The sequence below is a fragment of the Salmo salar genome, chromosome 11, assembly GCF_965601325.2.
Source record: "Salmo salar chromosome 11, fSalSal1, whole genome shotgun sequence".
Classification (NCBI taxonomy): domain Eukaryota; kingdom Metazoa; phylum Chordata; class Actinopteri; order Salmoniformes; family Salmonidae; genus Salmo; species Salmo salar.
This window is the reverse complement of record NC_138301.1, coordinates 42,394,383-42,538,561: the sequence shown is the minus strand read 5'-3', so window position 1 is coordinate 42,538,561 and position 144,179 is coordinate 42,394,383. Positions and strand designations below refer to the sequence as shown.

Sequence of the window (144,179 nt, the reverse complement as noted above, 5' to 3'; positions counted from 1 at the left end):
ACACACTGGCCTTTTTAAAAACAAATTAATAAAACATTAAAAGCTGACATATCTTGAGGCAATAAATATTCAACCCGTTTATGGCAAGCATAAATAAGTTCAGGAGTAAAAATTGGCTTAACGAGTCATTAAAGTTGCATGGACTCTGTGTGCAATAATAGTGTTTAACATTATTTTTGAATGACTGCCTCATCTCTGTACCTCACACAGACAATTATTTTATAACTTTTTTATTTCAACTTTATTTAACCAGGTAGGCCAGTTGAGAACAAGTTCTCATTTACAACTGCAAGCTGGCCAAGATAAATCAAAGCAGTGTGACACAAACAACACAGAGTTACACATGGAATAAACAAGCATACAGTCAATAACACAACAGAAAAGTCTATATACAGTGTGTGCAAATGAGGTAGGATAAGGGAAGTAAGGCAATAAATAGGCCATGGTGGCGAAATAATTACAATTTAGCAATTAAACACTGGAGTGATAGATGTGCAGAAGATGAATGTGCAAGTAGAGATACTGGGGTGCAAAGGAGCAAAAATAATTAACAGTATGGGGATAAGGTAGTTGGATGGGCTATTTACAGATGGGCTATGTTCAGGTGCAGTGATCTGTGAGCTGCTCTGACAGCTGGTGCTTAAAGTTAGAGAGGGAGATATGAGTCTCCAGCTTCAGAGATTTTTGCAATTCGTTCCAGTCATTGGCAGCAGAGAACTGGAAGGAAAAGCGGCCAAAGGAGGAATTGGCTTTGGGGGTGACCAGTGAAATATACCTGCTGGAGCGCGTGCTATGGGTGGGGGCTGCTATGGTGACCAGTGAGCTGAGATAAGGCGGGGCTTAACCTAGCAAAGACTTATAGATGACCTGGAGCCAGTGGGTTTGGCGACGAATATGAAGCGAGGGTCAGCTAACGAGAGCATACAGGTTGCAGTGGCGGGTAGTATATGGGGCTTTGGTGACAAAACGGATGGCGCTGTGATAGACTGCATCCAATTTGCTGAGTAGAGTGTCGGAGGCTATTTTGTAAATGACATCGCCAAATTCAAGGATCGGTAGGATAGTCAGTTTTACGAGGGTATGTTTGGACGCATGAGTGAATGATGCTTTGTGGCGAAATAGGAAGCCGATTCTAGATTTAATTTTGGATTGGAGATGCTTAATGTGAGTCTGGAAGGAGAGTTTACAGTCTAACCAGACACCTAGGCATTTGTAGTTGTCCACATATTCTAAGTCAGAACCGTCCAGAGTAGTGATGCTAGTCGGGCGGGAGGGTGCGGGCAGAAATCGGTTGAAGAGCGTACACTTAGTTTTACTAGCATTTAAAAGCAGTTGGAGGCCACGGAAGGAGTGTTGTATGGCATTGAAGCTCGTCTGGAGGTTAGCAAGGTCCCTCAGTCGAACAGTGAATTTCAAACACAGATTCAACCACAAAGAACAAGGAGGTTTTACAATGCCTCGCAAAGAAAGACCCCTATTGTTAGATGGGTAAAATAAACAAAGCAGACATTGAATATCCCTTTGAGCATGGTGAAGTTATTAATTAGACTTTGGATGGTGTATCAATAGACCCAGTCACTACAATGATACAGACGTCCTTCCTTACTTAGTTGCCGGAGAGGAAGGAAACCATTCAGGGATTTCACCATGAGGCCAAGGGTGACTTTAAAATAGTTACAGAGTTTAATGGCTGTGATATGAGAAAAATTAGGATGGATGAACAACATTGTAGTTATTCCATAATAATAACCTAAATGACAGAGTGAAAAGAAGGAAGCCTGTATAGAATAAAAAATATCCCAAAACATGCATCCTGTTTGCAATAAGTCACTAAAGTAAAACTGCAAAATGTGGCAAAGAAAATAACTTGATGTCCTGAATACAAAGCGTTATGTTTGGGGACAAACCCAATACAACACATCACTAAGTACCACTCTCCATATTTGCAAGCATAGTGGTGGCTGCATCAGGTTATGGGTATGCTTGTAATCATTAAAGATTGGGTAGTTTTCAGGATAAAAAGAAACGTATGCTGAAGCTAAGCACAGGCAAAATCCTAGAGGGATACCTGGCTCAGTCTGCTTTCCACCAGACACTGGAAGATGAATTCATCTTTCAGCAGGGCAAAACCCTAAAACACTGGAGTTGCTTACCAAGAAGACAGTGAATGTTCCTGAGTGGCCGAGTTACAGTTTTGACTTAAATCTACTTGAAAATCTATGGTAAGACCTGAAAATGGTTGTCTAACAATGATCAAAAACTATTTGACTGAGCTTGAAGAACTTTGAAAATAATATTTCTGTATTTCATTTTCAAGAAATGTGAAAACATTTCTAAAAACATGTTTTCACTTTGTCATTATGGGGTATGTACCACAACAAAATCTGGAATAAGTCAAGGGGTATGAATACTTTCTGAAAGCACTGTATGTTTAGTCTGCATGTCCCTCATTATCCTTTGAGCTGAGGCTTTTGTATTAAACCCTGTCTACACAACACACACACACACACACACACACACACACACACACACACACACACACACACACACACACACACACACACACACACACACACACACACACACACACACACACACACACACACACTAGCGTTCAACCTGTCACATTGTTGTTCAGATGCACATTTTCTCCTTGGCAGCCGGTGACTATTCCGTGCGATGTTGTGGCCTAGCTCTTACTAGCGTCGCCTTGTCCCTCGACGACAGAGCTGAGCCAAACAGCCAGGCTAAGTGAGAGAAAGAGACATCCCTCATTGTGAAGTCGAGTCACACACAAACAAGGAAATAGGCTGGTTGTGTTCCAACCTGGAAATAATGGAAAACTGCTCTTTCAATTTAGCCATCCCAAATTTATTTTTTTATTTTTTTCGCCCAGGGCAAAGCAAGGTAGATGGCTTGGAAGTAGTCTGACAAAATACCCCTGAAAAATGGAACCAGCTATAAATAAACAAGCTGCAATATCCCGTGTTATGAATATATAATTTCCATCTTTAATAACTGGCTAGGTCCAGGGGATTATCTACAAATGGCTTGGCCAGCTCTGGTATTTGTGCATAAAATTCCTGTTGAATTATTAAAGCACCTGTAGACTGGCATCTGCTGCAATGACAGGTGATGTGTTGTGGTAGACTGATTTTGTGGGCTGTAGACTACCGTTTGGTTTTGTAGATTCACTACTCTGCTATTTCTACTTATAGGTTCAATGTTGTGGACTTTAATTTAGATACACTATTGTAGACTGCTATTTAGACTGCTATTTCCTCTGTTCACTACTGTTGACTGACTCTCTGTTTTGTAGGTTCACCAGACTACTACTTCCTGTCTAGGTTCACTGCCATTACCTCTGATAGGTTCAGTATTGTAAACTGTTTCCTGACAGTTTCCCCTTGTAGGTTTGATAACTGTCCTGATGACCAGACAGTTTCCCCTTGTAGGTTTGATAACTGTCCTGATGACCAGACAGTTTCCCCTTGTAGGTTTGATAACTGTCCTGATAACTGCTCTACATATGATGGGCTTGATTTCATGTAGACTTACAGAACTTTTTCTATGAGCAGAAGACATTGAACATTTGTATTTTTGTTGAAAAGATGTTAAAATGTCATTTATTTCAATGTCTTGGCCTCACTGGGATATAAATAACTTTGGTGAAACCAATACATTTACTTGAGAGGGGTTGAATGGAGCTGAAGGGTGGGACTAATAACAAGATAAACAATGTAAAACATACAGGGTCTGTAAAATGTATATAGGTTCAGAACTTTTGTGAAATAGCACAGTTACAAATAGAAATCAAACTGGATGGACAACAGAAATAGAGGAAGGACTAAAAACAAACAAAAACTAACTATTGTAAAATAGACTGTGTCTGTAAAATGTGTATAAGATGAATAAATTGAAGGTAAAAGCCGAAGTGTTTATTAGTTTACTCCAATTGGGGGAAGGGTGGTAGGGTTTGCGGGGAATAATAATAAAGCTATATTCTTTTAAAAAGTATGTATGTCTATATAGGTATGTGTATGTATATATGTGTATATGTATGCATGCGTGTATGGATATATTTACCCAAAAAATATATGGGGGATTGGAAATGATGCAGACAATTACGTTGATGGAAGCAATATTCTTTCCGCAATATTAAGCTGATCCACCCCTAAAAATGTAAATTAAAAATAAAATTAAAAACATAAAAAAATATTTTAAACATAAAAAAAAAATAACATTTACTTTCATGGCTCAAGGCACATTTTCATAACTAAATGGACACAAATCACTGTGTGGAGGAGGTAGGTACTATATTGTTCTGAGTCAGCCAATAATCATCCAGGTCTGACCTCAAACTGAAAGTATGTGACCTGTGCATGGTGCCCACCCTTCTCAGAATAGACTGCTGGGTACAGGATGTGGCATTCTAGCTGTATGACTGTGAACGGGTGACTGCAAGGCACAGTGGCCCGTTGTGCCCACACCTACATCTTCCTCATGGAAACTACCGCTGTGCTTCGATCATTATCGCTCAAACTTCCCCGCTAGCTGTTTGTCTTTTGGTCTGGGTTCTCGGTGTTCTGTTCAACTACCTTGCTTTCCTTCCCTTGGAATCTCCTGTCATCGCTAAATGGTTGAGCCGTATACACTTGTCTGCTTGTTCAAATCACGACTCACTCCTCCACTTTCTATCTCCAGACAGGCAGACAAACCAGTGTGACGTCTTGTTTCCTCAGTAGCTAGGTATCTCCTACAGGGGGCCAGGAGCTAGGTATCTCCTACAGAGGGCCAGTAGGTAGGTATCTCCTACAGAGGGCCAGTAGGTAGGTATCTCCTACAGGGGGCCAGTAGCTAGGTATCTCCTACAGAGTGCCAGTAGCTAGGTATCTCCTACAGGGGGCCAGGAGCTAGGTATCTCCTACAGAGTGCCAGTAGCTAGGTATCTCCTACAGGGGGCCAGGAGCTAGGTATCTCCTATAGAGTGCCAGTAGCTAGGTATCTCCTACAGAGGGCCAGTAGCTAGGTATCTCCTACAGGGGGCCAGTAGGTAGGTATCTCCTACAGAGGGCCAGTAGGTAGGTATCTCCTACAGGGGGCCAGTAGCTAGGTATCTCCTACAGGGGGCCAGTAGCTAGGTATCTCCTACAGAGTGCCAGTAGCTAGGTATCTCCTACAGAGTGCCAGTAGCTAGGTATCTCCTACAGGGGGCCAGTAGGTAGGTATCTCCTACAGGGGTCAGTAGCTAGGTATCTCCTACAGAGTGCCAGTAGCTAGGTATCTCCTACAGAGTGCCAGTAGCTAGGTATCTCCTACAGGGGGCCAGTAGCTAGGTATCTCCTACAGAGTGCCAGTAGCTAGGTATCTCCTACAGGGGAGCAGTAGCTAGGTATCTCCTACAGAGTGCCAGTAGCTAGGTATCTCCTACAGAGTGCCAGTAGCTAGGTATCTCCTACAGGGGGCCAGTAGCTAGGTATCTCCTACAAAGTGCCAGTAGCTAGGTATCTCCTACAGAGTGCCAGTAGCTAGGTATCTTCTACAGAGTGCCAGTAGCTAGGCATCTCCTACAGAGTGCCAGTAGCTAGGTATCTCCTACAGGGGGCCAGTAGGTAGGTATCTCCTACAGGGGGCCAGTAGCTAGGTATCTCCTACAGGGGGCCAGTAGCTAGGTATCTCCTACAGGGGGCCAGTAGCTAGTTATCTCCTACAATGGGCCAGTAGGTAGGTATCTCCTACAGGGGGTCAGTAGCTAGGTATCTCCTACAGGGGGCCAGTAGCTAGGTATCTCCTACAGAGTGCCAGTAGATAGATATCTCCTACAGGGGACCAGTAGCTCGGTATCTCCTACAGGGGGCCAGTAGATAGATATCTCCTACAGGGGACCAGTAGCTCGGTATCTCCTACAGAGTGCCAGTAACTAGGTATCTCCTACAGAGGGCCAGTAGCTAGGTATCTCCTACAGGGGGCCAGTAGCTAGGTATCTCCTACAGGGGGCCAGTAGCTAGGTATCTCCTACAGGGGGTCAGTAGCTAGGTATCTCCTACAGGGGCCAGTAGCTAGGTATCTCCTACAGAGTGCCAGTAGCTAGGTATCTCCTACAGGGGGCCAGTAGCTAGGTATCTCCTACAAAGTGCCAGTAGCTAGGTATCTCCTACAGAGTGCCAGTAGCTAGGTATCTTCTACAGAGTGCCAGTAGCTAGGCATCTCCTACAGAGTGCCAGTAGCTAGGTATCTCCTACAGGGGGCCAGTAGCTAGGTATCTCCTACAGGGGGCCAGTAGCTAGGTATCTCCTACAGGGGGCCAGTAGCTAGGTATCTCCTACAGGGGGCCAGTAGCTAGGTATCTCCTACAGGGGTCAGTAGCTAGGTATCTCCTACAGGGGGCCAGTAGCTAGGTATCTCCTACAGAGTGCCAGTAGCTAGGTATCTCCTACAGGGGGCCAGTAACTAGGTATCTCCTACAGGGGGCCAGTAGATAGATATCTCCTACAGGGGACCAGTAGCTCGGTATCTCCTACAGGGGGCCAGTAGATAGATATCTCCTACAGGGGACCAGTAGCTCGGTATCTCCTACAGAGGGCCAGTAACTAGGTATCTCCTACAGAGGGCCAGTAGCTAGGTATCTCCTACAGGGGGCCAGTAGCTAGGTATCTCCTACAGGGGCCAGTAGCTAGGTATCTCCTACAGGGGGTCAGTAGCTAGGTATCTCCTACAGGGGGCCAGTAGCTAGGTATCTCCTACAGAGTGCCAGTAGCTAGGTATCTCCTACAGGGGGCCAGTAGCTAGGTATCTCCTACAGGGGGTCAGTAGCTAGGTATCTCCTACAGAGTGCCAGTAGCTAGGTATCTCCTACAGAGTGCCAGTAGCTAGGTATCTCCTACAGGGGGTCAGTAGCTAGGTATCTCCTACAGGGGGCCAGTAGCTAGGTATCTCCTACAGGGGGCCAGAAGCTAGGTATCTCCTACAGGGGGTCAGTAGCTAGGTATCTCCTACAGTGGGCCAGCTTGGGCACAGTGTTAAATCATTCCATGGCTCTATTCTAAAATGAGACATAATAACCTAGTAACCATATATGGTCATATGAGAAAATAAATGTAATGTTATGTACAGTATGATTACAATTCCATTGTGGGACTATAATGTTGGGATTCTGACTGATGTTATAGAGAAATAATCAAAGATGTCTGGTTTATGTTGACAAAGTATTAGTTTTGATAAACTAGTAGGCCTATGCAAACCATTATAGACAGTATAATCCCACGGCAGCCATTGCAATATGTTTTGTATACGAGAGACTGTGCCCATACTAATAATTGAAGTCATTCTGTGTTTGTGTGGCGCTCAGTCTGTTTTCAGCTCATACGGTTAGCAGTCAGTTTCAGTTTAGCGCTTACACCGTGTGCTTTTCCCCCTAGCACACTACAGATTTACATTTCATTGAGAGTAACCTTTCAGAGCCCACTGAAGTATAAAGGAATGTAATGAAACAGAGCTACATTTATAGCCACAACATTCATATTCATTAGCAGCTAGCATTAACTCATCACACCTGTGACAGACCAGTAAAGCATGTTTTATGACTGCAGTTTACAGTGGACTAACAACGCTAGCTAGGCTAGCTATAAAAAGCCCCTGATATGAGCCAGCCAGATGAGCGCAAGCCGTGAAGGGCTAACTGTGCAACATATTGATTCACCCCAGTGTCCTATTGATTTGTGATGTTTTCGTTCCATGAAGGGCTGCTAATCGCTCTTCTTTCTGAGGGGACTAGCCTATCTCTTACCTCTTGGCTCCTGCTATCGATAGCCTACTATAGAGCCGGCTAGCATTAAAGCCTAATCACTGCTAATAGCATTGAATTTATACTTCCTGTGTTTGTCTTTGGCATCATTGGTGGCTGGTAAAATTTCTACACCATTATAGAGATGATAGAAACACTCATCGAAAACTGTCTCCCTTGGTCTGTAACAACTGTGTGGTAACCTTGGACACAGATACAGTGAGGGAAAAAAGTATTTGATCCCCTGCTGATTTTGTACGTTTGCCCACTTACAAAGAAATGATCAGTCTATAATTTTAATGGTAGGTTTATTTGAACAGTGAGAGACAGAATAACAACAAAAAAATCCAGAAAACGCATGTCAAAAATGTTATAAAATGATTTGCATTTTAATGAAGGAAATAAGTATTTGACCCCTCTGCAAAACATGACTTAGTTGGTGGCAAAACCCTTGTTGGTCATCACAGAAGTCAGACGTTTCTTGTAGTTGGCCACCAGGTTTGTACACATCTCAGGAGGGATTTTGACCCACTCCTCTTTGTCGATCTTCTCCAAGTCATTAAGGTTTCGAGGCTGACGTTTGGCAACTCGAACCTTCAGCTCCCTCCACAGATTCTCTATGGGATTAAGGTCTGGAGACTGGCTAGGCCACTCCAGGACCTTAATGTGCTTCTTCTTGAGCCACTCCTTTGTTGCCTTGGCCATGTGTTTTGGGTCATTGTCATGCTGGAGAACCCATCCACGACCCATTTTCAATGCCCTGGCTGAGGGAAGGAGGTTCTCACCCAAGATTTGATGGTACATGGCCCCGTCCATCGTCCCTTTGATGCGGTGAAGTTGTCCTGTCCCCTTAGCAGAAAAACACCCCCAAAGCATAATGTTTCCACCTCCATGTTTGACGGTGGGGATGGTGTTCTTGGGGTCATAGGCAGCATTCCTCCTCCTCCAAACACGGCGAGTTGAGTTGATGCCAAAGAGCTCTATTTTGGTCCCATCTGACCACAACAGTTTCACCCAGTTGTCCTCTGAATCATTCAGATGTTCATTGGCAAACTTCAGACGGGCATGTACATGTGCTTTCTTGAGCAGGGGGACCTTGCGGGCGCTGCAGGATTTCAGTCCTTCACGGCGTAGTGTGTTACCAATGGTTTTCTTGGTGACTATGGTCCCAGCTGCCTTGAGATCATTGACAAGATCCTCCCGTGTAGTTCTGGGCTGATTCCTCACCGTTCTCATGATCATTGCAACTCCACGAGGTGAGATCTTGCATGGAGCCCCAGGCCGAGGGAGATTGACAGTTCTTTTGTGTTTCTTCCATTTGCTAATAATCGCACCAACTGTTGTCACCTTCTCACCAAGCTGCTTGGCGATGGTCTTGTAGCCCATTCCAGCCCTGTGTAGGTCTACAATCTTGTCCTTGACATCCTTGGAGAGCTCTTTGGTCTTGGCCATGATGGAGAGTTTGTAATCTGATTGATTGATTGCTTCTGTGGACAGGTGTCTTTTATACAGGTAACAAACTGAGATTAGGAGCACTCCCTTTAAGAGTGTGCTCCTAATCTCAGCTCGTTACCTGTATAAAAGACAGCTGGGAGCCAGAATTCTTTCTGATTGAGAGGGGGTCAAATACTTATTTCCCTCATTAAAATGCAAATCAATTTATAACATTTTTGACATGCGTTTTTCTGGATTTTTTTGTTGTTATTCTGTCTCTCACTGTTCAAATAAACCTACCATCAAATTCTTTTTTCCCTCACTGTACCCTCTTGGCCTTAAAACCCCTAAAAGTCCAAGCCATTGGGGGGGGGGGGGTCATACTATGGATCATTGAGCTATTTGATTTTGAATTGTAGGACCCCTGTAAGTATCAATTGCATTTTATTTGTATTATTTGATAAAATATTGAATTTGGTCTTTACTACTGTAGCCCATAGAAACGCATTGAAAAATACGTTCATAAATGGCAAAATAGACAGTCAAAAAATAAATCAGAAGGAATAAGGCTTTGAAGTGTCTGTCCTATATCAAGGAGATATCAGGAAATATATCCCGAGTGGCCCACTACAGACACCCTGGTTCGATTCCAGGCTGTATCACAACCGGCCGGGATTGGGAGTCCCATAGGGCGGCGCACAATTGGCCCAGCATTGTTCGGGTTTGGCTGGTGTAGGCTGTCATTGTAAATAAGAATTTGTTCTTAACTGACTTGCCTAGTTAAATAAAGGTTAAATAAATAAAAAATACAGTGCATTTTGTTACATTACAGCCTTATTGTTACGTTACAGCCTTATTCAAAAATGAAATATATGTTTTCCCTCATCAATCTACACACAATACCACATAATGACAAAGCAAAAACAGGTTTTTATACATTTTTGCCAATGTATATGTAAAAAACCCCTGAAATATTACATTTACATAAGTATTCAGACCCCTTACTCAGTACATTGTTGAAGAACCTTTGGCAGCAATTACAGCCTTGAGTCTTCTTGGGTACGACGCTACAAGCTTGGCACACCTGTATTTGGGTAGTTTCTCCCATTCTTCTCTGCAGATCCTCTTACGCTCTGTCAGGTTGGATGGGTAGCATCGCTGCCCAGCTATTTTTGATCAGGTTCAAGTCTGGGCTCTGGATAGGCCACTCAAGGATGTTCAGAGACTTGTCCCGAAGCCACTCCTACGTTGTCTTGGCTGTGTGCTTAGGGTCGTTGTCCTGTTGGAAGGTTAACCTTCGCCCCCAGTCTGAGGTCCTGAGCGCTCTGGAACCGGTTTTCATCAAGGATCTCTCTGTTTTTTGCTCTGTTCATCTTTCCCTTGATCCTGACTAGTCTCCCAGTGCCTGCCGCTGGAAAACATCCCCACAGCATGATGCTGCCACCACCATGCTTCACCGTAGGGATGGTGTCAGGTTTCCTCCAGGCGTGGTGCTTGGCATTCAGGCCACAGAGTTCAATCTTGGTTTCATCAGACCAGAGAATCTTGTTCCTCATGGTCTGAGAGTATTTAGGTGCCTTTTGGCAAACTCCAAGCAGGCTGTCATGTGCCTTTTACTGAAGAGTGGCTTCCATCTGGCCAATCTACCATAAAGGCCTGTTTGGTGGATTGCTTTAGAGATGGTTGTTCTTCTGGAATGTTCTCACATCTCCACAGAGGAACTCTGGAGCTCTGTCAGAGTGACAATCGAGTTCTTGGTCACCTCCCTGACCAAGGCCCTTCTCCCCCGATTGCTCAGTTTGGCTGGGCGGCCAGCTCTAGGAAGAGTCTTGGTGGTTCCAAACTTCTTCCATTTAAGAATGATGGAGGCCACTGTGTTCTTGGGGATCTTCAATGCTTCAGACATTTTTTGGTACCCTTGCCCAGATCTGTGACTCGACACAATCCTGTCTCGGAGCTCTACGGACAATTCCTTCAACCTAATGGCTTGGTTTTTGCTCTGACATGCACTGTTAACTGTGGGACCTTATATAGACAGGTGTGTGCCTTTCCAAATCATGTCCAATCAATTGACTTTACCACAGGTGGACTCCAATCAAGTTGTAGAAACATCTCAAGGATGATCAATGGAAACAGGATGCACTTGAGCTCAATTTCGAGTCTCATAGCAAAGGGTCTAAATACTTATGTAAATAAGTTATTTCTGTTTTTTACTTGTAATAAATGTGCAAACAAATCTAAAAACCTGTTTTCACATTGTCATGATGGAGTATTGTGTGTAGATTGATGAGAAAAAAAAATGTTATCAATTTTAGAACAAGGCAACAAAATGTGGAAAAAGCCAAGGGATCTGAATACTTTCAGAATCCACTGTATACTACATATATTTTTTGGAGGGACACATATTTAACCTTTTTTATTTGTTGCCACTACTTTCATAGATTTTTTAAACCGGTACCAGGTTACCTTCAGGTGAGTCCTATGAGACTTCTGGGGGTCATAGAGCAAAACAGTGAACACAATCGTGTTTGTGGGAGTCTCCCCTTTCCATAGTGGGGTCTGCTTTGCAGATCAAACACTACAGACAGAGGTTGGCACATCGGCGGTACAGGCTTCAGACGAGTCCGTGGGCTTGTGGGGGTCATAGAGCAAAATGCAGAACACCGTCATGAATCTCATCTTTACAAATATATTTTGTAGGCCAAACCGTTCAGACATTTTCACGAGAAGACAGATTTTTGGGGGATGTCTCCTGGTCTGACAAACAGCGCTGTAGCAGATGTGGAAGACATAAGACACAGCCTATGCAAAAAAACAGATATCTCTATTTTAGACGGATTTTGACAGGTGCATCAATCGACTCTTAAGGATTAACATTAAATGCCGGAAGGGATATGTAGTAATGGTCTCCATCCAGTTGACATGCAAACATTTCCATTCGGTCTGTTAATAAAGACATTTGAAGATATACTTCTGCATTAGGAAGCAGATAAATACGCTGCTATAATCTATGAATAAACAAATATATTTGCTTCTTAATTTAGCAGCAGTGCTTCAATTCACAATGGGTCATTTCTGTAATGAATCACCTAATTATCAGGAGTGGTTTTCTCTTCCAATAGGAGCGGATAATGATGATGACAACAAACACCAAAAGGAGAATGGGTATGATGGGAGAGATTAAAAGCAACAACAAGTTGTATCTTGCCCTGCAGCTAACAGCGCGCAGGCTTTTCAGAGCTGATAATGAAGCTTCATTCCGTAAACAATGCTGGAACCAGCTTGGGATTTGCCTAACAATGCCTCATTACGAGTGTATGAGCTTATTTTTTGGGGGGGGGACATAATGTGTTTCGTCAAGGAGAGTAGAGGAGTGAGAGCGATCGAGTGAGGGGCGGGGGAGGGAAGAAAAACACTTATTAATTTGCGCGAAATGGAATTAGCAGCGGGGAGCAGAGCGTCGGAGTTTCTAATTTTACCCTTGCCCCTGTGTGCCGGAGCGCTCATAGTAAATGGAGATTTGTCACACTCCACTTGGCTGCCTCCCCAGAAAGAGGGAGCTTGATGAGCTGTCTCTCCCGCAGGAGGCCCTCGCCGTTAATGCTTTGCTAGCAACGCTGCCGCCACCTCCACTATGGCTACTACCGCCATCCAAAGTCGGGTAAAGAAAGTCATCAGGAGTGTGGAGACAATGGCGCCATATTTCACTGCATCACAGCATCGCGCCTCAGGTGGCTAGAAACCTTCCAGAGACAGGGGAGTCGGAAAGAAGAAGGAGGAAGAGGGACAAGGACAAGTGACTAGAGAGAGACGGAGAGAGACAGTGATGGAGGGATCAATACTATGCATCAGGTGAGAGAGAGAGAGAGATAGAGACAGAGGGAGAGACAGAAAGAGAGGGCGAGACTGAGGGAGAGACAGAAAGAGAGGGAGAGGGAGAGGGAGAGACAGAAAGCATTGGGCGAAGGCCACGCTCCATTACAGGCCCGCCGGCTCCTCCAGCGAGCAGGCAACATGATAAACAGCTTCCTGTTTGATAATAGCCTGTTCTGATCAATACACCCCCAACCTCCTCTACCTCTCTCTCCCGTATCTCTCCCCTCCTCCCCACCCCTCCATCCTCCAGAGAGATGAGCAGGCAGAATAACGCTTTTAACCCCTCACCCCGCTACTCTCCCTCAGAGTTGAAAGGGCGAGGCCACTAGCGTGTTAGTGGACCGCCGTGTATAGAGACCATCGAGCGGACCTGTCAATTCAGCTTTTTCTCCCTACTTAGAGGCTATACGCTGACTGTATCATCCTAAGCCCTATTGCTGAGGAGTGTAATTAGTATATAAAATTCCTCAGCCAGGGATGAGATGATGTATTTTCTCCCCTCCTTGCTCCTTTGATGAGTGTATTGATTATGTGATAAACTGTCAGCAAGCAGAGACTGAGGTTTACAGCCCTATAAATGGCTTATTTTTTTATTTTTCTGTGTCCACTGTAAAACGGAGTGGTTATTGATCATGGTCTGCTAGCTAGCTTCTGCTACTTCTCAGATCTTCCTTTCATTTAGCCTTCTTGTTAAATCCCTCTTTTCCTCCCGTATACCCGTTGTCTTATTCCACATGTTGTTGTGTTACAGCCTGAAATCGAAATTGATTAAATATATGTTTTTTCTCACCCATTTACACACATTACACCATAATGACAAAATGAAAACATGTTTTTAGAAATGTTTGCAGATTTATTGAAAATGAAATACAGAAATATCTCATTTACATAAGTATTCACATGTTTGAATCACCATTTGCAGCGATTACAGCTGTGAGTCTTTCTGGGTAAATCTCTAAGAGCTTTGCACACCTGGATTGTACAATATTTGCAAAAATATATATATTCTTCAAGCTCTGTCAAGTTGGTGGTTGATCATTGCTAGACAACCATTTTTAAGTCTTGCCATAGATTTACAAGTGTCTTGTGGAAAGGAGACTGAACCAGGTTTTCCTCTAGGATTTTGCCTGCGCTGTACCGTTTCTTTTTATCCTAAAAATCTCCCTAGTCCTTGCTGATGACAAGCATACCCATAACATGATGCATCCACCACCATGCTTGAAAATATTAACTCAGTTATGTTATGTGTGATTTGCCCCAAACATAACAATTTGTATTCAGGACATTAAGTGAATTTCTTTGACACATTTTTTGCAGTTTAATTTAGTGCCTTATTGCAAACAGGATGCATGTTTTGGAATATTCTTTTTCTGTACAGACTTCTTTCTTTTCACTCTGTCATTTAGGTTAGTATTGTGGTGTAACTACAATGTTGTTGATCCATCCTCAGTTTTCTCCTATCACAGCCATTAAACCCTGTAACTGTTTTAAAGTCACCATTGGCCACATGGTGAAATCCCTGAGCGGTTTCCTTCCTCTCCGGCAACTGAGTTAGGCAGAACGCCTGTTTCTTTGTAGTTACTGAGGGTATTGATACACCATCCAAAGTGTAATTATTAACTTCACCATTCTCAAAGGGATATTCAATGCCCTTCTTTGCGAGGCATTGGAAAACCTCCTTGGTCTTTGTGGTTGAATCTGTGTTTGAAATTCACTGCTCGACATACAATTACAGATAATTCTATGTGTGGGGTACAGAGATGAGGTCTTGTTAAACAAGATTATTACACACATGCAACTTATGTGACTTATTATGTGACATGTTCAGCACATTTTTACTTCTGAACTGATTTAGGCTTGCCATAACAAATGGGTTGAATACTTATTGTCTCAAGACATTTCAGCTTTTAATTTTTTATTAATTTGTAAAAATGTCTAAACATAATTCCACTTTGACATTATGGGGTATTGCGTGTAGACCAGTGACACAAAATCTAAAATGTGGAAAAAGTCAAGGGGTGTGAATACTTTCTGAAGGCACTGTAGCTAACACTGTCATATTGCTTTTTGAATTGGAGGCGTCACAAATGCGAAGACCGTTATTTCTTATTCGCTGGAGGTTTTTCCATTTTCTTCTTCGTGTGTTTATCAGATCCGTCAATGGAAGTTCCTCAAAGCTGGGGTTAGGTCAGGTAGGCTTTAGGCCACAAGCTTCCCTTCTTGATTAAGCGAAGTAGCTGAAGAGCATGCATGCACACACAACTACATATCCCCCTCCCCCCCACGCATGTGCCCTCACACACACACACACACACACACACACACACACACACACACACACACACACACACACACACACACACACACACACACACACACACACACACACACACACACACACACACACTCGCTGCAGCCTATGGCCTGGCAACAAGGATCCCGGTGTGTGTGTGTGAGGCAGCGGGCTGACTGCAGAGAGTCTTAGGGAATTAGAGGGATTAGGAGGTTATAGAGTACTATGATAGCTGCTGGGATGACGGGGGATTACCTAGATTATCTCTCTCCCAGCCAGCAGTCTGGAAGCTGGCAGATGTGGCACCTGCAGGGAGCACACAACCTCAGGGAAGAAGGGATAGAGAGGGAGAAAGAGAGGAGCGGGGGAGAAAGAGAGGAGCGAGGGAGAAAGAGAGGAGCGAGGGAGAAAGAGAGGAGCGGGGGAGAAAGAGAGGAGCGGGGGGAGAAAGGAGGCGTGGGGGGAGAAAGGAGGAGTGGGGGGAGAAAGAGAAGAGTGGGGGAGAAAGAGAGGAGCGAGGGAGAAAGAGAGGAGCGAGGGAGAAAGAGAGGAGCGGGGGAGAAAGAGAGGAGCGGGGGGAGAAAGGAGGAGTGGGGGGAGAAAGGAGGAGTGGGGGGAGAAAGAGAAGAGTGGGGGGAGGAAGAGAGGAGTGGGGGGAGAAAGAGAGGAGCGGGGGGAGAAAGGAGGAAGAGAAAAAGAGTGTTAGGGATCCCCTTAGGGCTTCACTCTTATCCCCTCCAGTCACATTTTGACTCCTTGCTTCAGTTAATAGGGGATTTCATCATGGTGGAGGGTGAAGCTGGCTTTACATTTTCATTTGGGGGTTTTGCTAACAGCTTTTATTCCACCCCAGTAGGATGCATGTACTGTATTATGTACACAGAGTTAGAAATCATTTAGATGGCCAAACACTGTTTGACTGTCTTCGTAGGTGGCATCTCATCATGTTTTGCAACAGATGGGTCTAAAATGGATTGTCTGTGACAGCAGGGACCCCAGACAGCAGGGTCCTCAGACTGCAGAGACCTCAGACTGCAGGGACCTCAGACTGCAGGGACCTCAGACTGCAGGGACCTCAGACTGCAGGGACCTCAGACTGCAGGGACCTCAGACAGCAGGGACCTCAGACTGCAGGGACCTCAGACTGCAGAGACCTCAGACTGCAGAGACCTCAGACTGCAGGGACCTCAGACTGCAGGGACCTCAGGCTGCAGCGACCTCAGGCTGCAGCGACCTCAGGCTGCAGCGACCTCAGGCTGCAGCGACCTCAGACTGCAGCGACCTCAGACTGCAGGGACCTCAGACAGCAGGGACCTCAGACAGTAGGGACCTCAGACAGCACAAACACATGCTTAGTGGACATGCTTTTGGACTTCCTGTTCATTTCATGTCTTTGACAGAATTGAACTGAAAGTATATGGAAACAGATACACATTTACACATGACACGTGTTGCATTGGATGAGGCTATGACTCTGCATCTCAACTTTAATAAAACACATCGGCCATATTGGCATTCCACAGTAGAGCAGTCCTCCATAGGAATGGATGGAATTATACAGTATTTCACTTAAATGTTTCAAGGACAAAATTACATGATATTTAAGCATTTTGATGTTGTCGTTGGGACAGTAACATTAGTATTCTCAACAACAAACAAAAAACATCTTTAAGAAAAATGTTAGTAAATATTTTTGCAAATTTAATTTTCATGTTTAGCTCACCGAATAAAATTGAACAGTATGCATGTGTAACCGATGTGAAATGGCTAGTTAGTTAGCGGTGGTGCGCGCTAATAGCGTTTCAATCGGTGACGTCACTCGCTCTGAGACTTGAAGTAGGGTTGCAAGGGCCGTGGCTTTTGTGGCGCGATGGGTAACGATGCTTCGTGGGGTGTCAGTTGTTGATGTGTGCAAGGGTCCCTGGTTCGAGCATGGGTTGGGGCGAAGAGAGGGACGGAACCTACACTGTTACACATGGAGGTGTCTGTAATATAATAAACATGGAGGTGTCTGTAGTATAATAAACATGGAGGTGTCTGTAGTATAATAAACATGGAGGTGTCTGTAATATAATAAACATGGAGGTGTCTGTAATATAATAAACATGGAGGTGTCTGTAGTATAATAAACATGGAGGTGTCTGTAATATAATAAACATGGAGGTGTCTGTAATATAATAAACATGGAGGTGTCTGTAATATAATAAACATGGAGGTGTCTGTAATATAATAAACATGGAAGTGTCTGTAATATAATAAACATGGAGGTGTCTGTAGTATAATAAACATGGAGGTGTCTGTAGTATAATAAACATGGAGGTGTCTGTAGTATAATAAACATGGAGGTGTCTGTAGTATAATAAACATGGAGGTGTCTGTAGTATAATAAACATGGAGGTGTCTGTAATATAATAAACATGGAGGTGTCTGTAGTATAATAAACATGGAGGTGTCTGTAATATAATAAACATGGAGGTGTCTGTAATATAATAAACATGGAGGTGTCTGTAGTATAATAAACATGGAGGTGTCTGTAGTATAATAAACATGGAGGTGTCTGTAATATAATAAACATGGAGGTGTCTGTAGTATAATAAACATGGAGGTGTCTGTAATATAATAAACATGGAGGTGTCTGTAATATAATAAACATGGAGGTGTCTGTAGTATAATAAACATGGAGGTGTCTGTAATATAATAAACATGGAGGTGTCTGTAGTATAATAAACATGGAGGTGTCTGTAATATAATAAACATGGAGGTGTCTGTAATATAATAAACATGGAGGTGTCTGTAGTATAATAAACATGGAGGTGTCTGTAGTATAATAAACATGGAGGTGTCTGTAGTATAATAAACATGGAGGTGTCTGTAATATAATAAACATGGAGGTGTCTGTAATATAATAAACATGGAGGTGTCTGTAATATAATAAACATGGAGGTGTCTGTAATATAATAAACATGGAGGTGTCTGTAATATAATAAACATGGAGGTGTCTGTAGTATAATAAACATGGAGGTGTCTGTAATATAATAAACATGGAGGTGTCTGTAGTATAATAAACATGGAGGTGTCTGTAATATAATAAACATGGAGGTGTCTGTAATATAATAAACATGGAGGTGTCTGTAGTATAATAAACATGGAGGTGTCTGTAATATAATAAACATGGAGGTGTCTGTAATATAATAAACATGGAGGTGTCTGTAGTATAATAAACATGGAGGTGTCTGTAGTATAATAAACATGGAGGTGTCTGTAATATAATAAACATGGAGGTGTCTGTAATATAATAAACATGGAGGTGTCTGTAATATAATAAACATGGAGGTGTCTGTAATATAATAAACATGGAGGTGTCTGTAATATAATAAACATGGAGGTGTCTGTAATATAATAAACATGGAGGTGTCTGTAATATAATAAACATGGAGGTGTCTGTAGTATAATAAACATGGAGGTGTCTGTAGTATAATAAACATGGAGGTGTCTGTAATATAATAAACATGGAGGTGTCTGTAATATAATAAACATGGAGGTGTCTGTAATATAATAAACATGGAGGTGTCTGTAATATAATAAACATGGAGGTGTCTGTAATATAATAAACATGGAGGTGTCTGTAGTATAATAAACATGGAGGTGTCTGTAGTATAATAAACATGGAGGTGTCTGTAATATAATAAACATGGAGGTGTCTGTAATATAATAAACATGGAGGTGTCTGTAATATAATAAACATGGAGGTGTCTGTAATATAATAACTTCCTAAATATATTTTTTACAACGGAGGAGGAGTATCAAGATGGCTGCCTGGTGGCTTCAATACAGCTCCCCCTGTCAGTCATCCAGGGTTTATACACATCATTGGTTAAAGCGGGAGAGAGAGAGAGTGTGTGTGTGTGTGTGTGTGTGTGTGTGTGTGTGTGTGTGTGTGTGTGTGTGTGTGTGTGTGTGTGTGTGTGTGTGTGTGTGTGTGTGTGTGTGTGTGTGTGTGTGTGTGTGTGTGTGTGTGTGTGTGTGTGTGTGTGTGTGTGTGTGTGTGTGTGTGTGTGCGCGTATCTGTCTCGTAAAAAGGAGATGTGGTGCGCGAGTCATGAGAGCTGCAGAACTAATGAGGACTAAACCAGTTCCTCTTTGATAGAGACTGAGGGGACAGAGATATCACATCACCAAACGTCTGTCTGCTCAACACACACACACACACACACGAACACACACACACGAGTTCACAAACACGCACACACAGGCACGCACACACACACACACACACACACACACACACACAGCTACAGGCACTGCAGAGAAGAAGCAGGGTACACACACAGATGCAGACACACACACACACACACACAACTATTTTTAAGGTATTTTTCCTCTCTCAGAGTGCCTCTTATCTCACAGGCCCAGTTGTGGCTTGAACGTCCTGGATATATGCTGACTGGGAAAGTGAAACGCTGTATCTCGAGCGAAAGCCCACAAACCAAAAACCACAAGTAGCAGCTTCTCAAACCCAGCTTGACTTCCAGCTCTGTAAAACCTTCAGAAGATCCCCTTTCTGTCAGCTTCAAACAGGCTGGGATAACATTTAGCCTCCGTATCTGTCTCCCTGACAGGTTATAATTGCTTTTAAGGGAATGTAATGAGGAATGGGGAGACTCAGAACTAATAGCATTAGTGTTAGCAGATGCCTCATTCCGGATGCTTGACACGCATGGAAACTGTATGTGGTAGCGCTGCATGCAATTGTGGCTTGTAGGCCCTATTCTCCGGTGGCCTCCTATCTACACAGGATGTGACGCTTTGTGGAGGGCTGTGTTTGTTGCAGACAGTGTGTGTTTTTTTGGCCTTCCTCAAACCATGCCGTGACAGCCTTCCTGTGTGGGTACAACGGTCGGTTCCACGGCAACTTTTGCATGGATTATTAAGTACACCGTGTTGTTATGGCAACCGTTTATTTTTTCTTCACTGTGAAAAATACACATCATGGTGTCATTACTGGAGGTTGGCCTTTTTTTGTCTGTTTTAGTGTGTGTTTGAAAATTAATATGATTGTTTATCGCAAAAATTATCAATATTACTTTAACACCATGGGACGTAAACATGGACAAATAAATAATCACATAGTAAATATAAAAAAGGTATGACCATTGAAACAGTTGGAAAAGTTTCTCTCTCCCTCCCATTTTCCATCCTTCCCTCCCCTAACCTGAACTATGTCCACTTGGCCTGCCATGACCTGTGTAGATATCTTATCCCTCTATCTCATTTCTGTGTCTGTGCAACACTGTCAAAGTGTCAAGGTGTGTGGTAACAGGAAGAAGAGCTGTCCTTATCTCTATCCTCTAAGTACAGCCGTTTGGCTGGCTGGCTGGCTGGCTGGCTGTGAAGGTGTCAGATGAGTTTCATGCCACTCGCACACACACATATACACACACACAAATATCTGTAATGTTGTATGTGTGTCTGTGGTTGCTATTGTGTTCCGACACTTGGAAACTGAACATGTACACACAGTGCACAAGGTGTTGTTTGCCCTGGTTTGTAGCTCTTGCTAACCACATACTTGAGTCACGTGACAGGGGTCAATCAGCTATGACAGGATGTAGCTGAAGCCGACGAGGTGTCTGGGGCTGAGCCGAGGTACTCTCTCATACACACCATGCTCTTGAGGATTCAGGGAAGGAAGGAGGGAAGAGAAGTGTAGAAATGGGTCTACCACGACACATTTGCACAAGCGTCTCCCTCTATGCACCAGACTGAAGAAGCGAAAAGAAAAGCGGAATGGAAAGTGTCTTCTTTGAGACTCTGTGGGAGATGAGGGGCGTTACTTGTCCTGTTTGAACTTATGCGGTGTAGAAGCATTAAGCATGTCTCTGTAAAGCATGCTCTGCAACTGCAAAGTTTACAAGTAACCATTTTCCATTATTTTGCAAGCAGCACGCAGCACCCTCTGAATGTGGCGATAACACATGGCTACTACACCCACATGGAAAGAAATACAATAGTTGATCAGTTGTCGACATTAGCTACAGCTATCGTTTATGATGTTAGACAAATACCCAAGAAGGCAAAGGTAACTGAACTAACTGAACTAAATGACTACCGCCCCGTAGCACTCACTTCTGTCATCATGAAGTGCTTTGAGAGGCTAGTCAAGGATCATATCACCTCCACCTTATCGGCCACCGTGGACCCACTTCAGTGTGCATACCGCCCCAACAGGTCCACAGATGACACAATCACCATCACACTGCACACTGCCCTATCCCATCTTGACAAAAATAATACCCATGTAAGAATGCTGTTCATTAATTACAGCTCAGCATTCAACATCATAGTACCCTTCAAGGTCATCATCAAGCTGGAGGCCCTGGGTCTCAACCCCTCCCTGTGCAATTGGGTCCTGGACTTTCTGACGGGCCACCCTAAACACTGGGGTCCCACAAGGGTGTGTGCTCAGCCCTCTCCTGTAATCCCTGTTCACCCACGACTGTGTGGCCATGCACACCTCTAACTCAATCATAAAAATTGCAGATGACACAACAGTAGTGGTTACCAACAATGACCAGACAGCCTACAGGGAGGTGGTGAGGGCACTCGGAGTGTGGTGTCAGGAAAATAACCTCTCACTCAACGTCAACAAAACAAAGGAGATGATCGTGGACTTCAGGAAACAGCAGAGGGAGCATGCCCCTATCCACATCGAAGGGACAGTAGTGGAGAAGGTGGAAAGTTTTAAGTTCCTGGGCATACACATCACGGACAAACTGAAATGGTCCACCCACACAGACAGTGTGATGAAGAAGGCGCAACAGTACCTCTTCAACCTCAGGAGGCTGAAGAAATGTGGCTTGTCACCCAAAACCCTGACAAACTTTTACAGATGCACAATCGCGAGCATCCTGTCGGGCTGTATCACAGCATGGTACGGCAGCTGTTCCACCCTCAACCACAAGGCTCTCCAGAGGGTGGTGCGGTCTACACAACGCATCACCGAGGGGCAAACTACCTGCCCTCCAGGACACCTACACCACCCGATGTCACAGGAAGGCCAAAAAGATCATCAAGGACATCAACCACCCGAGCCACTGCCTGTTCACCCCGCTATCATCCAGAAGGCGAGGTCAGTACAGGTGCATCAAAGCTGGGACCAAGAGACTGAAAAACAGCTTCTATCTCAAGGCCATCAGACTGTTAAACAGCCATCACTAACTCAGAGAGGCTGCTGCCTACATTGAGACCTAATCAATGGACACTTTAATAAATGGATCACTCATCACTTTAAACAATGCCACTTTAAATAATGCCACTTTAACAATGTTTACATATTTTACATTACCCATATCACATGTATATACTGTATTTTATACTATCTACGATAGCCGTAACTAATGTCGACAACTGATCAACTACTGTATTTCTAAAACATCATAAACGATAGCCGTAGCTTGTTAGACAAGTAATTTAACAATTCCCAACAACTGCTTAATATACACAAATCTAACAAGTAATCAGCCATCGCTCATCCATATACTTAAATGTACATATTCTCATTCACCCCTTTACATTTTTGTGTATTAAGTAGTTGTTGGGGAATTGTTAGATCACTTGTTAGATTTGTGTATATTAAGCAGTTGTTGGGAATTGTTAAATGACTTGTCTAACAAGCTACGGCTATCGTTTATGATGTTTTAGAAATACAGTAGTTGATTGGTTGTCGACAACATGGGGACACTTTTAAATATCAAATCATTTTGATGCCTTTTAGATGAAGTGGGCTGGGAGATTCTTGACTGATACTCCTGCCATATTGATGTTCCCTGACTAATTTTAAAAAAGAGAAGAAAAATCTTTTCAACAACTCCCTGCACATCTCTATGTTCAGCTCCTTTTAACATTTTCCCTCAGGCACAGATCTAGGATCAGCTAACTCTCCCCATACTCTAACCTTAACCATTAGAGCTTAACATGCAAAACTGACCTTCGATCAGATCTGTATCTAAAATAGCTGTTGGTGACCTGACCTGATTACAAAATGGAGGAGGAGGAGACCGGGCCAGACCACCCAGGTTGTTCTGTGGGTCCTCTCTAACCGAATGTGGACTGGATTAGACGGAGCGTTGGAACCGTTAGATTGGGGTTTTATTAACCACACAAGAGCCATTTACATCTGTTCAGTGTTTTGACTTCTTCTTTTGACTCTATAAAACGTATATGCTTTCAATATCACGGAAGTTGGTTTCAAACTGTAGATTAAGAGTGGGTTTATTAGAGGGAGAAAGGGGTTGTGTGTTCATAGATGTGGGAGCTATGATGTTATAGGGAGTGTGGGTACTGTCATATGGCTGCCATTAGGTTACAATGTGGAGGCAGTTGGGTTTGTGGGTTAGTGTGTGCATATGTAAAATAGTGTACACACACACACACACCACTAAATGCACAGTTTGCCTATGGCTCAGCTCCCTGTCTGGTGGGAAAGGTCAAACCACAGGGGCTGAAACCGATCTGGACTGCTGTGTGACAGCGGCTTGGGTGAAACCACATTTCAGGCCCACACACACACCGTGCCCGATAGTGGAAAATTACTGGCAGGGCCATGCACGGCTGGTTTTGTGTGGCGCTCTCGATGGAAATGGAATGGGTTATTTGTGGGCTGTTGAAAATGGCTGTTTTGTTTCCTCCAGACCTGTGGCTAGGCTTCAAAGAGAGGAGCGCTGTGTGATTAAGGCTGGTGCTAAAGGCCTGTCTATGGCCTGGTGGAGAACCACAGCAGCTACACCACTCTTCATTACAGGCCCAGCATAAGAGCTATACACTTCCCTCCAATCACATGGGGTGTATACAGCCTCACCATTAGAAGAGTACCAATGTTAGTGTGTGTGTGTGTGTGTGTGTGTGTGTGTGTGTGTGTGTGTGTGTGTGTGTGTGTGTGTGTGTGTGTGTGTGTGTGTGTGTGTGTGTGTGTGTGTGTGTGTGGGTGTGTGTACATGTGTTCTTGTGCAAATACACACACACACACACACACACACACACACACACACACACACACACACACACACACACACACACACACACACACACCTGCAACCCAATCTTATTCTCTGTCTAATTGTCTAATCATCTCCAAACAACAGTAGCTGATAGCCTGTCCGTCTATCTAAATGAACCTAGTTTCTAGCAAGCTGATGTATAACTATGAGCCAGCCTCACAGCCTCACAGCCTCACATCCTCACAGCCTCGGCCCCTTGGCTAACAATAACAAAGGCTAAGAAACAACAACCCGTGGAGATGTTTGTGACGGTATTGATTTTAATAGGTGGCCTCAGCGTCTATGTTGCTTGGACTGTTTTTATGGGCATGCAGTAGAATAACAGAGAGGAGATGGGATGGATGTTTTCCATGTAGTGCAATCAGAATGTATAAATTGCTCCATTACCTTCGTTTCCACTGGTTACTCTTGGAACATTAGCAATTATTTTCACATGGGCTTCGCTCATAAAACCAATAATCTGGTGATTTAGTGCCTTGCAGCTCTGTGCGACTCTCGGGTTTAGCTCGGGTCCTTCGTCTTTTATCCATTCATCTTGGCTCCGATTAGCTTTGCTGCCTTGCCTCTGCTTTGGTGGGACAAATTGCTTTTGGGGTTTTGGAGAAGGAATGTGGGTCAGTGGATGTGCTGTGGGTTGTCTTCCAGGTTTGAGAGATGAGGTGATGGGGAGAGATATGTGGATGTATATTAATGTGTGTATTCTTGTGTGTTGAAGAGATATCTAGATGTTAAATACAGGAGCTTTCACAGATAATAGTAGGCTTGGAAGAATGTACTGTACCTTTAAGTGTGTTGTTATGTTGTGTGTGTTGTCTATCTCTGTGTTTCTTTGTGTTTCTTTGTGTTTCTTTGTGTGTGTGTGTGTGTGTGTGTGTGTGTGTGTGTGTGTGTGTGTGTGTGTGTGTGTGTGTGTGTGTGTGTGTGTGTGTGTGTGTGTGTGTGTGTGTAGCTGTCTGTTTGAAAATACCCATGAATGTTTCAGTGAGCTATTTCTCTCTCTCTATTACTTTGTGTGTGTGTGTGTGTGTGTGTGTGTGTGTGTGTGTGTGTGTGTGTGTGTGTGTGTGTGTGTGTGTGTGTGTGTGTGTGTGTGTGTGTGTGTGTGTGTGTGTGTGTGTGTGTGTGTGTGTGTGTGTGTGTGTGTGTGTGTGGGTGTGTGTGAGTAGTCATAAGGAGTTGGGGTCTGCTATTGCTTTCTAGTCAATCTGTGCTTATGGAGATGGATGGCTGGGGGTTGGGGAGGTGTTGGGGAGGTGAGAGGCCCTCTATTGCACTGCAGCCTCCTGACTGCTGCCCACACACTTCCCCTCTATCATCCCATTACAGCTCCTCAGACAGAGGGAGAGAGATGGAGAGAGAGAGAAAGAGGAGAGATGGGGAAGAAGATGGAGGAAGGGATAGATAGAGAGTGCAGATCAAATAATGTACTAAAGGTAGGGGAGGGTGGAGGTGGAAAGGGGAGGAGGAAAGTGGAGGGAAGAGGGGGAAAGGGGAGGAGGGAAGGGGAGTGAAGAGGGGGAAAGGGGAGGGAATAGGTGGTAAGGAGAGGGAAGTGAGGGAAAGGGGGGGGAAAGGGGGAAAAGGGAGGGAAGAGGGGGAAAGAGGAAGGAAGAGGGGGGAAGAGACAGCAGATAAAGGAATGTACTATAGAGAGAGAAATGAGAATTGAGAAAATAATTGAGGCTGAGGTAAGAGAGAGAGCAAGACAATGTGATAGAAAGAGGAGAGAGAAAGAGAGAGAGGATAGAGGTAGAGAGAGGTGTAGGCGTCTGAAAGGCCTGCAGATAGGCTTAGATGAGCTCATAAATCACAGCGATCCAGGGACAGCTCTAGTGAGGGAGCGCTGACATCACTGGCCCGCCGCAGGCCTCCCCTATTCACTTACACTGACTGACAACTCCAGATGATGGGTTGGTGGTGCCCCACACACACACACACACACACACACACACACACACACACACACACACACACACACACACACACACACACACACACACACACACACACACACACACACACACACACACACACACACACACACACACACACACACACACATATACACGCGCACACATATACACACACATACACTCACACACAGGTGCGCACATACAAAACACACACACACACACACACACACACACACACACACACACACACACACACACACACACACACACACACACACACACACACACACACACACACACACACACACACACACACACACACACACCAAGGGACCACCGCGTCTAGTCTTCACAGACCACACACCTGGTTCAGTTAAAGGGATTGTTGGCCCAAATTGCAAAATTGGTTACCTTACCCTGTAAGCAGTGTATGGACAAGGTATGCCAGCAATCCATGCTTTGGTTGGCACTGTTTCCAAATGCTAACGTTTTAGCAATTGTGGCACAAATCCCAATAAAATCATGGGACCAATATTAGCATTTTTCGCACATTATGTTCAAATAATCTATATGTGACATTGGTTAGCTTCACAATCAATTTTAGATACTTTTGGATCATTTGGACATGATGCCTGAAAAATTCTAAAATTGGTCCCATGGCTTTAATGATATTTGTGCCACAAATGCTAAGTGCAACAAATGCTAAAACGTTAGCATTTGGAAACAGTGCCAGCCACTGCCAGGAAAACTCAATCAAAGCATAGTTTGCTGGCATACCTTGTCCATAGACCACTTACAGGGTAAAGAAACCAATATGTAATTTTGTCATTTGGGTGAACTGTTCATTTAACCCCACAGCCACCTTCTGTCTTCTTCAATTGTTGCTAAAATTACACTGTTTCATCATTCGATTCAGTTGAATATCCAAATAGAGTCTTCAACCCTTAGAAATAGAAATATGCCATTTACCAGACACTTTTGTCCAAAGTGACTTACATTCTTAGAAAAAAAGGTGCTATCTAGAACCTAAAAGGGTTCTTCAGCTGTCCTCGTAAGTAGGAGAACCCTAAGGAAGAACTCTTTTTGGTTCCATGTAAAACCCTTTCCACAGAGGGTTCTACATGAAACTCAAAAGGGTTCTACCTGGAACCAAAAAGGGTTCTTGGATGGGGAAGTCGAAGAACCCTTGTGAGTTTCATGTAGAACCCTCTGTGGAAAGGGATTTACATGCATGCTCTACCAACTGAGCCATACATAACTCTTCTAGTGCTGTTGCTGAAAGGTCTACAATATTCACTCTATAATATTTGACACTAGACCGGGAGAAGCCATAGTGATGCAACATGAACATTCCTGAACTACAGTGTAGCCCAAAACTGCCAGTCACTCACTCTGAGCTAAGACAGTAGATTAGAGTTGTCTCTCTCTGGTTGTTTTATTTAAGGAAGACTGTTCTATTTTCTACTCTGATTGTTTTATTTAAGGAAGACTGTTCTATTTTCTACTTTGATTGGACTAAAAGAGAGAGGCAAGTCTCCTCCTCACTTGTGTGGAACTCTATAAACCAACTGTAGGAGTTATTTTCTTCTTGTTTGAAGCCTTTAGTGGCACACAGACTGTCCCCAGTGTGGTCCGACCTCTGGCTCGGTCAGCCTGTAATAAGGCCTGTGGCTCTAACAGGGAGGCTGGAGCAGCCAGCCAGCCAGGCCTGCGGTGCCCACCCAGACATCCACCTCACCTGAGCCAGCAACCCAGGCTGTGGTGCTCGGTCCCTGGGTGGGATGGTCGGGGCGACTGGGGCCAGAGGAAGGAGGCTGGAGGTTGTTTGGAGAACTAGGTCCAGATGTGGTCACTGTGGGATGGCCGTGAATGCAGGGGAATAAGCGGTCACTTTTCTGGCCTACCAAGGGCACAGTCAGCCATTGTTGCTTTTTCTGGTCCACTCTCTCGCTGACCATGTTCTTTGCCACAGACAAGACATGGTGAGACCTGACATAGTCTCTGTAGTCATCGCAACGCTGTCATCTCCTTGTTTACCCAAAACCATAAAAAACAACAGATGGGCCTCGAGGCTATAACTCCGAGATGATTGGAGATTCTTCAAGGGGTGTGGAGTGCTTCTATTCAGTTTGGCTCACCACCGACACACCACCACGCCGCAGCCCAGCATCTCCCTGGCACACAATACACCCACCACAGTGACCTGGCTCACCCAGCGCCATGCCAGAACGTATATTTATCCTTCAGCAATTACCCCTGAGCTTTGACAGCTCATCGTTTCTACCACTGTGGCGAACTGGATGTCTGCAGAGCAGAGGCACTTCCTGTCTGTCCTCCTGTCAGCTCCATGGCACACCGCAGCAGGGAGACGATTCAGGCTTATTATTTGAAGTCAGGGCCTTGTTTCCCTTATCTATTCCGTTCTAGTGTCTTTAACTTTAAGACAAACATTTTTAAGGCAATTTCACCCTTAAATTAAGGTAAAAAGTTAAGGGTGCAACCATTAATGGAAATCGGGGGCCACCTGGGCGCAAAGCCTTTGGGAGAGGACTTGGTTCAGTCAGTGTACGGTGTTACGCCTCTCAAGACACACCTGTACCTCATATATGGTCTAAGCCTTTAAGCCTTTAAGGGAATCTCAGGACACACCTGTACCTCATATAAGGTCTACGTCTTCACAGCGACACTCAAAAATACATAAAGGGTTTAAAAAAGGATTGTTAATAAACCCTAATAAAGGGTTGTTAAACCAACCCATCATTTCAGGGATTAAGAAAAACAGCTTCAGGACACAGCAGAGCAGTATAAATATTCTAGTCTGGGAGTGTGTACTGACTTCGGCTTTGTCAACGACCATTAAAATTCCAACATCAGTCCGTAAAAAAACCCTGAAACGTCATCGGTCTTCCAAAACAGGTGAAATATGATTCCTGCCGATAAAGACTTAGTAATAACCCATACTCTGTAGATATAGGGAGGTGAACCTGACTGGAATCAGACAGCAGCCAGCTTCTCTCTCTCTCCCACACGGCTCGTCAGCAGTGTCTGGAGGCCATCTAACAATTGGCCCCGAGCATCTCTGAATGTCTCATTGATATAATTAGCCAGGTTTAACCTTTAGTCTCACAAATTACACTGCCTCGTCAGACAACCAGCCCCTGGCCCGTCTCAAACTTGCCATTTACGTCTTTCATACGGAAAATAGGGACCAATTTTATCCCTCTATTTCTTTCACTGACTTTTTTTCTTCAACGATCTCTTTTCTCTCTCGCTCGCTGTTCTAGTGGCTAACTGGAATGTCAGGGAAGGATGGATGCTTTTGTCTGACTATAATTGCATATTTCATAATGACATCAGGCAGACAAAGACATTGAGAGAGAGAGAGAGAGAGTAAGAGAGAGAGAGAGACAGAGCGAGAAAAATGAGAAATAGTGTCCCCAAGGAACCCATGTTTCAAACCTAATTGATGACAGTCACAAGTGAGCCATATAGCTAGGTGTAGTCCCCTGTACACTGGTTGTCAAGGTTTCAAGGGAAGAACAGAAGCAAGAACTGGAATCATATGAAAAACATGACTTGAAAGTATAGGCTAAGCAGTATATGTCTCTATCCACTCTGACCCATATCCCATACTGTTTTATACACACATCAATCTGCAGGAGGCTAATTTAAAGCTAACTCGCTTCACAGTAAACACAGCTATTACAGTGTGAGTGGTGTGGTAGCATTCAGAGCAAGGCAACAATAGTTCCCTATGCCAGTAATAACGAGTGAAATTAAAAAGGAGCCCTCTCAGAGCTTATAGAGACGTTGTAATCCAGTAACGAGTCATTTATAGGGCTGGAGATGTCGCTAGCTAAGCTAGCGTAGCGCTCAACCACACCGCTAATGCCAAGGCTAAAAGTCAAAGGCACCACTTCCAGCAATGAAATATAAAAGAGAGGCCATGGAGGGAGAAAAAAAGACATAGCTCTTTTGAATTGGTGTTGCCTAATTCTCCCTGGGTCTGGCAACCCAAGCCTGATGTTAAGTGGCTTCTCAAGTTTATCCAGCGAGGTCAGAGGGAGAAGAAAAACATCATACGAAAGCTACAATTACAGCCCTCGAACATGACAAGTGTCTGTTTTTGTGCTTTGACTGAGGGCCCATTTTTAATGGCCGGTTCCGTGTGCTACATAAACAAACAGTCATGGGGTTGGTGTAACCTCGTCTGTAAGCCTAGCCAGCCTCAGACAATGAGCCAGCCAGCCAGCTTCAGCCAATGAGAAAGCCAGCCAGCGGTGCTAGGCAGCAGCAGCAGCGGTGGTTTTGGTGGCGAGGTGAATTACAGCGTGGAGCAGAGCTGTGGTTTTGAGGATGGTGCGTACACACACATGTATGCACAGACACACAGACAGACACAGAGAGGAAACTAAACTGCCGACTCGTGGCGGTTCAGTTGATCAGCTCTCCCTCTCATATTCATGTAGGGTTCTTGTTCTCACAATAACCCATAATGCACCACACAGTGCCATTCCTTGTGGACGCACGCACACACACAGTCACTTGGGTGGGCTCTTACCACAGGTGTACCTCTAAAGTTGTCCTCCTACCAACAACACTACTGCCATATACATAAGCCCAGTGACCTCAAACAAGATGCTAGTAACAGTGCAGGCAATTGGTCTAAACCCTATGTGAGTGACCTAAGCCAATGGGATCTCATTACTCTCATCCTAAAAAATAAACTCCCATCGGGGCCCATTGACATGTTACATCACCATGCCTTCTCACCCTTTTCTGAGGCTTGAGGACCTCATATTATGACATCACTAACCAAACAACGTATCATAAAGTAGGTTTGTGATGTCAGAGCTGATATCCTTTCAGTAGTGATGTGTCACATGCTGAATATTGATTAGGGGGTTAGGTGGTGCTGCAATATGGTCAATTCAATTGCAATACTGTAGATGCTAAAATGTATCCACACTGGACTTGCTCACCAAGAAGACTGAACGTTAATGAGTGGCCGAGTTACAGTTTTGATTTACCAGTCAAAAGTTTGGGGTCACTTAGAAATGTTCTTGTTTTTGAAAGAAAGCACATTTTCTGTCCATTAAAATAACATCAAATTGTTAAAATTGTAAATGTTTATTGTAGCTGGAAACGGCAGATTTTATATTGAATATCTACATAGGCGTACAGAGGCCCATTATCAGCACTCCTGTGTTCTAATGGCACGTTGTGTTAGCTAAGGCTAATTGATCATTAGAAAGCCCTTTTGCAATTATGTTAGCACAGCTGAAAACTGTTGTTCTCATTAAAGAAGCAATAAAACTGGCCTTTAGACTAGTTGAGTATCTGGAGCATCAGCATTTGTGGATTCGATTACAGGCTCAAAATGGCCAGAAACAAAGGCCTTTCTTCTGAAACTCATCAGTCTATTCTTGTTCTGGGAAATGAAGGCTATTCAATGCAAGAAATTGCCAAGAAACTGAAGATCTTGTATAACGCTGTACATTAGAGTGACTAGTTTGAGAAACAGACGATTCACAAGTCCTCAACTGGCAGCTTCATTAAATAGTACCCACAAAACACCAGTCTCAACGTCAACAGTGAAGAGGGGACTCCGGGATGCTGGCCTCCTAGGCAGAGATGAAAAGAAAAGGCTATATCTCAGGCTGGCCAATAAAAAGAAAAGATTAAGATGGGCAAAAGAACACAGACACTGGACAGAGGAACTCTGCCTACAAGGCCAGCATCCCGGAGTCGCCTCTTCACTGTTGACGTTGAAACTGGTGTTTTGCGGGTACTACTTAATGAAGCTGCCAGTTGAGGACATGTTTTCAGCTGTGCTAACATAATTGCAAAAGGGTTTTCTAATGATCAATTAGCCTTTTAAAATGATAAACTTGGATTAGCTAACCCAACGTGCCATTAGAATGCAGGAGTGATGGTTGTTGAGGACCCCAATCCTTTGAACGGTAGTGGAAATGTACTTGAAAATCTATAGCAAGATCTGAAAATGGTTGTCTACAATGATCTACAACCAATCTGAAAGAGCTTGAAGAATTTTGAAAATAATAACGGGCAAGTGTTGCACAATCCAGGTGTGGAAATCTCTTAGAGACTTACACAGAAATACTCTAAGCTATAATTGCTGTCCAAGGTGCTTCTACAAAGTATTGACTCAGGGGTGTGAATACTTCTATAAATTAGATATTTCTGTATTTCATTTTCAATACATCTGCAAAAATGTCTAAAAACATGTTTTCACTTTGTCATTATGGGGTATTGTGTGTAAAAATATTTAATTTTGAATTCAGGCGGTAACACAACAAAATGTTGAATAAGTCCAGGGGTATGGGGTATAGGGTATGGGGTACGGGGTAAGAGGTACGAAACTCTACCGTCATGACATCAAAGGACCTGGTTGTAATCCAGAACGCTCTACTACCCCTGTGTGTGTGTGTGTGTGTGTGTGTGTGTGTGTGTGTGTGTGTGTGTGTGTGTGTGTGTGTGTGTGTGTGTGTGTGTGTGTGTGTGTGTGTGTGTGTGTGTGTGTGTGTGTGTGTGTGTGTGTGTGTGTGTGTGTGTGTGTGTGTGTTGACCATACACTGAGAGTAGAGATATCCAGTTGGAGGAGGGATGCTTTAATGCATGATTGGCTCTGAATGTGTAAACACTCTGAACACAGCCTCGTCTTTGTTTGTGATGCGTGATGCTGCGTTCACACTTGCTGCTTTGAGAATATCCTGTAGCAGCTGGGTGCACGTTTCCCCTGCTGCAGGGTCAACGTGCACACACACACACGCATTCTCTCATACGGGTACTGTGTACAAACACTTGCATATAACGCATGTGCCCTCATACACATGCACACACACACGCACACACACACACACACACCTGCTGCTGTGTTAATGAATGGGAGCCTAATTACTGTTCTCACACTGGGACTCACTGCTCTCTCCCCTGATATGGTGTGGGTGGTGTGGGGGATTTTAGCTGCTGTCAGCACAGATAACACACACACACACACACACACACACACACACACACACACACACACACACACACACACACACACACACACACACACACACACACACACACACACACACACACACACACACAGAGCTCATTAACAGGCTGTGTGCTCTTCCTCTCACTCTCGCTGTGAGACACACATACACACTCACCCCCACACACACTGAAGCAGCAAGATCGTAAACATTGTTGCAATTCATCATAGGTGTAGTTAGTCAAGCCCCTTTACATCTGAAATAGCTCAGTAATTATCACAATAAATATTTCCCCCCAAAATATATTGGATGGAAACAATTTAAAAAATAAACCCAACACAAGACTTTCATTTAACAGACACAGCTCTGGTTAGATTTACACAGGTGACTGTAAGCACAGTGTAACTCTCCCACACTAACTAACTGCAGACACACACAGGTTTAGTTTGCACACATTCTGCCGACCGTGCGGTCACTGAGATATTCCGAGGCTCTGTTTTGACACGGCCTTGTCTGTGACGCACTCTACTCACTCAGGGTTGTACCATAAACTGTTTGTGTGTCGCGTTGTTGACCTTCCCCCACCACTTCCTGTGTCTGCTATAGGTCTCGTCTGAGTCTCTTCTCCCTGTGGCTTTGAGGCTAAGCGAAGCTCAGAGGAGCTGATGAGGACGTCTTCAGAGAGAAGAGGCTGACTGAGGCACACAACGGCAGCTAGGACACCTGTCCCCAAACGTGAGGGACATGTACAATTATAGTGAGACACACAACGGAACAAGTGAGATCCATGAGCTAGTGACAAAGGTCTGCCCTCCGAGGACTTAGTCAACGTTCCGCTAACGTGTTATTAACGATGAACAGACGAGTTGTAAACGTTGAAATGAACCGTTCTAAAGCGTAACAGTAACATTGGATCATATCTGCGCTCCGAGGCTTAATGAAGGATGCTATTCTTTTATTTCTACTGATGTGGTTCTAATGATTGATATTATATTAATAAACCAGTAAACAATACAGAAACAGTCAAATGTATCAGCCTATACAGCCTCTTCAGGGCTTAATGCTCCAAATACTTCACTCTAGCGATGAATTGATCAGCTGTAGTGTTGAACCTAGTTACACACCACTTGTGCTAGTACATCATTAATGACACCGCCGGTTTGGAGTGACAATGACCCCCGATAGCTATCTCCGGCAACTATTTCTCCTTTACATCCAGTCATCTCAATGTTTTGACTGTTTTATGACAGTTTAATGACTGTTTAATGACTGTTTAATGACTGTTTTATGCAGGGGCGCAACTTTGGTTTTAGAAGTGGTGGGGTAAACACTCCAAACAGCCTACCCGACCGCTCGGAGGCGTCCTCGTGGTCCTAAAGCTCACCGTTGCCACTTTTTGTATCACATTCCAATGATAAAACTGCGGGGGGGACAAAAATGTAATTCCAGAATGTGGGGCCGGGGGACATGTCCCCTCCGAACCTAGTGAAAGTTGCGCCCCTGGTTTAATGACTGTTTTATGTCTTTGGGTTGGTTGCTTCTCGTTTGTTGTGCGCTGGCTGTGTAGACTGTCTTTGTACAATGATCCTTACAACACATAGGGGTCTACACAATCTCTCTGTGTCCACAATCCATCTGCCTGTCCTACAACACGTCTAGCCGTAGTCACCCTGCTAAAGAGGCTGAGAGGCAGAGAAATAAAGAAAGAAGTGAAGATAGAAAAACAGGAGTTGAGTCTTAGAGGCTGCCGTGCCAGAAGAGTATGGATTTATGTCCCTGTCTCTCCGACCTTGCAGGGCTGTAGCCGGGGGGAGACGAGAGCGGGGACAAGCAGCCAGGCGGCCGGGCCAGTCGATTGTTCAGTGGAGCTGAAAATGTGTTTTCAGATCTCTGGCTGACATGCTGTCCTATGGGGGAGGAGAGGAGCTGAGTGGCAGGGATTCACCATCATCGTCCAGGGGCCAACTAGATATGATAGTGGGGGATAGACAGGCAGGGTGTGTGTGACATATTATATGGATATTTTGTGTGTGTGTGTGTGTGTATGTATGTATGTATGTATGTATGTATGTATGTATGTATGTATGTATGTATGTATGTATGTATGTATGTATGTATGTATGTATGTGTGTGTGTGTGTGTGTGTGTGTGTGTGTGTGTGTGTGTGTGTGTGTGTGTGTGTGTGTGTGTGTGTGTGTGTGTGTGTGTGTGTGTGGTGTGTGTGTGTGTGTGTGTGTGTGTGTGTGTGTGTGTGTGTGTGTTATTTTCATCTGTGAATTTCCAGGTGTGCTCTGAGTGTTTTTTTGGCTGAGCCAGGTGTTTCAACGTGCTCTACAGTGGATGCCCTTGCTAGCCTGCTTCCCCTTCTGGAACACAATGTTAGAAATGAGTGACCTTAGGCAGACAGGCCTGGGAGTTCACTGGACCCAGATCAGTCAAAATGTGTGTGTGTGTGTGCGTGTATGTCCCAGTCCCAGGGCAGAGATCCATGTTGACAGTCCGTGAGACCCATCACATCACTGTCACAGCCCCGGGCCAGTCAGAACAGTGATGGAGTGACTCCAGAGGGAGAGAGGGAACAAGAGAACGACAGATCACATCGGACTCATCAGGAAAAGTGCTGTGACACGCTGTTCTGCTGGGGATAGGATGAGGGCGCCGGACAGAGGATGAACAAGCCAAACCAAAACAACTTCCCCTGATCTGGCTGGATTTCCTTAATTGGAACTCTTCCATGGATTTTTCAGCTAAGGTAAACAGCGCACTGCTTTTCTAGTACCTCCAAGGTTCACGCTGTGAGCGATATTGACTCGACATGTACTCAATGTTACATGATGAAACCAGAACATTCCTGTTTAGAGAAAACTAACAAGATACCAAAGGTATCTACAGTGAAAGACATTCTGGTTTGAATCGTCTTTGAGAACAGTGAGAATGTTACATGAGGAAACCAGCACATTCCTGTTAGGAGAGAACTAACAAGATGCCTATTTATATAATGAATATGAGTTTGGGGGGCTAACATTATTAAATATTAAAGCTTTAAACCTCTCACTAAAAGCTTCACTCGTACATAACTTACTTAAACCCAAAATGATTCTCCAGTAGATTATTAAGAAAGGCTCATCCTTTGTTCAAAAATGGCTTTTTTGCCTTCATACAGATTACAACTTCTCATTTACGACTAATTAAAAATGACATTTTGTTTAAAGTATCGCCCTTTCTTAAACAAGAGCTGGTTACAATTTCAGTTTTATCCTCCAGAAAAGATAGAACAAATATTACAACAAATGTTATGGTGAAACTCAAATATATTGATTAAATAAAAAACATTCTTTACGGAAATTTTCTTTAAAAATTGTATTATATTTATTAATGATATTATGAATAGGAATGGAGGAGTTATGTCACATACGCAGTTATTGAAAATATATGGGAATGTCTGCTCAATCCAAACTTATAAACAACTGATTACAGCACTACCACAAAAATGGAGGAGGCAAGTGGAAAAGGGAGGAGGTAGGGAACTTGTTTGTCTCTGTCATGTATACTCCCTCTCCAGCCTCTAGGTCATCAGGCTGCTGATTATACCGCACACCTGTCACCATCGTCTCACACACCTGCGTCTCATGACACTCCCCTGGACTCCATCACCTCCTTGATTACCTTCCCTATATCTGTCACTCTCCTTGGTTCTTTCCTCAGGGGTTATTGACTCTGTTTCATGTCGGTGTGTTGGTTGTGTTATTGTTTCTTTTATTTATTAAAACACTCACTCCCTGACTCCAGAATAAGAATAAGATCACTTATTCTGGTATTGTCCCTATGTAGCTCGTTTCTGGTCCCATGTTCAGGAATGGTTCAAAAATGTATCACAACATGCATTTAAAATGAACCTTACAAATAGCAGTGTTGGGTGACTGGAAGTCAACTATTAATATAATAATACTCGTAGGAAAGGTTTTCATCTTTAGCTCACAATCTGTGGATACTATACAATTAGAAAGGTTCAAATGTTGTAAAACATCACAGTACAAATTGAAAAATATATGGTACGTGGAAACCAAACGAGGATGGTCTATGGTGATAGGTGGGATGGGCTGAGAGTGGCTGAGGGGTGGGATTAAAGAGTTTGTTTGGTAATTTTATATATAAAAGTACCATGTATGTAAAATGTATATGTAAAATGTATATGTTAAATGTGTATGTAAAATGTACGTATATGTAGCAAAAAAGCTGTAAAAAAAATAAATATGATATTTGTCCTCCGAAAAGGGGGAGGTGGGTGGTGGTGGAGGGGTTAAATAAATAAAATATAAAAATATATATAAAAATGATACCAAAGGTATCTACAGTGAAAGACATTCTGGTTTGAATCGTCTTCGAGAACAGTTAGAATGTTACATGATAACACGTTTACTTTAATGCAGTTCACCAATGATTTATTTGTCACAGTGCTTTGTTTAGCTGACTGTGCCTAGTAGCTACCCCCTGGGGATATGTCAGATGTTATCTGTCAACCCTCATCTCAACAGACAGACATGAGACTAGCAGTGCTTTTATTGCTGTTAATGGCTGATGTCTGATGACAACGTAAACGTGCTCACTATGACAGGTATTGAAAACCTGTCGTTGACTACAATACACTTTTTATCTGGTAGTTTCTTATAAAGTACACAATAACTTGTGTAGTAGTGTTAAGAACAAACAGAGGATAAACTGATACTAACAGGTTTTTAACTCCGCATCTGAAACACAAACATCTCTGTTGTGCTCATAGAGATAGATAGAGGACTCATCTATACAGACCATCAGGACCATGGTACCACAACACCAACGTTAGAACAGGGTAGTATCCATAGAGATAGATAGAGGACTCATCTATACAGACCATCAGGACCACGGTACCACAACACCAACGTTAGAACAGGGTGGGACTTATCTTTGTTTCTGTGCCATTATAACATCTGTGACAGCATGGAGTCAGTTTCTTCTTCACGATTGGCTGATTCCTCCTGATGACCTGGTTGGACATGACTCCCACAGGGTCACTATGAAGGATCAGCCAATGAAGTTGGAAGTCCCACCGAGTTGACAACATTAAAATGGTGGAAGCACTCAGTGGCGTTGACCATGCTAAAGGTGTCAGCATGCTTCAGTTTGGCTGGTGCCTAGCCGAATTCAGCTACCCGAACGAGTGTGCTAGCATATTCCCTTAAATGTCCTTCTCTTGAAAAACAAGAAAAAAGCGGCAATAGTACTGTTTATCCATTTTGAGACAGTATACACTTCCTCAAAATAGTCAGAATTAATCTAAGATAACTCAAGAAATCTATCATTAATTTGGACTCTTTTGCTGAAGAGAACTTAGTCACGCAATTTGACATCTAACTAAGATGTTTGGTGCAATATTTTTTGATGAAAACGAATCGTATCTCTTTATTGAAGATTCCCTACTGTTGACCAATCACCGACGAAGGGGCGTTGGCTTCGGCTCCGAACTTCGGCTTGTATCCAGAAAAAATGTTGTGTGCCCGAACAGCCGAACAAAAACGTCATCAAATGTCGTCATAATATATGCACAAACTCTACCGAACTGTTTCGTCTGGGACGCCTTAATGTATCCTTTTGGCCACTAGAGGCCTCTATCCTTCTCTATGGTTGTGTTACACTGTTTCCTCATTGTATAGGTGCCTCTCTACTGCCGGAGCAAAAATCACAACAAACTGATCCACCCTGTTCATAGTGGACACATGTTTTTTGTGTTTAACAGAATGCACCCCCGCAATAGACTCAATAAATGGAAAGTGAGCATAAACAAATCCATATACATTTTACCCTATCGGCGTTTGGCCATTCCCAGTCTCACATCGGGAAAGGAGAGAAAAATGCTGGAGATAAGGGAAAATGAGGTTCCATGAGGGATCTTGATAAAGAAAATATCAATAGTTGACATTGAGATTTAACCACAGCCATACATAAAACGGGGAATAAGAAAACCAAACATATTTGGAACTCCTGTGGTGGGTCATTAAGTGTGAAGGCTCAAGCCTTCACATGGAACAGAGGTGTATTGCTCCGTATGACTTCGCTGGGTGCTACTACTCTATTCCAAACACTACTGCTGAGCTTGACATTGAGATGAATCTGCTATTTTCAAAGGACATGTTATTTTGAGTATCAAAGTTAATAATGCTGTTCATCTTTTAAAACCACTTTACTCAAATTCGGCCTTGAATATGTGCCTTGAAAATAATTATTTTTATTTTTATTGTATAGGCCTAATCAGGACTTACATGACTTTCTTGTATAGGCCTACTCAGGACTTACATGACTTTCTTGTATAGGCCTAATCAGGACTTACATGACTTTCTTGTATAGGCCTACTCAGGACTTACATGACTTTCTTGTATAGGCCTACTCAGGACTTACATGACTTTCTTGTATAGGCCTACTCAGGACTTACATGACTATGGTTTGAGAGGGAGCTGGAAAGGCTGTCATTTGAAACAGTGTTTATGAGAATAGAGAAATTGATTTTCTACATTATTCTGAATATCTCAGATCAGATCTAGATTTATATCTTCTTATGCTATCTCGTATATCTCTTACAGCTTAGTGAAAGACACTACTTACAGCTTAGTGAAAGACACTACTTACAGCTTAGTGAAAGACACTACTTACAGCTTAGTGAAAGACTCTACTTACAGCTTAGTGAAAGACACTACTTACAGCTTAGTGAAAGACACTACTTACAGCTTAGTGAAAGACACTACTTACAGCTTAGTGAAAGACACTACTTACAGCTTAGTGAAAGACACTACTTACAGCTTAGTGAAAGACTCTACTTACAGCTTAGTGAAAGACACTACTTACAGCAATAATTTTGTGCTCCTGTTTTCTATTACTGTACATGTTAACTGAGCAAAAACTCTCTCTCACGCTCTCTCTCTCACTCTCCCTATCATTGTCTGTCTGTCTGTCTGTCTGTCTGTCTGTCTGTCTGTCTGTCTGTCTGTCTGTCTGTCTGTCTGTCTGTCTGTCTGTCTGTCTCTCTCTCTCTCTGTCTCTCTCTCTGCCAGTCTCTCTGCTAGTCTCTCTCTCTCTCTCTGCCAGTCTCTCTCTCCCTCTCCCTGTCTCTCTCTCTCTGCCAGTCTCTCTGCCAGTCTCTCTCTCTCTCTCTGCCAGTCTCTCTCTCTCTCTCTCTCTCTCTCTCTGCCAGTCTCTCTCTCTCTCTCTGCCAGTCTCTCTCTTTGCCAGTCTCTCTCTCTCTCTCTGCCAATCTCTCTCTCTCTCTCTGCCAGTCTCTCTCTCTGCCAGTCTCTCTCTCTCTCTCTCTCTCTGCCAGTCTCTCTCTGCCAGTCTCTCTCTCTCTCTCTCTGCCAGTCTCTCTCCCTCTCTCTGCCAGTCTCTCTCTCTGTCTGGAGATGTGTATGAAACTCCCCTGCTCATTTGTCCTAGCCTCTCTAGGCAGCTGTGTAACCGTGGCGACACCTGCATGGATCTTATTAAGATCTTCGACAGGGGAGTAGCTCGCTGAGCCTTGGCAACGGGGCTAAGTGGTCCTCCAAGGAGACCAAATTATAGCTTTGTCTAAGGACACCCGAGTGGAAGCTAGCAACCCACACCACTCCAACCCTCAGGAGCCTAATGCCTGAGTTCTTCCACGTCATGATTGTTTTCTCATCATGGAGGTCTGTTCTCTCTCTTTACTCCTTTCTACCTCACAAACTGCCCATAAACTGCACAATGACTTAACAAGATCCAGCTCCGTCTAATATGAATACCTGGTTGTGGATGGAGTTTATGGATCCCAAACGTGATGTTTGGCCTTCCCCGATCAGCGCCGTTTCAAGAAAATCTGATCTCGCCATTTCGGAGTAATGATTTATGAAACCGCACAGCGTAAACTTTCATGACATCATTTCCTTTTCTGGCGCGCTGTCTCTCAGCTGTGAATGTAATCAGTTGCATGTGCAATTATACTCAAAGTCGGTCGTCTATCGCCGGGCCGAGATCTGAAGCATGACGCTGATTCTCTTGGCTTGTTCGTTTTGTTGACTGCCTCCTTTAATGGAAACTACCTCGTGAAAAAGCGTCCAGATTGCGCCTGCACCTTTTCACCCAATCCTTTCATGTCTCCCATGTGCCTCGAAGAACACAAGGAACATCTCCAGGAATACTCTTGGCTTTCTCAACCTTTACTGAAAATGTGGAGCACAGATGGCCAATCATTATTTCTGCGTGTGTTTATTGGTCCTGGCCAGGTTCCAGCTCTTCTAAAAGATTGGTGTCATTTTTTTAACCATTTAGGATTGTCCAGAAGTTTGGATCTGAATTCAGTCAGGGCAAGTAGTGGATGAGGAAGAAGAAAACAAACTGCCTGGGAATGGAAGATGATATCAGAAACGGAGTTCTGGAGCTGTGAACTTCTTCAAGAGAATTTCACAATGACTTAATCCTATTAGTAGGGAACTAAATATAACAATTTGTTTCAAGCTTGCCATCAGGGCTGTTTATGGTAATTGGGTATGGGGAGCTACAGGCTTGTTTGAGGCCCATTTGCAAGGCGAAAAGCTCATAATTAGAGCATTAAAAAGAGAGTCCATTTGAAATCTTCATTGGCATAGACAAATGAGACTATTTTCCTTTCGCACACAGAGATGTATTAGTTCCATTCATTTGTGTTGATTCGGTTAATCATCGTCGGTCTCTGTCAAGCCCAGATTATAGGGAGATGTTTATGGCCTCCGTGCTTGGCAAACAGAGATGTTATTGTAATTCCGAAGCCGGATAATCATAGCCGGAGCGCCCGGATGCTTAATGAGGTTAAATAAGGAATGGGGCAGCGTTGCAATCAATGAGTCATCAATCAGGAATTGGCAGAATGCACATCTGGGAATGATCCGGCCGAGCGGGGTCCACACACGTCAATATTTATCGAGCGGGCAAAGAGACGGACACCCCTGCTTTGCCTTCTGACCAGTGATGGGGAGAGAAAGAGATCTGTGGGCGAGAAGCACAGCCTTCTGGGAAAGCCGCCTCTGGCTCTTCATGTTGGGCCGTTGAAACCCAACCCTCGTCTGTTTGATATCTCCATGTTCTTCAGTGTGTAGCTGTTCTCTCGTTCCTCCTTTCACTCTTTCCCTCTGTGCCTGGGAACGCTCGCTGACAGGACGCTTCTGCTCTAAAGCCATCCATCGTTGATAGAGAGGGTTATTTTCAACAGGCCCCATGTCAGTCACCGAGCCTGGAAGTGCTTGTGTGAAGTCAATTTGTGCCTGGAGGGCCAGTGCTTCTGTATCTCTGTAGCAGCAGAGGAGAAAAATAAGTTGTCTTTATGTCAGGAGGAGGGCATGGAATTAACATTCAGAAATGAATCAAAATGAATCATAGGAGTGCCTAGATCGACATATAGCCTTTGTTGTTGGTTGCTATAGGTGGAAATATGATGGATTAGAATGGCCTGTATTACTGCCTCTCCTCTTGTCTTCGCTGTAGGGTTCAGTTGAGGGTGCGGACGTACCAAAATGGTCTAGAGAAAGTGGGAGGAAAATAACAATTACATTTTAAATGTTCACAGCTGGAAACAGTCTTATTGTGAGACAAAAAGCTGTGAGAACTAGAATCTGATTGGTTAAAGTGTAATACCTTAAAGACTTTTGTTTTCTTCCAAACTTATTTTGAGGAATGTAGGATTGTGTTCCAGAGGGCCATGTGTACACTCTCTGGAGGTAAGAAAATACACATTTGATACCCTAAAAAGGTAAAGCTCAATCTGTATGTCACTAAAGGCTGACTACATTTCTTCAAGCCGTATCGGGTTCCAGGAGTCTATTGGTCCTCTATTTTAACATGTGGAAGTAGTCAATGTTCTCTCTCTCTCTCTCTCTCTAATATACTTGTCAGGACTCCAGTTGGCTCTCATCGAACAATTTAAATCCAACCCCCCCCCCCCCCCCGGGGGGTTTGCATAATTTGACATTCAGTTTCAGTTGTCCACATTCATCTTCAATAAATCATTTCACATGCAATGATTCCCTGTGATTTGTTTCTTCTTCATTGTATCACAATCATGCTGCGCTCAAAACAACTGTTCACTCAGAACTGGGAAATCTGACAGTGAGTTCAAGACAACTGGGAAATCAGGAAAAAACTAGCTCCAAATGGGAAAATACGTTTTGAACGTCATCCAACTCGGAATTGTAAGTCGGGATCTCGGTCCTCTTTCTAGAGCTACGACCTAAAGATCACTGACGTCATCATGATTCAACCTTGTTTTTTTCCGAGTTCCCAGTTGTCTTGAAAGCACCATAAATCCAGAGAATGCCAGACTTTGATGACAATTTGCCACCTTCCTGTTCAAGTGAGCACAGCACAACAAGGTGAGTCCAAAAATGTATTGTATGCTGCTGCATAAATTATGTAAAATGCTAGGGAGATATGTATACTGTAGCTGTTAGTAGCCCATGTGCCTCGCCCTAATAATTTGGTCTATTTTCACCTCTTAATTTCGCCTACTGATCTTACTTGGTGGTGCACATGTAGCCTATAACCTGTTTTAGGGATATGTAATCATCTAATATTGTAAGAGCTTTCATTGTGTGCAATATGCCCCCTTTATTTATCCTACGGTTCTGACTTGGTGTACAGGGAGAACACCGTAAGAACGGCCCATGTTCTGAATTCTATTGATGTACATTTCAAAAGTGCTGAACAAATAGTTATATTGACTACGTCCGTCCTAGCTCGCACATTAATGTCTTTATCGAAATTACGGATTATCTGCTTGTCGTCCACTTATGCCATAGTTTGTACATCTCAATTGTCAGTAGAAACCACATTTGTTTAAACAAGTCAGCCATATCAGCTGTTTTCTTAAGTCAGTAAATGAGGCTGAATTAACTGTTTCGCTGCCAGACAAGGCTCTGCTGATAGCCAGGTGTAGCAGAGGAAAGCTGTTGGGACTCTGCTGTAGCGACAGCCTTATGCAGTTTGTGGGCACAGCTTGTCACCGTTATAGTACAATTAATGTATTGTTTAGTGTTGTGTTGTGTAGTGGCTTTGCTGGCATGCATCCCCTCAACATTATTTAGGTTTGCCCCACCAAGATTTACATGCCAAAATCACTACTGAACTTGGCATTGAACATACAGTGATATACTCCAACAAACGGAGTTGTCTGCCTCATGTTCTTTTTAAATCTATTTTTATCCATTTGAAACTCATCCTTTTCCACGTCTCTGTCTTCATCCAGAACACCACATCACAGACCCTTATTTCAATGTGCGCCAGAATTTCCCCCTGCACATGAATACAGCAGTGGCTGCTAATGCCCCTCTCATACTGATTAATACGGAATCAGAATGGATGGGGTGTTTTGTGTGTGCTCTCTGAATAAGAGACTATGTGGGATGTGTTTCGGTGTGTGTGTGTGTGTGTGCGCTGGGTAGTGTGTGTGGTTGGATGGGGTTGGAGAAGAGTGTGTGTGTTTCTGTGTGTGTGTGTGTGCGCTGTGTAGTGTGTTTCTGTGTGTGTGTGTGGTTGGATGGGGTTGGAGAGGAGTATGTGAGTGAGTAGCCTCTTTGTCGTGACCCCTGGACTGTTGATCACGTTTTGTCACAAACTCATCTTCTCAGCCGGGGTGCTGGAGAGGCCGTGGAGTACCTCTGTCATTCACTGACAACACTTGAACCTGAGGCTGCCGCGTAGACAGAGGTCCCCCCCACAGAAAAAAAAAATCGCAATTAATGAGGGAAAGGTTTGAAGAGGGTGCCCTTGACTCTGCCTGTGACGGCTTAATTGTAATCGCCCACAAGCCCCCTGGCAACAACCTTCCCCGTTCAACGGCCCCCTGCACTTCTGATTGAACTGAAAGGTGTTTGGCATATTAAATGTACCTCTCACGTATGAGGTATAGCAGAACATCTGTTCTGTTCCGAGCCTCTGTACATTGTCAGGTAGCGAGGATAAAGAGGCCTTGATGCGACTGTATAGAAGCTACTGCTCGAATGGACTGTTAGAACCGCGGGAGGAGAACCGCTGGTAGAGGATTTAATACACATCTGTTATAGAAATCTGTATTTACTCTTGAGGGATGTGACCTCGGGGTTAATACTCTCTAGGTCCATTATTGCAGAGAGGAACAGCAGTGCTTCATGTCATGTATGTCTCTATACTTTATCTTGTCACTCCCAGTAGAGAGCTATCCTACAGGGACCCTCGTCTTCATTTAAGCCTGTTGTGACCACTGGGCCATGTTAATGTGACGGTGTGACAGGCGGAGGCACATCCTATGTGGAGGTACCCTGCTACATACCATGTACAACGCTCATTAGTGTCTCTGTATTCAGTAGAAACCATCATGCATTGCAACCATTATAGTTATCATACTGCATATCATTATTATGTCTATGCATAGTATAGGACATCTGGAGCGGGATAAATATGGTTTTGTGGAGTTGTGGCTATTCTGAGAAGAGATGCATGCATGTTTCCATGTCTAATGAATTACGTGTCTGTGTAATTTCCCCTCCCTCTCTTCCACAGTCATTTCTAAGGACTGCGATCAAATATGACCTTTATTAAGGCCTGCGATATCTGTACAGTGGGCTGCTGTTCTTCCTGCTGGCTCTCTGTCTGACTTTTGCAGATTCAGCAGTGTGTGAGGAAATTGTCTCCGGGACACTTGGGGGGGAAAAAAACTAATTTCAACATCCCCATCTCCAGCAGTAGATCATGCACACCATCTTAAAGTAGCATATCAAAAGGCCATGGATGAACGCCAGAGTCAGCCCATGTGTTGTAATCGAGGAGCTAGCCTAGCACAGTGCTGGCTGAGGTAGAGTGCATGTTGTGTTGTAGTCAAGGAGCTAGCCTAGCCTGCTACAGTGGTGGCTGATGTGTTGTAGTCAAGGAGCTAGCCTAGCCTGCTACAGTGGTGGCTGATGTGTTGTAGTCAAGGAGATAGCCTAGCCTGCTACAGTGGTGGCTGATGTGTTGTAGTCAATGAGATAGCCTAGCCTGGCATGCTACAGTGGTGGCTGAGGTAGAGTGGATGATGTGTTGTAGTCAAGGAGCTAGCCTAGCCTAGCCTAGTCTGCTACAGTGGCGGCTGAGATGATGGATGTGGATGATGCCCCAGTCCCTGCTCATGTGCGGTTCACAGAGGTGCCATCTGAACTCGACCAAAGCTCTTATCTCTAGCCTGATTGCTTTGTTCATCCCGTTCTCCGCATTGGTGTCTCAGAGTGGAGCTTGTGGTGGATTTCACGCCGATTGTGGGTCGGCGCCGATGCAACACTCCCGGGACTTTGCGTTCCGGACCTGACAGTATGGGCCATTATTAATCGCAGGGCATGCTGGGTAAAGAAATTAAGACAGGGCAGCCATGGTAGAAGCAAGACGCATTAAAGGGAGGCTTTTCAAAGTGAATGAAAAGGTGACCATTCAAGAATTCTCATCTTGTTAACATAATGCCGCCTTCAAAAAAAAAGAGGGGCTGAAAGCATTTCTCCTGCATAAATAATGCAAATGGGAGAAATACATTTTGCAACAGGTTAGGGTTCTGCTCATTTCTATTCAAAGCCTTGCAGCCTTCCCCCTCATATACATGAGGTTCCTAAAAGCCTCTCCTGGGAGTGCAAAGAGGTGGATGGCAGAGCGGAACAGAGGACCTTTTGTAGAAAAGATGAAAGATGAGAAAACTATTAGGTGCAGTCACAATTCTATTTTTCCTGTGTTATATATCATATTGTTTCAACAGCTGATGAAACTAACACTGTAAAAGTGTGAGAAAAAAAATGTAAATCAGTTTTATTTCCTGATAGTTGCTGGTTGAAAATAAAATCTACACAGAACCTTCTAATCAGCAGGTTTACATGGGCAGGAATTTCGGCTTTACATGGTGACATCACCATGTGGTAAATTGGTTGCTAGACCAATGTCAGCTAGTTTCCAGTTTTCTCCTCCCCACTCAGACCCCTCCTAGACAGACTGAGCAAAATTCCTGCTTGAGAAATAGTGTTTTCCCCTAAATAGCTACTTTTGCCCATTTTAATGGAAATCTATTACAGTAAGGCACTTAATTGTTACCCAGAAATGATTTGATATCGATATAAAAATGGCTGCATTGGGCCTCTACTCATTGTTGGGAGAGGGGACTTGGTCAGCCGGGGAAAAGCAATCAAGAAGCAGGGGCGAAATCTCCGCGGTTATTTGAGAAGTGGCCAAAAGCACTCGACATGGCAGGTCTCACCAGGTGCTCAGTGCTTCCCTCCAGTGGTGGGACACTTACAAGCATGTTTGCTCTTTCTATTCCTGATTCTCCCACAGACAACAGAATAGCTTACATTACCTGTCTCTCTTCCTTTTCATCAAGACCGCTAATTGAAAGGGAGATACCTAGTCAGTTGTACAACTGAATGCCTTCAACTGAAATGTGTCTTCCGCATTGAGGTACTTACATTTACATTTTAGTCATTTAGCAGACGCTCTTATCCAGAGCGACTTACAGTAGTGAATGCATGCATTTCATTTCATGCATTATTTAGTTTTTGTTTTGTACTGGCCCCCCGTGGGAATCGAACCCACAACCCTGGCGTTGCCCACACCATGCTGGCGTTGCAAACACCATGCTCTACCAACTGAGCCACAGAGCCAGATAGATCATGAAGGAAACTTGATAGATGCCGTGTACATGGTGGATACAGAGACACATAGTGGATGCAGAGCCAGATAGATGCAGTGTACATGGTGGATGCAGAGCCAGATAGATGCAGTGTACATGGTGGATGCAGAGCCAGATAGATGCAGTGTACATGGTGGATGCAGAGCCAGATAGATGCAGTGTACATGGTGGATGCAGAGCCAGATAGATGCAGTGTACATGGTGGATGCAGAGCCAGATAGATGCAGTGTACATGGTGGATGCAGAGCCAGATAGATGCAGTGTACATGGTGGATGCAGAGCCAGATAGATGCCGTGTACATAATGGATGCAGAGCCAGATAGATGCAGTGTATATGCTGGATGCAGAGCCAGATAGATGCAGTGTACATGCTGGATGCAGAGCCAGATAGATGCAGTGTACATGCTGGATGCAGAGCCAGATAGATGCAGTGTACATGCTGGATGCAGAGCCAGATAGATGCAGTGTACATGCTGGATGCAGAGCCAGATAGATGCAGTGTACATAAGGTGCGAGCGTGGCAGGACGGGGGCGGCCAGATAGATGCAGTGTGTACATAATGGATGCTGGATGCAGAGCCAGTCATCTCCAAGATCATGAAGGAAAGGAGACAAGGATCAGAACAAGGAAACCAGTTTACAGTATGGGAACATCGTTTCTCCCCCTGGAACTGGACAGACAGTATCCCCCCTGACTCTCAGAGCTTGTTTGGTGGTGGTGCTGCTGGATGTTTGCATGGTTTCAGTTTCCTCTCAGCGGGCCGTGTGATGAAACTTTGTAACCCCCACTAAGCCCTGGATGGGGTTATCAGCTGCCTCTCCAGGGGGGAGCTAAAGAGAAGTGCTGCCGGGGCCAATGCATTCCACCCCTGTGACATCATCAAATCCTGACAGCCTCCGCACTCCACTCCGTTAACTCTCCGTTGTCAACAACTGATTGAGGGTCAGTTCTCGGCCACCCTACTTCTAATCAGTTACCACTGTGAGCTGAACAGCTGAACTGGCCCATGGCCAGTTGATAAGCATGTGCAAACACGTTTCGCCCTTGCATTAGCGCCGGGTATCAGCATGGTGGCAGCATAGCCAAAGACCTTCAGCGGCGCATGGAGGGAGACACTCCACACACACTCCCTGTGACGAGACGACCCCAACTCTGAGAGTTAATTAAGGAGTGTTTAACCTCATCTGGGCTTTTATGACATGATGGACTGCGGAGTGACGACACTTTGGAGTGGCGGTCTGTCCAAGTGTCCTACACGATACTCTCCGGCAGCGCTGTTACACACACACACGCAGTAGAGACCCTTCTGTCTTCTGATTAGGCCTTGCTGTCGAATGCGCTAAGTGGGCTGCCACCACACAGGAGAGGGGCTTAAGAGGTTGGCGGCTGGTCTGCTGTTTAAGCTGGGCACCAACCATGTGGAAGAGATAGGAGAGAGATGTGTGAGAGAGGGAGAGAGAGAGAGATAGAGAGAGCGAGCGAGATGGGCCTTGGTGCAGCTCTCCAGACCAGCGATAAGTGGACCATGAAGTTAGGAGGGGCGTGAAAACAACCTGATAGCAGGATAGAAGCACTCAATGAAGTCAACATGCAACAACAAAAAGAAACCCCTGACAACAGCATTGCTTTTAAGAGGGCAGCTTGAAATGATCAACGCTGGAGGCCGTTGGCTGTGTGTGTGTGTGTGTGTGTGTCAGCGGGCTTGAGGTGTCAATGATGGGACAAGAGGAAGGGATGTAGAGGAAGCTTCCTCTAACTAACACGCTATTGAGGGAGTGGGGCACTACTCTGATTGATCCATATCAACAACACTAGTGTGTGTGTACTGCACTATGCTTGTGGGTGGTCTACATGATAAATACTAGGTCTTTGATCGCCTCACCAGATATTAGTGGAGATAACAATAGCTACAGTCATTATCCTTGTGTATTACAGATCTTCCTAATTTGTGATCCCAACTCCCTGGGGATGCTTGGGCGGTCTGAGATTACTGCCATGGAATAGTTGGTCATTAGTCGCTATTGATCGGCACAAATGATAGCCTTCTCGTTGGGCCGGGGGGCATGTGCCTGGCAAGTCTCAACGTTTACTGATGACCCATGAACAGCCGGACCAGTTGTTTTTACCCCAGGTGAAGTTCCCTTCTCATTTATCTCTCCCCTGCAAAACTCACTCACACACACATCTCCATTCTCTAGCCCCAGGCCTTAGGGGAATTGGTGCTGGGGCTTGTTCCCTTGGAAACCCCTTTCAGGGCTGTAATGACCTCACCAGTCTGGTGACCTGTGGAGAGAGAGTAATCTGAAGATGAGACCAGGGAAAGTGACAGAGATACCAGTGATATGTCAAGCTGTACTCACATACTGAGAAGATCACTCAATATCTAATACCATTTGACCGATCCAGATGTATTAGTCATGTTTTGTAGTGACAAAGCTGGATAAACAGAGATAATATGATCGCCAAAATATGGGATGGTAAACAACAGGGTGTGTGTACGTGTGTATGTATCCATTTGTGTATCTGTGTGTGTGTTTGTGAGTATAATAATTTTATGTGTGTGTGTCTGAGTGGGAGTATTTGTTTGGGTATGTGTTTCTACACACTCTCTCACACAGATTAGCTCCATCAATCCTTTGGCTTTGTGTGTCTATGGAACTTCTGCCTCCTCTTTTTAGCTGTGCCCCCTACCGTGTCACCGGGGGCTGTCAAATGGGGGGTGAGATAACCTGTTTGCGCTGCATTGAGGCCTAATTGATCCCCGAGGCCGTGGAGTTAAGCTCTTCTCAACATTGCTTGACTCCACAATGACTCGTCTGGGAGGGAGAAAACACCTGCTGGCTCACACCAGGGTGTTCCAATGACAGGCAAGACAGAGGGGGGGGTGTAAGGCCAGTAAAAGGAGGCCTCATCTGTCTTTCACATACAGATATAAGGGACAACATACTGAATGTTGATCTGCTGTTCGTTCGGTGCGGTCGTCTGCTGTTCGTTCGGTGCGGTCGTCTGCTGTTCGTTCGGTGCGGTCGTCTGCTGTTCGTTCGGTGCGGTCGTCTGCTGTTCGTTCGGTGCGGTCGTCTGCTGTTCGTTCGGTGCGGTCGTCTGACTGCTGAAATTTTCACGAGATACTACATGTAGAAATCGGTTTGCAAATTAGACAGCACTCTGTTCAGAAGTGCTAAGTACTCTCGGCCGACAAACACTAGCGGTGTGTCCGTGCCTTAAGGGGATTGGGAAAGGGAGAAAGAGGGGAGTCTTTACAATGGGCCTTGTTCCACAGGTGTGGGGATTGTTACGCGTTCACCGCAGGGGCTATTGAACTGCCTGCCAGGCTGGATGGGACCCAGGGGGACATGCTGGAAAAACAGGAAGAGATCAGGTGAGCCAAGGAGGTGCAGAAAGGGAAAGAAAGCGAGAGAGCTGTGTGCTGAGAGGAGAGGGGGTGGTGACAGACATGTCCCAAACACACCCTCAGTTCTGCTCAACCGCCCCGTGATTAGCATACCTTTGAGTAGGATCCATAAAAATTAAAGCCAAAGCTATTGAACGCCTGAAGCTTTCAATGTAAAGACGTTTTGAAACAACGGTGCACCAAGCGTTGCAAAAGCGGCCGCATTCTAAAGTGGATGTGTGGGTGTCGAGTGAGAATGTGTCGGCTCTCCAGCACCCGTACCCCCGCCCCCTCGCTCTCTGCGTTGCCGGCGGCGATAGCAGGGGTTGGCACTCCGGTATCGTCCCTGGCAAGTGGGTGAGGTGCTCCACCACCATCACACACCAGCTCCCTTTCACACTCCAGCTGGAGGACAGGAGGGTCACTTTGTTGACCTGCTTTTAAAGCCCCACCACTTGGACAGTAATCACCAAAAATAACACTGGCGCTCTAAAGAGCCTAACGCCCATTGGCCTGTGAATCGAGTCACACAACAAGCACTCCCAGAATGACTGTATTAATCACCAGCAACAACAGAGGTGGACCCTTTTGAAAGCATACATATTCAACTGCATTATGCTAAAAAGTCATTGAATGACCTGGCGCCGGGGCCCTGTGTGTTTCGATATCAAACCAGGGGAGGGGGTAAACAATAGTGTGCAAATAAATCAAATATGGCCGCCCAAGCCTCTGCAGTGCCAATAGAATTATTGGAATATAAAACTCATCCCCATATAAATGACATTGTGTTGAAGTGTTAAACACCATGATAGACCCCAATTCTACTCTATTATACAATTTGACAGTTTATAAAAAAGAACTGACTAAGGGATTCATTAGTAAAACAAAAAAGTAGCCAATTGAATCTGGGCATCTTGAACGTGTGAGACTTTGCACTTCGACCTCTCATTGGAGAATGTTGTTGCAATCTGAAAAAAAGTGTCTCGCTGAGAGAAAAATGAACATCCGAGTGAGCCGACCCCCCATACCAGCTAGAATGGAGAGTCTTCTCTTGCTCTGTGTCTCCTGAAGCAGCAGGCCCCATCTGAACCGAGGGCAGCTATTGATTCCTCTAACGATGTGGGAAAGAGCTCATTGTGACAGAGTTTTTCCAGGAGCCTCTTGTCCCCGTTTACCTTTAGTGCCTTAACGAATTGGCCTGATAGGCAGCTGTGTTTTCAAAAGGCTTACACGCCACAGGTTTCTTTGGAGAGGACGGCCTCTTTCATGGCAGGATTAGAGGCAAACCCATCAGCCCCAGATAGGATTCTCCGAAGGGAAATTCCTCAAGAACTGGCTTCACTTTTTGCGGCGTCTGTTTGTGAAATCTGGCCGTGTAAGATTAACAAATAGAGTCTCTCTGGTTGTTTTTTAAAATTTTATATAGGGATTTGATACAATCCGCACAGTGCACAGCCTTTGTAAAACATTTTTGGCAGTGAGGGCTTTGATAATGCTACTCCTTGTGTTTTTAAGATATGGCTAAGTGGCTGTTGATGTCAGAGAATGAGAATTGCAGAATGATAATTGGCTCCATTCCCCTAGTTCGCTCGACAGCAGCATTCGAACCAATGCGGGCCTGGGGCTTCTGCCAAAAGCCTCCATCTTTATTTTTTCCCCCTCCCTCCCTCGCTCACTTTTTTGTTGTTGTTTGGCGACACTGCTCATGTCTGCATTTGTCCCTTTTGATAAGGCTCTTTCATCCTGTTTGCATTGATTACTGGCTGACGAGTCACCCTGATACACTCGGGGCCCTATTCAGGCCGGCCTCGCTGCACACTGGGCCCATTGTGGCCAGGAATGTGTCTCCTTTCAGGGCCTGAGCCCGCCTATGAAAGCATGTCAATAATCCTGAGACAGCGGTGCTCCACAATACCCCGACTCGCCATGGAAATAAGGCCCTCATTTTCCGCTCCACTAAGGGGAGAGTGCTGGCTGGATAGGAGAGAGCAGACGGATGGACGCGAAACATCAAACCCCCAGCTCACCATCCCTGCTTCTGGGTGGGGGCGATAGCCTAGCTAAAATGGCATAATGCTAGCATTTAGCTAAATGAATATGTGCATGATCCACAGAGCGAGAGTGTATTGTGTGTGCTCTCGTAAAAATGAATCCAAAGTCCCCATTTGGTTACGTAATAAAAATTGCGAGAAATGTTGCATGAGTTAACGTAGCCCCTCCTACACTTCACAACTGAGGTCTCAATAAAAAAAATGTAAAAAAATGTTTTGGGCCTCATTTCAGGAAGTATCAGTTCTGAGATGATGGTAGTAGTGGCTGGAAGGAACCAGCAGTAGGCTTGGCCGTGAGACTGTGCTTTCGGCACCGGAGGTTTGTTTGAGTAGAGAGCGTAATTCTGCAGGCAGAACAAATGGGATTCTGGTCTTTAGCGGCCACTAAAACCACTGAAAACAGACATCTGTTCTATTAATTTGGGGGCTGGTTTGCGGGGGCCAGGTAGGGCTGTGGGAATCCAATTGTAAGCCTGGAGATGGAGTGAAAGAGGGAGGCCGATCATCGCTCTGCAAAGAATTAAAACCACCTCTGCAAATAGCCCCAGTGTGTGTAGAGCCCCGGGGTGGGAGTTTCACAGCGTCCATGGTTCCAGTGTAAATAAACAGTGCAGAGGTCTGCGAGGGTGGAGGGCCTCTTCTCCCAGAGGTGAAGCCCTGGCCTTTGTTGCCTCCTAATTCAGGCCACTCTTTATTGAGGATGAGGGAAAAGTGGGTCTCTGTGTGTGATATTAGAATGCAAGGTCCACCATGTACTTGTGTGTGTGTGTGTGTGTGTGTGTGTGTGTGTGTGTGTGTGTGTGTGTGTGTGTGTGTGTGTGTGTGTGTGTGTGTGTGTGTGTGTGTGTGTGTGTGTGTGTGTGTGTGTGTGTGTGAGAGAGAGATCAAGACTTTTAGGTCTTCTCCATGTTTTGAACTCCAACCACAGCGCACTTATGGCCAGGTAATGGTTTTCGTTGATCGTGCTTTTTTTTAAATGGAAACTGATCTGGGTTATTTACATAGTTTCTTTCCCATACTTTAGTAAAATTGGTAGACTAGCAGCCCTTTGGCCCAGTTTTACTATTTGGGGCCTTTTGTTATGCATTCGACCTCAGCCCAGAGTCTTTGTTCCAGCCCTCAACTAGCCCACGTGGGCCAGTCCAAAGTTTACAATGAGGTAGCCAATGAGGAGTGGTCATTTGCTCCCTCCTTTGAGGAATGACCCTGCTAGTCTCCCTGAGCGTAAACGTCTGAGGCATCCAATTAAAGTGGTGATATCTTCAGGCGTTTGAAGGTTCATCTGAAGCAAATGTCTTTAACTTAGAATTTACACATAGCTTACACTTTAAAATGTATACCATGTTTATTTTTCCTGCTTTCAGGTCTGCACAGATGTGGTAAAAAAAAAAAAAAAAAGATGGATTTTTCACATAGTGGAAAAGTCAGAATGAAATATTAGTTTGTTAACCATGTAAACTAGGTCGTTTTAGTGATGAAAAATATAGGCCCATTCCATATTTGACTTCTAGCATAATTCGCACTACTCTCTAGCGCGATGAATAATTTATTGATGTTGAGTAAACAGGAGCAATAATTAGGTTCACAGAGATGATGTCGACTTTGGTAATAAATCATTACCGTTATTTAGCAAACATGCTTATACCCTATATTTACATTTCTATAAGGCCATGAAGAACACTATCACGGCCTCATCCTGCTTGCTTATAGGCTAGCTTTCCAAAAACAAGGGATTAAAATGCATATAATCTCAAATTTTTGTTCTACGGAGGGAAAAAAAACAAACCCCAATGAAGACAGAAACTGTTGGCTGCAATGAGCCAATGTTAGAGCGAGGTAAATGCTTTGTTTTGCGGTAATACAAATGTATTCGGTGGAGGAGGGGGGGAATCAAACTGATATTTAGCCCCTACTAACTCCACCTCCCCCCCCCTCTTTTGTTTTATGCAAGGCTCTTTTTACCACATGGTAGTGACAGATTGTTTGAGCTGGAAGGAAAAGCCATTCGAAGCTAATTAAGCAGCCATTCCAGGGACTATTTGCAGGCAGGAGGGAGAGAAGCACAGGCATTTGTCAGCGCTGAGCCCCGCGTGGTATTGATTGACATCATGGGATCCTGACTGACAGCATTTGCTGCCTCTGGCCAATTGTAAGCGAGGAGGTAAGACAGCTGCACATCCATTGGATAACGAGCAGTGACGAGAAAGGGGAGCCCCACGTGGGGCTGAGTATAGCGAGCAACACGTGATAGGCTGACTTCCTCGGGGGCAGACATGTTGTACCTTTCAGCGTTGCCGATAAAAAAGCTTGTTGATGGTTGAGGTCTTATTAAAAATGTAGGTCGATCAAATCAGTCTGATCAATGAATACATTTAATCCCATTTTCTAGTATTCATATTAGACTTATTAAATTCAATCGTTCTTAATTATAGGCTTTCAAAACTATGTGATGGAGAAAAACATTCATTAAACACTACAGTCCTAAATGATTAAGCTATTTGTAGGCTGGATCTTCTAAGATAAACTATAGAACACATACTTTCTTCAGAGCACATTTAATGTGCTTGTGAGTTTCAGATTTCATAAACTGCAGTATAGCCTATTCTAAACGTTTAAATGAGACAAGTAATTAGCTGATATAGAAAAATAGTTGCTTAACTGCTAGGACACTTTTTAGTCCAGAAACGGCATGCTAGGCATTCAATTTGATTGTTACATTGTATCTAACATTATAGGAGATTTAAGCATGTGTGGCATGCTGCACATGCCCATGTCTGCATCACATGAGGGATTTAATATATCAATGATTAAAAGTCAAACAGTATATTCTGACATTTGTGGCAGAAACATTTATAATTACCTTTGTTTATTACAAGTTCGTCAATTGAATACCAGTTTAGATCCAAAATGGCGAATATATGATGTCATATATCACAGTCCAATGGGAACACAAGGGTACTATGTTCCCCACGTGGGACATCCCTCTCTGATAGGCCAATGCAGATAAACTCCTTCGGAGAATCCGATTGGCTTGTGAGAGGCCTTCTCGCGGCAGTTGAGTCCTCGTGTCAGTGCACAGTCTGTGTGTGGTACAGCAAGCGTTGGAGAAACTGGGTAAATCGAATGCAAGCAATTGCTTCGTTACAACATCCAACTTTTCTACGATTTAACATCTTTTAACTTACGAAATTGTATTTGGATTTACTAGAAGACTCGTCAATAATTGCATTAAGCCAAGAAAGGATTTCTTGGAAGTTTTATGCGGTCAACAACTCGTTCTAATCGACGGCTCTCCGACGTCGGATCGGAAAGGCATTGTCGAGGCAGGTCGTGCGGCGCCACGAGATCACCGAAGTTCCAAAGGGCTCGGCTGGGACAAGGATTCCATGTAACCAGCGATTACTTTTGGATCATTTTTTCATTCTCATAAGGAAGGTTACCAGCCGTGGATTGTGAAAATTCGTTCAACAGAGGGATTATTGCCGTCGTAGGGGAGGGGAATCAATCGAGACAAAGGTAAAGAAGAAGACCCGAGAAGAGCCCGCTAACAAGACGGGTGGTGTAGCTTTCATAGCTGGGCTACTTTGAAAACAGCAGTGTGTTTTATAACCAAGCTTGGTGGACTGAATGTCATAATCCCGCAGCCCGCTTTGTCAAATATTCAGTTTTCCAGTTGCGCTCGAACACTGCAGCTCGGCGAACAGCAAATTGTTACATTTGTTGCATAATACAAAACATGATACAATGTATCAACTTTGATTGTAGCGAGGCTGGTCTTTTTGGTTTGGGATAAATTGTTACCCGTGTTACGCGGCTATTGTATTTTTTCCGTCTGCTAGTGTAGCCTATTATCACTCTAGCGTGAAGGCTTGACACGCCAACAAACCTGTCAAACAAACCCATTTAGATATCACCATTTCCCAACATGCCGGAGAAATATTTGCAAATCAAGAATAGCGGCTTATTATGACATGTATTTTTGAGAGACGGACCAGGCGATGATATTGAGTTTAATTATAGAGGCTATAATCTGCATATGCCATTGACTAAATTCAGCAAGTATTTCCTTGCTGTCGTCACGAACATATTTTGAAGCTATGTGCGTGTTCCTATTGCCTACTCCATTAATTTGGCTAATATCCATTCTGTTGTGCTTTTTTGTTATGTTTGTTTGTGATGGTGAAGGGAAAGGGGCTTAAAATCAACATTAAAGATCGAGAGATCGGAGGGTCGAAGTGTTTTCTCCGCCGCGGAGGATTGGCATTGTCCGACCGCTTGTGCGCACAGGGAGGGGTGGCGGACTATCGCACATCTACTCGGATTACTGAAGTATCCCCCGATTTCCCTCAAAAAAGGATACATTCAAGATGTATCCACAGGGCCGGCATCCGGTAAGTATCCCAGCTCTTGAGATTATTCTGCGAATTAATGCAAATGTACCGCCTTCAAAATAATGATCTTGTCAGACACGAGCTCGTGATCTGCACCTTACTATTTATGGTCTGCACGTCGAGTAGCCTAGTCCCTCTGTTTATGGCACTCGACAACACGTTTCGACAGGAAACTGCAAATAAACAATCGATTCACGTATCATTATTATTATGAGCAGTTTTAATAACGAAATATGTAAGAGGGAAAAAAATATTTTCTGAGCGATTTTTTTTATTTTTTTTTACCCTCTAAATTCCTCCAAGCTGCTGCATTGAAGCAGTAGCGGATATGCTGTAATTATCAAGCTTACTGCACGGCATCATTGGCATGCATTGAATTCCTCACAAATCAGGTTGTGATTTCCCCTCCCTCTCTCGCTCTCCGCTCACCCCCCCTTCCCGTGCTCTTTGAGGACGGGCGCACTGACCCGCCTCTGTCATCGCACTCTTGAGTGATAGTGGTTCTTCCCACCATTATAAAAGTGGCCACCAGGCAGGGCTCAAGGGAACGTTTGGGTACCACACTGACAAACCACCATTCAGCAGCAGCAAAAATAATTTTACACGGAAGAGAGAGGCCTATAGGAGAGGGAGGCTAAAAAAGCATGATGAAGGATGGTGATACTATTTTGCCATCTTTCTGTTGCTATTGATTATAAATAGACTGTTATGCTATAGAAATGGGCTGAGCTCTAGGCGTTATGTGTTATAGTCTGTTATGTTATAGAAATGGGCTGAGCTCTAGGTGTTATAGTCTGGTATGTTATAGAAATGGGCTGAGCTCTAGGTGTTATAGTCTGGTATGTTATAGAAATGGGCTGAGCTCTAGGTGTTATAGTCTGGTATGTTATAGAAATGGGCTGAGCTCTAGGTGTTATAGTCTGGTATGTTATAGAAATGGGCTGAGCTCTAGGTGTTATAGTCTGGTATGTTATAGAAATGGGCTGAGCTCTAGGCGTTATGTGTTATTGTCTGTTATGTTATAGAAATGGGCTGAGCTCTAGGCGTTATGTGTTATAGTCTGGTATGTTATAGAAATGGGCTGAGCTCTAGGCGTTATGTAATGGGTGTGGCTGCACCACCACTTCATTGGGGTTATTGATATCAACACTGCTTTTCTCTAGGCACCACACCAACCAGGGCAGCCTGGCTTCAAGTTCACCGTGGCCGAGTCCTGCGACAGGATCAAAGACGAGTTTCAGTTCCTGCAGGCCCAGTACCACAGGTAATGACATCCACTTTTAGAGGATGTACTTCAACTGAAAGAACTGGGCTAGGCTACTCATGATCAATCTAGTTAGATATCTGCTAACACTGGGTTTTACATGGCATGTTTGTTATGGGAAATGTGAAGGTGCTGTTGGTACTATCAAGTTGATTTTGGGTATGTAGAATTTAGATTTTGCACATGGTACAATTATATTGAGTGATTATGGTGTATTGTGTTTTTAACCTTAGATTTCTGTGAATTGGACTAGCACGTATTAATTATGTAATAAAGCATAAATATTGGCTAATAATAATGGACCATATTTCTCCTCTTTCAGTCTCAAAGTGGAGTACGACAAACTGGCCAATGAGAAGACAGAGATGCAGCGTCACTATGTCATGGTAAGAATATCACACTACATACATGTACAATAACTTCCTGGAACTAAAACCCTGCATGTGATGGTTAGTAAGATGTGTTATTATTTTCCCTCGGATGAAACGTTAGCAACCGTGTTTGTTTGCAGAGGCAATTTGAGTGATTATTTTTGGGTGCATTTGAGATTGTTGATCATCCCTGTGTGGTGATTGGCCAGAAAGGGACATTGGGCCTCCTGTGATTGGAGGAAATGTGTGTGTGCGCCTATGGGGTTTGTTGTGAATCTCCACCAGAGGTCAAATGTCCGGCCGTTGATAACAGGGTGTGATTGGGGCGGGTCATAATGGCTCCATGGCCTCTTTTATGCCCCTGACCCCCTAAGGGTTAATGACTGGCCTGCTGGCTTTGTGTGTGAAGCTGATTATTTAGGGCAGTATTGTCCCAGGGTGAGCTATGGCCTATGGGCCTTCACATACCCAGGGCCTTTCTGACACATCCAGGGCCTTCTAAGACACCCAGGGCTCTCATTAAGGATGGAGAGAGGGGGGGTAGAATGGACCCCCCTGGCAAAGTAGACAACTAGTTAGTCAAGGTGGAGTATGACATATTTTAGCCTAGCTGTTTAGCGGTGGCCTCTTATCTGGGATGACTTGCAGACAATACTGTGGCCTATGGCTGAATGACCTCATCAAGTAGAGGACATAGTAAAGTATTACCATTAAAAAACAAATAGCAGTATTAACCTTTACATTGTTGCCATTTTAGAACGTGACTTAACTCTAAAACAACAGCTCCAGCTGATCCACGTTCAAACATTCCTTTTTTAAATCATTTTTTCATTTTCAAAGCCCCCATGATCAAATAGAACTTGTAAGTGTAGATGGTACAAAGTTATTTGTGCCTGAGTATTTACTGTCAAGCTACAACATTGATCCAACTCAGAGCCTAGCTGATGTTCTGGGTAACACAAGAAGGGCTGGTGAATGAATGGAAAATAACCAGTCAGTCCCTAGACATGATGTAACAGAGGCCAAACTCTGAGCTGAAGCCCCGCGCATATAAACTCCTCTTATCTTATTTGTCCACGCCAGGATTGACTTTAACCAAACGCACTGGTACTTTAGTTAAACATTATTTCTTTATTCTGAGGAAACACATGCACCGGTTTAGCGGTAGTGTGTGAGAGGGGGGTTGTTAGATAAACAGGATGGACTAACTAGGCCTCATCTGGCAGCCGCCGGTTCACGCCCTCATAGTGCGTATCGCTACAGATGTCTAATCTACGATTGACAACAATCTATTTGTTTTGAAAGACTCGTATTTCACCAGACTGATTGAGTTAGCAACTTAGCATTTTCAAATCGGACTGTGCTCAAAAGAAGTGGATTGGTGTCCTGTAGCTTAGCATTTACCCTATCCTCTCAGACACGGTTCACCTTGCTCACCCCCTAGACTCCCAAAAAGAGCTGGAAGAACAAAGAGAGGGATAGAAATAGAGGGATCACTACAGCCTTTGAGCCGGCCTGGGTGGAGGATTTGAAGTGTTAATCAGTAACGGCTAGGACAGCTAGTTCTCTCCCCTAGCCCTGCTCAGGAGTCCAGCATTCTGACATGCACACTGGCTCCCATGGAAAACTCAGCTTGTTTTCATTTGTCCACTATTTACCTTTTTTGATATTCTAACTAGTAAATGAATGGGATATGAATGTTTCTATATGTGACTCTTGTCTTTTCCAGTACTATGAGATGTCCTATGGGCTGAACATTGAGATGCACAAACAGGTATGTAGCATTATCCTCATCTGTCTACTTTGAAAGAGTGGTTGTTAGCGTATGGGGCCTCTATCAGTCCAGCGTATGGGGCCTCTATCAGTCCAGCGTATGGGGCCTCTATCAGTCCTGGTGTCTGTCAGTTAAATGAAGGAAGATGGGGACATCAGCTTGTGAGTCATTGGGTATGTTTACATGCACAGTAATAATGTGATATTAAACTATGTCAGTAGGCACATGGTTTTCTGAGCAATCTTTAGACTTATTAGGACATGTAAACACCGGTGTTCCAGTGGTGTATTTGATCTGCGCCTGTGCTGGCACCAGCCGAGAGCCTCCCTCTTTAGCGCCAGACAAGTGAGTTCTGAACAACTGAATGCATCTGTCTTAGAAGTAGTTTTCCCATACAAACTTTATGTCCAAACTCAGAATCAAATCTGCTTCCCAAAAATAACATGGTCGCTGTGGTATAAGGTTTATTTTGATTGGTGATTTTCTGCATTTATCAGAGTGCCATCAGGTAGCCTGATTTGATGGCTCCATGAAAACAGGATTATTATTATTATTAGGGAAATTAGTTTTTCTTGCAAAGCATGTAAATGTTTTAATCAAACTATTATATTAATCTGATTATTCCCAAATAATCACACAGTGTGCATGTAACATACTCATTATGTCTGACACATTGTGGTCTGTCTGTCTGTAGGGGATTGGAAAACAAGAGCTTTGACTGTTCAATGACACAGACACACAACCTTAGTCGATCCCCTCAGTCTTAAATGCTTCTCAGTCACAGACAGACACCTCACGTTCTCATTGCCTCCTGACAAACACACGCACACATACAAGACCTTAGTCTATGCCCTCAGTCATATACACTCCTCAAAGTAACACATGCACACACACACACACACACACACACACTGACTCCCTTCCTGTCTGTGAAAACGCTGACGGGCTAAACAGCGAGCGGGGCAGGCGGCCTGATGGGGCTGCTTTGATAAGATTAAAGTGAAGTCTGGCAAGGATTGAGTGTGTGTGTATGTGTGTGTTTCTCCCAGTGACGAGTCTGACTCACTAAAGGCAGCATGCAGAGCCAGCCAGCCAGTCTAAAACCTCATTAGGTCAGCTGCCTCTCAGCAGAAAGTATTAATCAGCAGTAGAAGCCAACCAGAGGGCTGCCTCCCTCAGCCTGGCTGTGAATGGAGGAGACATTAGACCTGCCTCACTACTGGAGAAACAGCCAAAATGGCCGCCTTAGAGAGGAAGGGGGAACAGTGCTCAGTCAAACAGTCTGTCAATATCCACCGGGCCGTGAAGCGGGCTTTTTAGTGGCGAGGTGATTTGTGGCATCTATCACAGTCTTCTCTAGTCTCCCTCTGGTTCCTTTCATCTCTCTTCTGTCTTTTCTAGTTTCTCGCTCTTTCCTTGTTGTTTATTTTTCTCCTCTTCACCCCCCACCCCACCCCCTTCTCAGTGTGATGTGACGTGAGAGATGGGCTGTGCCAGTGTGTCATTAGCACTGTAATATGATGTATGAACATGGCCTTTAGGCAGGCTGGTCGAGGAGGAGGGGATGGGCTTTAGGCAGGCTGGTCGAGGAGGAGGGGATGGGCTTTAGGCAGGCTGGTCGAGGAGGAGGGGATGGGCTTTAGGCAGGCTGGTCGAGGAGGAGGGGATGGGCTTTAGGCAGGCTGGTCGAGGGGATGGGCTTTAGGCAGGCTGGTCGAGGGGATGGGCTTTAGGCAGGCTGGTCGAGGGGATGGGCTTTAGGCAGGCAGCATATTATTCCCCCTGCTCTGAGTAGGATTTACTTGGTAGTGGAGGAAACATGGTTATCTGTCTTTGCCCCCTTTTTCAGTGGAGCTAGTTTGTGTGTGTGTGTGTGTGTGTGTGTGTGTGCTCCTTTCAAACACACATGGATATGTGTATATACAAAGCTGCATGTACATAATATAAATATAGTCTAACACATCCTGGCGGCGCCCCGGGTGGGTAGGCGGCGCCCCGGGTGGGTAGGCGGCGCCCCGGGTGGGTAGGCGGCGCCCCGGGTGGGTAGGCGGCCATGGGGGTGATTTTGTTTTGACAGAGCGCTTATGATGTGGCGGCGTGGGGTGTCAAGGGTGTTGCGGGGCAGAGATAATCACCCTCGCTTCGCTGTCAATAAGTGATTTTAATTAGTGCAGCTCATTAGGCTGCCACGGCAACGAGGCCCGCTGAGCGCTGTGTCTCTGTGTGTCAGTGTGAGGAGTTCAGAGGTTACTCCATCTTATTCGCTGCTTAGTCTCTCTCTCTCATATTTTCTCTCTCATATTTTCTCTCTCATATTTCTCTCTCTCATATTTTCTCTCTCATATTTCTCTCTCTCATATTTCTTTCTCTCATATTTCTTTCTCTCATATTTCTTTCTCTCATATTTTCTCTCTGTTGCTCTGATTGACAACCTGGGCTTTCTTCCTCAGGCGCTCAGTTTTTCCACTGTGTTTGCTCAATTCCTCCCCTGCTTGTCGATAACGAGGCTTCACAGAGAGGGAGCTTTATTTAGGGAAGTCCTGTTTGTGGCCTGAGTGGGAGGGAGAGAGGTGTGTGTGTGTGTGTGTGTGTGTGTGCAAGGGAGAGCTTGTTCAAATGAATAATTTCCACAGGATTCTAGGAATTGTTTGCCAAGGTGATGATAGTCGACTTGTCTGTGAGCCAAAACAAACGGCCTGGGAGAACACACATGGATGGAGGTTACTAGTGTCTGTGAAACGTGCTTCATCATTCTGGTCAGCCTGGATCTGCTGCTACACTCCCACAAGACCATGAAGGTCTCGTTGAAGCCGTTTTGTGTTACAACCACCCCACTGGGTTTTATGTGTCAGTCAGAATGCTGATCCAGTGGAATGGACAAGTACCTGGTTGCAGGGATAATTAAAGGAAATATTGTGTGTCTGTCTGTTCTTCAGGCCCCTAAAGAACTTAGTGATTTGTAGAAAAATAGCAACAATTTTATTTGCTCCGTGTGTGTGTGTGTCAGTCAGGTTCCAGTAGCATCTGTTTGTCAGGTCTCAGTCGTGTGTCCCTGCCTATTAGGAGTAGCCCCTGGCCCTGCTCCCAGCCAATCAACAGGGAGGTAAATGCATACATCAATAAACTGTTAGTCCCCGATCTACTGCACATGAACAGTGAGGGGTTGGGAGGAGGGATCTGCTGCACATGAACAGTGAGGGGTTGGGAGGAGGGATCTGCTGCACATGAACAGTGAGGGGCCGGGAGGAGGGATCTGCTGCACATGAACAGTGAGGGGCCGGGAGGAGGGATCTGCTGCACATGAACAGTGAGGGGCCGGGAGGAGGGATCTGCTGCACATGAACAGTGAGGGGCCGGGAGGAGGGATCTGCTGCACATGAACAGTGAGGGGTTGGGAGGAGGGTTCTGCTGCACATGAACAGTGAGGGGCCGGGAGGAGTGATCTGCTGCACATGAACAGTGAGGGGCCGGGAGGAGGGATCTGAGGGGCTGCTACTGCGGCAGAGGATTGCAATGATGGCCGAGTAGCGTGACGTCTTTGAGACGGATAGGGAAATGTGTGTGTGGATCATAAACCACTGTGGCTCTCTCATTCAGCGTGTGACACTGACTCCCTGTCACCAGTTGTTTTCCTGCCAATTGAAACCTCATCAGTCTCGTCCTCTCGCCACTCGGCTAGCGGCTTCCAGCGACAAACAGGCAAATGGTTTTCAACACAGAGCTATTGACAGGGCCATCCTCTGAGAGGCCTCTATACTAGCAGCACCAGACAGCTCTGAGCCAGAGTACCTGTAATTGTGGAGCCGGAGTGAACAGCCTTTACCGCCACGCCGCTCAAGGGCTTGGTTTTCATTGGCTTAAAGTGACAATACCCTATTTTATCTGCCTCCTGGCCTAAAAGCTGTTGGTGTTGAGTCGACGCCGTGCGTGCGTACACTCTGGAAATTGGACCCATTAGGTGCTCAGCAGTCTGTCTTCCCACGTCGTCAACACTCGTTGGCACCATTTTGTTTCTCTGGTCTCCAACATATGAATGTGATGGGGGGGTTCTATACAGTTATGTATTGGGATAATATTGTATTAGAAGGTCCCTGGCAATTCCCAGCCCCTGGTGTTATGAGGTAGAATTATTTACTGAACGAGTGTAGTGAAACCATAAGTAGATCTTCGACAAGTGTTCATAAAATGACATCTGACTAGTATTCTACTGAATCTCTGCTACTTGTCCCTCTGTGTTTACTGGGTAGTGATTCTCTCCTGACATCTGAGTAGTATTCTACTGAATCTCTGCTACTTGTCCCTCTGTGTTTACTGGGTAGTGATTCTCTCCTGACATCTGAGTAGTATTCTACTGAATCTCTGCTACTTGTCCCTCTGTGTTTACTGGGTAGTGATTCTCTCCTGACATCTGAGTAGTTTTGGCCTTTTGACAGCCGATATAAGTGTTTCTTTCTGTGTCTCTTTTGAATGGCGTTCCCTGGATGCTTTTGGTCAGTCGGTATCTTAGGCCTTTTCAAAGGAGAGAGGATGCCTGCCTCTGGAGAAAAGACAAGATTAGTGACAGTTGCTGCTCAAGGATTTCTTACCCCTGGTTTGTGTTTGAGTATTTATAGAGTACTTTCCATACATTCTGTTCATACATTTTTCTACTTTTTCTACATTCTGGTCGGAGCCAGGAGTACCTCACCAGCTGACCAGAACAGGAACAGGTACTCCAGAGTCGACGTTAAGGTCGGGAGAACGTTCCAGGAATGTTGTAACCTGGACGAACCCTAAAGGCAACACGCCGTTGGTGAGGTCACGGCTGTCTGAGCACCTGGTGTTCCAGCTCGGCTTGTGCCAGCGAGCCGCTCATCCAGAAAGAACAGCATGTTTACTCAACTCAGAGCGCGTTCCAATTCCAATCCATGCAAGTCCCTTTATATGAGGAGTAGTGAATGAACAGTAGAAAATGGTGGCTGTTTTGTCTATTGTGCATGTTATGTGTAGTGTGGTTGAATCGCGGAGGATATTTGGTTGTTAGGTTGAGTCAGCCTCTACAGATCTAGCTGTGTGTCTCTTCTTGTTTCCAGGGATGAAGACAAGTCACCCCCCGCGCTCCCCTCCTCCTCCCTCTTATCCCCCATTCATTTCTCCCTCTGATCTGATCGACAGCCCAGAAAAATTCTATTTAATGACCTGCCTCTGCGCGTAATATGATTTTACAGCCTGCTATGGTCAAGCCCAGGCCCAATTTACATAATGATCACCACCGCCAGACAGGGCCTGCTGGGCCGCCGTTGCCCTGGCAACAGGAGAGAGAGGGGACAGGAATAGGAGGATGTAGATGGAGGGATTGGAGGAGGGGAATGAGATGTGAGGGGAGTCTGCCTGGGGTTAAGGGGGTTGTGAGTTCCTGACAGGTCAGAATGGGTCTCTCTCCCCCCACACCCTCTTCTTTCTTCCGTCCTTCCTTCCTTCCTTCCTTCCTTCCTTCCTTCCTTCCTTCCTTCCTTCCTTCCTTCCTTCCTTCCTTCCTTCCTTCCTTCCTTCCTTCCTTCCTTCCTTCCTTCCTTCCTTCCTTCCTTCCTTCCTTCCCCCCGAGTCAAACAGAAGTGACACCACAGCAGGGCAAAAGGCCACTACCACCCCCTTTTTCTTCCATCCCCTCTTTACTATTAAACGAGGTAAAATGAGAGGAATGCGTGAAGAAACAAAGGAGAAAGCCCCCGTCTCTCTGTCCCACGCTCACATACACCTGCTGGGCCATCTGCCCCACAATCCATTAGTTCTTCTCTCCCCAACACAGTCAAATTAGATTAGCTTAGTGTCAAGTCTCTCCCTCTGTTGCTCTCTGGAAATAAGTTAGGAGGAAAAGGGTTGTGTTTTGGCGACTATGTCTGTGGATATCCAAGAGCAGCAGAACTGTATCCAGCCCTCCAAATGTGGGGCTCTAAAGTGCTCTGTCTGAATCAGGCCCGAGGTATTGTCCCCCCCCACCCGCTCTATACCAATGATGTTGGTGATAGATATTGCTAGTCAGCCAGCCTCCCCTCTCCTTTCTCTCCCTGTCTTCAGTGAAATGGCTGTGTAGTAATTGTGAAGTATTACCCTGGTTTGTCTTCCTCCTCCCAAATGGTATTATCATATTTCAAACAGCTAATGAAATAAGGCCAGCTGTCTAATGGATGTGGGATAGAGGGAGACCAGATCTGGTTTGTTTTAAGGAGAGCTTCTCTCCCATTCATTTCAGTCAAGAGTAATGGGACATCCGGGGTCTAGATGGACTCTGTAGTGGACTGAGGGATTTAAGTGTGTGTGAGGCCCTTGCTGTGTTATCAAGCATAGTGGTGTGTGTGTGTGTGTCTGTCTATGTTCAACCAACCAAAACTGAAATGGTTTCTTGGAAGGTGCGGTGGAGGTGTAAACATTGACATTGTCATCTTCTCTGTGTCTGTTAGTAATCCAAGCTGGCTGCTGATGTAGTCCTCTCTCTCTCTCTGTTAGTAATCCAAGCTGGCTGCTGATGTAGTCCCCCCTCTCTCTCTGTTAGTAATCCAAGCTGGCTGCTGATGTAGTCCCCTCTCTGTTAGTAATCCAAGCTGGCTGCTGATGTAGTCCCCTCTCTCTCTCTCTCTGTTAGTAATCCAAGCTGGCTGCTGATGTAGTCCCCTCTCTCTCTCTGTTAGTAATCCAAGCTGGCTGCTGATGTAGTCCCCTCTCTCTCTGTTAGTAATCCAAGCTGGCTGCTGATGTAGTCCCCTCTCTCTCTGTTAGTAATCCAAGCTGGCTGCTGATGTAGTCCCCTCTCTGTTAGTAATCCAAGCTGGCTGCTGATGTAGTCCCCTCTCTCTCTCTCTGTTAGTAATCCAAGCTGGCTGCTGATGTAGTCCCCTCTCTCTCTCTCTCTGTTAGTAATCCAAGCTGGCTGCTGATGTAGTCCCCTCTCTCTCTGTTAGTAATCCAAGCTGGCTGCTGATGTAGTCCTCTCTCTCTCTCTGTTAGTAATCCAAGCTGGCTGCTGATGTAGTCCCCTCTCTGTTAGTAATCCAAGCTGGCTGCTGATGTAGTCCCCTCTCTCTCTCTCTCTCTCTCTCTCTCTCTGTTAGTAATCCAAGCTGGCTGCTGATGTAGTCCCCTCTCTCTCTCTCTGTTAGTAATCCAAGCTGGCTGCTGATGTAGTCCCCTCTCTGTTAGTAATCCAAGCTGGCTGCTGATGTAGTCCTCTCTCTCTCTCTCTCTGTTAGTAATCCAAGCTAGCTGTTGATGTAGTCCCCTCTCTCTCTCTGTTAGTAATCCAAGCTGGCTGTTGATGTAGTCCCCTCTCTCTCTGTTAGTAATCCAAGCTGGCTGTTGATGTAGTCCCCTCTCTCTCTCTGTTAGTAATCCAAGCTGGCTGTTGATGTAGTCCCCTCTCTCTCTCTGTTAGTAATCCAAGCTGGCTGCTGATGTAGTCCCCTCTCTCTCTCTGTTAGTAATCCAAGCTGGCTGTTGATGTAGTCCCCTCTCTCTCTCTGTTAGTAATCCAAGCTGGCTGCTGATGTAGTCCTCTCTCTCTCTCTCTGTTAGTAATCCAAGCTGGCTGTTGATGTAGTCCCCTCTCTCTCTCTGTTAGTAATCCAAGCTGGCTGTTGATGTAGTCCCCTCTCTCTCTCTGTTAGTAATCCAAGCTGGCTGTTGATGTAGTCCCCTCTCTCTCTCTGTTAGTAATCCAAGCTGGCTGTTGATGTAGTCCCCTCTCTCTCTCTGTTAGTAATCCAAGCTGGCTGTTGATGTAGTCCCCTCTCTCTCTCTGTTAGAAATCCAAGCTGGCTGTTGATGTAGTCCCCTCTCTCTCTCTGTTAGTAATCCAAGCTGGCTGTTGATGTAGTCCCCTCTCTCTCTCTGTTAGTAATCCAAGCTGGCTGTTGATGTAGTCCTCTCTCTCTCTCTGTTAGTAATCCAAGCTGGCTGTTGATGTAGTCCTCTCTCTCTCTCTGTTAGTAATCCAAGCTGGCTGTTGATGTAGTCCTCACCATGTTCCTTCCTCCTCTCTCTTCCAGACTGAGATTGCTAAACGGCTCAATGCAATTCTCGCACAGATCATGCCTTTCCTGTCACAAGAGGTGAGTGCCCCACACATCCATCCTAACATTGTCTTAACATTAAAACAACTTCTGGTGTTCCCATGGTTGTGTATGCCTGTTGTATAGAGCCTTGTTTCAGGCCCTATATTATTATTAATCCCTGTTCACAAGGTTTTGATTAGTTTAACCCAAGATGAGCCTAATTCTGTCTTAATAGATGTGTCTATGAAACAGGCTCTATAACCATGGAGACTTGCTGTACAGTAGCCTAGCTGAAGTTGGCTAAACCTTGTCTCTGTTTCTCCCCAACAGCACCAGCAGCAGGTCGCTCAGGCTGTTGAGCGTGCCAAGCAGGTCACGATGACTGAGCTCAATGCCATCATCGGGGTACGTGGACTTCCCAATCTGCCTCTCACCGTGTGTACCCCTCTTACTTTACTTCATTCAGCCAGAGACGGGGGTAAACCTGCATGTACGGAGGGGACCGGTAGTCCACTAGCAATATACTGTCTCAACTCTCATTTCACAAAGATTTAGGCCCCTCTATCTCATAGATCTCTCTCTTGTTCAAAGTACACTACATGTTGTTTTATATATATATATATGTGGAGTTAGTAGCTAGGTAGAGGATGTTACTGTAGGGTCCTGGTAGGGGATGGTTACTGTAGGGTCCTGGTAGAGGATGTTACTGTAGGGTCCTGGTAGAGGATGTTACTGTAGGGTCCTGGTAGGGGATGGTTACTGTAGGGGATGGTTACTGTAGGGTCCTGGTAGAGGATGGTTACTGTAGGGTCCTGGTAGAGGATGGTTACTGTAGGGTCTCCTGGTAGGGGATGGTTACTGTAGGGTCCTGGTAGAGGATGGTTACTGTAGGGTCCTGGTAGAGGATGGTTACTGTAGGGTCCTGGTAGGGGATGGTTACTGTAGGGTCCTGGTAGAGGATGGTTACTATAGTGTCCTGGTAGGGGGTGGTTACTGTAGGGTCCTGGTAGGGGATGGTTACTGTAGGGTCCTGGTAGGGGATGGTTACTGTAGGGTCCTGGTAGGGGATGGTTACTGTAGGGTCCTGGTAGGGGATGGTTACTGTAGGGTCCTGGTAGAGGATGTTACTGTAGGGTCCTGGTAGGGGATGGTTACTGTAGGGTCCTGGTAGAGGATGGTTACTGTAGGGTCCTGGTAGAGGATGGTTACTGTAGGGTCCTGGTAGAGGATGGTTACTGTAGGGTCCTGGTAGAGGATGGTTACTGTAGGGTCCTGGTAGAGGATGGTTACTGTAGGGTCCTGGTAGGGGATGGTTACTGTAGGGTCCTGGTAGAGGATGTTACTGTAGGGTCCTGGTAGGGGATGGTTACTGTAGTGTCCTGGTAGAGGATGGTTACTGTAGGGTCCTGGTAGAGGATGGTTACTGTAGGGTCCTGGTAGAGGATGGTTACTGTAGGGTCCTGGTAGGGGATGGTTACTGTAGTGTCCTGGTAGGGGATGGTTACTGTAGGGTCCTGGTAGGGGATGGTTACTGTAGGGTCCTGGTAGGGGATGGTTACTGTAGGGTCCTGGTAGGGGATGGTTACTGTAGGGTCCTGGTAGGGGATGGTTACTGTAGGGTCCTGGTAGGGGATGGTTACTGTAGGGTCCTGGTAGGGGATGGTTACTGTAGGGTCCTGGTAGGGGATGGTTACTGTAGGGTCCTGGTAGAGGATGTTACTGTAGGGGATGGTTACTGTAGGGTCCTGGTAGAGGATGGTTACTGTAGGGTCCTGGTAGGGGATGGTTACTGTAGGGTCCTGGTAGGGGATGGTTACTGTAGTCTCCTGGTAGGGGATGGTTACTGTAGGGTCCTGGTAGGGGATGGTTACTGTAGGGTTCTGGTAGGGGGTGGTTACTGTAGGGTTCTGGTAGGGGATGGTTACTGTAGGGTCCTGGTAGGGGATGGTTACTGTAGGGTCCTGGTAGAGGATGGTTACTGTAGGGTCCTGGTTGGGGATGGTTACTGTAGGGTCCTGGTAGGGGATGGTTACTATAGTGTCCTGGTAGGGGGTGGTTACTGTAGTGTCCTGGTAGGGGATGGTTACTGTAGTGTCCTGGTAGAGGATGGTTACTATAGTGTCCTGGTAGGGGGTGGTTACTGTAGTGTCCTGGTAGGGGATGGTTACTGTAGGGGATGGTTACTGTAGGGTCCTGGTAGGGGATGGTTACTGTAGGGGATGGTTACTGTAGGGTCCTGGTAGGGGATGGTTACTGTAGGGGATGGTTACTGTAGGGTCCTGGTAGGGGATGGTTACTGTAGGGTCCTGGTAGAGGATGGTTACTGTAGGGTCCTGGTAGAGGATGGTTACTGTAGGGTCCTGGTAGGGGATGGTTACTGTAGGGTCCTGGTAGGGGATGGTTACTGTAGGGTCCTGGTAGGGAATGGTTACTGTAGGGTCCTGGTAGGGGATGGTTACTGTAGGGTTCTGGTAGGGGATGGTTACTGTAGGGTTCTGGTAGAGGATGGTTACTGTAGGGTCCTGGTAGGGGATGGTTACTGTAGGGTCTCCTGGTAGGGGATGGTTACTGTAGGGTCTCCTGGTAGGGGATGGTTACTGTAGGGTCCTGGTAGGGGATGGTTACTGTAGGGTCCTGGTAGGGGATGGTTACTGTAGGGTCTCCTGGTAGGGGATGGTTACTGTAGGGTCTCCTGGTAGGGGATGGTTACTGTAGGGTCTCCTGGTAGGGGATGGTTACTGTAGGGTCTCCTGGTAGGGGATGGTTACTGTAGGGTCCTGGTAGGGGATGGTTACTGTAGGGTTCTGGTAGAGGATGGTTACTGTAGGGTCCTGGTAGGGGATGGTTACTGTAGGGTCCTGGTAGGGGATGGTTACTGTAGGGTCTCCTGGTAGGGGATGGTTACTGTAGGGTCTCCTGGTAGAGGATGGTTACTGTAGGGTCCTGGTAGGGGATGGTTACTGTAGGGTCCTGGTAGGGGATGGTTACTGTAGGGTCCTGGTAGGGGATGGTTACTGTAGGGTCCTGGTAGGGGATGGTTACTGTAGGGTCCTGGTAGGGGATGGTTACTGTAGGGTCCTGGTAGGGGATGGTTACTGTAGGGTCCTGGTAGGGGATGGTTACTGTAGGGTCCTGGTAGGGGATGGTTACTGTAGGGTCCTGGTAGGGGATGGTTACTGTAGGGTCCTGGTAGAGGATGTTACTGTAGGGTCCTGGTAGAGGATGTTACTGTAGGGTCCTGGTAGGGGATGGTTACTGTAGTGTCCTGGTAGGGGATGGTTACTGTAGGGTCCTGGTAGGGGATGGTTACTGTAGGGTCCTGGTAGAGGATGGTTACTGTAGGGTCCTGGTAGGGGATGGTTACTGTAGGGTCCTGGTAGGGGATGGTTACTGTAGTGTCCTGGTAGGGGATGGTTACTGTAGGGTCCTGGTAGGGGATGGTTACTGTAGTGTCCTGGTAGGGGATGGTTACTGTAGGGTCCTGGTAGGGGATGGTTACTGTAGGGTCCTGGTAGGGGATGGTTACTGTAGGGTCCTGGTAGAGGATGTTACTGTAGGGTCCTGGTAGAGGATGGTTACTGTAGGGTCCTGGTAGAGGATGGTTACTGTAGGGTCCTGGTAGGGGATGGTTACTGTAGGGTCCTGGTAGGGGATGGTTACTGTAGGGTCCTGGTAGGGGATGGTTACTGTAGGGGATGGTTACTGTAGGGGATGGTTACTGTAGGGTCCTGGTAGGGGATGGTTACTGTAGGGTCCTGGTAGGGGATGGTTACTGTAGGGTCCTGGTAGGGGATGTTACTGTAGGGTCCTGGTAGGGGATGGTTACTGTAGGGGATGGTTACTGTAGGGTCCTGGTAGAGGATGGTTACTGTAGGGTCCTGGTAGGGGATGGTTACTGTAGGGTCCTGGTAGGGGATGTTACTGTAGGGTCCTGGTAGGGGATGGTTACTGTAGGTTCCTGGTAGGGGATGGTTACTGTAGGGTCCACACTATGTCACCACCATACCCCTCCCACGTGCAGCGTTGCCTCTGTCACCACTGGTTTTTCATTATGAGTTGATGTACCTTATGTGATGCACTGTCTATTTGATTTACCAGTTACCATGGTGGTTTTGATTCATTTATCTTCAATTCTACATACGTCTGACAGTTATATATACTTTCCCACTGGTCAGCAGCTTGTTGGTCAGTCAGCAATCAGTCCTTCAAGGGGCCCCCCTCCTGCAATGGCTGAGAGAGTGGCAGGTGTTGGTTGTGAACTGAGAGAGAGTGGCTGGTGTTGGTTGTGAACTGAGAGAGAGTGGCAGGTGTTGGTTGTGAACTGAGAGAGAGTGGCAGGTGTTGGTTGTGAACTGAGAGAGAGTGGCAGGTGTCGTTGTTAAACTGAGAGAGAGTGGCTGGTGTTGGTTGTGAACTGAGAGAGAGTGGCAGGTGTTGGTTGTGAACTGAGAGAGAGTGGCAGGTGTTGGTTGTGAACTGCGAGAGAGTGGCTGGTGTTGGTTGTGAACTGAGAGAGAGTGGCTGGTGTTGGTTGTGAACTGAGAGAGAGTGGCAGGTGTTGGTTGTGAACTGAGAGAGAGTGGCAGGTGTTGGTTGTGAACTGAGAGAGAGTGGCTGGTGTTGGTTGTGAACTGAGAGAGAGTGGCAGGTGTTGGTTGTGAACTGAGAGAGAGTGGCAGGTGTTGGTTGTGAACTGAGAGAGAGTGGCTGGTGTTGGTTGTGAACTGAGAGAGAGTGGCTGGTGTTGGTTGTGAACTGAGAGAGAGTGGCAGGTGTTGGTTGTGAACTGAGAGAGAGTGGCTGGTGTTGGTTGTGAACTGAGAGAGAGTGGCTGGTGTTGGTTGTGAACTGAGAGAGAGTGGCAGGTGTTGGTTGTGAACTGAGAGAGAGTGGCTGGTGTTGGTTGTGAACTGAGAGAGAGTGGCTGGTGTTGGTTGTGAACTGAGAGAGAGTGGCAGGTGTCGTTGTTGAACTGAGAGAGAGTGGCTGGTGTTGGTTGTGAACTGAGAGAGAGTGGCAGGTGTTGGTTGTGAACTGAGAGAGAGTGGCAGGTGTTGGTTGTGAACTGAGAGAGAGTGGCTGGTGTTGGTTGTGAACTGAGAGAGAGTGGCAGGTGTCGTTGTTGAACTGAGAGAGAGTGGCTGGTGTTGGTTGTGAACTGAGAGAGAGTGGCAGGTGTTGGTTGTGAACTGAGAGAGAGTGGCAGGTGTTGGTTGTGAACTGCGAGAGAGTGGCTGGTGTTGGTTGTGAACTGAGAGAGAGTGGCTGGTGTTGGTTGTGAACTGAGAGAGAGTGGCAGGTGTTGGTTGTGAACTGAGAGAGAGTGGCAGGTGTTGGTTGTGAACTGAGAGAGAGTGGCTGGTGTTGGTTGTGAACTGAGAGAGAGTGGCAGGTGTTGGTTGTGAACTGAGAGAGAGTGGCAGGTGTTGGTTGTGAACTGAGAGAGAGTGGCTGGTGTTGGTTGTGAACTGAGAGAGAGTGGCTGGTGTTGGTTGTGAACTGAGAGAGAGTGGCAGGTGTTGGTTGTGAACTGAGAGAGAGTGGCTGGTGTTGGTTGTGAACTGAGAGAGAGTGGCTGGTGTTGGTTGTGAACTGAGAGAGAGTGGCAGGTGTTGGTTGTGAACTGAGAGAGAGTGGCTGGTGTTGGTTGTGAACTGAGAGAGAGTGGCTGGTGTTGGTTGTGAACTGAGAGAGAGTGGCAGGTGTTGGTTGTGAACTGAGAGAGAGTGGCTGGTGTTGGTTGTGAACTGAGAGAGAGTGGCTGGTGTTGGTTGTGAACTGAGAGAGAGTGGCTGGTGTTGGTTGTGAACTGAGAGAGAGTGGCTGGTGTTGGTTGTGAACTGAGAGAGAGTGGCTGGTGTTGGTTGTGAACTGAGAGAGAGTGGCTGGTGTTGGTTGTGAACTGAGAGAGAGTGGCTGGTGTTGGTTGTGAACTGAGAGAGAGTGGCAGGTGTTGGTTGTGAACTGAGAGAGAGTGGCTGGTGTTGGTTGTGAACTGAGAGAGAGTGGCTGGTGTTGGTTGTGAACTGAGAGAGAGTGGCAGGTGTCGTTGTTGAACTGAGAGAGAGTGGCTGGTGTTGGTTGTGAACTGAGAGAGAGTGGCAGGTGTTGGTTGTGAACTGAGAGAGAGTGGCAGGTGTTGGTTGTGAACTGAGAGAGAGTGGCTGGTGTTGGTTGTGAACTGAGAGAGAGTGGCAGGTGTCGTTGTTGAACTGAGAGAGAGTGGCTGGTGTTGGTTGTGAACTGAGAGAGAGTGGCAGGTGTTGGTTGTGAACTGAGAGAGAGTGGCAGGTGTTGGTTGTGAACTGCGAGAGAGTGGCAGGTGTTGGTTGTGAACTGCGAGAGAGTGGCTGGTGTTGGTTGTGAACTGAGAGAGAGTGGCAGGTGTTGGTTGTGAACTGAGAGAGAGTGGCAGGTGTTGGTTGTGAACTGAGAGAGAGTGGCTGGTGTTGGTTGTGAACTGAGAGAGAGTGGCAGGTGTTGGTTGTGAACTGAGAGAGAGTGGCAGGTGTTGGTTGTGAACTGAGAGAGAGTGGCTGGTGTTGGTTGTGAACTGAGAGAGAGTGGCAGGTGTTGGTTGTGAACTGAGAGAGAGTGGCTGGTGTTGGTTGTGAACTGAGAGAGAGTGGCTGGTGTTGGTTGTGAACTGAGAGAGAGTGGCAGGTGTTGGTTGTGAACTGAGAGAGAGTGGCTGGTGTTGGTTGTGAACTGAGAGAGAGTGGCTGGTGTTGGTTGTGAACTGAGAGAGAGTGGCAGGTGTTGGTTGTGAACTGAGAGAGAGTGGCTGGTGTTGGTTGTGAACTGAGAGAGAGTGGCTGGTGTTGGTTGTGAACTGAGAGAGAGTGGCTGGTGTTGGTTGTGAACTGAGAGAGAGTGGCTGGTGTTGGTTGTGAACTGAGAGAGAGTGGCTGGTGTTGGTTGTGAACTGAGAGAGAGTGGCTGGTGTTGGTTGTGAACTGAGAGAGAGTGGCTGGTGTTGGTTGTGAACTGAGAGAGAGTGGCTGGTGTTGGTTGTGAACTGAGAGAGAGTGGCTGGTGTTGGTTGTGAACTGAGAGAGAGTGGCAGGTGTTGGTTGTGAACTGAGAGAGAGTGGCTGGTGTTGGTTGTGAACTGAGAGAGAGTGGCTGGTGTTGGTTGTGAACTGAGAGAGAGTGGCAGGTGTCGTTGTTGAACTGAGAGTGGCTGGTGTTGGTTGTGAACTAAGATGTTCACAGAGAGGGTAACGTTAAGACCTGGCTGAGATTAGAGCGGTAACACTGATCAGATCATGGGGCTTTGCTCTGATTCCACTTTGCCAGTAAGGATGTTTTTAATTGGATAAGGGGCTCCAGCCAGTGCAGTCTTCATCGCTACCTCTCAGCCTTCTTATTCCTCTACAGGCTCACCAGTAGTGTCCTGAAGCTGAGATTACACTTACTGTTATAGCCTCTCCCCACCCCCACACACACACACCATCTTAGAGCTCTATGGAAACTAGGCTATAGAACTTAACCATGTTGTGGCTGAATCATAATAAGACTTTACCTGGTAATCCCTTCCTTAACTCTGAAAGTCAAAGCTCTCCTCATTCCACTTATTTGATCTATTCCAGTCGTGGCACACCTGATCCAGTTAACCAAGGGCTTGCTGATGAGTTGACCAGATGCACAGTATGTTGTGTGTTTCTAGGAGCAGTCAGATCTATCTGGGAATCTGAACACTCTGAAATGATAACACCTCGTCTTCCTAAGTTCCTAGAACATCTAATGTTCCTCCCGCCCTATTATATAAAGCTAACATGCTAGCTGTTTTTACTAGTTTGAGCTAGATGACCCCTTAGCTGTCCGTAGCTATCCTGAAGCCCTTAGCGGTTAGCTAGCTGACCCCCTAGCTGTCTGTAGCTATTCTGAAGCCCTTAGCGCTTAGCTAGCAGTTAGCCAGCCCCATAGGTGGGGTCAAGCCGGCCGGAGGCAGATATTGGAATTCAATTAAGGCAAATGAGTCAAGACTGTGACCCCTTTTCCAAGGTAATTACTTCCTCCTCTCCTCCCAGCCACCAGGCGGTTTAATTTTACTGTCCAGTGGACAGACAGACACACACGCCTTTGCCATTAAGCAGGGGCAGGGCTGTTGAGCTCGGCAACTTGGCACACATACACACACGCACACTCACTATGAAAACAGGCTTTTATTTGTTGGAGGAAGAGATGGCAGGAAATCAATCTCCATGCTTCCACTGTGTGGGGGAGAGAGCAAGGGATAGAGGGATGGAAGAAGGGAGGTCATTAAATATCTGACGGTAATCAGAAGCCAGCAGGGTTTGGCTAGTTGATATGTGTGTCTGACTAAACGATGTCCAGTGTCAAACGGAGGCACATGCACACAATCACACACACACTTCTATCAGAGGGAGAAACTACATTGACAGGGAGAGGGACAGAAGTGTACACTTAACCCTGTTTTCTTTAAACCTCAGGGACTCAACTATGTCATCTTTACACTGAGGGACAGACATGCGGACTAGTTTGTTTGAGAAAGAATATCCATAGACTTAATTCAGCCCTGATGAAGAGGAAGAGAGACGCAAATATATATATCACACACACTCAAGTATATGTGGATACCCCTTCAAATCAATGGATTCGGCTATTTCAGCCACATCTGTTACTGACAGGTGTATAAAATCGAGCATGCAGCCATGCAGTCTCCATAGACAAACATTGGCAGTATAATGGTCTTTCTAAAGAGCTCAGCGACTTTCAATGTGGCACTGTCATAGGATGCCACCTTTCCAACAAGTCAGGTTGTCATATTTCTGCCCTGCTAGAGCTGCCCCGTTCAACTGTAAGTGTGAAGTGGAAAGGTCTAGGAGCAACAGTCTCAGCCGCAGAGGGGTAGGCCACACAAGCTCACAGAATGGGACCGCCAAGTGCTGAAGAGCGCAAAAATCGTCTGTCCTTGGTTGCAATACTCACTACAGAGTTCCAAACTGCCTCTGGAAGCAACTTCGGCACAATAACTGTTTGTTGGGAGCTTCATGAAATGGGTTTCCATGGCCGAGCAGCGGCACACAAGCCTAAGATCAACATTCGCAGTGCCAAGCATCAGCTGGAGGGGTGTAAAGCTTGCCGCCATTGGACTCTGGAGCAATGGAAATGCTTTCTCTGGAATGATGAATCACGCTTCACCATCTGGCAGTCTGATGGACGAATCTGGATTTTGCGGATTCCAGGAGAACGCTACCTGCCCGAATGCATAGTGCCAACTGTAAAGTTCGGTGGAGGAGGTATAATGGTCTGGGTCTGTTTTTCATGGTTCAGGCTAGGCCCCTTAGTTGCAGTGACGGTAAATCAAATTGCTACAGCATACAATGACATTCTAGACGATTCTGTGCTTCCAACTTTTTGGCAACACTTTGGGGAAGTCCCTTTCCTGTTTGAGCATGACAATGCCCCCATGCACAAAGCGAGGTCCATGCAGAAATGGTTTGTTGAGATTGGTGTGGAATAACTTGAGCGACACACATTCACACACCCAGTCCTCCAGAAAGGGAGCGACACACACACACACACACACACACACACACACACACACACACACACACACACACACACACACACACACACACACACACACACACACACACAGCACCCTGACCCGTCCGGGGCAGAATTCTTTTTCCCAGTAGTCAGTCAGTCTCCCCTCCCCAGGCCAGTGTTATCTCAGGAGATATACTACCTGCTAACCTGTCCTCTTCCCCAGGCACAGAGTGACCTGAGAGAGAGAGAGGGCGCTCCAATAAACAACATATTCCAACAGGGTTTACAACCCCCAATACAACACTGCATACCTGCCAGTTTGTATACAAACTGTTTATATGGTTTCATACAGTAATATAGCTCTGCACAGATAACAGTTTACACACTGTTTCCCATTGCTTCCCATAACACAGGTGCACTAATCTAGCTCTCCAGACAACCAGCACAGTTGGTGTACAAACAGTTCGCACATGATGTTCCAGAACGTTAACCCATTCCAAAGTAATCACGGATCTGTTAATTGTTAATCTTACCAAGTAGACAAACTAGGTGCCCATTATTTTAGGTAGTGTGTGAAGCTACTAGCTTTTTAGCACCACCTTGTTCTTAGATAATGGTTAACAGGACAGGGTGAAGTTGCCCCCAGACACTGATCTAAGACCAGTTTAGAAAGTTTCCACCCCAATGGTTAAAGTTGGGATTTGGGCAGGGAAAGCTGATCCTAGATTTGTACCTAAGGGCAACATCAATGGTTAACAGATGGGTTACTGTTGGTGTTTTGCATATCTGATCTAGTAAAACCTACGTAAATGGTCATCTGTTGGACACCTGACACACGATTCATGTAAAACATGTATTACAGCACCCGTGTTGTTGTTGTTCTGGGCCAAACATTTGCTATTTGGAGGACCCACTCGCTCACTTTGCATGTTTTTATTTGCTGCAGATTTGAGTGTCAAATTCACATTTCCATTTGGTTTGAGTGTGTCCCTTTTTTCACACAGAGGGCATTTGTCTGCAGTCACATTGGCTCAAACCTCTGTGTACATTTTAGTACCTCATTATTTACATATTAGATGTCTTGTAGATATGGCTTTGGTTTTCATCTAGGTGGAGCGTAGCAAACTGGCTAAATGGACACTACACAGTCTGTAAAGAATACAGAAATTAGACTGATTTTAAGACCAGACTTTTATATTGCCCTATACGTCAGTATGTGTAGGCCTATCCCTCTATTTAATGAGTATTTAAAAATATATATTTTTTAAATGTATTTTTCTACTCAACGAATTAATACAAGCCACTGCAATTCTGACATAAGAACCTCAGCCATTGCAGGTACCTCAGCCCCCTTGAAGGACTCTCATACCGCTGACCAACGATGTGTTCTCACAGTTCATTTCACTTTGGACATTGTGTTATCGTAGCCTTACCACTCAAACTGTACTGCATTGCATGCACCTGTGGTTAGCCTCCTAGCATTAGCAAGCATTGAGCTATAGCTAGCATTGGCAAGCATGGAGCTATAGCTAGCATTAGCAAGCATGGAGCTATAGCTAGCATTAGCAAGCATGGAGCTATAGCTAGCGTTAGCAAGCATGGAGCTATAGCTAGCGTTAGCAAGCATGGAGCTATAGCTAGCGTTAGCAAGCATGGAGCTATAGCTAGCGTTAGCAAGCATGGCGCTATAGCTAGCGTTAGCAAGCATGGCGCTATAGCTAGCGTTAGTACTGAGCTAGATCTAGGGAAGGTCTCAATTGCGTACTCTTTGCGTCCTCTCTCCTCATCTCCTTAAAACCCATTAGATGAGAAAGCCAGAGGGGCCTCCCCTCTGACCTTCTCCTCAATGGGTTTTGAGAAAAAGAGGACTTGAGTGTGCAATTGAGATCTTCCCTAGCCACAGCTACCTCCTCTTACCACCCTTTTTCTTTGACTCCTACAGCAACAGCAACATGCTGTCTACCCAGCCTTCATGGTCAGTGTTTGGGAGAGGGATGGATGGAGGGAATGAGAAGAGATGTTGTGGTTGACGTTTGTTTGAATTGCTGCCACTGTTAGCATGTCAAGTGGTTTTGTAACGACAGTGTGGTAGGAAGTCGGGAACTAAAGCATGCATTGGGTGTCTCGATACTGAAAATTGGCTTCCTTCCCTTTGTTTGCTTTCCTTGATCCAAAAAAGGTCAGTGCAGGAAAGGAAGCACTTTAAAGTATTGGAACCCAGCCTTGTTTGTTTCTATGCTCTTTAGTCAGGTTGTCTGCCAGCCAGTCTGCCAGTCAGTTATTCTTTCATAGTGTTGATGTTGGTTCCAGCTGACTAACAGTCTGTCTGTGGGAGCTGTGATTTGCCCAGTTAGCTTTAATAGTCTCTTCTCTGCTCATCCCCTCCTGACAAAACCCAGCTAAGATTTGGAGTCATTTACACAGATGAAAACAGATAAGTGTGAAAGGAGGTCGGTCACCTCTTTGTCCAGGAATATTGAATCGGAGGCAGTTTATTTCCCCCATCCCTCACTCCACTCCTCGTCTGCCTCGGTGGCCCCTTAATGAGTCTTCTTGATGATGCTTCTCTGCATGCTTCCCTCATTAGGCACCCTCAACAGGGACTTCTCTGCTCTATCCTTCCCTCCCTCCCCTCCCTCCCTAACACACATAGGCCCCTGCTCCACACACCACCAGCACAATATTGATTAACAATCCTGCCTGTCTAAGTGGGTTCCATCCATTCTATACCGCCAGCCCCTCAGCTCCAGATAATGAGCCTACTGGATAATAGGCCTATTGTTAAGAGACCAGACTTGATCAACCTTTACTGTTAAAAGGCTTACAAGCTCTGTGTATGTGTTTCCCCCTCTTCTAATGAGTAGTATGGGTCAGGGCTATAATACTCCCAGCTAGCTATCAGGAAGGTCAATAGATTGGTTTGGGACTGACTGTTGATGGATGTGCTAAGTGTTATTTAACCTCGTTTTAAAGCACTCGCTTCCCCTTTTCAGCTGAGTGGCTATTTAACTCCCGCCTGTTAGTCTGGATCCCTGAGTCGATCTCGTCTGTCTCTCTCCCTCTCGCTCTCCCTCTTCCTCTCTGTCTCTCACTGTCTCTCTCTCGGCCTCTCTTTCTCTCACGCTCTTCTCTCTCTCTCTCTCTCTCTCTCTCTCTCTCTCGACGTTGACAGGCTCTTGGGAGGGCTAAGTGTCTGTGTCCCGCCCTCTCTGCCTGTTAACAGGCTTTGCCAGAGGGCCAGGAGGTGGGCGGCTGACTTTGCTTGTTGGGTGTTGAAAGGTTTGCAGTTTTTATTTTCACCTGCGGTCATGCCGTGTGTGAAATTAACCCTATGTGCAACCCTCTGGGAATACATCCCCAGCCATGTTCTTGTCTGTAGTGTCTGCTAAAACAGTCCACATAGAATAGAGATCTTCGAGTAGGAAGCCTGCTTTGAAGGACGGATAACTAGCAGTTGTTGTGTTGCCGGCTGCTTCTCACTAATTGCTGCAGGCAGCTGGTGTTTGGGCGCAGTTCATCCAGTATTTATCAAGTGTATTCTGTTCATAAAATGAGGTGGACTTTCTTTAGTGCGACGTGTTTGTAGGATACGTGTGTGTGTGTGTGTGTGTGTGTGTGTGTGTGTGAAGGATACGGGGTGTGTGTGTGAAGGATACGGGGGGGGGTGTGTGTGAAGGATACGGGGTGGGGTGTGTGTGTGTGTGTGTGAAGGATACGGGGGGGGGTGTGTGTGTGTGTGTGTGTGAAGGATACGGGGTGTGTGTGTGAAGGATACGGGGGGGGGGGTGTGTGTGAAGGATACGGGGTGGGGTGTGTGTGTGTGTGTGAAGGATACGGGGGGGGGTGTGTGTGTGTGTGAAGGATACGGGGTGTGTGTGTGAAGGATACGGGGGGGGTGTGTGTGTGTGTGAAGGATACGGGGTGTGTGTGTGAAGGATACGGGGGGGGTGTGTGTGTGTGTGTGAAGGATACGGGGGGGGTGTGTGTGTGTGTGTGAAGGATACGGGGGGGGTGTGTCCGACCTCATACCCAGGCCCTCATAATAGTCTGAGAATGGTATTTGTGAGGAAGATGGCCTTATTGCTAAGGATGGTTCTTACCTACTGGCCTCTAACAAACATTTGCTAATTAAATTCAACTCCCCAATCCTTCCTCCTTCCCATGGTTTAGGACTGTTATTGGGGAGGGGAGGGAGACTAACAACTTTATGTACTGGGACAGTGGTTCTCAAACCTCTCCTCGGGACCCCCAGCCGGTCCAAACCTCTCTTCGGGGACCCCCAGCCGGTCCAAACCTCTCTTCGGGGACCCCCAGCCGGTCCAAACCTCTCTTCGGGGACCCCCAGCCGGTCCAAACCTCTCTTCGGGGACCCCCAGCTGGTCCAAACCTCTCTTCGGGGACCCCCAGCCGGTCCAAACCTCTCTTCGGGGACCCCCAGCCGGTCCAAACCTCTCTTCGGGGACCCCCAGCCGGTCCAAACCTCTCTTCGGGGACCCCCAGCCGGTCCAAACCTCTCTTCGGGGACCCCCAGCCGGTCCAAACCTCTCCTCGGGGACCCCCAGCCTGTTAATGTATTTGATCTATTCCAGAACTAGCACACATGATTCAACTTGTCAACTAATCATCAGGCCCTTGATTAGGTAAATCAGGTGAACTAGTTCTGTGCTAAAACACAATAGTGAAATGTCTGGGGGTTCCTGGAGAAGAGATTTGAGAACCACAGTACCAGGGCTTGTTATCCAATGGGGTGCCACATTTAGACCGCTGCAGATAGAAATGTGGCATTGACATCAGCTCTTGACAGTACATATTTCTATCTGAGAGTTTCTGTAACGTTGTGCCCACCTTAACTAAGCCCCCTCCATGTGTTGTATATCCAGTCCCCCGGTCTCTTCCCAGCCGACCCACTTGTCGTATGTCTTTTTCCCCAACAGCAACAGCAGCTCCAGGCTCAGCACCTGTCCCACGCTGCCCACGGTGGGCCACCCATCCAGATGCCCCCGCACCCCTCGGGCCTGCAGCCCCCCGGCATACCCCCCATCCCGGGCGTGGCGGGCTCCGGTCTGCTGGCGCTGGGAGCCCTGGGCAGCCAGGCCCACCTGCCCTCCGTCAAGGACGAGAAGAACAACCACGACCTGGAGCACAGAGGTGAGGCGCTTGAGGGTGTGGATAGTTAGGTGGTTCTGCTCAATGGGCAGTGTCACTTTGCATTGCGGCCATTTTGGATCCATACAATAGGCTTTGTGGTTTGATATTGCGGCCATTTTGTCCCTGCTCAGTGGGCATTTGTGGCTCTAAATTACAGCCATTTTGGTTCTGTGCTGATTTTGTTTGAGTATGAGTTGGGTGGCCTGATGTCCATGCACTCTCAGACCACAGTGGCTGTAAACACTTATTAAATTAACTTGTCTGAATGTGAAACCAAAGTATTTAAAAATGTATTTTTCTCGTGAATGCAGGCCCATTAAGTCACAATACATGTTGCCATTAGTACTAACTTTCTTTTCACTTTCTCCCTCTTGGCCTGTCATCCTTTCACTCCCCCCTGGCGATCCCTCTGGTAAAAGAACGAGAGTCGAGCACGGTAAGTTGTCCTTTATTCTTCTGAGGTCCCCCCCATCTCCAACGCCCCCTCTCTCACCCTCTCTCACCCTCTCTCAACCACCTTGCCCTCCCTTGACATTGACTTTGCGCCAGTCTGTTTGGTGACTAAGGCACTTTGCTTAGACTTTAAACACCACACCTTGTTGGAAATGTAAAATTCCTGATCCCTGCAGTAGAACACACACGTTTTGTCTGGTATAAGCTGTTCTGCAATCAAATAATGAATGGGGGGAGCCGAGTCTGCCTCATAGAGCTGGTGCTGCTTCCCCCTCTACACTATCTAATCCAGGTGGAAAATGACTCCAGTCACCAGGCGAGGATTAGCCCGCTCTATAATTTCATCACAATTAAAAGAGACTTTGACTCTCGTCTCTCCGCCTAAGAGGATTTACTGTAGCCCATCTATCCACCCCTCCACCCTCCTCTCTGCCTTTTACTCCTTCCATCTTTCTCTCCAGCCTTATTTTGCCTCTTTGTTTTCTAATGCGCTCCTTTTCGGTTTGTCTGTTTGTTGTAATCATTCTCTCTCTCCTTTCTTTGTTCATACTCAATCGTTTTGTCTGTCTCTCTGTCTTTCTCTCTCTGCCTACTTCCAGTAAATATTTCTGAACACAGATAGTGAATAGTTTCCTCCCTCCTTCCCCCGGGCTTCTTCTCTTGTTAAAGCCTCTGTTTATTAGACTGGATTAAATCTCTCTGATAGCCAGGGATAGCGACGCGGTGGCGGCTGCGCCAACGCAGGGATTGGGTTCCCAATGACTGGGCAGCGTGAATGGGTGCAGTCATGTCTGAAGGGAACGGAACTGGGCCCCTGCGATTAGCAGTGCTAATGCTAACTCCACTCCCCTCCCTCATCTCCCTCTGTCGCTTCCTCCCTTCCTGTCCTGTTGTCTCAGGTCACCTGATAGGGGGCGTCTGAGGTTATCCAGTCTGTTAGTCATGCCTTAAAAGGCCACTGTGTATTAGACAGACAGACACACACATTTGTTTTACTATCCTTGTTGGGACCAAGCAATGTATTTCCATTCAAAATGATATTTACCCTAAACCTAATTCTAACCTTAAACTTAACCCATAAGCCTAAAATAGCCTTTTCCCTTGTGGGGGCCGGCGAAATGTCCCCAATTGTCAGAATTGTCGTTGTTTTTACTATCCTTGTAAAGGTGTCCGCATGCTTCCCAGACGGAACAGTCCAGAAGAGTTTATACATAAGTTTATACATATACTATGACAAAATGTTGGGGCTTTTCGGGCACATTTTTTTTCTCGAGGCCAGTTGGGAGCCGACGTCTTCGCCCGTGATTGGTCAACTGTAGGGATTCTTCAATAGTCTTTGTTGTTGTTCAATGAGAGACGACTCAATAGCACATTTCTTCATTGAGAAATAATGCACCAAACATAGTTCATGTAAAATTGCGTGACTAAGATCTCCTTGGCAGCAAAGTCAAAATGTAATGTAATTACTTTTTTAATTCTGACTTTTGAGGAAGTGTATACTGGCTACGGCATCTCAAAATGGACAAACTGCACTATTGCCGCTTTTTTTTTTTCAAGGGAATGTCTTTAAGGGAGTATGCGAACACACTTGTCCGGTTCACCTAGTCGACTTCAGCTCTCCACTAGCCGAACTGAAGCATGCTGACACCTTAAGGACTTCAGCTCTCCACCAGCCGAACTGAAGCATGCTGACACCTTAAGGACTTCAGCTCTCCACCAGCCGAACTGAAGCATGCTGACACCTTAAGGACTTCAGCTCTCCACCAGCCGAACTGAAGCATGCTGACACCTTAAGGACTTCAGCTCTCCACCAGCCGAACTGAAGCATGCTGACACCTTAAGGACTTCAGCTCTCCACCAGCCGAACTGAAGCATGCTGACACCTTAAGGACTTCAGCTCTCCACCAGCCGAACTGAAGCATGCTGACACCTTAAGGACTTCAGCTCTCCACCAGCCGAACTGAAGCATGCTGACACCTTAAGGACTTCAGCTCTCCACCAGCCGAACTGAAGCATGCTGACACCTTAAGGACTTCAGCTCTCCACCAGCCGAACTGAAGCATGCTGACACCTTAAGGACTTCAGCTCTCCACCAGCCGAACTGAAGCATGCTGACACCTTAAGGACTTCAGCTCTCCACCAGCCGAACTGAAGCATGCTGACACCTTAAGGACTGCTGATATCCACAAGGATAATAAAACCAAAAACGCACACAACCTCAGAGAGAGGGGGGCCTGGGAGGTAGCTAGCTAGTTACCCACCCCACCACCCCTCCTCTTTCAACCCCTCAGGCCAATCCACCTCTATTTGTCTCTCTCCTTTTATCCTCTCCAAAAGAGAAGCTGCGCATTTTGGAGCCACAATGGCAACATTCATGTACATATTTAGAGCCGGGATGGGGGGAAAGGGAGGGGGAGAATGGAGGGTTTGGCTTAGAGTCACGAGGAGTCAGATTACTTTGTGCAGCAGCCAAGACGAGGGCATGTTGCCTAGAAAGCCCTTCTGAAGGGGGCACCCCAACGCTGCCCAACCACATCCTCCTCCTCTCTCTCGTTCTGTCTGTCAACCACAAGGCCCCGTCTTTTCTCTCTCCTTTTATTTCTTTACTCTCTCGCTGTCGTTCCTTTCTTCTTTCTCAGTGGACATGGGTGAGGGGTTAAAATGGGCAGCTCTTGTCCTCTCTTTAGTCTCTCTGTCTCTGTGGGTAATGAAAGGCTGGATGAGTGTGTGGGCTTGGCATGGAGGGCCCAGTGTACCCAGTGCCACCCTGGCAGTGCCAGCCTAACCCCCCCAGCCTGCCCAGCATGGGCACAAGTGGGGAGCTCAACTCAGTGCCTCACTACTGGCCTCTCATTGGATGCCAGCTGCCTTTTTCTATTTCTTTCACTCCCTCTTTTTCGACAACTTTCCTGCTCTACTTTTTCTCGCCGTTTCCGTTTGCTCTTTGTCAACGTTCCTTCTGTGCTCTCACTCACTCACTCTCTCTCTCTCTCTCTCTCACTCACTCACTCACTCACTCACTCACTCACTCACTCACTCACTCACTCACTCACTCACTCACTCACTCACTCACTCACTCACTCACTCACTCACTCACTCACTCACTCTCTCCTGTCATTCAATCCCTGTGGTTTAGGCAGTTTCCTGTCCCTCCCTCGCTACTTGTTTATGTACTGTATAACCACTGAGTGGTCCTGGCAAGGTGCCGACCTGTGTGAGGTCAGAACTCACCACACCAGCCCACTCTCCAGCAGTCATCCGTTCAGCCCAGCAGCTCTGGAGAAAGAACCACTGTTCACCTGGTGTTTTCCTTTCTGATGGTGTGTGTGTGTGTGTGTGTGTGTGTGTGTGTGTGTGTGTTTGTGTGTGTGTGTGTGTGTTTGTTTGTTTGTTTGTTTGTTTGTTTGTTTTGGAGGGATAGCAGGAGGAGGACAGGAAAACAAGTTCTGCATTGTTTGCGTTGTGTGTAAGCAGCCTCAGTCAATGGAAGGCCTGGGAGAAGATGAGTCTGTGCAGTTTGTCTCCTGGGCTCACTGTCAGGCTCACTCCCTGTCCCTCACTGATGCATCATGGTGCGTGTTGAGCTAATATCCTCTAGTCTGAGGGGAGGTTTAGCTCTGTCAAGGGGTGTGTGTTTGAAGGACTTTGGTAAAGCCCCATCGGCGGCCTGGCAGCTCTCCCCTCTAAGATGTCTGTCTCTACAGCACAAAGACACACTTCAAGACCTAAACTTGCAGAGCACATTTCTCCTAGACGTTTTGTTACGTGGGACGACTCCTGTGACTGACATGGTTCCTCGTCTGTCTGCGTGTTGTTCCAGAATAACTCAGTGTCTCCGTCGGACAGCCTGCGTGCAGCCAGCGACAAACACCGCAGTTCCTCTGATTATAGCATGGACTCCAAGAAACGCAAGGTGGAGGAGAAGGACACTATGAGCAGATACGTGAGTGGGAGCACACACACACACACACACAAATAATACAGTCAGCACCTTTAAACAGGAGAAGTACTGCTCTCACACACTGATATAAGTGTGGTCACTGTCTAACACTGTCTCTCAACAGGATAGCGATGGAGACAAAAGTGACGACCTCGTCGTGGATGTGTCCAATGAGGTAAGAGCAGCTGGTCGCTTGCATGTGTGTGTTTGAGTGGACATACGTATGAGTGTGTTGGTATGTTAGTGTGGTTGAGTTGCAGAGCCACATTCCACCCCGTCTCTCTGGTAGCTAGTGACTGAACACTGGTGTCTTTGTTGAGGAACCAGAGCTGACAGAGACCTTAACAGCTGTCACACCCTCACTAAGGTCACCAGGGAAACGGCCCCTAAAATACAGAAGGAAGCAGAACTGTGTGGTTGTGTATAACATCCACTTATGTGTATGTGTACCAAATAAAAGCTTTATTTGTACGGAGACATGCTTATACAAAGAAACCTGGATGGAACCCCTAGGGTGACGGAGACAGAGGACAAACAAAGTGTGTGTGTGTGTGTGTGTGTGTGTGTGCACGTGGCCTGGGTTTGTTTGACCTTCATGTACATGTTCCAGCGTGTTTCCACTCCTCCATTTACTCATTCTCTCACTCTCTTCCTCTCCCTCATCATTTTTCTCTTTCTCTTGTTCTCTCTCTCTAGGACCCAGCCACTCCCAGGGCGAGCCCTGCCCATTCTCCTCCAGAAAACGGTCTGGACAAATCACGGGCCCTAAAGAAGGACGCCCCCAACAGCCCCGCCTCCGTGGCCTCCTCCGGCAGCACGCCCTCCTCCAAAGCCAAGGACCACGCCCACGTGAGTGTGTGTGTGTGTGAGAAACGGGAAAGGAGGGGGTAGGGGAAAACAATAGACAAGGGGTGAGTGTGAGGGGCTCATACATGGGAGGAAGTGTAGCTATTAAACTGCTGAAGGAGGGTTGGGGGTTGGAGAGGAGACTCACAGTGCTCTGCTCCTTTCAATATCCTTTATGGCAGGCAGAATAAATGTTCATTGCTTTCCCAGCCCCGGATCGTAAATAAACCGGGACAATGACAGGGAGATTGCTCTGTCCCACCCTCCATCTCTCTCTCCCATCCCTCCTTCCCTTACCAGGCCCCATGTCAATGTGCTTAATTACTGGTCTAGTCAGGGAGCAAACTACAGAGATCTCCCTCCCTCACCAGTCCTATCTCCTTGGCTGTGGTAATGTGCTTAACTAGTCAGGACTCATGTTTCTGTCCGGGGGTGGGGTGGAGGGGTGCAGATTAAAGGGAAATGAGGGCTAAAGAAGGACCACCATCTTGGATGTTAGGGCTCTGACAAGCCAGTCTCTAATAGAGTTTTATGTGGCTCCACAGGGTTCTAATGAACTGGCACTAGTAGATTGGATTATATTCAGCTCACCACTCAAATTGTCACTGGATTTTGGGGGAAAGTGGTTGTTATTTTGGGATTTGGTCTTTGGTTTCTATTTGTCCCTCTCTCTCCCTGTCTCTCTCATACATGTTCTATTTGTCCCTCTCTCTCCCTGTCTCTCTCATACATGTTCTATTTGTCCCTCTTCTCTCCCTGTCTCTCTCATACATGTTCTATTTGTCCCTCTCTCTCCCTGTCTCTCTCATACATGTTCTATTTGTCCCTCTCTCTCCCTCATACATGTTCTATTTGTCCCTCTCTCTCCCTCATACATGTTCTATTTGTCCCTCTCTCTCTCTCTCATACATGTTCTATTTGTCCCTCTCTCTCCCTGTCTCTCTCATACATGTTCTATTTGTCCCTCTCTCTCCCTGTCTCTCTCATACATGTTCTATTTGTCCCTCTCTCTCCCTGTCTCTCTCATACATGTTCTATTTGTCCCTCTCTCTCCCTGTCTCTCTCATACATGTTCTATTTGTCCCTCTCTCTCTCTCATACATGTTCTATTTGTCCCTCTCTCTCCCTGTCTCTCTCATACATGTTCTATTTGTCCCTCTCTCTCCCTGTCTCTCTCATACATGTTCTATTTGTCTCTCTCATACATGTTCTATTTGTCTCTCTCATACGTGTTCTATTTGTCCCTCTCTCTCTCTCATACATGTTCTATTTGTCCCTCTCTCTCCCTGTCTCTCTCATACATGTTCTATTTGTCCCTCTCTCTCCCTGTCTCTCTCATACATGTTCTATTTGTCCCTCTCTCTCCCTGTCTCTCTCATACATGTTCTATTTGTCCCTCTCTCTCCCTGTCTCTCTCATACATGTTCTATTTGTCCCTCTCTCTCCCTGTCTCTCTCATACATGTTCTATTTGTCCCTCTCTCTCCCTCATACATGTTCTATTTGTCCCTCTCTCTCCCTCATACATGTTCTATTTGTCCCTCTCTCTCCCTCATACATGTTCTATTTGTCCCTCTCTCTCCCTCATACATGTTCTATTTGTCCCTCTCTCTCCCTCATACATGTTCTATTTGTCCCTCTCTCTCCCTCATACATGTTCTATTTGTCCCTCTCTCTCCCTCATACATGTTCTATTTGTCCCTCTCTCTCCCTCATACATGTTCTATTTGTCCCTCTCTCTCCCTCATACATGTTCTATTTGTCCCTCTCTCTCCCTCATACATGTTCTATTTGTCCCTCTCTCTCCCTCATACATGTTCTATTTGTCCCTCTCTCTCCCTCATACATGTTCTATTTGTCCCTCTCTCTCCCTCATACATGTTCTATTTGTCCCTCTCTCTCCCTCATACATGTTCTATTTGTCCCTCTCTCTCCCTCATACATGTTCTATTTGTCCCTCTCTCTCCCTCATACATGTTCTATTTGTCCCTCTCTCTCTCTCATACATGTTCTATTTGTCCCTCTCTCTCCCTGTCTCTCTCATACATGTTCTATTTGTCCCTCTCTCTCTCTCATACATGTTCTATTTGTCCCTCTCTCTCCCTCATACATGTTCTATTTGTCCCTCTCTCTCCCTCATACATGTTCTATTTGTCCCTCTCTCTCCCTCATACATGTTCTATTTGTCCCTCTCTCTCCCTCATACATGTTCTATTTGTCCCTCTCTCTCTCTCATACATGTTCTATTTGTCCCTCTCTCTCCCTGTCTCTCTCATACATGTTCTATTTGTCCCTCTCTCTCTCTCATACATGTTCTATTTGTCCCTCTCTCTCCCTGTCTCTCTCATACATGTTCTATTTGTCCCTCTCTCTCCCTCATACATGTTCTATTTGTCCCTCTCTCTCTCTCTCATACATGTTCTATTTGTCCCTCTCTCTCCCTGTCTCTCTCATACATGTTCTATTTGTCCCTCTCTCTCTCTCATACATGTTCTATTTGTCCCTCTCTCTCCCTCATACATGTTCTATTTGTCCCTCTCTCTCCCTCATACATGTTCTATTTGTCCCTCTCTCTCTCTCATACATGTTCTATTTGTCCCTCTCTCTCCCTGTCTCTCTCATACATGTTCTATTTGTCCCTCTCTCTCTCTCATACATGTTCTATTTGTCCCTCTCTCTCCCTGTCTCTCTCATACATGTTCTATTTGTCCCTCTCTCTCCCTCATACATGTTCTATTTGTCCCTCTCTCTCCCTCATACATGTTCTATTTGTCCCTCTCCTCTCCCTCATACATGTTCTATTTGTCCCTCTCTCTCCCTCATACATGTTCTATTTGTCCCTCTCTCTCCCTGTCTCTCTCATACATGTTCTATTTGTCCCTCTCTCTCCCTCATACATGTTCTATTTGTCCCTCTCTCTCCCTGTCTCTCTCATACATGTTCTATTTGTCCCTCTCTCTCCCTCATACATGTTCTATTTGTCCCTCTCTCTCCCTCATACATGTTCTATTTGTCCCTCTCTCTCCCTCATACATGTTCTATTTGTCCCTCTCTCTCCCTCATACATGTTCTATTTGTCCCTCTCTCTCCCTCATACATGTTCTATTTGTCCCTCTCTCTCCCTCATACATGTTCTATTTGTCCCTCTCTCTCCCTCATACATGTTCTATTTGTCCCTCTCTCTCCCTCATACATGTTCTATTTGTCCCTCTCTCTCCCTCATACATGTTCTATTTGTCCCTCTCTCTCCCTCATACATGTTCTATTTGTCCCTCTCTCTCCCTCATACATGTTCTATTTGTCCCTCTCTCTCCCTCATACATGTTCTATTTGTCCCTCTCTCTCCCTGTCTCTCTCATACATGTTCTATTTGTCCCTCTCTCTCCCTCATACATGTTCTATTTGTCCCTCTCTCTCCCTCATACATGTTCTATTTGTCCCTCTCTCTCCCTCATACATGTTCTATTTGTCCCTTTCTCTCCCTGTCTCTCTCATACATGTTCTATTTGTCCCTCTCTCTCCCTCATACATGTTCTATTTGTCCCTCTCTCTCCCTGTCTCTCTCATACATGTTCTATTTGTCCCTCTCTCTCCCTGTCTCTCTCGTACGAGAGGGTTGCCAGTGTTCTAGTTGGATGGGTTGCCAGCGATCTAGTTGGATGGGTTGCCAGCGATCTAGTTGGATGGGTTGCCAGCGATCTAGTTGGATGGGTTGCCAGCGATCTAGTTGGATGGGTTGCCAGCGATCTAGTTGGATGGGTTGCCAGCGATCTAGTTGGATGGGTTGCCAGTGATCTAGTTGGGTGGGTTGCCAGTGATCTAGTTGGGTGGGTTGCCAGTGATCTAGTTGGGTGGGTTGCCAGTGATCTAGTTGGGTGGGTTGCCAGTGTTCTAGTTGGGTGGGTTGCCAGTGTTCTAGTTGGGTGGGTTGCCAGTGTTCTAGTTGGGTGGGTTGCCAGTGTTCTAGTTGGGTGGGTTGCCAGTGTTCTAGTTGGGTGGGTTGCCAGTGTTCTAGTTGGGTGGGTTGCCAGTGATCTAGTTGGGTGGGTTGCCAGTGATCTGGTTGGGCGGGTTGCCAGTGATCTGGTTGGGCGGGTTGCCAGTGATCTGGTTGGGCGGGTTGCCAGTGATCTGGTTGGGCGGGTTGGGGTTCTATTGCTTTGTGATTAGCATCATTTAGAATAACAATGGAACACACTGGAATAAAGCAACATTAATCACATCTAGTCTCTCTCTGTCAGAATGATAAGTCATCCACACCAGGCCTAAAGTCTAACACCCCCACACCTCGTAACGATGCCCCCACACCAGGCACCAGCACCACCCCTGGTCTACGGCCCATCATGGGCAAGCCCTCGGGCATGGAGGCACTGGGTAAGTCCTCACACACATACACACTCATACCCACATGTATACAAACACACTCGCCCTCTAACCACAAATGGATTAACACGAAAATAACTTCCTTGTAGGTCTGCCCATTTGCCTATGACAGAATCAGTTGTCCTTACCGTCTCTCTCTCCTCCCTCTCTCTAGCAGCTCCAGCCCTGCGTACCCCTTTGTCCATAGCTGGCTCCTACGCCACGCCCTTCGCCATGATGGGCCACCACGAGATGAACGGCTCCCTGACAAGCCCCGGGGTCTACGCTGGCCTCCACATCTCCCCCCAGATGAGTGTGGCCGCTGCTGCGTACGGACGCTCGCCCATGGTACGCTCCCCTAAAACTCCACCTCATGAAGCCACATACTCACATTCAGCCCCTCAGCCCTATACACAGGCTACAGTTACTAATACAGCACAGTCACACAGGCTACAGTTACTAATACAACACAGTTACACAGGCTACAGTTACTAATACAACACAGTTACACAGGCTACAGTTACTAATACAACACAGTCACACAGGCTACAGTTACTAATACAACACAGTTACACAGGCTACAGTTACTAATACAACACAGTTACACAGGCTACAGTTACTAATACAACACAGTCACACAGTCTACAGTTACTAATACAACACAGTCACACAGGCTACAGTTACTAATACAACACAGTTACACAGGCTACAGTTACTATTACAACACGGGCTACAGTTACTATTACAACACGGGCTACAGTTACTATTACAACACGGGCTACAGTTACTATTACAACACGGGCTACAGTTACTATTACAACACGGGCTACAGTTACTATTACAACACGGGCTACAGTTACTAATACAACACGGGCTACAGTTACTATTTCAACAAGGGCTACAGTTACTATTACAACATGGTCACACTCGGCTACAGTTACTAATACAACACAGTCACACAGGCTACAGTTACTAATACAACACAGTCACACAGGCTACAGTTACTAATACAACACAGTCACACAGGCTACAGTTACTAATACAACACAGTCACACAGGCTACAGTTACTAATACAACACAGTCACACAGGCTACAGTTACTAATACAACACAGTCACACAGGCTACAGTTACTAATACAACACAGTCACACAGGCTACAGTTACTAATACAACACAGTCACACAGGCTACAGTTACTAATACAACACAGTCACACAGGCTACAGTTACTAATACAACACAGTCACACAGGCTACAGTTACTAATACAACACAGTCACACAGGCTACAGTTACTAATACAACACAGGCTACAGTTACTAATACAACACAGGCTACAGTTACTAATACAACACAGGCTACAGTTACTAATACAACTCAGGCTACAGTTACTAATACAACACAGGCTACAGTTACTAATACAACACAGGCTACAGTTACTAATACAACACAGGCTACAGTTACTAATACAACTCAGGCTACAGTTACTAATACAACACAGGCTACAGTTACTAATACAACACAGGCTACAGTTACTAATACAACACAGGCTACAGTTACTAATACAACACAGGCTACAGTTACTAATACAACACAGGCTACAGTTACTAATACAACACAGGCTACAGTTACTAATACAACACAGGCTACAGTTACTAATACAACACAGGCTACAGTTACTAATACAACACAGGCTACAGTTACTAATACAACACAGGCTACAGTTACTATTACAACACGGTCACACAGGCTACAGTTACTAATACAACACGGTCACACAGGCTACAGTTACTATTACAACACGGTCACACAGGCTACAGTTACTATTACAACACGGTCACACAGGCTACAGTTACTATTACAACACGGTCACACAGGCTACAGTTACTATTTCAACACAGTTACACAGGCTACAGTTACTAATACAACACAGGCTACAGTTACTAATACAACACAGGCTACAGTTACTAATACAACACAGGCTACAGTTACTAATACAACACAGGCTACAGTTACTAATACAACACAGGCTACAGTTACTAATACAACACAGTCACGCAGGCTACAGTTACTAATACAACACAGTCACGCAGGCTACAGTTACTAATACAACACAGTCACGCAGGCTACAGTTACTAATACAACACAGTCACGCAGGCTACAGTTACTAATACAACACAGTTACGCAGGCTACAGTTACTTATACAGCACAGTTACGCAGGCTACAGTTACTAATACAGCACAGTTACACAGGCTACAGTTACTAATACAACACGGTCACACAGGCTACAGTTACTAATACAACACAGTGACACAGGCTACAGTTACTATTACAACACGGTCACACAGGCTACAGTTACTAATACAGCACAGTCACACAGGCTACAGTTACTAATACAGCACAGTTACACAGGCTACAGTTACTAATACAGCACAGTTACACAGGCTACAGTTATTAATACAGCACAGTTACACAGGCTACAGTTACTAATACAACACGGTCACACAGGCTACAGTTACTAATACAACACAGTGACACAGGCTACAGTTACTATTACAACACGGTCACACAGGCTACAGTTACTATTACAACACGGTCACACAGGCTACAGTTACTATTACAACACGGTCACACAGGCTACAGTTACTATTACAACACGGTCACACAGGCTACAGTTACTATTACAACACGGTCACACAGGCTACAGTTACTATTTCAACACGGTCACACAGGCTACAGTTACTATTTCAACACGGTCACACAGGCTACAGTTACTATTTCAACACAGTTACACAGGCTACAGTTACTAATACAACACAGTCTACAGTTACTAATACAACACAGTCACGCAGGCTACAGTTACTATTTCAACACAGTTACACAGGCTACAGTTACTAATACAACACAGTCTACAGTTACTAATACAACACAGGCTACAGTTACTAATACAACACAGGCTACAGTTACTAATACAACACAGGCTACAGTTACTAATACAACACAGGCTACAGTTACTAATACAACACAGGCTACAGTTACTAATACAACACAGTCACGCAGGCTACAGTTACTAATACAACACAGTCACGCAGGCTACAGTTACTAATACAACACAGTCACGCAGGCTACAGTTACTAATACAACACAGTTACGCAGGCTACAGTTACTTATACAGCACAGTTACGCAGGCTACAGTTACTAATACAGCACAGTTACACAGGCTACAGTTACTAATACAACACGGTCACACAGGCTACAGTTACTAATACAACACAGTGACACAGGCTACAGTTACTATTACAACACGGTCACACAGGCTACAGTTACTAATACAGCACAGTCACACAGGCTACAGTTACTAATACAGCACAGTTACACAGGCTACAGTTACTAATACAGCACAGTTACACAGGCTACAGTTATTAATACAGCACAGTTACACAGGCTACAGTTACTAATACAACACGGTCACACAGGCTACAGTTACTAATACAACACAGTGACACAGGCTACAGTTACTATTACAACACGGTCACACAGGCTACAGTTACTATTACAACACGGTCACACAGGCTACAGTTACTATTACAACACGGTCACACAGGCTACAGTTACTATTACAACACGGTCACACAGGCTACAGTTACTATTACAACACGGTCACACAGGCTACAGTTACTATTTCAACACGGTCACACAGGCTACAGTTACTATTTCAACACGGTCACACAGGCTACAGTTACTATTTCAACACAGTTACACAGGCTACAGTTACTAATACAACACAGTCTACAGTTACTAATACAACACAGTCACGCAGGCTACAGTTACTATTTCAACACAGTTACACAGGCTACAGTTACTAATACAACACAGTCTACAGTTACTAATACAACACAGGCTACAGTTACTAATAGAACACAGGCTACAGTTACTAATACAACACAGTCACGCAGGCTACAGTTACTAATACAACACAGTCAAGCAGGCTACAGTTACTAATACAACACGGTCACGCAGGCTACAGTTACTAATACAACACGGTCACGCAGGCTACAGTTACTAATACAACACGGTCACGCAGGCTACAGTTACTAATACAACACGGTCACGCAGGCTACAGTTACTAATACAACACGGTCACGCAGGCTACAGTTACTAATACAACACGGTCACACAGGCTACAGTTACTAATACAACACAGGCTACAGTTACTAATACAACACAGTCATGCAGGCTACAGTTACTAATACGACACGGTCACACAGGCTACAGTTACTAATACAACACGGTCACACAGGCTACAGTTACTAATACAACACGGTCACACAGGCTACAGTTACTAATACAACACGGTCACACAGGCTACAGTTACTAATACAACACGGTCACACAGGCTACAGTTACTAATAAAACACGGTCACACAGGCTACAGTTACTAATACAACACGGTCACACAGGCTACAGTTACTAATACAACACGGTCACACAGGCTACAGTTACTAATACAACACGGTCACACAGGCTACAGTTACTAATACAACACGGGCTCACAGGCTACAGTTACTAATACAACACGGGCTCACAGGCTACAGTTACTAATACAACACGGGCTACAGTTACTAATACAACACGGGCTACAGTTACTAATACAACACGGGCTACAGTTACTAATACAACACGGGCTACAGTTACTAATACAACACGGGCTACAGTTACTAATACAACACGGGCTACAGTTACTAATACAACACGGGCTACAGTTACTAATACAACACGGGCTACAGTTACTAATACAACACGGGCTACAGTTACTAATACAACACGGGCTACAGTTACTAATACAACACGGGCTACAGTTACTAATACAACACGGGCTACAGTTACTAATACAACACGGGCTACAGTTACTAATACAACACGGGCTACAGTTACTAATACAACACGGGCTACAGTTACTAATACAACACGGGCTACAGTTACTAATACAACACGGGCTACAGTTACTAATACAACACGGGCTACAGTTACTAATACAACACGGGCTACAGTTACTAATACAACACGGGCTACAGTTACTAATACAACACGGGCTACAGTTACTAATACAACACGGGCTACAGTTACTAATACAACACGGGCTACAGTTACTAATACAACACGGGAAGAGGAAAGAAAAGGTGTTCACTCATACACACACACATGCAAATGTACATCAGACTCACTTCTCACTATATATTACATGTCTCAGCAGCGCTACCGTTGAGTTAGCCAACACGGCTGCCGGCTAAAAGACTTATGGTAATATGACTAGCAGCCAATTTACAATGAACTTCCTATTTCAATAATTCACTTTTTCAATATTTCTTTAGAAATGCGTATCATTTTTTCTCTGCTCTCTGTGTAAAGTGTTAGCTAACTCCAATGTTGCTATTACCTAACTCCACTTCTTTGATGTCTGGTGCTACAAGGGAGGGGAAAATAACAACTCTGTCAAAACACTTCTCTGTGTGTGGAAATCTCCCAGGCTCTCATTAGCATTAGCAAGTGGGATTTTGTGTAAAGCTCCCCTTTACACCGTTATCACAAACCTGGGCAAAGGCTCTGCCTTTAAAGGAATGTAGAATCCACAGCACTGTATGAAATGATAGTAAGAATACCTCTTATGTCCCCCATACTCATAACTGGTTCAATACAGACCGCGGGTCTCTACTAGTACTACTGAACTAGGTCAGGCTTCGACCCCTGGTATCGTATAATTAAGCAATAAGACCCAAGAGGGTGTGGTATGTGGCCAATATACCACGGCTAAGGGCTGCTCTTATGAACGACGCAACGCGGAGTGCCTGGATACAGCCCTTAGCCGTGGTATATTGGCCATATATCACAAACCCCCGAGGTGCCTTATTGCTATTAGAAACTGGTTATCAACGTAGTTGGAGCGGTAAAAATGAATGTTTTGTCATACCTGTTGTATACGGTCTGATATACCACGGCTGTCAGCGTCCAGGGCTCAAACCACCTAGTTTCTAAACGCACACAAGACCTGGAAAAACACCTACAATTGCAGGAAATTAGCTTTAAAACAGCAACAAAAATCTCTGCCCAATGCAACATGTATAGAATTGCGAAAAATGTAACTTAAAACTGCAAAACTATCTCTCTGCCAGCAAGAATGGTGTGAATAGTTTTGGGTAGCGTTGGGTTGCGAGGTGGGGGTTTGCCACATAGGATGTTTGTGTGATCGAACCTTCTCAAATAATACTTGAGTACCTCTGCCTTATTTGACGCTACCTTATTTGACGCTACAGAAGCAGCGATGCTAAGTTTCCTGTTTGAACATTTAACTTAGCCTAGTAGGCTGCATGGATAGGCTTTCCACTGTTTGTTAGGCTATGGTGTTAACATGCTGTCTGTCTGTGCTGTTTTCCCAGGCGGGGTTTGACCCTCACTCCCACATGAGACCAGGCCTGCAAGCCAGCCTCACGTCCATATCTGGAGGAAAACCGTAAGTCTCCAAACCCACTCTTTGTTTGAACTGTTCATCACGAGAGCCTGAACATCACAGGTCAAGTCCAACGTTTTGGTTCCAGGTTTCATTTTGACTCAAAACAACAACTGTCCTTTCTCCCCACGGTAGTGCCTACTCCTTTCATGTGAGCGCCGACGGCCAGATGCAGCCAGTGCCCTTTCCCCCGGACGCTCTCATAGGCCCGGGCATCCCACGCCACGCCCGCCAGATCAACACGCTGAGCCACGGCGAGGTGGTGTGCGCCGTCACCATCAGCAACCCCACGCGCCACGTCTACACCGGCGGCAAGGGCTGCGTCAAGATCTGGGACATCAGCCAGCCAGGCAGCAAGAGCCCCGTGTCCCAACTGGACTGCCTGGTAAGGAGCCATTTTTGTTTTAGAAAATCTGGATATACAATACTAGTCTAATGTTTGGGGACACCTACTCATTCAATGTTTTTTCTTTTTTGGTTACTACATGATTCTATGTGTGTTATTTCATAGTGTTGATGTCTTCACTATTGTTCTAAAATGTAGAAAATATAAAAAATAAAACCCTGGAATGAGTAGGTGTTTCCAGACTGTTGACTGGTACTGTACGAAGGCTATAATTTAGGTTGGCTGGGCTGTATGCTAGCTAACAGGATAGCCAAGCTGAACAAGCTAGCCATGTATCTGAGATGGTACTGTGACGGTTATCATTTGACATGGACTGAGATATCAAGCCTACTCATGGGCACAGAGGATGCTCTTCATTGGGCTGATGTAGGACCAGGGATTTTCTCTAAGTGCTTGAATTAGACCATTTTCCTGTCCTGCTAAGCATTGAAAATGTAACAAGTACTTTTTGGGTGTCATGGAAAATGTATGGAGTAGAAAGTACGTTATTTTCATTAGGAATGTAGTGAAGTAAAAGTTGTCAAAAATATAAATAGTAAAGTACAGATACCCCCAAAAACTACTTGTATTTTTACTTAAGTACTTTACACCACTGCCTTCAGTCCCCTGAACCCCACATCCACCCTCTGAACCAGCCCTCTGAATTAGAGGTCGACCGATTAATCGGAATGGCCGAATAATTAGGGCCGATTTCAAGTTTTCATAACAATCGGTAATCGGTATTTTTGGCCACCGATTTTGCTTTTTTATTTATTTATTTATATATATATTTTTTTTACACCTTTATTTAACTAGGCAAGTCAGATTAAGAACACATTCTTATTTACAATGACGGCCTAGGAACGGGGGTTAACTGCCTTGTTCAGGGGGGATTTGTTTTTGCAACCTTCGGTTACCAGTCCAACGCTCTAACCACCTGCCTTACATTGCACTCCACAAGGATTAACAGGCTGACTACTTGTTACGCGAGGGCAGCAAGAAGCAAAGGTAAGTTGCTAGCTAGCATTAGACTTATAAAAAACTATCAATCTTAACATAATCACTAGTTAACTACACATGGTTGATGATATTACTAGTTTATCTAACGTGTCCTGCGTTGCATATAATCGATGCGGTGCCTGTTAATTTTCATTGAATCACAGCCTACTTCGACAAACGGGTGATTTAACAAGCACATTTGCGAAAAAAGTGCTGTCGTTGCACCAATGTACCTAACCATAAACATCAATGCCTAACAGGAATATTTAGACTTAGTCACCCGTTAGATAAAATACGGAACGGTTCCGTATGTCACTGAAAGAAAAAAACGTTTGTTTTCGAGATGATAGTTTCCGGATTCGACCATATTAATGACCTAAGGCTCGTATTTCTGTGTGTTTACTATATTATAATTAAGTCTATGATTTGATAGAGCAGTCTGACTGAGCGGTGGTAGGCAGCAGCAGGCTCGTAAGCATTCATTCAAACAGCCCTTCGCTGTGCTTCAAGCATTGCGCTGTTTATGACTTCAACCCGGGTGGGTATAATTTGTGGAACGTTCCAACAGGAATCTATTCCAAAAACTTCGTAAATAACAAGGTTTCCAAAAAACAACGCATACAAAGTTGTATAGCGGCAGAATAAGATACCGGGTAGGGAGTGGTCTATTTCATAGCGTTTTTCACTCATCACGTTTATTCTGAAAAATGTCTGTCCTCACTCTGGTTGCCTATGGACAAACATTAAGAATAAGCTACGTGGTGAGTTGATGCCTATTCGGCAGCTAGTTAGCTAGGTTTGTATGCATTGCTACTTTGTATGCGTTGTTGGTTGGCAACCTTTTACTTTACATTTTTTGGAACAGATTCCTGTTGGAACGTTCCACAAATTATACCCACCCCTTCAAGCCTATCAACTCCCAAGATGAGGCTGGTGTAACCAATGTGAAATCGCTAGCTAGTTAGCCGGGTGCACGCTAATAGCGTTTCAAACGTCACTCGCTCTGAGACTTGGAGTAGTTGTTTCCCTTCCTCTGCATGGGTAACGCTGCTTCGAGGGTGGCTGTTGTCGATGTGTTCCTGGTTTGAGTCCAGGTAAGAGCGAGGAGAGGGACGGAAGCTATACTGTTACACTGGCAATACTAAAGTGCCTATAAGAGCATCCAATAGTCAAAGGTATATGAAATACAAATCGTATAGCGAGAAATAGTCCTATAATAACTACAACCTAAAACTTCTTACCTGGGAATATTGAAGACTCATGTTAAAAGGAACCACCAGCTTTCATATGTTCCCATGTTCTGAGCAAGGCACTTAAACATTAGCTTTCTTACATGGCACATATTGCACTTTTACTTTCTTCTCCAACACTTTGTTTTGCGTTATTTAAACCAAATTGAACATGTTTCATTATTTATTTTAGGCTAAATTGATTTTATTTATGTATTATATTAAGTTAAAATAAGTGTTCATTCAGTATTGTTGTAATTGTCATTATTACAAAAATAATAATAATAATAATCGGCCGATTAATCGGTACCGGGGTTTTTTTGGTCCTCCAATAATCGGTATCGGCATTGAAAAATAATAATCGGCCTACCTCTACTCTGAACCCCACATCCACCCTCTGAACCAGCCCTCTGAACCCCACATCCACCCTCTGAACCAGCCGCCTGAACCCCACATCCACCCTCTGAACCAGCCGCCTGAACCCCACATCCACCCTCTGAACCAGCCCTCTGAACCCCACATCCACCCTCTGAACCAGCCCTCTGAACCCCACATCCACCCTCTGAACCAGTCCTCTGAACCCCACATCCACCCTCTGAACCCCACATCCACCCTCTGAACCAGCCCTCTGAACCCCACATCCACCCTCTGAACCCCACATCCACCCTCTGAACCCCACATCCACCCTCTGAACCAGCCCTCTGAACCCCACATCCACCCTCTGAACCATCCCTCTGAACCCCACATCCACCCTCTGAACCCCACATCCACCCTCTGAACCAACCGCCTGAACCCCACATCCACCCTCTGAACCAGCCCTCTGAACCCCACATCCACCCTCTGAACCAGTCCTCTGAACCCCACATCCACCCTCTGAACCAGTCCTCTGAACCCCACATCCACCCTCTGAACCCCACATCCACCCTCTGAACCAGCCCTCTGAACCCCACATCCACCCTCTGAACCATCCCTCTGAACCCCACATCCACCCTCTGAACCCCACATCCACCCTCTGAACCAGCCCCCTGAACCCCACATCCACCCTCTGAACCAGCCCTCTGAACCCCACATCCACCCTCTGAACCCCACATCCACCCTCTGAACCCCACATCCAAGCTCTGAACCAGCCCCCTGAACCCCACATCCACCCTCTGAACCAGCCCTCTGAACCCCACATCCACCCTCTGAACCCCACATCCAAGCTCTGAACCAGCCCCCTGAACCCCACATCCACCCTCTGAACCAGCCCTCTGAACCCCACATCCACCCTCTGAACCAGCCCTCTGAACCCCACATCCACCCTCTGAACCCCACATCCACCCTCTGAACCAGCCCTCTGAACCCCACATCCACCCTCTGAACCCCACATCCACCCTCTGAACCCCACATCCACCCTCTGAACCCCACATCCACCCTCTGAACCAGCCCTCTGAACCCCACATCCACCCTCTGAACCAGCCCTCTGAACCCCACATCCACCCTCTGAACCCCACATCCAAGCTCTGAACCAGCCCCCTGAACCCCACATCCACCCTCTGAACCAGCCCTCTGAACCCCACATCCACCCTCTGAACCAGCCCTCTGAACCCCACATCCACCCTCTGAGCCCCACATCCACCCTCTCCCTCCATCTGCTCTTGTAAATGTAATAAGTCAAGGCACAGCGTCTTGTTCGTCGGCCCTGTGTGTGACGTTTTGGAAAAAGTTCTAAAGTAATGATCTTCTGATCGTCCTGCCCCGGTTCACCATTACCCACCCCATTAGTCATTCTCCCATCCTCCCCATTCATCAGTTTGATACTGTCTCCTGGCCACTTTGGAGAGGGGGAAGGAGCAGAGGGAAGAGGGAGAGTGCTGGCTTTGTGACCAGGTCTTATATAGTCATCAGCAAGCTGTTTAATTCATCTGAGAGCCCCGGCCCTCTATTGATCTGTCATTCACATCACCCGCCTCATGGACCCAGTCCAGCTAACACTCTTCTGCCCTTGTTAAAGCTGAAAATGAGTCTCGCTCCACACACCACAGCTGAGGGAAGCCACACTCAAACACACTCGTGATGCTTTTATCGTCATACCTGCTTCAAAAGGCACTCGCATCTGAGCTTTTAACAGCTGAATAAGATGACAAAAAAGAAGAAACCGGCACACTGCTCTCGCTAGGGCCACGGCTCTCGCTAGGGCCACGGCTCTCGCTAGGGCCACTGCTCTCGCTAGGGCCACAACCAGCATCCACAACCAGCATCCCTATGGAGATACTGCTCCACCCACATCCATTCAATTCATCCAATGGGGTTGGAGTCGCCATACTTGCTTTTGTCGCCACACCTGCTTTTAAATCAAATCACATTTTATTGGTCTCATACAATATTTAGAAGATGTTATTGCGGGTGTAGTGAAATGGTTGTGTTCCTAGCTCCAACAGTTTAGCAATACATTTGTGTCTCTCACGATACCTGCTATTATCACGATAACTGTCTGAAGCCCAAATCTTAACTGGCGCCCTCTGTCTCCAGAACAGGGACAACTACATCCGCTCCTGTAAGCTCCTCCCTGATGGCCGCACCCTGATTGTGGGTGGTGAGGCCAGCACGCTGACCATCTGGGACCTGGCCTCTCCGACGCCACGTATCAAGGCGGAGCTCACCTCCTCGGCCCCAGCCTGCTACGCACTGGCCATCTCCCCCGACGCCAAAGTCTGCTTCTCCTGCTGCAGTGATGGGAACATCGCGGTCTGGGACCTGCACAACCAGACCCTGGTCAGGTGACTGATCCATCCTCATAGAGTAGATGACTGCTTGGAGGCTGGGAGGGATGTTCTACTACCCATATGATTTTAGCAGTAATGATTGGAGTGGGTTTACATTGAAATGTCCAAAATGTGAGTGGAATCACTTGACTAAGTCCACGGTGTTTGTTGGGTGTTGCAGGCAGTTCCAGGGCCACACGGACGGAGCCAGCTGTATTGACATCTCCCATGATGGGACCAAGCTGTGGACCGGAGGTCTGGACAACACTGTCCGCTCATGGGACCTGAGGGAGGGACGCCAGCTCCAGCAGCATGACTTCACCTCCCAGGTACGCACATATGTTTGAACACACACACACACACACACACACACACACACACACACACACACACACAGGGGATGCAACGGTACAGTGGGCCCACAGTTCGATACGGTTTCGGTATCTTTATATTTAAGAAAACAAATAAACACATCACCCTTTAAACAATAAACTCTTTTATTTTGCCTATAGACAAATGAAACTCTCCATTCAGAAAAATGGCAACATGTCTCTACTGTATGACATCAAGGGGAGAATAAAATGAAAAGTGCTTCTTAGCTTTGACAAGCTGAAGGTTTATTTTAAATAAACGGGGTACATACTTTTATAGGCAATATTACATGTAAAAAATAACAAAATGCAACATCAAGTTGGTATCCTATATGAGATACCTATTCCTTTATGTTGAGGTTCTTCTGTAAAAAGATAAGCATGTCAACATTCTCGGAAGCAAGACAAGAACGGCTTGCACTGATCATGTCCCCTGCGGTGGAGAAAACTCTGATTTACAACAGAGGTTCCTGGGGCACTGAGGCCCTGTGCATGTTTTGCAACATGGGGAACTTTGACTGGTTTGTTTTCCACCACACAAAAGGATCAGCAGCCACATGAAGGCAATCTGCTGTCTTGTATGAGGGGACCACCACCTCAGTCATTTTGGAAAAGAGCTTGGTCTGCTCCTCTGGAAAGCTCCCCAAATAACTCTGACACGGGAGTCTTTTGAGGAGGGGATAATGAGGATGGATTTTGTTCCCTGTGGATGGACCTGCTTGCACTGCTTGAAACTACAAGAAAAATGGCAAACTTATTAAGTGTAAGTGACACATCTCATCAAAAAAACATATCTCATCACATTTTAACACACATGATAAAAACAATATAATGAAAAAGTATTTAAAAATGGATGAAATCCCTGATGTTTATGCTGTTGCAGCAGGCTGGCAGGGATTTAAACCTTGGCTCAAGGGCTGTAACTCTGTAAAGGTAGATCTGGGTCTGTGTATCTTCTCTCCAAGTCCTGAGTGATGGCTGCCTTGGCCTCCCTGATGGTTGGACTGTCCTCAGGACCTGGTGCCATGGATTTGAGAATCATTGTCTTTAGAGGGAGAATCATTGATGAGGTGGGACTTGTTTCACTGCTCATGAGAGTTGTCATTGTCTTTAGAGGGAGAATCATTGATGAGGTGGGACTTGTTTCACTGCTCATGAGTGTTGTCATTGTCTTTAGAGGGAGAATCATTGATGAGGTGGGACTTGTTTCACTGCTCATGAGTGTTGTCATTGTTTTCAGGCGGTTGAGTAGCTCAATGAGTTCTTCTGCCAGCTTCAGTTCACTGTCTGTCAGCATGGCTATGTCTTTGACCGACTTCCTCACAGCCTTGTCCAATACAGCAGAGCAGATGGCCGGTTGCTGTTCCACGGAACGTTCCAGCATGTTCTATATGGTATTCCAACGGGTTGTGACATCATGGATTGATTTGTGTTTTGGTATATTCAGCATCTCTTGCTTAACTGTCAACTTGGTGGGTGGTGGTGCTTTTGTGAGAGACAAGAAAGTCCCCACTTTTCTGACCTTCCCCAGGAGGTGGGACACTGCCTTGAGAGAGACTGCCCTCTTGGCTGTGAGGTTCAGGATGTGTGCAAAACACCCAATGTGGGGCCCAACCCATCAGCGTCACGGATGGCGTTCACTATGTTTTGTGCGTTATCTGTAGTGGCTGGGATTGTGATATTAGGTCTCTCTAGCTTCTACTCAGTCACAGCATTCATTAATTCTAGGGCTAAGTGTGTGCTTGTATGACTCTCATACAGGGGCCGTACTTTGCAACACATTGCTCTTCATCTCCCAGACCAGTACATAGTGAACCGTCACAGTGAGGTAGCTTTGAGTTGCTCTGGAGGTCCAGCTACCAGTGGAGAGAGCTAGATAGGGTGTCTGTGTCAATTCCTTTTCAATGTCTCTCTGTGATGCTTCATAGAGTTTGGGAATTACTTTGCTGCGGAAATGTGTGTGGGAGGGGACATTGTAACGCTGTTCAATTGTTTTAATCAGGTGACGAAATCCCGAGTCAGACACCACCGAATAGGGCTGCAAATCTTTGGCTATGAATACTCCCACTGCTTTCCTTATTTCTTAGTTTTTCTGAATTTGTCACGTTGTTGAAGGCAGCAGTGAGATTGTTGTGTTTTGGCTAAAGAGTGGACTCCCCTTGCTCCACCTGCAAGGGATACGGCCGAGTGACGGCCACGTAAATGACACATCATGTTAGAAGTGTTTCCACTCCAGTAGCCGACAGTGGCAAAGCAATGCTTGTTTACGGTCTTCTTACCCTCGTCATCATATTGAACGCTGAATCCAGAATGTTCCCACATAGCGGATTTGAAAGACGGCAGTGCCTCTTCAAATTTGCTTCTCTCTGTCTCACTAGCGCTCCCATTGTCACGTTGGAGCTGAGAGAATATTTGTTTTTAGTTTCCCCTCTCTTCATGGGGCCCCTTTAGGGAGGTTTCCTACTGAGATGTCATTGCAAATCGTCCATTGGTTGTTTAAGGGGGAGGGGGTTGCTGTCACTGCAGTTGCCACATTTTGAGACATTGCTGTTGAGTAAAGTTTGTCAGCCATCAGGAGCCCCTTTACGGCCACAAGCTGCGTGTCTGGTTCTGTGGATCTGAATGTACAACGTGCGTGTAGTCTGCAGCGCAATAAGCACGTTTAGGAAATTCTAGGAAATGACAGGCGGGTCGCAATTCCGCGGTTCACGTGCGCGTATTGAACCGTAGGGGGCGTACCGGCCAGTTCAACAACATACTGTGTACCGTTGCATCCCTAACACACACACACTCTCTCTCTCTCTCTCTCTTTCTCTTTCTCTTTCTCTCTCTCTTTCTTTCTTTTGTCCTGGTTCACCCCCGTCTCCTCCCAGATCTTCTCTCTAGGCTACTGCCCCACAGGGGAGTGGCTGGCAGTGGGCATGGAGAGCAGCAATGTGGAGGTTCTCCATCACACCAAGCCTGACAAGTACCAGCTCCACCTGCATGAGAGCTGTGTCCTCTCGCTTAAGTTCGCCTACTGTGGTAAGAAACATGTCCAGGCTGCAACAAGTCATTTATAACCTGGATTTATGTAGTTCATGTGTAGAAACCTTTTTTTCCCAAGGAATTGAAGCACATTGTTTAGTTGGTACTTCTACTGTACCAACAAGTAATACCAACTGCCCCACATCAGTTGTTTTGGGTTAGCTACTAAATCTTAAACCACGTGGACTTGCATTTTGGTGCTTGGAGAGTCTTGTGCAGCCCTGTCCTGCTTGGTAAGGACAACCTGGACCCTGAGCTCATGTATCATGTCCTGTGTTTAAAGGTAAATGGTTTGTGAGCACGGGGAAGGACAACCTCTTGAATGCTTGGAGGACTCCGTACGGTGCCAGCATATTCCAGGTACGCCAATCAATAACACACACATCAATATACACACTCTGACACATACATAGATGCTCAGTCCTGTGACATGACCAACAGCATGGAAACCCCAGCTACCACTGTCAACTGTAATCTGTAAATCAGAAGGAAACACTATTGTTCAGAGAATTGTCTTTCAGACCAATCAAACCAGCTGGTCACTTTGGACAAGGTTAGTTCAGGCAAACAAATGACATGCTCTGAATAGGATCGCTAACATGTTTTTTTACCCTTCAACAGTCAAAGGAGTCCTCTTCCGTCCTGAGCTGCGACATCTCTGCAGACGACAAGTACATTGTGACGGGCTCCGGAGACAAGAAGGCCACAGTGTACGAGGTGATCTACTAGAAACACCAGTTTGACCCGTCCTACTGGCCTGACGAGGGGAGCTGCTAGCCCCTCCTCCTCCTCTTACGTCACTCACCACACCCCCTAACCTCAAAGACCACCAGGGATTGGACTACAGACAATGTCGGCCGATACCACTCCCGGATTGGTGCTCAGAAGGCACTATGAACTGCGATTGGCAGTTGACCTGGCCATGATTGGCTATCGGTGCAGACTGTAACCCTATGGGCACTGAAGATGTACATTTTCTTGCTGTTTTTTAATCTGTTCCTGGGCTTGTTTTTTTTTAGGTTTATTTTTTAACGTGATGAATGTTTCTGTAATGTGACTGGATGAAGCGGCGCTTTGTCTTTAAAACAGTTGCTCCCTGGACGTCTTGTGAAAATTGTACATAATGGAGTAATAAAGACATTTTATATATATATTATAAATATATATATCTATTTTCATGTCCTGGTGTACTTGTGACGTTTTTGCTTTCGGCCTCTCCCTTCTGCTTGATATTCAAGGGAGAACAGAAAGTAGAATAAGCATTTTTTTTTCTTTATTTTTAAGGATTTATTTTTTGTTTTGGGGGTGTTGAAGCACGTTCTCCAGGCTGACCTTTTTCCAACTCAAATGGAAATGTCTCTCCAAAAACTAAATGGTCAACCAGAACACTTTGTGGAGATTCAAATGAGAGTTTTGGGATGGTGCCCTTTTTTTGGAGATACGAAAATGTCTGGGAAGTGGAGCCTGCCGGCTCAGGCAGAGCCACGGAAATCCGTGGAATACCACAGGACCCCCGCTTGGACCGGCCTATCAGAGGAGACTGGGGGATCAGTGAGAGGAGGAGAACAATGTAAATTAAAACGATATTAAAGAAACTAACTGTACTACTTTCTCTGTGCTCTTTTTGACCCGTCTCTTTTACGTCTTGGATTATTTTTTGGGTGGTCTGGTTGTTGTTTATTCTAACGATGGACTTTAATTCTACTGGATTATTACTAATACGGGGTGACAAACCATGCTTTGGCTAGCCTGACACAATCTGAACATTGAGTCTGGACCTGAATCTTGCCGATGTAGAACAACCCACAGGGTCATCTAGACTGGGGGTTAAGGAGAACATGCTTCTATGGAATCCATTGATTTGATCCTCATTTATCAGTACATAATCTTGGACTAACCGGACTTGGATGGAAGTCAATCAAACTATTGGATTCCACTCAAATGATATACAGTGCCTGTTAAGTGCTAGGGTTGGCTATTAGGATCTTTCAAAATGTAAAACAGAAGTTAGCATTGTGACCAGCATCTACATAATGTTCAGTACCGAGTAGGATGAAGTTGCCCCTAGACACTGATCTGTTTTGTCCCCAAATGGTGCTGAGGGTAAGATGCTCTGTGTCTAAGTGGAATTTCTTCTTTCACCGTTCAGCTATTGGGGTGAACACTCAAATTCTCCACTGCGCCCCAATACCTGCCTTTCCTTCAGTCATAACGAGGGGTGAAATGTGTGGGGTGAAATTCACAACCAAAGTATGTAGCAAAACTGTCAGCACTGAACACAATGTACAGCTGATGATAATTCAATAAACGGTGTTTTTTTTTGTAGAAAGACTTCCTAGTTCATTTCAATGCAAAGTATTGTTGAGGAAGCGCACAGTCGTTGTATCGAAGAGCGTTTGAGTACTTCTACGAGAGCCGTGGGTGTCTGTGTCTGTCTGCCCTGACATTAACTTCCTCTTAAAAGGTTTGAAAGTAGATACATTTGAGTGGAGTGTCTAAACCACTGGAGTCTGCCACTTATACCCCACACTTGATGTGGTACTTAAACACTTTAACTGTTTCATAATGAATTCCTAACCTCAGACATATACCTGGTGATTCCTTCTAGTTAACTGGAGGCTGTATATGACGTGTGTGTGTGTGAGGCTGTTGAATAGCAGTGGAGGAATCAGTAGACTGCTGTCCAGGCGTGGCATTGTGGTCGCAGGCTGTTCAAAAGACTAATGCTGGGAGAGGAGACACATTGCTGAGGATCTGGGTGTGTTGCCAAACCACCCGTGTGACTTAGTGTCACACACTGCTGCCTCAGCGCCTCGCTGAAACCACAGGCACGACACACACACACACACACACACACACACACACACACAGTCACAGTAGCTGCCACAGACTTACTACTGGATTATGGGGTCTGTGCATACGGCGGTGAGGATGAAACTGTAGTCTACTCAAGATGGCAGTGTGGCAAGCCAACGTTTTCCCTTCATTGTCTGTTAGTTGAGACCCTCCAGTTGTTAATGGTTTCCTGTGAATTTCTTGAAAGAGAGCGAAGACGAAACTACAGGACTATCCACACCTGATCAGCTGCAGTGGCGTATGGATACGTTATGTTCTTAAATCATGTAGTTATTGGGTCCTAAAGCCCTCTCTCTCTCTTCTGTCCTGGATAGGAAACAACATGTAGTTATTGGGTCCTAAAGCCTCTCTCTCCTGTCCTGGATAGGAAACAACATGTCGTTATTGGGTCCTAAAGCACCTCTCTCCTGTCCTGGATAGGAAACAACATGTAGTTATTGGGTCCTAAAGCCTCTCTCTCTCCTGTCCTGGATAGGAAACAACATGTAGTTATTGGGTCCTAAAGCCCCTCTCTCTCCTGTCCTGGATAGGAAACAACATGTAGTTATTGGGTCCTAAAGCCTCTCTCTCTCCTGTCCTGGATAGGAAACAACATGTATTTATTGGGTCCTAAAGCCTCTCTCTCTCTCTCTCCTGGATAGGAAACAACATGTTGTTATTGGGTCCTAAAGCCTCTCTCTCTCTCCTGGATAGGAAACAACATGTAGTTATTGGGTCCTAAAGCCTCTCTCTCTCTCCTGTCCTGGATAGGAAACAACATGTAGTTATTGGGTCCTAAAGCCTCTCTCCTGTCCTGGATAGGAAACAACATGTAGTTATTGGATCCTAAAGCCCCTCTCTCTCTCCTGTCCTGCATAGGAAACATGTAGTTATTGGGTCCTAAAGCCTCTCTCTCTCTCTCTCCTGGATAGGAAACAACATGTATTTATCGGGTCCTAAAGCCTCTCTCTCTCTCCTGTCCTGGATAGGAAACAACATGTAGTTATTGGGTCCTAAAGCCTCTCTCTCTCTCCTGTCCTGGATAGGAAACAACATGTAGTTATTGGGTCCTAAAGCCTCTCTCTCTCTCCTGTCCTGGATAGGAAACAACATGTAGTTATTGGGTCCTAAAGCCTCTCTCTCTCTCTCTCTCTCTCCTGTCCTGTATAGGAAACAACATGTAGTTATTGGGTCCTAAAGCCTCTCTCTCTCTCCTGTCCTGTATAGGAAACAACATGTAGTTATTGGGTCCTAAAGCCTCTCTCTCTCTCTCTCCTGTCCTGGATAGGAAACAACATGTAGTTATTGGGTCCTAAAGCCTCTCTCTCCTGTCCTGGATAGGAAACAACATGTAGTTATTGGGTCCTAAAGCCTCTCTCTCTCTCCTGGATAGGAAACAACATGTATTTATTGGGTCCTAAAGCCTCTCTCTCTCTCTCTCCTGTCCTGGATAGGAAACAACATGTAGTTATTGGGTCCTAAAGCCTCTCTCTCTCTCTCCTGGATAGGAAACAACATGTAGTTATTGGGTCCTAAAGGCCCTCTCTCTCTCTCCTGGATAGGAAACAACATGTAGTTATTGGGTCCTAAAGCCTCTCTCTCTCTCTCTCTCCTGTCCTGGATAGGAAACAACATGTAGTTATTGGGTCCTAAAGCCTCTCTCTCTCTCCTGTCCTGGATAGGAAACAACATGTATTTATAGGAAACAACATGTAGTTATTGGGTCCTAAAGCCTCTATCTCTCTCTCTCTCTCTCTCTCTCTCTCTCTCTCTCTCTCTCTCTCTCTCTCTCTCTCTCTCTCTTTCTCTCCTGGATAGGAAACAACATGTATTTATTGGGTCCTAAAGCCTCTCTCTCTCGCTCTCCTGGATAGGAAACAACATGTAGTTATTGGGTCCTAAAGCCTCTCTCTCTCTCTCTCTCTCTCTCTCTCTCTCTCTCTCTCTCTCTCTCCTGGATAGGAAACAACATGTAGTTATTGGGTCGTAAAGCCTCTCTCTCTCTCCTGGATAGGAAACAACATGTAGTTATTGGGTCCTAAAGCCCCTCTCTCTCTCTCTCTCCTGGATAGGAAACAACATGTAGTTATTGGGTCCTAAAGCCTCTCTCTCTCTCCTGGATAGGAAACAACATGTAGTTATTGGGTCCTAAAGCCTCTCTCTCTCTCTCCTGGATAGGAAACAACATGTAGTTATTGGGTCCTAAAGCCTCTCTCTCTCTCCTGGATAGGAAACAAGATGTAGTTATTGGGTCCTAAAGCCTCTCTCTCTCTCCTGTCGGGATAGGAAACAACATGTAGTTATTGGGTCCTAAAGCCTCTCTCTCTCTCCTGGAAAGGAAACAACATGTAGTTATTACGTCCTAAAGCCTCTCTCTCTCTCTCTCTCTCTCCTGGATAGGAAACAACATGTATTTATTGGGTCCTAAAGCCTCTCTCTCTCTCCTGTCGGGATAGGAAACAACATGTAGTTATTGGGTCCTAAAGCCTCTCTCTCTCTCCTGGAAAGGAAACAACATGTAGTTATTACGTCCTAAAGCCTCTCTCTCTCTCTCTCTCTCCTGGATAGGAAACAACATGTATTTATTGGGTCCTAAAGCCTCTCTCTCTCTCCTGTCCTGGATCGGAAACAACATGTAGTTATTGGGTCCTAAAGCCTCTCTCTCTCTCCTGGATAGGAAACAACATGTAGTTATTGGGTCCTAAAGGCCCTCTCTCTCTCTCCTGGATAGGAAACAACATGTAATTATTGGGTCCTAAAGCCTCTCTCTCTCCTGTATAGGAAACAACATGTATGTATTGGGTCCTAAAGCCCCTCTCCTGTCCTGGATAGGAAACAACATGTAATTATTGGGTCCTAAAGCCTCTCTCTCCTGTCCTGGATAGGAAACAACATGTAGTTATTGGGTCCTAAAGCCTCTCTCTCTCTCCTGGATAGGAAACAACATGTATATATTCGGTCCTAAAGCCCCTCTCTCTCTCTCTCCTGGATAGGAAACAATATGTATTTATTGGGTCCTAAAGCCTCTCTCTCTCTCTCTCTCCTGGATAGGAAACAACATGTAGTTATTGGTTCCTAAAGCCTCTCTCTCTCTCTCTCTCCTGTCCTGGATAGGAAACAACATGTAGTTATTGGGTCCTAAAGCCTCTCTCTCTCTCCTGTCCTGGATAGGAAACAACATGTATTTATAGGAAACAACATGTAGTTATTGGGTCCTAAAGCCTCTCATTCTCTCCTGAATAGGAAACAACATGTAGTTATTGGGTCCTAAAGCCTCTCTCTCTCTCCTGGATAGGAAACAACATGTATTTATTGGGTCCTAAAGCCTCTCTCTTTCGCTCTCCTGGATAGGAAACTACATGTAGTTATTGGGTCCTAAAGCCTCTCTCTCTCTCTCTCTCTCTCTCTCTCTCTCTCTCTCTCTCTCTCTCTCTCTCTCTCTCTCTCTCTCTCTCTCTCTCTCTCTCTCTCTCTCTCTCTCTCTCTCTCTCTCTCTCTCTCCTGGATAGGAAACAACATGTAGTTATTGGGTCCTAAAGCCTCTCTCTCTCTCCTGGATAGGAAACAACATGTAGTTATTGGGTCCTAAAGCCTCTCTCCTGTCCTGGATAGGAAACAACATGTAGTTATTGGATCCTAAAGCCCCTCTCTCTCTCCTGTCCTGCATAGGAAACATGTAGTTATTGGGTCCTAAAGCCTCTCTCTCTCTCTCTCCTGGATAGGAAACAACATGTATTTATCGGGTCCTAAAGCCTCTCTCTCTCTCCTGTCCTGGATAGGAAACAACATGTAGTTATTGGGTCCTAAAGCCTCTCTCTCTCTCCTGTCCTGGATAGGAAACAACATGTAGTTATTGGGTCCTAAAGCCTCTCTCTCTCTCCTGTCCTGGATAGGAAACAACATGTAGTTATTGGGTCCTAAAGCCTCTCTCTCTCTCTCTCTCTCTCTCTCCTGTCCTGTATAGGAAACAACATGTAGTTATTGGGTCCTAAAGCCTCTCTCTCTCTCCTGTCCTGTATAGGAAACAACATGTAGTTATTGGGTCCTAAAGCCTCTCTCTCTCTCTCTCCTGTCCTGGATCAGGAAACAACATGTAGTTATTGGGTCCTAAAGCCTCTCTCTCCTGTCCTGGATAGGAACAACATGTAGTTATTGGGTCCTAAAGCCTCTCTCTCTCTCCTGGATAGGAAACAACATGTATTTATTGGGTCCTAAAGCCTCTCTCTCCTCTCCTGGATAGGAAACAACATGTAGTTATTGGGTCCTAAAGCCTCTCTCTCTCTCTCTCTCTCTCTCCTGTCCTGGATAGGAAACAACATGTAGTTATTGGGTCCTAAAGCCCCTCTCTCTCTCCTGGATAGGAAACAACATGTATTTATTGGGTCCTAAAGCCCCTCTCTCTCTCTCTCCTGGATAGGAAACAATATGTATTTATTGGGTCCTAAAGCCTCTCTCTCCTGTGCTGGATAGGAAACAAAATGTCATTATTGGGTCCTAAAGCCTCTCTCTCTCTCTCTCTCTCCTGGATAGGAAACAACATGTAGTTATTGGGTCCTAAAGCCTCTCTCTCTCTCTCTCTCCTGTCCTGGATAGGAAACAACATGTATTTATAGGAAACAACATGTAGTTATTGGGTGCTAAAGCCTCTCTCTCTCTCTCTCTCTCTCTCTCTCTCTCTCTCTCTCTCTCTCTCTCTCTCTCTCTCTCTCTCCTCTCTCTCTCTCTCTCTCTCTCTCTCCTGGATAGGAAACAACATGTAGTTATTGGGTCGTAAAGCCTCTCTCTCTCTCCTGGATAGGAAACAACATGTAGTTATTGGGTCCTAAAGCCCCTCTCTCTCTCTCTCCTGGATAGGAAACAACATGTAGTTATTGGGTCCTAAAGCCTCTCTCTCTCTCCTGGATAGGAAACCACATGTAGTTATTGGGTCCTAAAGCCTCTCTCTCTCTCTCCTGGATAGGAAACAACATGTAGTTATTGGGTCCTAAAGCCTCTCTCTCTCTCCTGGATAGGAAACAAGATGTAGTTATTGGGTCCTAAAGCCTCTCTCTCTCTCCTGTCGGGATAGGAAACAACATGTAGTTATTGGGTCCTAAAGCCTCTCTCTCTCTCCTGGAAAGGAAACAACATGTAGTTATTACGTCCTAAAGCCTCTCTCTCTCTCTCTCTCTCCTGGATAGGAAACAACATGTATTTATTGGGTCCTAAAGCCTCTCTCTCTCTCCTGTCGGGATAGGAAACAACATGTAGTTATTGGGTCCTAAAGCCTCTCTCTCTCTCCTGGAAAGGAAACAACATGTAGTTATTACGTCCTAAAGCCTCTCTCTCTCTCTCTCTCTCCTGGATAGGAAACAACATGTTGTTATTGGGTCCTAAAGCCTCTCTCTCTCTCCTGTCCTGGATTGGAAACAACATGTAGTTATTGGGTCCTAAAGCCTCTCTCTCTCTCCTGGATAGGAAACAACATGTAGTTATTGGGTCCTAAAGGCCTCTCTCTCTCTCCTGGATAGGAAACAACATGTAATTATTGGGTCCTAAAGCCTCTCTCTCTCCTGTATAGGAAACAACATGTATGTATTGGGTCCTAAAGCCCCTCTCCTGTCCTGGATAGGAAACAACATGTAATTATTGGGTCCTAAAGCCTCTCTCTCCTGTCCTGGATAGGAAACAACATGTAGTTATTGGGTCCTAAAGCCTCTCTCTCTCTCCTGGATAGGAAACAACATGTATATATTCGGTCCTAAAGCCCCTCTCTCTCTCTCTCCTGGATAGGAAACAATATGTATTTATTGGGTCCTAAAGCCTCTCTCTCTCTCTCTCTCCTGGATAGGAAACAACATGTAGTTATTGGTTCCTAAAGCCTCTCTCTCTCTCTCTCTCCTGTCCTGGATAGGAAACAACATGTAGTTATTGGGTCCTAAAGCCTCTCTCTCTCTCCTGTCCTGGATAGGAAACAACATGTATTTATAGGAAACAACATGTAGTTATTGGGTCCTAAAGCCTCTCATTCTCTCCTGAATAGGAAACAACATGTAGTTATTGGGTCCTAAATCCTCTCTCTCCTCTCCTGGATAGGAAACAACATGTATTTATTGGGTCCTAAAGCCTCTCTCTTTCGCTCTCCTGGATAGGAAACTACATGTAGTTATTGGGTCCTAAAGCCTCTCTCTCTCTCTCTCTCTCTCTCTCTCTCTCTCTCTCTCTCTCTCTCTCTCTCTCTCTCTCTCTCTCTCTCTCTCTCTCTCTCTCTCTCTCTCTCTCTCTCTCTCTCTCTCTCTCTCTCTCTCTCTCTCTCCTGGATAGGAAACAACATGTAGTTATTGGGTCCTAAAGCCTCTCTCTCTCTCCTGGATAGGAAACAACATGTAGTTATTGGGGTCCTAAAGCCTCTCTCCTGTCCTGGATAGGAAACAACATGTAGTTATTGGATCCTAAAGCCCCTCTCTCTCTCCTGTCCTGCATAGGAAACATGTAGTTATTGGGTCCTAAAGCCTCTCTCTCTCTCTCTCCTGGATAGGAAACAACATGTATTTATCGGGTCCTAAAGCCTCTCTCTCTCTCCTGTCCTGGATAGGAAACAACATGTAGTTATTGGGTCCTAAAGCCTCTCTCTCTCTCTCCTGTCCTGGATAGGAAACAACATGTAGTTATTGGGTCCTAAAGCCTCTCTCTCTCTCCTGTCCTGGATATGGAAACAACATGTAGTTATTGGGTCCTAAAGCCTCTCTGTCTCTCTCTCTCTCTCTCTCCTGTCCTGTATAGGAAACAACATGTAGTTATTGGGTCCTAAAGCCTCTCTCTCTCTCCTGTCCTGTATAGGAAACAACATGTAGTTATTGGGTCCTAAAGCCTCTCTCTCTCTCTCTCCTGTCCTGGATAGGAAACAACATGTAGTTATTGGGTCCTAAAGCCTCTCTCTCCTGTCCTGGATAGGAAACAACATGTAGTTATTGGGTCCTAAAGCCTCTCTCTCTCTCCTGGATAGGAAACAACATGTATTTATTGGGTCCTAAAGCCTCTCTCTCCTCTCCTGGATAGGAAACAACATGTAGTTATTGGGTCCTAAAGCCTCTCTCTCTCTCTCTCTCCTGTCCTGGATAGGAAACAACATGTAGTTATTGGGTCCTAAAGCCTCTCTCTCTCTCTCCTGGATAGGAAACAACATGTAGTTATTGGGTCCTAAAGCGCCTCTCTCTCTCTCTCCTGGATAGGAAACAACTATGTAGTTATTGGGTCCTAAAGCCTCTCTCTCCTGTGCTGGATAGGAAACAAAATGTCATTATTGGGTCCTAAAGCCTCTCTCTCTCTCTCTCGCTCCTGGATAGGAAACAACATGTAGTTATTGGGTCCTAAAAGCCTCTCTCTCTCTCTCTCTCCTGTCCTGGATAGGAAACAACATGTATTTATAGGAAACAACATGTAGTTATTGGGTCGTAAAGCCTCTCTCTCTCTCTCTCTCCTCTCTCTCTCTCTCTCTCTCTCTCTCTCTCTCTCTCTCTCTCTCTCTCTCTCTCTCTCTGGCTCGGTCTCATCATGTCGTCTCTCTGGGTCCTAACGCTCTCTCTCTCTCTCCTGGATAGGAAACAACATGTATTTATTGGGTCCTAAAGCCTCTCTCTCTCGCTCTCCTGGATAGGAAACAACATGTAGTTAGTCTAGGCCCGTCTCTCTCTCGCTCTCTCTCTCTCTCTCTCTCTCTCTCTCTCTCTCTCTCTCTCTCTCTCTCTCTCTCTCTCTCTCTCTCTCTCTCCTGGATAGGAAACAACATGTAGTTATTGGGTCGTAAAGCCTCTCTCTCTCTCCTGGATAGGAAACAACATGTAGTTATTGGGTCCTAAAGCCCCTCTCTCTCTCTCTCCTGGATAGGAAACAACATGTAGTTATTGGGTCCTAAAGCCTCTCTCTCTCTCCTGGATAGGAAACAACATGTAGTTATTGGGTCCTAAAGCCTCTCTCTCTCTCTCCTGGATAGGAAACAACATGTAGTTATTGGGTCCTAAAGCCTCTCTCTCTCTCCTGGATAGGAAACAAGATGTAGTTATTGGGTTCTAAAGCCTCTCTCTCTCTCCTGTCGGGATAGGAAACAACATGTAGTTATTGGGTCCTAAAGCCTCTCTCTCTCTCCTGGAAAGGAAACAACATGTAGTTATTACGTCCTAAAGCCTCTCTCCTCTCTCTCTCCTGGATAGGAAACAACATGTATTTATTGGGTCCTAAAGCCTCTCTCTCTCTCCTGTCCTGGATCGGAAACAACATGTAGTTATTGGGTCCTAAAGCCTCTCTCTCTCTCCTGGATAGGAAACAACATGAAGTTATTGGGTCCTAAAGGCCCTCTCTCTCTCTCCTGGATAGGAAACAACATGTAATTATTGGGTCCTAAAGCCTCTCTCTCTCCTGTATAGGAAACAACATGTATGTATTGGGTCCTAAAGCCCCTCTCCTGTCCTGGATAGGAAACAACATGTAATTATTGGGTCCTAAAGCCTCTCTCTCCTGTCCTGGATAGGAAACAACATGTAGTTATTGGGTCCTAAAGCTCTCTCTCTCTCCTGGATAGGAATCAACATGTATTTATTGGGTCCTAAAGCCCCTCTCTCTCTCCTGGATAGGAAACAACATGTAGTTATTCGGTCCTAAAGCCCTCTCTCTCTCTCTCCTGGATAGGAAACAATATGTATTTATTGGGTCCTAAAGCCTCTCTCTCCTGTCCTGGATAGGAAACAAAATGTCATTATTGGGTCCTAAAGCCTCTCTCTCTCTCTCTCTCCTGGATAGGAAACAACATGTAGTTTATTGGGTCCTAAAGCCTCTCTCTCTCTCCTGGATAGGAAACAACATGAAGTTATTGGGTCCTAAAGGCCCTCTCTCTCTCTCCTGGATAGGAAACAACATGTAGTTATTGGGTCCTAAAGCCTCTCTCTCTCTCCTGTCCTGGATAGGAAACAACATGTATTTATAGGAAACAACATGTAGTTATTGGGTCCTAAAGCCTCTCTCTCTCTCCTGGATAGGAAACAACATGTATTTATAGGAAACAACATGTAGTTATTGGGTCCCTAAAGCCTCTCATTCTCTCCTGAATAGGAAACAACATGTAGTTATTGGGTCCTAAAGCCTCTCTCTCTCTCCTGGATAGGAAACAACATGTATTTATTGGGTCCTAAAGCCTCTCTCTTTCGCTCTCCTGGATAGGAACCTACATGTAGTTATTGGGTCCTAAAGCCTCTCTCTCTCTCTCTCTCTCTCTCTCTCTCTCTCTCTCTCTCTCTCTCTCTCTCTCTCTCTCTCTCTTTCTCTCCTGGATAGGAAACAACATGTAGTTATTGGGTCCTAAAGCCTCTCTCTCTCTCCTGGATAGGAAACAACATGTAGTTATTGGGTCCTAAAGCCTCTCTCTCTCTCTCTCTCTCTCTCTCTCTCTCTCTCTCTCTCTCTCTCTCTCTCTCTCTCTCTCTCCTGGATAGGAAACAACATGTAGTTATTGGGTCGTAAAGCCTCTCTCTCTCTCTCCAGGATAGGAAACAACATGTAGTTATTGGGTCCTAAAGCCTCTCTCTCTCTCCTGTCCTGGATAGGAAACAACATGTAGTTATTGGGTCCTAAAGCCTCTCTCCTGTCCTGGATAGGAAACAACATGTAGTTATTGGATCCTAAAGCCCCTCTCTCTCTCCTGTCCTGCATAGGAAAACATGTAGTTATTGGGTCCTAAAGCCTCTCTCTCTCTCTCTCCTGGATAGGAAACAACATGTATTTATCGGGTCCTAATGCCCTCTCTCTCTCTCCTGTCCTGGATAGGAAACAACATGTAGTTATTGGGTCCTAAAGCCTCTCTCTCTCTCCTGTCCTGGATAGGAAACAACATGTAGTTATTGGGTCCTAAAGCCTCTCTCTCTCTCCTGTCCTGGATAGGAAACAACATGTAGTTATTGGGTCCTAAAGCCTCTCTCTCTCTCTCTCTCTCTCTCTCCTGTCCTGTATAGGAAACAACATGTAGTTATTGGGTCCTAAAGCCTCTCTCTCTCTCCTGTCCTGTATAGGAAACAACATGTAGTTATTGGGTCCTAAAGCCTCTCTCTCTCTCTCTCCTGTCCTGGATAGGAAACAACATGTAGTTATTGGGTCCTAAAGCCTCTCTCTCCTGTCCTGGATAGGAAACAACATGTAGTTATTGGGTCCTAAAGCCTCTCTCTCTCTCCTGGATAGGAAACAACATGTATTTATTGGGTCCTAAAGCCTCTCTCTCCTCTCCTGGATAGGAAACAACATGTAGTTATTGGGTCCTAAAGCCTCTCTCTCTCTCTCTCCTGTCCTGGATAGGAAACAACATGTAGTTATTGGGTCCTAAAGCCTCTCTCTCTCTCTCCTGGATAGGAAACAACATGTAGTTATTGGGTCCTAAAGGCCCTCTCTCTCTCTCCTGGATAGGAAACAACATGTAATTATTGGGTCCTAAAGCCTCTCTCTCTCCTGTATAGGAAACAACATGTATGTATTGGGTCCTAAAGCCCCTCTCCTGTCCTGGATAGGAAACAACATGTAATTATTGGGTCCTAAAGCCTCTCTCTCCTGTCCTGGATAGGAAACAACATGTAGTTATTGGGTCCTAAAGCCCCTCTCTCTCTCCTGGATAGGAAACAACATGTATTTATTGGGTCCTAAAGCCCCTCTCTCTCTCTCTCTCCTGGATAGGAAACAATATGTATTTATTGGGTCCTAAAGCCTCTCTCTCCTGTCCTGGATAGGAAACAAAATGTCATTATTGGGTCCTAAAGCCTCTCTCTCTCTCTCTCCTGGATAGGAAACAACATGTAGTTATTGGGTCCTAAAGCCTCTCTCTCTCTCTCTCTCCTGTCCTGGATAGGAAACAACATGTAGTTATTGGGTCCTAAAGCCTCTCTCCTGTCCTGGATAGGAAACAACATGTATTTATAGGAAACAACATGTAGTTATTGGGTCCTAAAGCCTCTCTCTCTCTCTCTCTGCTCTCTCTCTCTCTCTCTCTCTCTCTCTCTCTCTCTCTCTCTCTCTCTCTCTCTCTTTCTCTCCTGGATAGGAAACAACATGTAGTTATTGGGTCCTAAAGCCTCTCTCTCTCTCCTGGATAGGAAACAACATGTATTTATTGGGTCCTAAAGCCTCTCTCTCTCGCTCTCCTGGATAGGAAACAACATGTAGTTATTGGGTCCTAAAGCCTCTCTCTCTCTCTCTCTCTCTCTCTCTCTCTCTCTCTCTCTCTCTCTCTCTCTCTCTCTCTCTCCTGGATAGGAAACAACATGTAGTTATTGGGTCGTAAAGCCTCTCTCTCTCTCCTGGATAGGAAACAACATGTAGTTATTGGGTCCTAAAGCCCCTCTCTCTCTCTCTCCTGGATAGGAAACAACATGTAGTTATTGGGTCCTAAAGCCTCTCTCTCTCTCCTGGATAGGAAACAACATGTAGTTATTGGGTCCTAAAGCCTCTCTCTCTCTCTCCTGGATAGGAAACAACATGTAGTTATTGGGTCCTAAAGCCTCTCTCTCCTGTCCTGGATAGGAAACAAAATGTCATTATTGGGTCCTAAAGCCTCTCTCTCTCTCTCTCTCCTGGATAGGAAACAACATGTAGTTATTGGTTCCTAAAGCCTCTCTCTCTCTCTCTCTCCTGTCCTGGATAGGAAACAACATGTAGTTATTGGGTCCTAAAGCCTCTCTCTCTCTCCTGTCCTGGATAGGAAACAACATGTATTTATAGGAAACAACATGTAGTTATTGGGTCCTAAAGCCTCTCTCTCTCTCCTGGATAGGAAACATGTATTTATAGGAAACAACATGTAGTTATTGGGTCCTAAAGCCTCTCATTCTCTCCTGAATAGGAAACAACATGTAGTTATTGGGTCCTAAAGCCTCTCTCTCTCTCCTGGATAGGAAACAACATGTATTTATAGGAAACAACATGTAGTTATTGGGTCCTAAAGCCTCTCATTCTCTCCTGAATAGGAAACAACATGTAGTTATTGGGTCCTAAAGCCTCTCTCTCTCTCCTGGATAGGAAACAACATGTAGTTATTGGGTCCTAAAGCCTCTCTCTCTCTCCTGGATAGGAAACAACATGTATTTATTGGGTCCTAAAGCCTCTCTCTTTCGCTCTCCTGGATAGGAAACTACATGTAGTTATTGGGTCCTAAAGCCTCTCTCTCTCTCTCTCTCTCTCTCTCTCTCTCTCTCTCTCTCTCTCTCTCTCTCTCTCTCTCTCTTTCTCTCCTGGATAGGAAACAACATGTAGTTATTGGGTCCTAAAGCCTCTCTCTCTCTCCTGGATAGGAAACAACATGTAGTTATTGGGTCCTAAAGCCTCTCTCTCTCTCTCTCTCTCTCTCTCTCTCTCTCTCTCTCTCTCTCTCTCTCTCTCCTGGATAGGAAACAACATGTAGTTATTGGGTCGTAAAGCCTCTCTCTCTCTCCAGGATAGGAAACAACATGTAGTTATTGGGTCCTAAAGCCTCTCTCTCTCTCTCCTGTCCTGGATAGGAAACAACATGTAGTTATTGGGTCCTAAAGCCTCTCTCCTGTCCTGGAGGGGAAACAACATGTAGTTATTGGGTCCTAAAGCCTCTCTCCTGTCCTGCATAGGAAACATGTAGTTATTGGGTCCTAAAGCCTCTCTCTCTCTCTCTCCTGGATAGGAAACAACATGTATTTATCGGGTCCTAAAGCCTCTCTCTCTCTCCTGTCCTGGATAGGAAACAACATGTAGTTATTGGGTCCTAAAGCCTCTCTCTCTCTCCTGTCCTGGATAGGAAACAACATGTAGTTATTGGGTCCTAAAGCCTCTCTCTCTCTCCTGTCCTGGATAGGAAACAACATGTAGTTATTGGGTCCTAAAGCCTCTCTCTCTCTCTCTCTCTCTCTCTCTCTCCTGTCCTGTATAGGAAACAACATGTAGTTATTGGGTCCTAAAGCCTCTCTCTCTCTCCTGTCCTGTATAGGAAACAACATGTAGTTATTGGGTCCTAAAGCTCTCTCTCTCTCTCTCTCTCTCCTGTCCTGGATAGGAAACAACATGTAGTTATTGGGTCCTAAAGCCTCTCTCTCCTGTCCTGGATAGGAAACAACATGTAGTTATTGGGTCCTAAAGCCTCTCTCTCTCTCCTGGATAGGAAACAACATGTATTTATTGGGTCCTAAAGCCTCTCTCTCCTCTCCTGGTTAGGAAACAACATGTAGTTATTGGGTCCTAAAGCCTCTCTCTCTCTCTCTCCTGTCCTGGATAGGAAACAACATGTAGTTATTGGGTCCTAAAGCCTCTCTCTCTCTCTCCTGGATAGGAAACAACATGTAGTTATTGGGTCCTAAAGGCCCTCTCTCTCTCTCTCCTGGATAGGAAACAACATGTAATTATTGGGTCCTAAAGCCTCTCTCTCTCCTGTATAGGAAACAACATGTATGTATTGGGTCCTAAAGCCCCTCTCCTGTCCTGGATAGGAAACAACATGTAATTATTGGGTCCTAAAGCCTCTCTCTCCTGTCCTGGATAGGAAACAACATGTAGTTATTGGGTCCTAAAGCCCCTCTCTCTCTCCTGGATAGGAAACAACATGTATTTATTGGGTCCTAAAGCCCCTCTCTCTCTCTCTCCTGGATAGGAAACAATATGTATTTATTGGGTCCTAAAGCCTCTCTCTCCTGTGCTGGATAGGAAACAAAATGTCATTATTGGGTCCTAAAGCCTCTCTCTCTCTCTCTCCTGGATAGGAAACAACATGTAGTTATTGGGTCCTAAAGCCTCTCTCTCTCTCTCTCTCCTGTCCTGGATAGGAAACAACATGTAGTTATTGGGTCCTAAAGCCTCTCTCTCTCTCCTGTCCTGGATAGGAAACAACATGTATTTATAGGAAACAACATGTAGTTATTGGGTCCTAAAGCCTCTCTCTCTCTCTCTCTCTCTCTCTCTCTCTCTCTCTCTCTCTCTCTCTCTCTCTTTCTCTCCTGGATAGGAAACAACATGTAGTTATTGGGTCCTAAAGCCTCTCTCTCTCTCCTGGATAGGAAACAACATGTATTTATTGGGTCCTAAAGCCTCTCTCTCTCGCTCTCCTGGATAGGAAACAACATGTAGTTATTGGGTCCTAAAGCCTCTCTCTCTCTCTCTCTCTCTCTCTCTCCTGGATAGGAAACAACATGTAGTTATTGGGTCCTAAAGCCTCTCTCTCTCTCTCTCCTGGATAGGAAACAACATGTAGTTATTGGGTCCTAAAGCCTCTCTCTCTCTCCTGGATAGGAAACAAGATGTAGTTATTGGGTCCTAAAGCCTCTCTCTCTCTCCTGTCGGGATAGGAAACAACATGTAGTTATTGGGTCCTAAAGCCTCTCTCTCTCTCCTGGAAAGGAAACAACATGTAGTTATTACGTCCTAAAGCCTCTCTCTCTCTCTCTCTCCTGGATAGGAAACAACATGTATTTATTGGGTCCTAAAGCCTCTCTCTCTCTCCTGTCCTGGATCGGAAACAACATGTAGTTATTGGGTCCTAAAGCCTCTCTCTCTCTCCTGGATAGGAAACAACATGTAGTTATTGGGTCCTAAAGGCCCTCTCTCTCTCTCCTGGATAGGAAACAACATGTAATTATTGGGTCCTAAAGCCTCTCTCTCTCCTGTATAGGAAACAACATGTATGTATTGGGTCCTAAAGCCCCTCTCCTGTCCTGGATAGGAAACAACATGTAATTATTGGGTCCTAAAGCCTCTCTCTCCTGTCCTGGATAGGAAACAACATGTAGTTATTGGGTCCTAAAGCCTCTCTCTCTCTCCTGGATAGGAAACAACATGTATATATTCGGTCCTAAAGCCCCTCTCTCTCTCTCTCCTGGATAGGAAACAATATGTATTTATTGGGTCCTAAAGCCTCTCTCTCCTGTCCTGGATAGGAAACAAAATGTCATTATTGGGTCCTAAAGCCTCTCTCTCTCTCTCCTGGATAGGAAACAACATGTAGTTATTGGGTCCTAAAGCCTCTCTCTCTCTCTCTCTCCTGTCCTGGATAGGAAACAACATGTAGTTATTGGGTCCTAAAGCCTCTCTCTCTCTCCTGTCCTGGATAGGAAACAACATGTATTTATAGGAAACAACATGTAGTTATTGGGTCCTAAAGCCTCTCATAATCTCCTGAATAGGAAACAACATTTAGTTATTGGGTCCTAAAGCCTCTCTCTCTCTCCTGGATAGGAAACAACATGTATTTATTGGGTCCTAAAGCCTCTCTCTTTCGCTCTCCTGGATAGGAAACTACATGTAGTTATTGGGTCCTAAAGCCTCTCTCTCTCTCTCTCTCTCTCTCTCTCTCTCTCTCTCTCTCTCTTTCTCTCCTGGATAGGAAACAACATGTAGTTATTGGGTCCTAAAGCCCCTCTCTCTCTCTCTCCTGGATAGGAAAAAACATGTAGTTATTGGGTCCTAAAGCCTCTCATTCTCTCCTGGATAGGAAACAACATGTAGTTATTGTGTCCTAAAGCCTCTCTCTCTCTCCTGGATAGGAAACAACATGTATTTATTGGGTCCTAAAGCCTCTCTCTCTCTCCTGGATAGGAAACAACATGTAGTTATTGGGTCGTAAAGCCTCTCTCTCCTGGATAGGAAACAACATGTAATTATTGGGTCCTAAAGCCTCTCTCTCCTGTCCTGGATAGGAAACAACATGTAGTTATTGGGTCCTAAAGCCTCTCTCTCTCCTGTCCTTGATAGGAAACAACATGTATTTATTGGGTCCTAAAGCCTCTCTATCCTGTCCTGGATAGGAAACAACATGTAGTTATTGTGTCCTAAAGCCCCTCTCTCTCTCTCTCCTAGATAGGAAACAACATGTAGTTATTGGGTCCTAAAGCCTCTCTCTCTCCTGTCCTGGATAGGAAACAACATGTAGTTATTGTGTCCTAAAGCCTCTCTCTCTCTCCTGGATAGGAAACAACATGTAGTTATTGGGTCCTAAAGCCTCTCTCTCTCTCCTGGATAGGAAACAACATGTAGTTATTGGGTCCTAAAGCCTCTCTCTCTTTCTCCTGTCCTAGATAGGAAACAACATGTAGTTATTGGGTCCTAAAGCCTCTCTTTCTCTCTCCTGTCCTGGATAGGAAACAACATGTATTTATTGGGTCCTAAAGCCTCTCTCTCTCTCTCTCTCCTGGATAGGAAACAACATGTAGTTATTGGGTCCTAAAGCCTCTCTCTACTCTCCTGGATAGGAAACAACATGTAGTTATTGAGTCCTAAAGCCTCTTTTTCTCCTTTCCTGGATAGGAAACAACATGTAGTTATTGGGTCCTAAAACCTCTTTTTCTCCTTTCCTGGATAGGAAACAACATGTAGTTATTGGGTCCTAAAGCCTCTCTCTCTCGCTCTCCTGGATAGGAAACAACATGTAGTTATTGGGTCCTAAATCCTCTCTCTCTTTCTCCTGTCCTAGATAGGAAACAACATGTAGTTATTGGGTCCTAAAGCCTCTCTCTCTCTCTCCTGTCCTGGATAGGAAACAACATGTAGTTATTGGGTCCTAAAGCCTCTCTCTCTCTCTCTCTCCTGGATAGGAAACAACATGTATTTATTGGGTCCTAAAGCCTCTCTCTCCTGTCCTGGATAGGAAACAAAATGTCATTATTGGGTCCTAAAGCCTCTCTCTCTCTCTCTCCTGGATAGGAAACAACATGTAGTTATTGGGTCCTAAAGCCTCTCTCTCTCTCTCTCTCCTGTCCTGGATAGGAAACAACATGTAGTTATTGGGTCCTAAAGCCTCTCTCTCTCTCCTGGATAGGAAACAACATGTATATATTCGGTCCTAAAGCCCCTCTCTCTCTCTCTCCTGGATAGGAAACAATATGTATTTATTGGGTCCTAAAGCCTCTCTCTCCTGTCCTGGATAGGAAACAAAATGTCATTATTGGGTCCTAAAGCCTCTCTCTCTCTCTCTCTCCTGGATAGGAAACAACATGTAGTTATTGGGTCCTAAAGCCTCTCTCTCTCTCTCTCTCCTGTCCTGGATAGGAAACAACATGTAGTTATTGGGTCCTAAAGCCTCTCTCTCTCTCCTGTCCTGGATAGGAAACAACATGTATTTATAGGAAACAACATGTAGTTATTGGGTCCTAAAGCCTCTCATAATCTCCTGAATAGGAAACAACATTTAGTTATTGGGTCCTAAAGCCTCTCTCTCTCTCCTGGATAGGAAACAACATGTATTTATTGGGTCCTAAAGCCTCTCTCTTTCGCTCTCCTGGATAGGAAACTACATGTAGTTATTGGGTCCTAAAGCCTCTCTCTCTCTCTCTCTCTCTCTCTCTCTCTCTCTCTCTCTCTCTCTCTTTCTCTCCTGGATAGGAAACAACATGTAGTTATTGGGTCCTAAAGCCCCTCTCTCTCTCTCTCCTGGATAGGAAACAACATGTAGTTATTGGGTCCTAAAGCCTCTCTCTCTCACCTGTCCTGGATAGGAAACAACATCTATTTATAGGAAAAAACATGTAGTTATTGGGTCCTAAAGCCTCTCATTCTCTCCTGGATAGGAAACAACATGTAGTTATTGTGTCCTAAAGCCTCTCTCTCTCTCCTGGATAGGAAACAACATGTATTTATTGGGTCCTAAAGCCTCTCTCTCTCTCCTGGATAGGAAACAACATGTAGTTATTGGGTCGTAAAGCCTCTCTCTCCTGGATAGGAAACAACATGTAATTATTGGGTCCTAAAGCCTCTCTCTCCTGTCCTGGATAGGAAACAACATGTAGTTATTGGGTCCTAAAGCCTCTCTCTCTCCTGTCCTGGATAGGAAACAACATGTATTTATTGGGTCCTAAAGCCTCTCTATCCTGTCCTGGATAGGAAACAACATGTAGTTATTGTGTCCTAAAGCCCCTCTCTCTCTCTCTCCTAGATAGGAAACAACATGTAGTTATTGGGTCCTAAAGCCTCTCTCTCTCCTGTCCTGGATAGGAAACAACATGTAGTTATTGTGTCCTAAAGCCTCTCTCTCTCTCCTGGATAGGAAACAACATGTAGTTATTGGGTCCTAAAGCCTCTCTCTCTCTCCTGGATAGGAAACAACATGTAGTTATTGGGTCCTAAAGCCTCTCTCTCTTTCTCCTGTCCTAGATAGGAAACAACATGTAGTTATTGGGTCCTAAAGCCTCTCTTTCTCTCTCCTGTCCTGGATAGGAAACAACATGTATTTATTGGGTCCTAAAGCCTCTCTCTCTCTCTCTCTCCTGGATAGGAAACAACATGTAGTTATTGGGTCCTAAAGCCTCTCTCTACTCTCCTGGATAGGAAACAACATGTAGTTATTGAGTCCTAAAGCCTCTTTTTCTCCTTTCCTGGATAGGAAACAACATGTAGTTATTGGGTCCTAAAACCTCTTTTTCTCCTTTCCTGGATAGGAAACAACATGTAGTTATTGGGTCCTAAAGCCTCTCTCTCTCGCTCTCCTGGATAGGAAACAACATGTAGTTATTGGGTCCTAAATCCTCTCTCTCTTTCTCCTGTCCTAGATAGGAAACAACATGTAGTTATTGGGTCCTAAAGCCTCTCTCTCTCTCTCCTGTCCTGGATAGGAAACAACATGTAGTTATTGGGTCCTAAAGCCTCTCTCTCTCTCTCTCTCCTGGATAGGAAACAACATGTATTTATTGGGTCCTAAAGCCTCTCTCTCCTGTCCTGGATAGGAAACAAAATGTCATTATTGGGTCCTAAAGCCTCTCTCTCTCTCTCTCCTGGATAGGAAACAACATGTAGTTATTGGGTCCTAAAGCCTCTCTCTCTCTCTCTCTCCTGTCCTGGATAGGAAACAACATGTAGTTATTGGGTCCTAAAGCCTCTCTCTCTCTCCTGTCCTGGATAGGAAACAACATGTATTTATAGGAAACAACATGTAGTTATTGGGTCCTAAAGCCTCTCTCTCTCTCTCTCTCTCTCTCTCTCTCTCTCTCTCTCTCTCTCTCTCTCTCTCTCTCTCTCTCTTTCTCTCCTGGATAGGAAACAACATGTAGTTATTGGGTCCTAAAGCCTCTCTCTCTCTCCTGGATAGGAAACAACATGTATTTATTGGGTCCTAAAGCCTCTCTCTCTCGCTCTCCTGGATAGGAAACAACATGTAGTTATTGGGTCCTAAAGCCTCTCTCTCTCTCCTGGATAGGAAACAACATGTAGTTATTGGGTCGTAAAGCCTCTCTCTCTCTCCTGGATAGGAAACAACATGTAGTTATTGGGTCCTAAAGCCCCTCTCTCTCTCTCTCCTGGATAGGAAACAACATGTAGTTATTGGGTCCTAAAGCCTCTCTCTCTCTCCTGGATAGGAAACAACATGTAGTTATTGGGTCCTAAAGCCTCTCTCTCTCTCTCTCTCCTGGATAGGAAACAACATGTAGTTATTGGGTCCTAAAGCCTCTCTCTCTCTCCTGGATAGGAAACAAGATGTAGTTATTGGGTCCTAAAGCCTCTCTCTCTCTCCTGTCGGGATAGGAAACAACATGTAGTTATTGGGTCCTAAAGCCTCTCTCTCTCTCCTGGAAAGGAAACAACATGTAGTTATTACGTCCTAAAGCCTCTCTCTCTCTCTCTCCTGGATAGGAAACAACATGTATTTATTGGGTCCTAAAGCCTCTCTCTCTCTCCTGTCCTGGATCGGAAACAACATGTAGTTATTGGGTCCTAAAGCCTCTCTCTCTCTCCTGGATAGGAAACAACATGTAGTTATTGGGTCCTAAAGGCCCTCTCTCTCTCTCCTGGATAGGAAACAACATGTAATTATTGGGTCCTAAAGCCTCTCTCTCTCCTGTATAGGAAACAACATGTATGTATTGGGTCCTAAAGCCCCTCTCCTGTCCTGGATAGGAAACAACATGTAATTATTGGGTCCTAAAGCCTCTCTCTCCTGTCCTGGATAGGAAACAACATGTAGTTATTGGGTCCTAAAGCCTCTCTCTCTCTCCTGGATAGGAAACAACATGTATATATTCGGTCCTAAAGCCTCTCTCTCTCTCTCTCCTGGATAGGAAACAACATGTAGTTATTGGGTCCTAAAGCCTCTCTCTCTCTCTCTCTCTCCTGTCCTGGATAGGAAACAACATGTAGTTATTGGGTCCTAAAGCCTCTCTCTCTCTCCTGTCCTGGATAGGAAACAACATGTATTTATAGGAAACAACATGTAGTTATTGGGTCCTAAAGCCTCTCTCTCTCTCCTGGATAGGAAACAACATGTATTTATAGGAAACAACATGTAGTTATTGGGTCCTAAAGCCTCTCATAATCTCCTGAATAGGAAACAACATGTAGTTATTGGGTCCTAAAGCCTCTCTCTCTCTCCTGGATAGGAAACAACATGTATTTATTGGGTCCTAAAGCCTCTCTCTTTCGCTCTCCTGGATAGGAAACTACATGTAGTTATTGGGTCCTAAAGCCTCTCTCTCTCTCTCTCTCTCTCTCTCTCTCTCTTTCTCTCCTGGATAGGAAACAACATGTAGTTATTGGGTCCTAAAGCCTCTCTCTCTCTCCTGGATAGGAAACAACATGTATTTATAGGAAACAACATGTAGTTATTGGGTCCTAAAGCCTCTCTCTCTCTCTCTCTCTCTCTCTCTCTCTCTCTCTCTCTCTCCTGGATAGGAAACAACATGTAGTTATTGGGTCCTAAAGCCTCTCTCTCTCTCCTGGATAGGAAACAACATGTATTTATAGGAAACAACATGTAGTTATTGGGTCCTAAAGCCTCTCATAATCTCCTGAATAGGAAACAACATGTAGTTATTGGGTCCTAAAGCCTCTCTCTCTCTCCTGGATAGGAAACAACATGTATTTATTGGGTCCTAAAGCCTCTCTCTTTCGCTCTCCTGGATAGGAAACTACATGTAGTTATTGGGTCCTAAAGCCTCTCTCTCTCTCTCTCTCTCTCTCTCTCTCTTTCTCTCCTGGATAGGAAACAACATGTAGTTATTGGGTCCTAAAGCCTCTCTCTCTCTCCTGGATAGGAAACAACATGTAGTTATTGGGTCCTAAAGCCTCTCTCTCTCTCTCTCTCTCTCTCTCTCTCTCTCTCTCTCCTGGATAGGAAACAACATGTAGTTATTGGGTCGTAAAGCCTCTCTCTCTCTCCAGGATAGGAAACAACATGTAGTTATTGGGTCCTAAAGCCCCTCTCTCTCTCCTGGATAGGAAACAACATGTAGTTATTGGGTCCTAAAGCCCCTCTCTCTCTCCTGGATAGGAAACAACATGTAGTTATTGGGTCCTAAAGCCTCTCTCTCTCCTGTCCTGGATAGGAAACAACATGTAGTTATTGGGTCCTAAAGCCTCTCTCTCTCTCTCCTGGATAGGAAACAACATGTAGTTATTGGGTCCTAAAGCCTCTCTCTCTCTCTCCTGGATAGGAAACAAGATGTAGTTATTGGGTCCTAAAGCCTCTCTCTCTCTCCTGTCGGGATAGGAAACAACATGTAGTTATTGGGTCCTAAAGCCTCTCTCTCTCTCCTGTCGGGATAGGAAACAACATGTAGTTATTGGGTCCTAAAGCCTCTCTCTCTCTCCTGGAAAGGAAACAACATGTAGTTATTACATCCTAAAGCCTCTCTCTCTCTCTCTCCTGGATAGGAAACAACATGTATTTATTGGGTCCTAAAGCCTCTCTCTCTCCTGTCCTGGATCGGAAACAACATGTAGTTATTGGGTCCTAAAGCCTCTCTCTCTCTCCTGGATAGGAAACAACATGTAGTTATTGGGTCCTAAAGCCCCTCTCTCTCTCTCTCCTGGATAGGAAACAACATGTAGTTATTGGGTCCTAAAGCCTCTCTCTCTCACCTGTCCTGGATAGGAAACAACATCTATTTATAGGAAAAAACATGTAGTTATTGGGTCCTAAAGCCTCTCATTCTCTCCTGGATAGGAAACAACATGTAGTTATTGTGTCCTAAAGCCTCTCTCTCTCTCCTGGATAGGAAACAACATGTATTTATTGGGTCCTAAAGCCTCTCTCTCTCTCCTGGATAGGAAACAACATGTAGTTATTGGGTCGTAAAGCCTCTCTCTCCTGGATAGGAAACAACATGTAATTATTGGGTCCTAAAGCCTCTCTCTCCTGTCCTGGATAGGAAACAACATGTAGTTATTGGGTCCTAAAGCCTCTCTCTCCTGTCCTGGATAGGAAACAACATGTATTTATTGGGTCCTAAAGCCTCTCTCCTGTCCTGGATAGGAAACAACATGTAGTTATTGTGTCCTAAAGCCTCTCTCTCTCTCCTGGATAGGAAACAACATGTAGTTATTGGGTCCTAAAGCCTCTCTCTCCCTCCTGGATAGGAAACAACATGTAGTTATTGTGTCCTAAAGCCCCTCTCTCTCTCTCTCCTAGATAGGAAACAACATGTAGTTATTGGGTCCTAAAGCCTCTCTCTCTCCTGTCCTGGATAGGAAACAACATGTAGTTATTGTGTCCTAAAGCCTCTCTCTCTCTCCTGGATAGGAAACAACATGTAGTTATTGGGTCCTAAAGCCTCTCTCTCCCTCCTGGATAGGAAACAACATGTATTTATTGGGTCCTAAAGCCTCTCTCTTTCGCTCTCCTGGATAGGAAACTACATGTAGTTATTGGGTCCTAAAGCCTCTCTCTCTCTCTCTCTCTCTCTCTCTCTCTCTCTCTCTCTTTCCCTCCTGGATAGGAAACAACATGTAGTTATTGGGTCCTAAAGCCTCTCTCTCTTTCTCCTGTCCTAGATAGGAAACAACATGTAGTTATTGGGTCCTAAAGCCTCTCTTTCTCTCTCCTGTCCTGGATAGGAAACAACATGTATTTATTGGGTCCTAAAGCCTCTCTCTCTCTCTCTCTCCTGGATAGGAAACAACATGTAGTTATTGGGTCCTAAAGCCTCTCTCTACTCTCCTGGATAGGAAACAACATGTAGTTATTGAGTCCTAAAGCCTCTTTTTCTCCTTTCCTGGATAGGAAACAACATGTAGTTATTGGGTCCTAAAGCCTCTTTTTCTCCTTTCCTGGATAGGAAACAACATGTAGTTATTGGGTCCTAAAGCCTCTCTCTCTTGCTCTCCTGGATAGGAAACAACATGTAGTTATTGGGTCCTAAATCCTCTCTCTCTTTCTCCTGTCCTAGATAGGAAACAACATGTAGTTATTGGGTCCTAAAGCGTCTCTCTCTCTCTCTCCTGTCCTGGATAGGAAACAACATGTAGTTATTGGGTCCTAAAGCCTCTCTCTCTCTCTCTCTCCTGGATAGGAAACAACATGTAGTTATTGGGTCCTAAAGCCTCTCTCTCCTGTCCTGGATAGGAAACAACATGTAGTTATTGGGTCCTAAAGCCTCTCTCTCTCTCCTGGATAGGAAACAACATGTAGTCAATGGGTCCTAAAGCCTCTCTCTCTCTCTCTCTCTCTCTCTCCTGGATAGGAAACAACATGTAGTTATTGGGTCCTAAAGCCTCTCTCTCTCTCTCTCTCGCTCTCTCTCTCTCTCCTGGATAGAAAACAACATGTATTTATTGGGTCCTAAAGCCTCTCTCTCTCTCTCTCCTGGATAGGAAACAACATGTAGTTATTGGGTCCTAAAGCCTCTCTCTCTCTCTCTCCTGGATAGGAAACAACATGTAGTTATTGGGTCCTAAAGCCCCTCTCTCTCTCTCCTGTCTTTGATAGGAAACAACATGTAGTTATTGGGTCCTAAAGCCTCTCTCTCTCTCCTGTCCTGGATAGGAAACAACATGTATTTATTGGATCCTAAAGCCTCTCTCTCTCTCTCTCTCCTGGATAGGAAACAACATGTAGTTATTGGGTCCTAAAGCCTCTCTCTCCTGTCCTGGATAGGAAACAACATGTAGTTATTGGGTCCTAAAGCCCCTCTCGCTCTCTCCTGTCCTGGATAGGAAACAACATGTAGTTATTGGGTCCTAAAGCCTTTCTCTCCTGTCCTGGATAGGAAACAACATGTAGTTATTGGGTCCTAAAGCCTCTCTATCTCCTGTCCTGGATAGGAAACAACATGTAGTTATTGGGTCCTAAAGCCCCTCTCTCTCTCCTGTCTTGGATAGGAAACAACATGTAGTTATTGGGTCCTAAAGCCCCTCTCTCTCTCCTGTCCTGGATAGGAAACAACATGTAGTTATTGGGTCCTAAAGCCTCTCTCTCTCTCCTGGATAGGAAACAACATGTAGTTATTGGGTCCTAAAGCCTCTCTCTCTCTCCTGGATAGGAAACAACATGTAGTTATTGGGTCCTAAAGCCTCTCTCTCTCTCTCCTGTCCTGGATAGGAAACAACATGTAGTTATTGGGTCCTAAAGCCTTTCTCTCCTGTCCTGGATAGGAAACAACATGTAGTTATTGGGTCCTAAAACCCCTCTCTCTCTCCTGTCTTGGATAGGAAACAACATGTAGTTATTGGGTCCTAAAGCCCCTCTCTCTCTCCTGTCCTGGATAGGAAACAACATGTAGTTATTGGGTCCTAAAGCCTCTCTCTCCTGTCCTGGATAGGAAACAACATGTAGTTATTGGGTCCTAAAGCCTCTCTCTCCTGTCCTGGATAGGAAACAACATGTAGTTATTGGGTCCTAAAGCCTCTCTCTCTCTCCTGGATAGGAAACAACATGTAGTTATTGGGTCCTAAAGCCTCTCTTTCTCTCTCCTGTCCTGGATAGGAAACAACATGTATTTATTGGGTCCTAAAGCCTCTCTCTCTATCTCTCTCCTGGATAGGAAACAACATGTAGTTATTGGGTCCTAAAGCCTCTCTCTCCTCTCCTGGATAGGAAACAACATGTAGTTATTGAGTCCTAAAGCCTCTTTTTCTCCTTTCCTGGATAGGAAACAACATGTAGTTATTGGGTCCTAAAGCCTCTTTTTCTCCTTTCCTGGATAGGAAACAACATGTAGTTATTGGGTCCTAAAGCCTCTCGCTCTCCTGGATAGGAAACAACATGTAGTTATTGGGTCCTAAAGCCTCTCTCTCTCTCTCCTGTCCTGGATAGGAAACAACATGTAGTTATTGGGTCCTAAAGCCTCTCTCTCTCTCTCTCTCTTGCTCTCTCTCTCTCTCCTGGATAGAAAACAACATGTATTTATTGGGTCCTAAAGCCTCTCTCTCTCTCTCCTGGATAGGAAACAACATGTAGTTATTGGGTCCTAAAACCTCTCTCTCTCTCCTGGATAGGAAACAACATGTAGTTATTGGGTCCTAAAGCCTCTCTCTCTCTCTCCTGGATAGGAAACAACATGTAGTTATTGAGTCCTAAAGCCTCTCTCTCTCTCCTGGATAGGAAACAACATGTAGTTATTGGGTCCTAAAGCCTCTCTCTCCTGTCCTGGATAGGAAACAACATGTAGTTATTGGGTCCTAAAGCCTCTCTCTCCTGTCCTGGATAGGAAACAACATGTATTTATTGGGTCCTAAAGCCTCTCTCGCTCTCTCTCTCTCTCTCCTGGATAGAAAACAACATGTATTTATTGGGTTCTAAAGCCTCTCTCTCTCTCTCCTGGATAGGAAACAACATGTAGTTATTGGGTCCTAAAGCCTCTCTCTCTCTCCTGGATAGGAAACAACATGTAGTCATTGGGTCCTAAAGCCTCTCTCTCTCTCTCTCTCTCTCTCGCTCTCTCTCTCTCTCCTGGATAGAAAACAACATGTATTTATTGGGTCCTAAAGCCTCTCTCTCTCTCTCCTGGATAGGAAACAACATGTAGTTATTGGGTCCTAAAACCTCTCTCTCTCTCTCCTGGATAGGAAACAACATGTAGTTATTGGGTCCTAAAGCCTCTCTCTCTCTCCTGGATAGAAAACAACATGTATTTATTGGGTCCTAAAGCCTCTCTCTCTCTCTCCTGGATAGGAAACAACATGTAGTTACTGAGTCCTAAAGCCCCTCTCTCTCTCCTGTCTTGGATAGGAAACAACATGTAGTTATTGGGTCCTAAAGCCCCTCTCTCTCTCCTGTCCTGGATAGGAAACAACATGTAGTTATTGGGTCCTAAAGCCTCTCTCTCCTGTCCTGGATAGGAAACAACATGTAGTTATTGGGTCCTAAAGCCTCTCTATCTCCTGTCCTGGATAGGAAACAACATGTAGTTATTGGGTCCTAAAGCCCCTCTCTCTCTCCTGTCTTGGATAGGAAACAACATGTAGTTATTGGGTCCTAAAGCCCCTCTCTCTCTCCTGTCCTGGATAGGAAACAACATGTAGTTATTGGGTCCTAAAGCCTCTCTCTCTCTCCTGGATAGGAAACAACATGTAGTTATTGGGTCCTAAAGCCTCTCTCTTTCTCCTGTCCTAGATAGGAAACAACATGTAGTTATTGGGTCCTAAAGCCTCTCTCTCTCTCTCTCTCCTGGATAGGAAACAACATGTAGTTATTGGGTCCTAAAGCCGTTCTCTCCTGTCCTGGATAGGAAACAACATGTAGTTATTGGGTCCTAAAGCCCCTCTCTCTCTCTCCTGTCTTGGATAGGAAACAACATGTAGTTATTGGGTCCTAAAGCCTCTCTCTCTCTCCTGTCCTGGATAGGAAACAACATGTAGTTATTGGGTCCTAAAGCCTCTCTCTCTCCTGTTCTGGATAGGAAACAACATGTAGTTATTGGGTCCTAAAGCCTCTCTCTCTCTCCTGGATAGGAAACAACATGTAGTTATTGGGTCCTAAAGCCTCTCTCTCTCTCCTGGATAGGAAACAACATGTAGTTATTGGGTCCTAAAGCCTCTCTCTCTTTCTCCTGTCCTAGATACGAAACAACATGTAGTTATTGGGTCCTAAAGCCTCTCTTTCTCTCTTCTGTCCTGGATAGGAAACAACATGTATTTATTGGGTCCTAAAGCCTCTCTCTCTCTCTCTCTCCTGGATAGGAAACAACATGTAGTTATTGGGTCCTAAAGCCTCTTTTTCTCCTTTCCTGGATAGGAAACAACATGTAGTTATTGGGTCCTAAAGCCTCTTTTTCTCCTTTCCTGGATAGGAAACAACATGTAGTTATTGGGTCCTAAAGCCTCTCTCTCTCGCTCTCCTGGATAGGAAAAAACATGTAGTTAATGGGTCCTAAATCCTCTCTCTCTTTCTCCTGTCCTAGATAGGAAACCAAATGTAGTTATTGGGTCCTAAAGCCTCTCTCTCTCTCTCCTGTCCTGGATAGGAAACAACATGTAGTTATTGGGTCCTAAAGCCTCTCTCTCTCTCTCTCTTGCTCTCTCTCTCTCTCCTGGATAGAAAACAACATGTATTTATTGGGTCCTAAAGCCTCTCTCTCTCTCTCCTGGATAGGAAACAACATGTAGTTATTGGGTCCTAAAACCTCTCTCTCTCTCCTGGATAGGAAACAACATGTAGTTATTGGGTCCTAAAGCCTCTCTCTCTCTCTCCTGGATAGGAAACAACATGTAGTTATTGAGTCCTAAAGCCTCTCTCTCTCTCCTGGATAGGAAACAACATGTAGTTATTGGGTCCTAAAGCCTCTCTCTCCTGTCCTGGATAGGAAACAACATGTAGTTATTGGGTCCTAAAGCCTCTCTCTCCTGTCCTGGATAGGAAACAACATGTATTTATTGGGTCCTAAAGCCTCTCTCGCTCTCTCTCTCTCTCTCCTGGATAGAAAACAACATGTATTTATTGGGTTCTAAAGCCTCTCTCTCTCTCTCCTGGATAGGAAACAACATGTAGTTATTGGGTCCTAAAGCCTCTCTCTCTCTCCTGGATAGGAAACAACATGTAGTCATTGGGTCCTAAAGCCTCTCTCTCTCTCTCTCTCGCTCTCTCTCTCTCTCCTGGATAGAAAACAACATGTATTTATAGGGTCCTAAAGCCTCTCTCTCTCTCTCCTGGATAGGAAACAACATGTAGTTATTGGGTCCTAAAACCTCTCTCTCTCTCCTGGATAGGAAACAACATGTAGTTATTGGGTCCTAAAGCCTCTCTCTCTCTCCTGGATAGAAAACAACATGTATTTATTGGGTCCTAAAGCCTCTCTCTCTCTCTCCTGGATAGGAAACAACATGTAGTTACTGAGTCCTAAAGCCCCTCTCTCTCTCCTGTCTTGGATAGGAAACAACATGTAGTTATTGGGTCCTAAAGCCCCTCTCTCTCTCCTGTCCTGGATAGGAAACAACATGTAGTTATTGGGTCCTAAAGCCTCTCTCTCCTGTCCTGGATAGGAAACAACATGTAGTTATTGGGTCCTAAAGCCTCTCTATCTCCTGTCCTGGATAGGAAACAACATGTAGTTATTGGGTCCTAAAGCCCCTCTCTCTCTCCTGTCTTGGATAGGAAACAACATGTAGTTATTGGGTCCTAAAGCCCCTCTCTCTCTCCTGTCCTGGATAGGAAACAACATGTAGTTATTGGGTCCTAAAGCCTCTCTCTCTCTCCTGGATAGGAAACAACATGTAGTTATTGGGTCCTAAAGCCTCTCTCTTTCTCCTGTCCTAGATAGGAAACAACATGTAGTTATTGGGTCCTAAAGCCTCTCTCTCTCTCTCTCTCCTGGATAGGAAACAACATGTAGTTATTGGGTCCTAAAGCCTTTCTCTCCTGTCCTGGATAGGAAACAACATGTAGTTATTGGGTCCTAAAGCCCCTCTCGCTCTCTCCTGTCCTGTATAGGAAACAACATGTAGTTATTGGGTCCTAAAGCCTTTCTCTCCTGTCCTGGATAGGAAACAACATGTAGTTTTTGGGTCCTAAAGCCCCTCTCTCTCTCCTGTCTTGGATAGGAAACAACATGTAGTTATTGGGTCCTAAAGCCTCTCTCTCTCTCCTGTCCTGGATAGGAAACAACATGTAGTTATTGGGTCCTAAAGCCTCTCTCTCTCTCTCTCTTGCTCTCTCTCTCTCTCCTGGATAGAAAACAACATGTATTTATTGGGTCCTAAAGCCTCTCTCTCTCTCTCCTGGATAGGAAACAACATGTAGTTATTGGGTCCTAAAACCTCTCTCTCTCTCCTGGATAGGAAATAACATGTAGTTATTGGGTCCTAAAGCCTCTCTCTCTCTCTCCTGGATAGGAAACAACATGTAGTTATTGAGTCCTAAAGCCTCTCTCTCTCTCCTGGATAGGAAACAACATGTAGTTATTGGGTCCTAAAGCCTCTCTCTCCTGTCCTGGATAGGAAACAACATGTAGTTATTGGGTCCTAAAGCCTCTGTCTCCTGTCCTGGATATGAAACAACATGTATTTATTGGGTCCTAAAGCCTCTCTCGCTCTCTCTCTCTCTCTCCTGGATAGAAAACAACATGTATTTATTGGGTTCTAAAGCCTCTCTCTCTCTCTCCTGGATAGGAAACAACATGTAGTTATTGGGTCCTAAAGCCTCTCTCTCTCTCCTGGATAGGAAACAACATGTAGTCATTGGGTCCTAAAGCCTCTCTCTCTCTCTCTCTCGCTCTCTCTCTCTCTCCTGGATAGAAAACAACATGTATTTATTGGGTCCTAAAGCCTCTCTCTCTCTCTCCTGGATAGGAAACAACATGTAGTTATTGGGTCCTAAAACCTCTCTCTCTCTCCTGGATAGGAAACAACATGTAGTTATTGGGTCCTAAAGCCTCTCTCTCTCTCCTGGATAGAAAACAACATGTATTTATTGGGTCCTAAAGCCTCTCTCTCTCTCTCCTGGATAGGAAACAACATGTAGTTACTGAGTCCTAAAGCCCCTCTCTCTCTCCTGTCTTGGATAGGAAACAACATGTAGTTATTGGGTCCTAAAGCCCCTCTCTCTCTCCTGTCCTGGATAGGAAACAACATGTAGTTATTGGGTCCTAAAGCCTCTCTCTCCTGTCCTGGATAGGAAACAACATGTAGTTATTGGGTCCTAAAGCCTCTCTATCTCCTGTCCTGGATAGGAAACAAGATGTAGTTATTGGGTCCTAAAGCCCCTCTCTCTCTCCTGTCTTGGATAGGAAACAACATGTAGTTATTGGGTCCTAAAGCCCCTCTCTCTCTCCTGTCCTGGATAGGAAACAACATGTAGTTATTGGGTCCTAAAGCCTCTCTCTCTCTCCTGGATAGGAAACAACATGTAGTTATTGGGTCCTAAAGCCTCTCTCTTTCTCCTGTCCTAGATAGGAAACAACATGTAGTTATTGGGTCCTAAAGCCTCTCTCTCTCTCTCTCTCCTGGATAGGAAACAACATGTAGTTATTGGGTCCTAAAGCCTTTCTCTCCTGTCCTGGATAGGAAACAACATGTAGTTATTGGGTCCTAAAGCCCCTCTCTCTCTCCTGTCTTGGATAGGAAACAACATGTAGTTATTGGGTCCTAAAGCCTCTCTCTCTCTCCTGTCCTGGATAGGAAACAACATGTAGTTATTGGGTCCTAAAGCCTCTCTCTCCTGTCCTGGATAGGAAACAACATGTAGTTATTGGGTCCTAAAGCCTCTCTCTCTCTCCTGGATAGGAAACAACATGTAGTTATTGGGTCCTAAAGCCTCTCTTTCTCTCTCCTGTCCTGGATAGGAAACAACATGTATTTATTGGGTCCTAAAGCCTCTCTCTCTATCTCTCTCCTGGATAGGAAACAACATGTAGTTATTGGGTCCTAAAGCCTCTCTCTCCTCTCCTGGATAGGAAACAACATGTAGTTATTGAGTCCTAAAGCCTCTTTTTCTCCTTTCCTGGATAGGAAACAACATGTAGTTATTGGGTCCTAAAGCCTCTTTTTCTCCTTTCCTGGATAGGAAACAACATGTAGTTATTGGGTCCTAAAGCCTCTCGCTCTCCTGGATAGGAAACAACATGTAGTTATTGGGTCCTAAAGCCTCTCTCTCTCTCTCCTGTCCTGGATAGGAAACAACATGTAGTTATTGGGTCCTAAAGCCTCTCTCTCTCTCTCTCTCTTGCTCTCTCTCTCTCTCCTGGATAGAAAACAACATGTATTTATTGGGTCCTAAAGCCTCTCTCTCTCTCTCCTGGATAGGAAACAACATGTAGTTATTGGGTCCTAAAACCTCTCTCTCTCTCCTGGATAGGAAACAACATGTAGTTATTGGGTCCTAAAGCCTCTCTCTCTCTCTCCTGGATAGGAAACAACATGTAGTTATTGAGTCCTAAAGCCTCTCTCTCTCTCCTGGATAGGAAACAACATGTAGTTATTGGGTCCTAAAGCCTCTCTCTCCTGTCCTGGATAGGAAACAACATGTAGTTATTGGGTCCTAAAGCCTCTCTCTCCTGTCCTGGATAGGAAACAACATGTATTTATTGGGTCCTAAAGCCTCTCTCGCTCTCTCTCTCTCTCTCCTGGATAGAAAACAACATGTATTTATTGGGTTCTAAAGCCTCTCTCTCTCTCTCCTGGATAGGAAACAACATGTAGTTATTGGGTCCTAAAGCCTCTCTCTCTCTCCTGGATAGGAAACAACATGTAGTCATTGGGTCCTAAAGCCTCTCTCTCTCTCTCTCTCTCTCGCTCTCTCTCTCTCTCCTGGATAGAAAACAACATGTATTTATTGGGTCCTAAAGCCTCTCTCTCTCTCTCCTGGATAGGAAACAACATGTAGTTATTGGGTCCTAAAACCTCTCTCTCTCTCTCCTGGATAGGAAACAACATGTAGTTATTGGGTCCTAAAGCCTCTCTCTCTCTCCTGGATAGAAAACAACATGTATTTATTGGGTCCTAAAGCCTCTCTCTCTCTCTCCTGGATAGGAAACAACATGTAGTTACTGAGTCCTAAAGCCCCTCTCTCTCTCCTGTCTTGGATAGGAAACAACATGTAGTTATTGGGTCCTAAAGCCCCTCTCTCTCTCCTGTCCTGGATAGGAAACAACATGTAGTTATTGGGTCCTAAAGCCTCTCTCTCCTGTCCTGGATAGGAAACAACATGTAGTTATTGGGTCCTAAAGCCTCTCTATCTCCTGTCCTGGATAGGAAACAACATGTAGTTATTGGGTCCTAAAGCCCCTCTCTCTCTCCTGTCTTGGATAGGAAACAACATGTAGTTATTGGGTCCTAAAGCCCCTCTCTCTCTCCTGTCCTGGATAGGAAACAACATGTAGTTATTGGGTCCTAAAGCCTCTCTCTCTCTCCTGGATAGGAAACAACATGTAGTTATTGGGTCCTAAAGCCTCTCTCTTTCTCCTGTCCTAGATAGGAAACAACATGTAGTTATTGGGTCCTAAAGCCTCTCTCTCTCTCTCTCTCCTGGATAGGAAACAACATGTAGTTATTGGGTCCTAAAGCCGTTCTCTCCTGTCCTGGATAGGAAACAACATGTAGTTATTGGGTCCTAAAGCCCCTCTCTCTCTCTCCTGTCTTGGATAGGAAACAACATGTAGTTATTGGGTCCTAAAGCCTCTCTCTCTCTCCTGTCCTGGATAGGAAACAACATGTAGTTATTGGGTCCTAAAGCCTCTCTCTCTCCTGTTCTGGATAGGAAACAACATGTAGTTATTGGGTCCTAAAGCCTCTCTCTCTCTCCTGGATAGGAAACAACATGTAGTTATTGGGTCCTAAAGCCTCTCTCTCTCTCCTGGATAGGAAACAACATGTAGTTATTGGGTCCTAAAGCCTCTCTCTCTTTCTCCT

The 144,179-nt window shown here is 45.4% G+C and overlaps 1 protein-coding gene across 7 annotated transcripts; it reads left to right on the top strand.

Annotated features, from left to right (window-relative positions):
- The first annotated feature begins 56,549 nt into the window (after nt 1-56,549).
- On the top strand, nt 56,550-111,163 carry LOC123725164 (transducin-like enhancer protein 3-B). Of its 7 annotated transcripts, none has more exons than XM_045689575.2 (21): nt 56,550-57,006; nt 57,676-57,881; nt 59,045-59,145; nt 59,468-59,531; nt 61,246-61,290; nt 69,312-69,374; nt 69,648-69,722; nt 83,771-83,984; nt 84,404-84,420; nt 88,258-88,380; nt 88,502-88,552; nt 89,074-89,226; nt 93,464-93,596; nt 93,763-93,932; nt 100,017-100,090; nt 100,223-100,472; nt 105,212-105,459; nt 105,626-105,773; nt 108,689-108,839; nt 109,126-109,202; nt 109,464-111,163. In XM_045689575.2, the coding sequence occupies exons 2-21, from the start codon at nt 57,858-57,860 to the stop codon at nt 109,569-109,571; spliced, it is 2,289 nt and encodes a 762-aa protein (XP_045545531.1). In that variant the 5' UTR covers nt 56,550-57,006; nt 57,676-57,857; the 3' UTR covers nt 109,572-111,163. The 7 variants fall into 7 exon arrangements, with proteins under 7 accessions (XP_045545531.1, XP_082814080.1, XP_045545530.1 ...); XM_082957954.1 differs by having other exon boundaries at nt 83,771-83,985; nt 84,360-84,420; nt 93,760-93,932; XM_045689574.2 differs by having other exon boundaries at nt 56,551-57,006; nt 93,760-93,932.
- Nucleotides 111,164-144,179: the final 33,016 nt, after the last annotated feature.

Bases quoted from the DNA above. Each gene is read 5' to 3' on its own strand.
- LOC123725164 (XM_082957952.1), top strand. From the start codon at position 57,858: ATGTATCCACAGGGCCGGCATCCG. The intron at 83,986-84,359 runs TGAGGCGCTTGA...TCTCCCTCTTGG, and splicing joins CACGACCTGGAGCACAGAGG to CCTGTCATCCTTTCACTCCC. The intron at 84,421-88,257 runs GTAAGTTGTCCT...GTGTTGTTCCAG, and splicing joins AAGAACGAGAGTCGAGCACG to AATAACTCAGTGTCTCCGTC.